At 44.1% G+C, this 111976-nt stretch overlaps 5 protein-coding genes across 16 annotated transcripts in view; 2 read left to right on the top strand and 3 right to left on the bottom strand.

Annotated features, from left to right (window-relative positions):
- Positions 1 to 1754: 1754 nt before the first annotated feature.
- On the bottom strand, positions 1755 to 25322 carry LOC123369854 (C4b-binding protein alpha chain-like). The gene is made up of 15 exons (XM_045015882.1): positions 25178 to 25322; positions 21142 to 21330; positions 19985 to 20188; positions 18840 to 19028; positions 17427 to 17609; positions 15053 to 15232; positions 14439 to 14642; positions 13130 to 13318; positions 11698 to 11880; positions 9324 to 9503; positions 7588 to 7770; positions 6388 to 6573; positions 5022 to 5201; positions 3168 to 3367; positions 1755 to 2621 (listed from the first exon to the last, which is right to left on the bottom strand). The coding sequence occupies exons 1-15, from the start codon at positions 25254 to 25256 to the stop codon at positions 2466 to 2468; spliced, it is 2685 nt and encodes an 894-aa protein (XP_044871817.1). The 5' UTR covers positions 25257 to 25322; the 3' UTR covers positions 1755 to 2465.
- A 1021-nt stretch (positions 25323 to 26343) lies between these two features.
- LOC123369859 (C4b-binding protein alpha chain-like) lies at positions 26344 to 62286 on the bottom strand. Of its 5 annotated transcripts, XM_045015890.1 has the most exons (15): positions 62270 to 62286; positions 59413 to 59542; positions 49629 to 49788; positions 48228 to 48413; positions 47601 to 47700; positions 45070 to 45155; positions 43686 to 43898; positions 41970 to 42152; positions 41068 to 41256; positions 40370 to 40552; positions 35262 to 35450; positions 33285 to 33473; positions 32031 to 32213; positions 28646 to 28845; positions 26344 to 27377 (listed from the first exon to the last, which is right to left on the bottom strand). In XM_045015890.1, the coding sequence occupies exons 3-15, from the start codon at positions 49714 to 49716 to the stop codon at positions 27351 to 27353; spliced, it is 2016 nt and encodes a 671-aa protein (XP_044871825.1). In that variant the 5' UTR covers positions 49717 to 49788; positions 59413 to 59542; positions 62270 to 62286; the 3' UTR covers positions 26344 to 27350. The 5 variants fall into 5 exon arrangements, with proteins under 5 accessions (XP_044871825.1, XP_044871824.1, XP_044871823.1 ...); XM_045015889.1 differs by lacking the exons at positions 59413 to 59542; positions 62270 to 62286 and adding an exon at positions 56147 to 57508; XM_045015888.1 differs by lacking the exons at positions 59413 to 59542; positions 62270 to 62286 and adding an exon at positions 53684 to 53862.
- Positions 62287 to 68261: 5975 nt separating this feature from the next.
- PFKFB2 (6-phosphofructo-2-kinase/fructose-2,6-biphosphatase 2) lies at positions 68262 to 94202 on the bottom strand. Of its 3 annotated transcripts, none has more exons than XM_045015924.1 (17): positions 94047 to 94202; positions 93250 to 93388; positions 89834 to 89959; positions 88282 to 88378; positions 86145 to 86211; positions 85942 to 86016; positions 85294 to 85350; positions 84104 to 84228; positions 83503 to 83710; positions 79283 to 79429; positions 78235 to 78339; positions 77515 to 77644; positions 74788 to 74850; positions 74069 to 74142; positions 71422 to 71601; positions 70139 to 70210; positions 68262 to 69120 (listed from the first exon to the last, which is right to left on the bottom strand). In XM_045015924.1, exons 2-16 carry the CDS (start codon positions 93344 to 93346, stop codon positions 70184 to 70186), a joined length of 1578 nt encoding a protein of 525 aa, XP_044871859.1. In that variant the 5' UTR covers positions 93347 to 93388; positions 94047 to 94202; the 3' UTR covers positions 68262 to 69120; positions 70139 to 70183. The 3 variants fall into 3 exon arrangements, with proteins under 3 accessions (XP_044871859.1, XP_044871857.1, XP_044871860.1); XM_045015922.1 differs by having other exon boundaries at positions 70188 to 70210; positions 94047 to 94201; XM_045015925.1 differs by lacking the exons at positions 93250 to 93388; positions 94047 to 94202 and adding an exon at positions 86556 to 86601 and having other exon boundaries at positions 70188 to 70210; positions 89834 to 89869.
- Positions 94203 to 94855: 653 nt separating this feature from the next.
- On the top strand, positions 94856 to 100722 carry YOD1 (YOD1 deubiquitinase). The gene is made up of 2 exons (XM_045016990.1): positions 94856 to 95087; positions 96373 to 100722. Exons 1-2 carry the CDS (start codon positions 94880 to 94882, stop codon positions 97077 to 97079), a joined length of 915 nt encoding a protein of 304 aa, XP_044872925.1. The 5' UTR covers positions 94856 to 94879; the 3' UTR covers positions 97080 to 100722.
- Positions 100723 to 109784: 9062 nt separating this feature from the next.
- Positions 109785 to 111976, top strand: part of C4H1orf116 (chromosome 4 C1orf116 homolog) — a 9720-nt gene continuing 7528 nt past the window's right edge. For 2 of the 6 annotated variants that reach the window (XM_045015509.1, XM_045015505.1), the window contains exon 1: positions 109992 to 110164. The gene's annotated coding sequence lies outside the window, so the exon portion shown is untranslated. Of the gene's footprint in view, positions 109968 to 109991; positions 110165 to 111976 lie in introns of those variants that run through there. The other 4 variants (XM_045015506.1, XM_045015510.1, XM_045015504.1 and 1 more) reach the window with 4 other exon arrangements.

The raw sequence follows: 111976 nt of genomic DNA, 5'->3' as shown, positions 1-111976 counted from the left end.
CCCGGGCAGCAGCAGCGCCAGAAGCCCCAGGGCCAGCGCGGGGCCGGGGAGCCCCGGGGACATCGCGGGGCCGACAGGGAGCTCCGAGCCGCAGCCTGCGCCGTGCTCAGCACAAGTGAGACAGAAGGGGGCGGGGCGGGGCCTGACCAGCGCTGAGACAGGTTGGAGGCGGGGTCAGGAGAGAAGGGGCGGGGCCTGAACAATGCCAGGACTGGTTGGGGCGGGGTCAGGGGAGAAGGGGCGGGGCCTGAATAGCGCTGAGATTGGCTGGAGGCGGGGTCAGGAGAGAAGGGGCGGGGCCTGAACAATGCCAGGACTGGTTGGGGCGGAGTCAGGAGAGAAGGGGCGGGGCCTGAATAGCGCTGAAATTGGTTGGAGGCGGGGTCAGGAGAGAAGGGGCGGGGCCTGAACAATGCCAGGAATGGTTGGAGGCGGGGTCAGGAGACAAGGGGCGGGGCTGGCTCAGGCTGAAGCCGGTTGGTTACAGCAAACACAGACGGGAGGTTGGCCTTAAAGTCACCGTTAACACAAGCAGCAAAGGAACTGAAATACCAAAACCCACACCCTTGGGCTTTATTTTCAAAAGAGCTCAGCATGGTGAATAGCATTGTGAAGACTTGAACATCTGTCCTCACTGCAGATTTTTTTTCCATTGGGGCATGCAAACATTTGGCAGAGATATGAGAAAAGGAAGCTTTATATAATGTGTCTGTTAGAGGCTGAGAAACTGGATGATCTAATTTAGCAAGGGACAGGGATGGGCAATAAACATTCATGTTTTGATGCTGTGTTTCCTTTGGCAAAATTCCAAATTGCAAAGAGAGATAACAGCCAACTGGCTGTTACTTAGGACAGAACACCACACCCAGAAGGTCTTATCTACTGGTACCAAGACCACTAAAGAGAGAGAACAGCTTGAGAAATGGTGATTAGAGGCCCAGGCTGACTTGGTTCATGCCACCTAAATGGATCGCAAGTGAATGGCCTCTACTGGTCCTTGTCTACAGAGAAAAGCTCAGGTTAGAGGAGTAACAGAGAGATGCAATAGGCTAAGTCAAATTAAATCCCAAGTCCCTTCATGGTGGCAGAGACTGGTTTAGGGCAGAGAGGGCTTCTCCAGAGTATGGGGGGAACAGGCAGCTAGTGTCACCCCAAAAGTAGGCTAGGCAGCCAGAGTTGCACTCATTCAGCACAACCAAGCTGCAGCTTCTAAGGTGAACTTCTAGGGAGCTCCTAATGCAGAGTTCAGCTGCTTTCTGTCCCTTGTCCCCATCTGACACCTTCCCGGAAATACAATTTGCCCTACCCTGTGAGAGTATGATGCCCCCTTAGAGCTCAGTAGCCCACAAAGCTACAATTTTGAGGTGGAGGGAATTTCTGGGCCTATATGTTACTTCTCTGCAGCTTTCTTTCAATTGGCGCCTCCTGGCTTTATACAGCCACCGATTCTCAGTAGAAGGGAGTGTAGCACTTATTTTTCTGGCCAACACAGCGTTAGCAGTTACCAAAGGATCCTTTCTACTCATCCTCTGGGTCAAATTCATCTCTGTTATTTTGGGGATCTGACTATCTTGCTGGCTCCATAAACAGGAGTAAAGATACCAGCCTAACAGTGCTGTAGACCGAAGTTTCCTGATATTCCACAGAACATGTACAGCAAGCTGCTGTCTCCTATGCTACTTCCCCAGTATGCTTCAACCATGAGCTTCTCCACATGTGAGAGGAAAAGCCAGTCTTCACTGCTTGCTCTGTCCTTGCAGTCCCTGCTGAGACTGTTCACTAGATTGAGACGGTTTTTCACTAAGAAAAGGAGCCTTTAAACACACTGGGGATTTTTAGGTCTTGTAGCCAGTGGGATAAAGATATAAAAAACAAAAAAAAACAATCAATCAATCAGCAGTTATAACAATTGCATTTTACTGTAGCCCTGGAATGCAGGAATAATTACTTGATCTCAAAAGGTATAGGTCCATTTAGTGGGCAACGGGAAAATGGCTTAGCAGGCTGTTTCTCTACAGTTACATTTCTACCATCTACTCTTGAGTGTGATTAGATATAAAAATGCTTCTGGTGATAACCCTGGTATCAATCAAAACTAGATCTGGTCAGATTGAGAAGAAAGTCTGCTGAGCTGAGTTTAAATCAAGAAGACAGGGAAGATTGCTTTGCTATCCCTTAGATTTTCAGTGGTGCACGGGGAGTTATGAACATCACTGCCCTTAAGGTTAATGTAAATCAGACAGTAGAAGAGCCATACACCCACTGTGAATGTATGTGTTATAATGCATAAAAGCTAAATGTAAGCAGCAATTATGGCAAAGCTGAAGGTTGTTGCCGTAAATTTCCAGCTGCATAGGGTCTGAAGCTTGTATGAAAATAAACCTTCAATTCATACAGTTCAATCTAGTTCCTCTACTTGCTTTCACTTTCCTAACACAATGAGGATCACAGATTTCAGCTAGTCATTACAATTTTTTAATCTCCCGCTTCAGTTTCTGAATCTCCAGATACAGTTTCTTCAGTTCCAGCAGGGTTCTCAGTTCTGTCAGAGGCACATCACAATGGAGAAACTCTTTACTCTCACGTGCTCCTGCGCATTCTTCAGTATTGCTTTGCTTTTGCTATGAAACAGAGGAAGAGGGAATGGGATTATGCTGCAGAAGAGAAGGATTCACCTTTGAAGTATTCTTGCTCCTTTTTGGGTTTGAACCCTCAGCCAGTGTGTTACATAGATCTATATCATACAGTCTGTCTGACAAAAGCCTGATACTGAAAAGGCCTTCATTGAAGTCTGTAGGGGCTGACAGTTCTATGCAACTTTGAGAAGGTTCTGAACAACTTGCAGAATCAGGCACCTGGAGTGTCAACTCCTTGAGCCAGAACTAGGCCTCCATTTACATTTTCACAGTGCTAAGCACACTGGCAACTACTCATTAAAACAGTCATAACTTTGCCCTAGCCCTACTTCAAAGCACAAGAAAGGATGGGATGGAGGAAGGACATTCTTTTGCTTTCAGATCAATTCATTTTCCCCTTCTATTGTATCAATGGCACATCTCCCTACTTGGTCCCATTGATTCATTAAAACAATGAGGACTAAGACTTTAGAAATGCAAAACACTGTTTTGTTATTACTTCAGCAAATCCCTCTGGAGTGTCATACTTACACATTTGGGTAATGCTGTCCAGTTGCCGTTGGCTGAGCAAGTAATGCTCAAGCTGTCTGTTGTAGGCAGGTACCAATGGTCTGAAAAATGGTACCCAGGAGAGCATTTGAAAGTAATGCTTTCATTTACATTGTACCACATTTTCTCATCTAATGCATTGACCATTCTTCCATTCTGCACGTCTGGCTTTGAACACTGAACTGAAAGGAAAAAGCAGACGAGAAGGCAATTCAGTGAGAGGAGATGCACTGTGAGTGCTGCTTATTGCCTGTAATGGAAAGAGGCAGCTCTACTTAAGGCCCCGTGCCCTTGGTTTACTTCACTGCAGCTGTTTTGGTTTAATCAGAGGAATAAACTACTTTTAACATAACGCCCACCGTGACTCGCTGAAAAAAACCAAACATCATGAGTTCAACAAGAAAAGGGCGTGAGTGAAATCCCACCCAGTACTGTGTATCATGGGCATTTCATGGAGTCATCGGCAGCTGAAACTCCACACTTGGGACAGCAGAGCACAGGTGCTTTGTCGGTTCATTTAAGGAAGTTTTACTGGGACAACTGTGAATCTGTCGTTCACTCCCTTGCACACTTGTGGCCTTCTTCTAAAAGCCTCTTTGGGGTACTGCAGAATTAGCCCCTCACCCCCGTTGTAGTGAGGGACAATTGCAAGTCAGTGGAGTTGCCTTGGATTTACACAGGTGGAGCCAAGGGCAGAACTTGGTCCTTAACAGTGTTTTAGGCTTCTGTAGTGACACTCATCCTGCAGGATGCCAAAGGCTTTGATTAGAGACCCCAGTGACGGGCTCTGTACAGACCCCTTAGATAACTGTAAGGAACCCCTTCCCCAATGAAACAACCACCTCTGGGGGAAGTAAGCGTGAAGGGCTATTTGAGGACTGTCTACAGAATGCAGACCTGAATGGAGAACCTGATTCTCATGCACACTACTGAGGCCTCTGGCAACAGAGAGGGGCTTAGTGTAAATGAGACTCAGTAACTGAGTCCTTAAAGTTTCATCTGGAAGTCAGCTCCCACCACTCCTTCATCTCACCTCCAACCCCCGCAGAGCAGTCTCTACAGAACTGAATGTGTCTACCTCCGAAGGAAGAAAGGCTGAGTCTGCTTTGGTGAGCTTCAGGTCTGTGACTCTGTGGAGCCAGACTTGTCAAACCTGAGGGTTCACACACTCAGCCATTCCGGCCAAGGAAGGGCTAGTCAATATCAAATTGATTAAGGGGCAGTCAGAGGCTGTTGGGTTTTTTTTTTTTTTTGCAGGCTCAGAAGTCATTGCTGTTCATTGGCATTGACTCAGTTGAGCAGTACAAGGCATCACTTTTTCAGCCTGGTACAAGCAGCCTGGGGTCCTTGATAAGCACCTTTTCTAAACTGGAAAAATCCATCATTAAATCTGGTCCACTCCTGAAGAAAGCTTCTCGGACCTAAACACCGAGGTTGCTTGGTCCTTATCCTATTAAATATATATTCCATTGATAAATATTTGCTTCTTTGGGTTCCCTTCCACGGTACAGCCAGAAGAGTTTCAGCAATGTGTGATTAGTCATAATTAGCATCTTTCTTTCAAGTACTTTCCTAACTAGTCCTCATAACACCTCTTCAGGGTAGTTTGGATCCATGATCTTCATTTTTACAGATGGGAAATGGAGGCAGAGAGGAGAAATCCCTTGCTCAAGTCACTCAAGGAGACTGGCCTGGGGCAGGAAGAGCGTAAAAACTCAAGGGCCTTGGTTTCCAGTGCCGCGCTCAGACCACCTCTCCCCTTATGGTGCTGTTACTAGAGCTCAGTGTACACGTGCCAGACCAATCGCCGTACCTCAGTTCATCATTTACACTTACCGGGCTGACAACTTGGTGCAGGAGGATTCCAGGCGTTGTCATCCTGACACTGACTCACTCTACTGCCATGGAGCAGGTAGCCTTCCTTGCAAGAGAACTGAACAGTGACACCGTATGTGAACGCTTGTCTTGTAGTCGTCATTCTTCCATTTTCAACCTGTGGCCTCGGACAGCGAACCACTGAAGGAAATAACTAAACGGTTAGTTCTACATCTGAGACAGGGAACAAATCAAGGCCAATATGCTAAATAGCAGCTGATCTGTTTCCAGGCATACTAAATATGGGGGAGGAGGGGAAACACGTCTACAGAAGAATATCAGATTCTTGACCTTTTAGCGGACGATTCACAATTACATTGAGACTATTGGGAGTGGATAACTTTATATAGCAGATTCGGTATGTGGGTGAATGCTTTCAATGCTGTTCTCTTTTTTCCCAGCCTCCTATTGCCAAATCAAGGCACCAGGGTTATTCCATTTTTTGGAATCAGGCTGTTCCCTCAAACGCTCTCTGATGTTGCATCCAGAGGGACCCATACCTAAAGGGATGATTCCAGGACAACTGGGTTGGGAACCAGATCCAGGAGATGGGTCAGTGGGGTGGGGGGAAAAGTCACTGGGAGTGAGACTCAGGCACCAGCTGGGACAAAGGTCCATTGGCTGGTGGCACTGGCCAGTGACGAAATCAGTAGGGAGTAATTATTATATGTTTGACAACAGCGGTCTGTGGCAGTTCCAGGCCAACAGTTTAGGTGGGGCACCGTAACCCTCCTTAGCGGCTCTCTAGCTCTGCCTGGGGCTAGTATCTCAGAGCCCATTCGCAAATCCCCTGATGCACCTGCCAGGCTGTACATGTTAAGCATCTCCTGCACGCAGGGGAATCCTGCTGCTCCTACTGCACTCACTATTCCATGTGGGTTGCAAGAACAGCTGTCCCTGCTGGGCTCCGTCACGTGGAAATTGGAAGATTTACCTGGTTATTTTAACAGCTGTGGGATCTATTCAGCTCTGGCAGTTTGCAGCTAGCACAGCAGTGGAGCCATCTGCACTCCAGGGTGAGGTTTGCCACCAGACCAGGAGGGATAATGCTCCACCCAAAGCTTTAGTTTCCACCCAGAGAGCCATACGGGTGAGGATACCTTGGGTCAGTGCAGCCTGAGTGCCATAGCCACACCCCCTCCCGGCTTTTTGCCACCCACGTCAGCGGTAATCCTGGACTTCCAAGATGATTGTGGGAGGGATTAGGCGCGGCAGACAGCTCTGCTCATTTTCAGCCCCACTTACAAAAAGGGTTGGGATGTTATACCTGGGTCTCCTGAAAGTACCCTCTACCCTTTGTAATTTAGAGTCATGGAGAATGACTTACCTTTGCACTGCGGGGTAGGCCCGCTCCACATCATATTTACCCCATCAGATGTGCAATAAATGGAGGACTCTCCAATCAGTGATAAACCGTCTCCGCAGCTATAGGTCACTTGTGATTCATAGGGAAAATATTCCTTCATCCCACCATTGTGCAGCCCGTTCGTGAGAGTTGGAGGTCGGCCACAGGCTACACATGGATAGAAACAGTGTATGGCCTGATGCTCCTCTCACTGACTCAGGCAACAACTAGGGCAGCCCACGAAGTTACAGGGGAATCCAGCACTTGGTATTTAGATGACAGGTAAATTCTCTTTAATGGGGGCTGTTGATGCTCAGCTGCTTGAAAGATCAGTATATTGGTCAGACCACCCCCCCATAGTGCTTAATCCTTCCAGAATCTCCTAGGCAACCATCCCAACCCTCCTGCAACCTACCAACCCTCCCCGCGTCCCCCAACAAGTGTCTCAGTCCCACTGCCCACAACATCTCCCTCAGTGTAAGAACTATCCCACTCCTGCTGCCCAGCCACACTGAATGAAGAAGTGGAGTGATTGTTGAGGATGTTACAAGGGGGCTGAGCCAGGACTAATAGGACGAAATTAAGAAAAGGAAAATTTAGGCTGAACATTAGGCAGTGCTTAATTTGTAATGAAAGAGGTGCCGGGGCTCAAACAATTTTTTTTTTAACTTTCATAACTGATGCAGCAAGCCCAGAGGGGCCGGGGCTCTGAACTGCCAGGCCCAGAGGGGCCGGGGCTCTGAACTGCCAAGCCCAGAGGTGCTGGAGCTATGAATGGCCAAGCCCAGAGGGGCCGGGGCTCTGAACTGCCAGGCCCAGAGGGGCTGAGCCCTGGCCCTGGCACAAATTAAGCAATGACATTATGAAAAAACTTACGGAAAGTGAGATCTAAGACTCTTCAATAATCTAAGCAAAGGGGTGGGAGTCCCTTCGGCTGGCACATTTAACCTTCAGCCAGAAGCAGGCCTGGAGTTTAGACTGTAGGGAATACTTAGCTGTTGATCCCCTCCCCCAGAATTGGACAAGGTCATTTATTGGCTATTTATTAATAACCTCTGAGGATCCTTCTAATAATCCCCGTAGAAGTTGAGAGGTAGGGAGGCAGCCTTCCCGCTGTTGTTACTAAGATCAGTGGCAGCATATTTCTTCTGAACGGTAGGTTCTCTTCCCGTTTATACTCACATTTATCACAAAATGGTACTGGAGGGTGCCACATCCCATCGCTCCGGCACACAATCCCCTCACTGCCTCTGAGGAAGTAGTCAGGATCACATTGAAACACCACACGGTTGGAATATGTATATTCAGTCTCGACTGGAGAGATTTGTTTTCCATTTTCAACCACTGGCTTTGGACAACGAGTCTCTGAGCAACACCAACAGTTTTTGTTCAGAATCAGACAGAAGAAAAAGGTCACAGTAGCGACATTTTCTACAATAGAGACTTTATCAGCAGGGTCTGAACCCTTTGCAAGAATCTGAGCACTGACACTAACATCAATTTCCTTAACTTTTTTTTAATTTAAAGACCCTAGTTTCTAAAGGAAGTTTTGTTTCATGGGTGTCACAATAAAAGGAAGGTGGCTTCTAAGAGGGTCTTCTCCAAAAGCTCTGTATAATATACCAGAAGGACACTGCAGGATGGTGCAGTGTGACAAGGTTTTACTGTTCTGAGTTTGGGATGGTTGAGAGAGACTCATGAGTGGCACAGCCACACGTTACTTACACAGGCCATATTCAATGCTAATAGAGCCTTTATACCACAGCACACTGGCTTGAATTCAGGATATGCCATGGGTTACAGCTAATCATTTAACTGGCGCTGTTTTTATTTTATTTATTTTCCACCTGTAAAACCAAGATCTTAGACTATGTCTACACTGTGAGAAAAGACCCTTGGTGTGGCTATGTCTGGCTTGGGTCAGCTGACTCAGGCTAATCCTGGTGCTTGGGCTGTGGGGTATAAAATTGCAGTGCAGGCGTTTGGGTTTGGGCTAAAGCCTGGGCTCTGAGACCCTGCGCGGAGGGAGAGTCTCCGAGCTTGGGCTCCATCCTGAGCCTCAAAGTCTAGCCTGCAATTTTTAGTCCCATAGCCTGGGCCTGAGTCAGCTGATCCAGGCTGAGACTTGGTTATGTTGGTATTTTTCAATGGCAGTGTAGACATACTCTATTGCAGAACATCTGATCCATGATATTAAGGGTAAGTAACCTCAAAATTACCTAAAATAGCTAATGTAACTACATAGATAAGGCTGATATCTCAGGATCTGGTAGGTCCTAATACCAAGTGTTTGTCCCAATAGAAAGGGGGATTCTTGGATTTTTAACCATATCTAACACCCCCCCAATTTCTAGCCCTGACAGCTTACCAGACATTCTACTTCAATCCTTTCAGTGGTGCAGAACTGAATTTTTATTATTGCCTGTCCTGAGCCTCAAGCCAGGGTAATCCTGAGGGGCTGGAGGGGCTTGGAAATACCATATTTTGGGGGGGGGGGAACATTTGCCACAGTATTTTAAGTTATGTATGTAATATGTGTGCGTGTGCGAGAGAGAGAGAGAGATGTTTGGGGCTGCTTATAAAATGGGGGTGTTCAAACTTCTCCTATCTGATTAGGGCTAGTGGGCAGAGGACAGCTGAGCAGGTGAAAAGTTGTACAGTAAATGCAGTTCATCACATCACACTGGTATCACCATGTCTACGGTACAGACACATTCACACAGCCAATTTCTCAGTGTGTCCTGGACCAGATTTTCAGAGGTGCTGAGCACCCACAACTCCAGCTGCAGTCAGATCTGCAGGTGCTCAGCACCTGGGGGCCTACCAGGCCCCAAAGTGCCCGCCCCCATAAGCTATTAAATTGCTCTTACATTTGTATATCAACTAAAGCAAAGAAAATTCAGCTGAAAATTACTTACTCTGACATAGTTCTGAGATTTTAGACCATGTAAAATTTGTAAGACAAGCCACATGAGGAGATACTCCAGGGATGCGTGTGTAACCTGGTCTGCAGGAGTAGGTCACTACGGTACCAACTAGAAACTCTCTGTGATCACTTCTGTCAGCGTACGCAAGCGCTGGCGGGTAGGAACATCTCCCTAACAATCCAAAACAAGACAGGGACCTGTAAAAGTCATTTAACCCTGAAACCTAGGGAGAGTGAAGCGTCCTTCTAAGAATGTGGCATGCGAGACCCAGCTGTGGAAATCATTGGCCTACATTCTGCTCACCACTGCACTGAGCGCAGAACTTGGTTCAGTAACCACAAAAATATAAAACACCTAGGAGTGAATTGTGGGCTGGGGTACGCGACAATGCACAGTTATGAGGGGACACAAACTGCAATGACTACCTGGTTCACAGGGGATAGTAATAGTAAGCAATGAGAAGCATGAATAGCAGTAATGTGTAGAGAAGTGGTGTGATGCTAGCCCCTGCATGGAATTAAAAGGATAACTGTTACATTGTTAAATACATCACCTTGCTTGAAAACAGTAAGTTTTCCCTTATGAAAAGATGGAATAAAGAGTTAGGATCTTATAGCAAATTTCCATTTGTATAGCAGCTTTTCTGAGGACCTTTCTGAGGAGCTTTATAAACATCAGTGAGTGAATTCTCATCATACCCTTCTAGAGGTAGGGTCAGCCATGTTACCCCCATTTTACAGATGGGGGGACTGAGGCAGAGAGAGATTAAAGCCAAAATCTTCAAGTGTGACAGCTCATTAAGTGCAGACAACTTGGGATCCGTAGGGATCATGCTGTAATTACTCTATGTGTTCTCTGTGAAGGCAGGGATTTCATATCACTATATCAGAGTTCATACGAACCAAAGACAGTATCGGTATTTAATTACTGATAAACCATTGCATATGATATAAAAGCATAGGGTCACAGGGGGGACTAGCCCATTTAAGAAGGAAGCCCTGTCCATCTTTGCTTTGTTAACGGCCTTCTAAGGGGACTGGAAAAAAGACACCTGGTCTACCTAAAGGGGCCAGTAGCAATTGGTAAGAGTAGGTAGTAAGGGGAAGTTGAGATTGGGTCAAAGTTCTTGAGAGAACTGCTCAGGTTCTCCAAGGAACAATAGTGGATAGCAGCTTGAGGAAGAGAACTGGGAAAAGCTCAAGGCTAAGAGAGCAGTGGAGGGGAGTTTGTCTATTGACCTCTTCCAGCCAAGAAAGAAGATCCAAGGAAACCATCTTGCGGGTCAGTGTTTCAAAGTAGGAACAGCGATCTGAGGAAAAACCCAGAAGGGGATTAGGAATACGAGCACAAGGTGAATGCCTGGCCGTTGGTTACTTTGCATTTTTGTGCAGGCCAGGGTAGGTGGACACTGCTTACTCTACTTGACTTGGGTTTTGAGTTCAGGTAAGGGATACTGTGGAGAAATGTAGGAACCTGGCACTCTGTCTCAAGAGGGACACTAAAGAAGAGCCTGTTTTTGACATTAGAGATGTGCTCTGCTATGACTTTGGATGGGTGGGGCGGATATTCTGAAGCATTAGTCCTCAGCAGGGGTATTATCAGACTGAAAAAGAATTGCTGCAAGAACATTAACAAGGGGAAACTGAGGTGGGCTGCCTGCGGGGCCACTTCTAGTCAGGAAGGGCACTTCAGGAGGCCTGTCTTGTTACCACATATGACAATAAGGAATCTCCATCTTCTATACTGTCACAGGGATACCTCAGGTGGTGTGTCATTTGTAAATGAAAGTCACAGGCACTTTCTTGCTCTCTTGCGTGAAAGGTGTTTTTTCTTTGTCCTCCCCTGAGCTGGGAAAGGACAGGCACCAAAACATTCCATGAACAAAAACTGAGAAGTCAAAATCCAGCCTTTCCACTCTGCTGTCTTCCCAGTTTAGTGCCTACAGATGAAAATTAACTGCCCCAGCATTCAAATTATCTCCCAAACTCAGAGCTGATTTTATCTGGTGTTGACTGGCCTCAGACTCTGCTCTCCGCAGCAAGCCTCACCTGGTCTTTCAGTATTAAACCTGAGCAATTAGCCCCTGTCTTTTCTCACCAATTGCTTTCCCCTGGCGTTTGAACTCTCTGGCGTTCATTGATTCCCAAAAGAAAGTGAGAAAGGAACTTCAACAGAAAAAGGCTGCAACCTAGATAGACATAAAATGGAAGAAAGGAAACTGGGGGAAAAATACAGACAGACAATCTGATACACACTATTCATATCACATTCACTCAATCATACCACATGCAACAGAATGAGTTTTAGAAAGTTGCCCCAATATAGACACCCCACAAAGCATCACCCTACTCTGTCACACACTTACCTAGGTCACAAACGGGTAGCTGCGGATACCACTTGCCATCATCTTGGCAATGAATCCTATCAGCGCCCCTGAGGATGTAACCAGGATCACACTGAAACGTTACACTGGTTCTGTGTGTATAGTTATGTGGAAGTGGAGATTTCAGGCTTCCATGTTGAATATGTGGGACTGGACACTGAGTCTCTGCAAAACACCAAACAAGGCTTTCCAGATCCTTTTATTACTTAGTGCACGTCTTTTTAAAGTGCCGATTAATCCTCCCCACACCTCTGCAAGGCAAATAAGGAAGGAAACTATTTTACAAACAGAGAAATTGAAGGCAGAGCAGCAAAGAGACTTGCCCAAAGCCTGAGAGTCAGACAATGGCAGAACCAGGATTAGAACTCAGAGGTCTCCATTGCCCAACCATGTGCTGGCACCACATCACCTCTCCATATGTTGTAATTATTCAGAATCTGAGCTGATGTGTCAGAGAAGTGGTCAGACCATAGCTCATCATTATATACATCCCATTCCCAAAATTATACAGGAAAATTTCATCTACTGTCATCTATGCACTGGCTTTCTTTGCTGCCGCTGACTAGGTAGCTTTTGTTACAAGAAAACTCAGGAGTGACACTATATGTAAATACAAATTTTTTTGTTGTCATCCTTCCATTTTCCACCACTGAGGGAAAAGAGCAAAGAGGTTGGTGCTCCGTCTAAGACAGGGAACAATGAAAGCCAAGACACTTGGAGTACTATTGGATCTATCTTCCAAGCAATCTGAACATTGTGAAAACACATGGCCACAAAAGAACATCACATTTTCTTAATCTTGCTCTTGACCTTTGTGTTTAAGGAATGTTCTTATTTCCACAGGCAGTCGCAACAGATCATTTCTTATTGCACTGGATTTGTGATGAAATTTGACTATTGGCTGGTCTCTTGGGGGGATTATGGGAATACTGGAGATGGGACAATGCAGCATTCAATACATGAACACCTTCCATGCTGCCCACTCCTCCCTGCAGCTTCCTGCTGCTAAGTTAAGCCAGCAGAGTCATTTCAACTTTTTGGATTCAGGTTGTTCCTGCAGATGTACTGCTACTGCAGACAGGGAGGATTTTAGGCTTAAGGGGATTCTGCCAGGACAGCTGTACTGGGAACCAGTAGCCAGAACAAGGGACAGATACAGGTGGTCGAGAAATCAGTGTGAAAGGAGGACTAGCATTAGCTTGGATGTGGGTCAAACACCAGATCACATATATGGGTGCTGGGTGAGAGGGGAAACTGGCAGCATGCATCTTAGGGAGTAGGTTGCTGGGAACATTTAAGGCACTGGAAAGGAGTGGTCAGCAATGGGGTGGATGGGTTATGGGGACGCATTGCACCAAATCATTCCTACCCTTTCCCAGTATGAGTCATTTTAGTGTAATGCAGAATGAGTTACCTTCACACTGAGGGGTCGGCTCGCTCCAGGTTGGAGTGACCTCATCACCAGCAATACACTGAATAGAGGCTATTCCAACAAGTGAGAAGCCTCTGTCACATTTGTAAGTTACCAATGAGCCAACAACAAAACCTCTCTTGCCCCAGTCATTGTACTGGCCATGGGAGATGTTTGGGGGTTGGGGACAAACTAGAATTGAAGAGAGAAAAATACATTATTTATACAGTAGATAAAAATCTCTAAAAAGAAAAGGAGGTGACAGATTCCCAGCATTTCCTGATGCCATTACAGCAAAAAACAGTCTTTCCATAATACCTGAAAGAACACCCCAGGTATGGCCATCAATCTGCTATCTCGGTGTTCATCTCTTGCTGTGCATGGCATCAGGACAGCACACACAAAAACGATAAAAAGATGGTTAAGTGTTTATGTGGCCATTCGGCTGCTGTGACAGTCATTCACATGCTCCGTGAACAGCATTGAAACAGGGATGATGATGATCCAGACAGATGCTGAATGCCTGCAGCTTCCACTGACTAGGTCAGGCCTTGACTCAGTAAATTGGCCCTGTTACACTTCGACTTCTCCAAATCCATATCTGAACCTCCTCCAGCTGCTCAAAGTTCTCCCAGCTTCCTAATCTTCCTCCAAGCTACCAAACCTTCTGAGTCCCTCAACAAACACCTCAGCTCCAACCCCACAACTAAACCTTCCCTATAGATACACAGAGCCATCCTTATCCCCAGCTGCCCATCGCTTCCAAACTAGCGAAGGGGGAGGTTAGTTAGGGTGACACAAGGGGGTAGCCCTAGGTCTGAGGATTAATATAGTTGTTCTTAGTGGATGGTTTTAGTCGTTGGAGGTCACCCATGGAATTAATACACATTTTATAGCGTGATGGTAAACTAGTCCCAGGGCTCCTCATGTACATACACCCACGGCTCGGTAAATGCCTTTGAGCGACTAAAATCCTCACAAGGCCTTTGGAAAATAATTGGATGCCTGAAACTCTTTTCAGGTACTGTGCATTGAGATCTGATTCCCTCCGCAGTTTGCATTTGCACCACTGTCCTCCTTTAAGAGGAGCATAGGAGGAATATCATCTTTAATCTGTACCAGGAGCTCCATACAACCCACAGTAACAAAGGCTGCTATGAGATGCACTGAATCTCAGGGTCCCAGCCCGTAAGGGACTGGGGCATACTCAGGCTGGCCTAGCAGTCACAGCTGGGCTGAGGATTGCCCAACAGGGACAAGAGCCACCAGGCCAGAGTTGGAAGAATCACAGTCCTCCACCATTTATACTGACCTCGTTCGCAAACTGGTACAGCAGGATCCCATGTGCCATCATGTTTGCAGTGAATCTGAGCATTCCCGTTGATATTGCCTTTGATACCATACCCCAAATCACATTCAATTGTAACACTGTCCCCAAACACATAGGTCTCCTCTCCAGGTCTAGGCATCGGTGTCGGTGTCCCATTGTTAACATCTGGAGCTGGACAACGAACTTCTGAGAAACACCAACAACAGCAACAGCGTTAAGTCAGAGCTAAGACAATTGTGTGGCGGCAGATTCATTTTACCAGGTGGAGCTGAAAGCTTTTCAAGCGATAGAAAATTGGCATTTCCTTGACATTGAGAAAAGTTGTACAGTAAATGCAGTTCATCACATCACACTAGTATCGCCATGTCTATGGTACAGACACATTCACACAGCCAATTTCTCAGTGTGTTCTGGACCAGATTTTCAGAGGTGCTGAGCACCCACAACTCCAGCTGCAGTCAGATCTGCAGGTGCTCAGCACCTGGGGGTCTACCAGGCCCCAAAGTGTCCCCCACACCCCCATAAGGTATTACATTTCTCTTTAATTGTATATAAACTAAAGCAAAGAAAATTGAGGCAAAAATTGAGTTACTTACTCTGACATAATTCTGAGAGTTTAGACCATGTAAAATTTGTAAGACAAGTCACATGAGGGGATACTCCAGGGATGCGTGTGAAACCTCGTCTACAGGAGTAGGTCACTACAGTACCAACTAGAAACTCTCTGTGATGGCTTCTGTCAGCGTACACAAGCGCTGGCGGGTAGGAACATCTCCCTGACAATCCAAAACAAGACAGGGACCTGTAAAAGTCATTTAACCCTGAAATCTAGGGACAGTGAAGCGTCCTTCTAAGAATGTGGCATGTGAGACCCAGCTGTCGAAATCAGTGGCCTACATTCTGCTCACCACTGCACTGAGCGTAGAACTTGGTTCAGTAACCGCAAAAACAAGTAGGGCTGAATTGTGGGCTGGGGTACGTGACAATGCAAAGTTATGAGGGGAAGGGACACAAACTGCAATGACTACCTGGTTCACAGGGGGTAGTAATAGTAAGCAATGAGATACATGAATAGCAGTAATCTGTAGTGAAGTGGTGTGATGCTAGCCCCTGCATGGAATTAAAAGGAGAATTGTTACATTGTTAAATACATCACCTTGCTTGAAAACAGTAAGTTTTCCCTTATGAAAAGATGGAATAAAGAGTTAGGATCTTATAGCAAATTTCCATTTGTATAGCAGCTTTTCTGAGGACCTTCCTGAGGAGCTTTATAAACATCAGTGAGTGAATTCTCATCATACCCTTCTAGAGGTAGGGTCAGCCATGTTACGCCCATTTTACAGATGGGGGGACTGAGGCAGAGAGCAATTAAAGCCAAAATCTTCAAGTATGACAGCTCATTAAGGGTAGACAACTTGGGATCCGTAGGGATCATGCTGTAATTACTCTATGTGTTCTCTGTGAAGGCAGGGATTTCATATCACTATATCAGAGTTCATATGAACAGAAGACAGTATCGGTATTTAATTACTGATAAACCATTGCATATGATATAAAAGCATAGGGTCACAGGGGGGACTAGCCCATTTAAGAAGGAAGCCCTGTCCATCTTTACTTTGTTAATGGCCTTCTAAGGGGACTGGAAAAAAGACACCTGGTCTACCTAAAGGGGCCGGTAGCAATTGGTAAGCATAGGTAGTAATGGGAAGTTGAGATTGGGTCAAAGTTCTTGAGAGAACTGCTCAAGTTCTCCAAGGAACAATAGTGGATAGAAGCTTGAGGAAGAGAACTGGGAAAAGCTCAAGGCTAAGAGAGCAGTGGAGGGGAGTTTGTCTATTGACCTCTTCCAGCCAAGAAAGAAGATCCAAGGAAACCATCTTGCGGGTCAGTGTTTCAAAGTAGGAACAGCGATCTGAGGAAAAACCCAGAAGGGGATTAGGAATACGAGCACAAGGTGAGTGGCCAGGTTACTTTACATTTTTGTGCAGGCCAGGGTAGGTGGACACTGCTTACTCTACTTGATTTGGGTTTTGAATTCAGGTAAGGGATACTGCGGAGAAATGTAGGAACCTGGCACTCTGTCTCAAGAGGGACACTAAAGAAGAGCCTGTTTTTGACATTAGAGATGTGCTCTGCTATGACTTTGGATGGGTGGGGCGGATATTCTGAAGCATTAGTCCTCAGCAGGGGTATTATCAGACTGAAAAAGAATTGCTGCAAGAATATTAACAAGGGGAAACTGAGGTGGGCTGCCTGCGGGGCCACTTCTAGTCAGGAAGGGCACTTCAGGAGGCCTGTCTTGTTACCACATATGACAATAAGGAATATCCGTCTTCTATACTGTCACAGGGATACCTCAGGTGGTGTGTCATTTGTAAATGAAAGTCACTGGCGCTTTCTTGCTCTCTTGCGTGAAAGGTGTTTTCTTTGTCCTCCCCTGAGCTGGGAAAGGACAGGCACCAAAACATTCCATGAACAAAAACCGAGAAGTCAAAATCCAGCTTTTCCACTCTGCAGTCTTCCCAGTTTAGTGCCTGCAGATGAAGATTAACTGTCCCAGCATTTGAATTACCTCCCAAACTGAGAGCTGATTTTATCTGGTGTTGACTGGCCTCAGACTCTGCTCTCCGCAGCAAACCACACCTGGTCTTTCAGTATTAAACCTGGGCAATTAGCCCCTGTCTTTTCTCACCCTATGTTTTCCCCTGGGGTCTGAACTCTCTAGCGTTCATCTGATTCCCAAAAGAAAATGAGAAAGGAACTTCAACAGAAAAAGGCTGCAGCCTAGATAAACATAAAATGGAAGAAAGGAAGCTGAGGGGAAAAGACAGACTGATAATCTAATACACACTATTCATATCATATTCACTCAATCATACCACATGCAACAGAATGAGTTTTCTAGGCTATAGAAAACTGCCCCAATATAGACACCCCACAAAGCATCACCCTACTCTGTCACACACTTACCTGGGTCACAAACGGGTAGCTGCGGATACCACTTGCCATCAGCTTGGCAATGAATCCTATCAGCGCCCCTGAGGGTGTAACCAGGATCACACTGAAATGTGACATTGGTTCCTTGTGTATAGTTAAGTGGAAGTGGAGATTTCAGGCTTCCATGTTGAATATGTGGGACTGGACACTGAGTCTCTGCAAAACACCAAACAAGGCTTTCCAGATCCTTTTATTACTTAGTGCATGTCTTTTTAAAGTGTCGATTAATCCTCCCCACACCTCTGCAAGGCAAATAAGGAAGGAAACTAACAAACAGAGAAACTGAGGCAGAGCAACAAAGAGACTTGCCCAAAGCCTGAGAGAAAGACAATGGCAGAACCAGGATTAGAACTCAGAGGTCTCCATTGCCCAACCATGTGCTGGCACCACATCACCTCTCCATATGTTGTCATTACTCAGAATCTGAGCTGATGTGTCAGAGAAGTGGTCAGACCATAGCTCATCATTATATACATCCCACTCCCAAAATTATACAGGGAAATTTCATCTACTGTCATCTATGCACTGGCTTTCTTTGCTGCCGCTGACTGGGTAGCTTTTGTTACAAGAATGACACTATATGTAAATACAAATATTTTTGTAGTCATCCTTCCATTTTCAACCACTGAGGGAAAAGAGCAAAGAGGTTGGTGCTCAGTCTAAGACAGGGAACAATGAAAGCCAAGACACTTGGAGTACTGCTGGATCTATCTTCCAAGCAATCTGAACATTGTGAAAACACATGGCCACAAAAGAACATCACATTTTCTTAATCTTGCTCTTGACCTTTGTGTTTAAGGAAAGTTCTTATCTCCACAGGCAGTTGCAACAGATCATTTCTTATTGCACTGGATTTGTGATGAAATTTGACTACTGGCAGGTCTCCTGGGGGGATTATGGGAACACTGGAGATGGGACAATGCAGAATTCAATACATGAACACCTTCCATGCTGCCCGCTCCTCCTTGCAGCTTCCTGCTGCTAAGTCAAGCCACCGGGGTCATTTCAACTTTTTGGATTCAGACTGTTCCTGCAAATGTCTACTGCAGACAGGGAGGATTATAGGCTTAAGAGGATGCTCTCAGGACAGCTGTACTGGGAACCAGTAGCCAGAACAAGGGACAGATACAGGTGGTGGAGAAATCAGTGTGAAAGGAGGACAAGCATTAGCTTGGATGTGGGTCAAACACCAGATCACATATATGGGTGCTGGGTGAGAGGGGAAACTGGCAGCATGCGTCTTAGGGAGTAGGTTGCTGGGAACATTTAAGGCACTGGAAAGGAGTGGTCAGCAATGGAGTGGATGGGTTATGGGGATACATTGCACCAAATCATTCCTACCCTTTCCCAATACGTGTCATTTTTGGGTAATGCAGAATGAGTTACCTTCACACTGAGGGGTCGGCTCGCTCCAGGTTGGAGTGACCTCATCACCAGCGATACACTGAATAGAGGCTATTCCAACAAGTGAGAAGCCTCTGTCACATTTGTAAGTTACTGATGAGCCAACAAAAAAACCTCTCTTGCCCCCGTCATTGTACTGGCCGTGGGAGATGTTTGGGGGTTGGGCACAAACTAGAATTGAAAAGAGAAAAATACATTATTTATATAGTAGATAAAAATCTCTAAAAAGAAAAGGAGGTGACAGATTCCCAGCATTTCCTGATGCCATTACAGCAAAAAGCAGTCTTTCCATAATACCTGAAAGAACACCCCAGGTATGTCCATCAACCTGCTATCTTAGTGTTCATCTTGAGCTGTGAGTGGCATCAGGACAGCACACACAAAAATAATGAAAAGATGGTTAAGTGTTTATGTGGCCATTTGGCTGCTGTGACAGTCATTCACGTGATCCGTGAACAGCACTGAAACATGGATGATGATGATGATCCAGAGAGATGCTGAGCGCCTGCAGCTTCCATTGACTAGGTCAGGCCTTGATTCAGTAAATTGGCCCTGTTAGGTAATAAAGGTAGTAATTGGAGATATACTAATCTCCTAGAACTAGAAGGGACCTTGAAAGGTCATTGAGTCCAGCCCCCTGCCTTCACTAGCACGGCCAATTTTTGCCCTAGATCTCTAAGTGGTCTCCTCAAGGATTGAACTCACAACCCTGGGTTTAGCAGGCCAATGCTTAAACTACTGAGCTATCCCTCCCCTCTGATATGCTGCCACTCCTCCAAATCCAGATTTGAATCTCCTTCAGTTGCTCAAAGTTCTCCCAGCTTCCCAATCTTCCTCCAAGCTACCAAACCCTCTGAGTCCCCCAACAAACACCTCAGCCCACCCCCACAACTGAACCTTCCCTGTAGATACACAGAGCCATCCTTATCCCCAGCTGCCCATCGCTTCCAAACTAGCAAAGGGGGAGGTTAGTTAGGGTGACACAAGGGGATAGCCCTAGGTCTGAGGGTTAATATAGTTGTTCTTAGTGGATGGTTTTAGTTGTTGGAGGTCACCCATGGAATTAGGGGACAAGAACCACCAGGCCAGAGTTGGAAGAATCATAGTTCTCCACCATTTATACTGACCTCGTTCGCAAACTGGTACGGCAGGATCCCACTTGCCATCATGTTTGCAGTGAATCTGAGCATTTCCATTGATACTGTCTTTAATACCATACCCCAAATCACATTCAATTGTAACATTGTCCCCAAACGCATAGGTCTCCTCTCCAGCTCTAGGCATCAGTGTCTGTGTTCCATTGTTAACATCTGGAGCTGGACAACGAACTTCTGAGAAACACCAACAACAGCAACAGCGTTAAATCACAGCAAAGACAATTGTGGGGCTGCAGATTCATTTTACCCGATGAAGCCGAAAACTTTGCAAACTATAGAAAATTGGCATTTCCTTGACATTGCTGAAGAGGCTTGGTTTTAGAGAAAGTTTTCTCTCCTGGGCAGAAATAGCATGTGGGTCAAGGGCCTTCATTTCCATTGTTCTTATGACAGCTGTTCTGATTGCAGCTGGCAGAGAATTTTTGGCCTTCATTACAGATAGACTCAGTGATTAGCACCTGCTGTGTTATGACCATACTGTGTACAAGAAGGCAGGTGATATGCTGTGATCTATCCTGATCGCTATCTACTTTAGGTGCAGATGGAGATGGTGGATGGGGGCAACAGATCTGTCTGTAAGCATAGAAAGGTGGCAGATTTTAAGAGGCACAACATGGAATTCATAGCCCAGGGGTAATATGCAAACTTTAAGCTACTGTTTTACTTTCCCAGTACTGGACTGCTCCACGCAGACAGCCCTGGGGACCTGTGCCCAGCTGCCTATGGGTTTGGCTTCAGCTTTACCCAGAATCTCTGCAGTGCTATGTGCTGTGAAACGCCCCAACACACCCCTCCCACTGGCACATCACTTACTCCAAGCCTTGCAAGAGGATCCTAGGAAGACAGTCCTATTGTTGTCTTCAGGTGAAGTCCTCTTCTTGATACATCCAGGGCATTTAAAAACCTGTTCTGTCACTCTGGACCTTTTACTTGGAAGTGAGGATTGCACCTCGAATTGCTAACCATAATCCCCAGTGTTAGCAGGGAGAGAAGACCCTGACTCTCCTTCCTTCTCTCTCATCCCCTCTCTACGCTTTGAACCATACACAAGCTGACTATAAGCACAATCTCCCCATTGGTGTTAAATTTCCTCAATTAAAACAAAGATGATTTGGCCAAACACTTACTCTGACAAAAGTTCGGAGCTGAAGACCAGGTCGAATTTTGAAGACAAGTTACATTCCCTTGCCTTATTCCAGCGATCAGCTTATAACCTGGGCGGCAGCCATATTTAATCACCATCCCGGCTGGAATCAATGTGCCAACATTAGTCTTCAGAACAGCATTGGGAATGTCAGGTGGATCAACACAATAACCTAAGGGTAAAACATGAAGAATATGAGGACATACTTAGCCAGGAAAACCTATTGAGGTGAAATCTCCTCTACAAGAATGTGATGTGAAAGACATAGCTGGGGAAAATCAGAGGTCCATATTCTACTCTCCCTCACTCAGATCCATGCAATCCCATTGCCCAGAATTTAGCTCAGTCATTGCAAGGAAACCGCATAGAAAATACAAGAATAACAAATGGGAATATGGGTGGCAGTCACTATACGATTCTAGCCTGCGTTTCAAATTAGAAAGGGAAATGCAAAGCTCTAACCTAAACCAGATGGTGTTTCTGTTTGTCTGTAACATTCAGTGTTGTTGTAGTCATCATGGTCCCAGGATATTAGAAAGAGGCAAGGTGGGTGAGGGAATATCTTATTGGTGAGAGACACAAGTTTAGAGCTTACACAGAGCTCTTCTGCACGTTGGTAACATGGTAACTTCTGAACACCACATCCAATCAATGCCAAAATTTTTGGGAGCATTATAGGCATCAGTAGGCAGAAGCCTATTCATTTTGGTGGAATGTGGACAATTGGAAGATGGATGGGGAACAAACAGAGCTTCTTACATCTGGTAATTGTCAATAGATCAAAGAACTGGTTGATCACAGCCATTAACACCTTCTGGCATAATACCTGCCATCTCAACACTGCCTGTTCTCCCAGTACCATTTAAAACAGGGGATGGCAAACTATGGCCCATCAAGGCTTTCAATCAGGCCTGTGGGAAACAGAGCGGGGTGGGAGGGTGGCTCACAGGGATCTCGTGGTGGAGAATGGAGGAATGAAAGAAGCCCAGTGGTGTGAGCAATGATCTCAGCCTACAGATGTAACCAAGTGTCCAAACCTCTAGTTAATTTCAAACTATAGAATGGTTTAAACCGGAATCCCTGTTTTCAATGGTAAAGTCATTTAACAGCAGCATCATGGGGCTGTCTCAACTCAGTGAGCTTCAGGCTGCCGTGACAATTTCCTCTTTTTTAAAAAACAAAACATGAAACTGGTTGCACAACTGCAATAGGTGTCAGTTCAGTGCACATCCCCACAGGCAAGCCAGAAGCACTCCTGCTCCTGAGCCAGCTTGTATACCCAGCCTCAGTCAGGCTGGGCAGACTGCGCACTGCAGATCCCGCATGGAGATTCTCTCACCAAGTCAGTTATGCTCAGTAGCAATTACATTAGCAGTGGTCCTATTCCGGTCACAATCACACTGATCAGGTGCCAGGGAAATGCTGGTCACTATTAGAAGTTAGAACCCCCTATTCATATCCCCCCTTAGTCTCCCCTTTTCCAAGCTGAAAAGTCCTAGCCTCTCTAATCTCTCCTCACATGGGACCTGTTCCAATCCCCCAGTCATTTTAGTTGCCCTTTTCTGAACTTTTTCTAATGCCAGAATATCTTTTTTGAGATGAGGACTGTATGCAGTATTCAAGATGTGGGCCTACCATGTATTTATATAAGGGCAATAAGATATTCTCTGTCTTATTCTCTATCCCTTTTTGAATGATTCCTAACATCCTGTTTGCTTTTTTGACTGCCGCTGCACACTGCGTGGACATCTTCAGCGAGTTATCCACGATGACTCCAAGATCAATGTCCTGATAAGTTGTAGCTAAATTAGCCTCCCTTGTATTGTATGTATAGTTGGGGTTATTTTTTCCAATGTGCATTACTTTACATTTATCCACATTACATTTCATTTGCCATTTAATTGCCCAATCACTTAGTTTTGTGAGAGCTTTTTGAAGTTCTTCACAGTCTGCTTTGGTTTTAACTATCTTGAGCAGTTTAGTATCATCTGCAAACTTTGCCACCTCACTTTTTACCCCTTTCTCCAGATCATTTATGAATAAGTTGAATAGGATTGGTCCTAGCACTGACCTTTGGGGAGCACCACTAGTTACCCCTCTCTATTCTGAAAATTAACCATTTATTCTTACCCTTTGTTCCCTGTCTTTTAACCAGTTCTCAATCCATGAAAGGATCTTCCCTCTTATCCCATAACAACTTAATTTATGTAAGAGCCTTTGGTGAGGGATCTTGTCAAAGGCTTTCTGGACATCTAAGTACACTATGTCCACTGGATCCTCCTTGTCCACATGTTTGTTGACCTCTTCAAAGAACTCTAATAGATCAGTAAGACATGATTGCCCTTTACAGAAGCCTCGTTGACTTTTGCCCCACAATTTATGTTCTTCTATGTGTCTGACAATTTTATTCTTTACTATTGTTTCAACTAATTTGTCCGATACTGACGTTAGACTTACCGGTCTGTAATTGCCGGGATCACCTCTAGAGCCCTTTTTAAATATTGGCGTTACATTAGCTATCTTCCAGTCATTGGGTACAGAAGCTGATTTAAAGGACAGGTTGCAAACCATAATAGTGCCACAATTTCACATTTGAGTTCTTTCAGAACGCCTGGATGAATGCCATCTGGTCCCGGTGACCTGTTACTGTAAAGTTGATCAATTAATTCCAAAACCTCCTCTAGTGACACTTCAATCTGTGACAATTCCTCAGGTTTGTCACCTACAAAGGATGGCTCAGGTTTGGGAATCTCCCTAACATCCTCAGCCATGAAAACTGAAGCAAAGAATTCATTTAGTTTCTTGGCAATGACTTTATTGTCTTTAAGCGCTCCTTTTGTGTCTCGATTATCAAGGGGCCCCGCTCGTTGTTAAGCAGGCTTCCTGCTTCTGATGTACTTAAAAAACATTTTGTTTGGAGTTTTTGGCTAGCTGTTCTTCAAACGCCTTTTTGGCTTTTCTTATTACATTTTTACATTGAATTTGGCAATGTTTATGCTCCTTTCTATTGACCTCACTAGGATTTGACTTCCACTTTTTAAAAGATGCCTTTTTTATCTCTCACTGCTTCTTTTACATGGTTGTTAAGCCACGGTGGCTCTTTTTTAGTTCTTTTACTGTGTTTTTTAATTTGTGGTACACATTTAAGTTGGGCCATTATTGTGTCTTTGAAAAGTGTCGATGCAGCTTGCCACTGCTATGCAGGAGTCACTGCCCAAACACAGGCTGCACGCAAGGCTGGTCAGTTTTGTTCAAAGGCTGTGTGTGCGTGTATGTCCATGAACAGAAGCACCCAGGGAATAGGCAGAGAGAACCTGCCCAGGCAGCCAGAAGCAGACAAAGAAGGAGCAGGAAAGCCAAGGAGATGGCAAGAAATGCACCGGTAATGTGGTCTGAGAGAAAATGGAGAGCAGGAGCTTTTCAGTAGTGTGCTGGCAGGAACGAGGCTTGGAACGGTGAGCAAAAAACCTGTCTCCAGTGTGATTCCTACTGTTTCGGGGAATCAGGACTTTTGTCTCCTTTCTCTGTGAATAAACAGGATTGCATCAAAGAAATACCGAGCTCCATCATCAATTTCTCCTCCTAATAGAAACAGCCTGCCAGACCCTGCGTATTGGCTAACTGCTCAGGCCAAACAGTTCTTTTCAACCTGTCGCGTCCAAGCATTTACAGTGTGAGCTCAACTTGAAACATGGGAGTCGCCCCATGGAAGTCAACACTATCTATGTGCTTAAAGTTATGCACGTGCTCAAGAGCTTGTGGAACGGGGCCTTAAGGAAAGAAAAGCACCGTCTCCATTTGGAACCGCAGGAGAAACGTAGCAAGGCAGAGCTGGAATTTGGCCAGGAAACCAGGATCAGAGCGGTAAGAACGGCATGGGATCTTCAGCGACCACAAGCGCTCAGGAGCTTGCCAGAGGGAAGCAAAGGGAGAATCAAGGGATGTGAGCGTAGGGGAAAGCCAGGAGAGGGGAGAAGGTGGGGATGGGATCGAAGGGAGAGGCTCATTCTCCTACTCACTGAGAGCTCCCCCAGGCGGCAGCATGAGTACCAGGGTCCCCAGGAGCCGCAGGGTCCAGCCAGAGGGAAGTGACATCATGGTGCCAGGTGAGTTCCCAGAGAATGGTGGTGACAGCGCAGTCCAGGAAGGGCTGCAGCCGCTCCTCACCCTGCGCCCTATGCAACACGGACCCCAGGCATGGCCACCCATAGGCACATGATGCAAGGGGAAGTGGGAGTCTGTGCGCTGCCGCTGCAGGGGCCCAGGAAGGGGATGGGCAGAGGGTGCACATGCTGCCCAGCCCCCTCTGTAGTGTTGTTCTCATGGCACAGTGCAAGTGGTAGAGCCGGATGCAGCTGCAGTTAGTACCGTAACAGAGGCAGACTATGGTCACCCCCTCAGCATAGGAAACACCTGGGGGTGACAGCATTTCCTCCCCGTGCCTCCTTCCAAAGGCGGGGCGGCATCAGAAGAACGAGACAGAGGGGTATTAATGTCCAGCATCCCCTGCAGGCTGCACATGATTGTTCTTTCTTTACAGAGGGAGCTGCTGGCTGGTGTAAAGTTTGCAGAGAGAAGCACCTGCCGTTGCAGCACTGTACAGCTAAGGTGTCTCAGTGGAAGGGAAACGCAGCATTGTTATTTTTCTGCCCTGGGGACAATCACAAAGTTATTCTGATTCACCAGCACTACACCACCCTGTGCTGATCAGCACCCCCAAACAGGGATGATTTCTGAAACACAAGAGGCAGTCCAGTTACCAAAGGATCCTTTTTACTCATCCTGTGGTTCAAATTCATCCCTGCTGTTACTCCATCCACATCCGCTAATGTCATTACACCGGGGATGTATCTGACTCAAAGCTCCCCCTGGCTTACAGATGCAAACTGAACCATACTGGAGACTGACCTTCCCCTGTAATTCCACAGAGCAGGTACCACTCTGGCAGTAGCAGGACAAGCTTCCCCCTAAGCTACCTGGCCAAATAAGTTTCAACTCTAATCACCCCTAGGTATGAGAGGAGGGGCTGTCCCAAGCCCCTTCGTGTCCCTGATGTGAGGGCTCACTGGCCTGGGGGAGATATTGGTGCTTCACTCCTCAGCAGGAAAAGGAGCCTTTAAACATGCTGGGCATCTTCCTGTCTTACAGCCAAAGGGAGAAAATTATAAAAACAAAGACAATCAGCAGTTTTTACAGTTGCAGTTTATTGTAGCCCTACAGGGCAGAAATAATTGCTTGATCACAAAGGTGTAGGTTAGAGGACACCCCTATCATTCATTGGGCAATGGGGAAATGTTTAGTGGGTTGCTGTCTACAGTTAAATTTTCACCATTGATTTGTGGGAGTGTGTGAGAGGATATAGAAATGCTACAGATGAGATCAGCACTGATGTCAACCAAAAATAGATTTGTTCAGTTTGGGAGGAAAAAACTGCCGACTTTTTAAATAAGAGGATAGGGCAGAAATTGGCTTTTTTAACCTTTAAATTTTCAGTGAGGCAGAGGGATTTGTGAACAGAGATGTCCTTAAGGTTCATGGAAATCAGGCCGTTAAATAGCCATTCACTACTTTAAATATGTTTGGGTTATAATGCATTAAGGTAAAATATATGCAACAGTTGGATGAATTCTGAAAGCTCAAGGCTGTTGGTGTATTCTGTATAGGGTCTGAAGCTTGCGTCAATTGAAGTTTTACTTCCGTACATTTTAATCTAGTTTCTCTCAACTTGCTTTCCCTTTCCGAACTGAAAGGAATCTGAATTCAATCCTTTTACTATAGCCCCCCACAAACATATAAGAGGATCAGATCCCTAGTTTATCAAGTAGGGACTTACATTTGGGAGATTGAAAGGAAATAGCAAAAAACCCCAAAACTTTAATCACTGGCACACAGCATGAAAAATATCTGATTCCTGAGGTACTGGCTAATATCTTCCTGGATCACTAGACGTACTAGCAAGTTCTCTGAAAATAGTAACAATCATCATATGTACAAAGTAATTATACAAATTACATCGAAAGGAGACAGTTTGTCACAGTAACGGGTCACAGATTTCAGCTATTCCTTGTATTTTTGTAGGTCTCGCTTAAGTTTCTGAATCTCCAGATACAGTTTCTGTGCTTCCAGACGGGTTCTCAGTTCTGCCAGAGATAGACCGCAGTGGAGAATCTGTACAGTTTCGCGAACCATGTTTCACAGAGGAGAATCGATTTGCTTCTCCTAAAAAACAGAAACAGAGGGAATGTGATTACGCTGAAGAAGATAAGGACCTATCCTCACAAGCATGCTTAGTCCTTTTTTAGCTGAATCATTATCCAGTGTGTTACATGTGTCTGTCTCATACAGTCTGTGTCTGACATATTATATGATCCCAAAAGGTGTTGGACATTCTCAATTAGAGCTGGCCAGAAAATGAAAATTTCATGTGAAATATACTGTTATTTTTAAAACAGTTTCATCCTGAACCGGAACAAAAACAAAAAATGACCCCTCCATTTTTTATGGGAAGGGATTTCAAGAAAAATTCTATGTCAAGAGACCCCAAAATAGAATTTTTTTGGCTTCGTGGCTGATCACACCAGCCAGCAGGCAGGGACTCTGTCCACATAGACTCCATTCAAGCTCCAGCAGCTAGAGAGCCTGGCCACTCAGACTCCTCCTGACTCCAGGGGCCAGGGAAACAGAGCAACTGGGCTCTCTCCCTCTTTGGCCCTGGAGACAGCAGGCATGGGTGGCAATGGCTGAGAGACAGAGAGACAGAGCGCTCAGCTTTGGCAGCCATCTTGGGAAGGCTTTGGTCATTTACAATTTCTGCACATACACCTATTACATGTGTCTGTCTCATACTGTCTGTGCCTGACTTAGGGTCTGATCCCAATAAATGCTGAGCACCCTTAATTCTTAACTTCTACAGGCTCTGATACTGCTAAGCAAAGTTGAGGAAGTTCTGAGCAACTTGCAGCATCAGGCACTGGACTGTAAACTCCTGGGACAGGAACCAGGCCTCCATTTACACTTGTACAATGCTGAACAAACTGGCAATTGCTCACTAAAGCAGTCATGGTATTTGCTTTATACTGTGCCCCAGACCAACAGAAAATACATCACGTATCACACCACCACTGACAGCTTTGAAAACCTCTCTCTACACTTCATAATAGGGCATAGCATTTTCATCCTGTTGTGATTTTTAACCACCACATTTTACCGATTTTATATTATTTTGGGCATGGAGCAGCCACTGCAAAGGAAGAAAACCTCCTCCCTTAAAACACAAGAAAGAGATGGGGTGGGGGAGTGATGGGATGCGTTTGCTTTCAGGTCAACTTATTTTTTTCCACTGAAGTTGTATCAATGGCAGATCTATCTTCCTCGCCAAACAGACCTCATTATTTTAAAGAAGCAAAGATACATTCAGACAGTGTTATGTTTTACATGAGAAATTGGACAGGGTGCATCAAGAAACCCAAATGGACTGTGATGCTTACACACTTGGGTAACACCGTCCAGGTGCCATCAGCTGAACATGTAATAGTGAAACTGTCTGTTGTAGACTGATACCAAAGGTCTGAAAATTGGTACCCAGGAGAGCATGTGAAAGTAATGCTTTCATCCATGTTGTACCACAATTTTTCATCTGACACATTGACTATTCCTCCATTTTGCACATCTGGTTTTGGACACCCAACTAAAAGGAAAAGGCGGAAGAGAAGACAGTTCAGTGCGAAGAGGAGATGCACGGTGAATGGGGCTTATTGCCTGTAAATCATGCCCTTAGTTCACTTCTTTGCAGCAGTTTTGGTTTTGCAGAGAAATAAACTGCTTGTAACACCAAACCCACAGTGCATCTCTCTCTCCGGAGAAACAAACATCATGAGTTCAACAAAAAAAAGAGTGCGAGTGAAATCCCACCCAGTACTGTGTATCATGGGCATTTCCTGGAGTCATTGGCAGCTGAAAGTCCACAGGTGGAGCAGCAGAGCACAGGCGCTCTGTTGGTTCATTTAAGGAAGTCTTATTGGCAGACTTGGGACAACTGGGAACGTGCAGTTCACTCCCAGGCACATTTGTGGCCTTTTATAAAATAGCCTCTTTGGTCTATTACAGAATTAGCCTCCTCTGCAGTGAGGGAGAAATACATGGAAGTCAGTGGAGTTACCCCGGATTTATACTAGTGGAACCAAGAGCAGAATTTGGTCCTCAACAGCATCTTACGCTTCTATAGTGACTTTCATCCTGCAGGATGCCAAAGATACCACAGTGACTGGCACAGTACGAACACCACAGACAGATAAATTTAAGGCCTGGTTGCCCTGGTTCTCAGTGGAGTGAGTGAGAGGAGTGGCTTCAGGGAAGCCAGAGAAGTGACAGAAGAATCCAGCACTTCCTGTTTAAAGTGTAGGTAAATTCTCTTTAAGAGGAGCTGCTGATGGATCAAGCCCCACGGCAGTAAATTAGCCAAACCACCCTCCTCTGGTGCTTAGTCCTTCCAGAATCACCGAGGCAAACAGCCCAACCTTCCTGCAACCTACCAACCCTCTCTGAGTCCCCCAACAAGTCCCACTGCTGAACCATCCCACAACGTCTCCCTCGCAGTGTAATCGCTATCCCACCGCCGCTGCCCACCCGTACCTGTGAAGAAGGGGGAGAATTGTTGAGGATGTTACAAGGCTGAGCTGGGACTAATAGGAGGAGATTAAGGGCTTGGCTACACTTGCAGATGTGCAGCGTTGGGAGTTACAGTTGTGTTCATACAGCTGTGTAGGGAAAGCGCTGCAGTGTGGCCACATTTGCAGCATTTGCAGCGCTGTTGGGAGTGGTGCATTATGGGCAGCTATCCCAGCGTTCAAGTGGCAGCAACATGCTTTTCAAAAGAGGGGGGTGGGGTGGAGTGTGACAGGGAGCGGAGGAGAGAGAGAGAGAGAGTGGATTTTTGGAGCCGACACTGTGTGTCAGCTCCCTGCCTTGCAAAATCTGAACATTTCCTTGACCCCTCATTCATAGGCGGCAGGTTTGTAAAATTTTTGGTGTGGCCCAAAATGGTGGTGCCCCCCCCACTCCCGCCCTGTAAGCCGATATAAAATGAAGCTACAACGCGTCAGTGCCACAAGATTACAAGGTTGGAGAAGGGGTAGAGGGTTCCAGGGGCCAGTCAAGGGACAAGGAGCAGGGGGAGTTGGATGGGGCAGAGGTTCGGAGGGTCAGTCAGGGGACAGGCAGCAGTTGGATAGGCATGGGAGTCCAGGGGGTTTATCAGGGGACAGGTAGGGGGTGGGGTCCTGGGGGGAAGTTGGGTGGGGTCTCAGGAGGGGGCAGTTGGGGACAAGGAGAAGGGAGGCTTAGATAGGGGCTGGAGTCCCAAGGGGCAGTTAGGGGCAGTTGTCTCGGGAGTGGGTAACGGGGGACAAGGACCAGTGGTGCTTAGATAGGGGGTGGGGGTCCTGGGGGGCAGTTGGGGCAGGGGTCTGGGGAAGGGGCAATCAGCTGCCAGGGGCTGGGATTCAAAGGGCTCTGAGCTGCTGGCAGCCACGGGGAGCCCTGAGCCCTTTAAATCCCAGCCGCCGTGGCTGAGATTTAAAGGGCTCTGGGCTCCCCACGGTTGCAGGCAGCCCAGAGCCCTCTGATTCCCAGCCGCGGCTGGGATTTAAAGGGCTCTGGGCTCCCTGCGGTTGCAGGCAGCCCAGAGCCCTCTGATTCCCGGCCGTGGCTGGGATTTAAAGGGCTCTGGGCTCCCTGTGGTTGCAGGCAGCCCAGAGCCCTCTGATTCCCGGCCGCGGCTGGGATTTAAAGGGCTCTGGGCTCCCCGCGGTTGCAGGCAGCCCAGAGCCCTCTGATTCCCGGCCGCGGCTGGGATTTAAAGGGGCGAAACCTAGCTCCAAATATTGGTGGAGCAGAGCCCCTGATTTTGAATATTCCTGGGGCTTTAGCTCCACGAGCCCATATAAGTTGGCGCCCATGCCCTCATTCACTCTTAACTGCAAATAGCCTGCAGACCAGATAAGCAGCTGCTCCAACGGACTCCCTTTCTCCCCCTCCCCCCCGCTGTTTCTCTCCTCAAGCAAACACTCATCCCCCTGCCTGCCTCATTCACAGCAAGGTAGTGGGTTATCTCAATTGATTGTTCACAGTCAGTTACAGATTGATCACAGCGAACAGGAGCTGTGTTTATTTTTTAAATAAGCAGCTCCCAGAGCACCGAGTTCACAACAAAACGAAGAGAGGCATCATAACAAAACAAAGAGAGTAGTTTAGTTAAAAGCATTCTGGGATATCTCCTAATACCCTGGAGGCCAATAACAGCACTGGTGTGTGGCCACACTTGACGAGCAGCGCTGCATCACCAGCGCTGCACTCGTTATACCCCAAGCAGACCAGGTGTACAGCCAGCGCTGCAGCCAGGGAGTTGCAGCGCTGGATGTGCCTTGCAAGTGTGGACAGTTACTAAGTTGCAGTGCTGTAAAGCCTCCACCAGCGCTGCAACTCTCCAGTGTAGCCAAGCCCTATGAAAAGGAAAGTTTAGGCTGAACACTAGAAAGAAGCTTCTTGAGAGTGAGATCTAAGAAACCCTTGAATAGTCTCCTAAGAAAAGGGATGTGAAGCTCTATTGATTGGCATATTTAAGCCTTGATTAGAAAAAGCCCTGGAGATTAGTCTATATGGAAACAGATCAATCTCCCCCGAGATGGGCGAGGTCATTTGATAGAAGGCAGGGAGGGAAAAGGCCTTTGTGAATCATTGCCCCGTGGGGCTCTTTCTAACAGACCCCACCTAGAAACAGATCTGATGGGTTTGCATCTTCTCTGATGCGGTTTCTTGGTTTTATAGGAGTCTATTTTTTCCTCAGCAGGATGCTTTAGTTGTGTTTATATTTACCCTTAATACAAGATGGCACTGGAGGATCCCACGTCCCATTTGCCTGGCATTGAGTCGACTTGCTGCCTTTGAGGATGTAGCCAGATTCACACTGAAACTCAACATGGTTTCCAACTGTATATTCAGTATATTCAGAGACCTGTTCTCCATGTTCAATTACTGGATTGGGACAACGAAGACTCTCTGAGAAACACCAATAAACAAAGGGTTTAAAATGTTTTTGTTCAGACAAAGGGTTTGTCTGCATGGGAAATTCATGGGAAAATTAGGGTGAAATAGCAAGGCTGTGAATTAAAAGGGCAATAGCTAACTCCACACTAACTCATCCCATGGACACTCTTACTCCACACTGACAGGGCTTCTTTGTGGGTTAGTAAATTTTCTTCCAAAGTCACAGTAGAGACACTTTCTGTTGGGGAGACTTGTTCATTGGGAGAGTCACTATTCCATTTCAAACCATAGGCCTGTGACAGCAAACTCATAAGGAGAAATGACAAACATCTAAAATTTTAGCGTTAAGTCAATTTATACAGCTGTTGATTCATTTTCTATGCAATCCCAACACTTTGAGAACACATGGCCATGGCTATATAATAAGAGCAGATTTTCTCAACCATGCATTCCAAGAAAGTTCTATTTCCACAGGCCGATGTGGCAAACAATTTCACCCTGCACTCGAGTCACAGCGACATTGGCACTGCTGGCAGGACTCCCCGGGGATTATGGGAATACTGCAGATGGGGCAATGGAGTGACCAGTGCATTAACATGCTGCTAGCTGCCTCCACCACAGCTTCCTGCTGCTAAATCAAGCCACAGGAGTCTTTCCAACTTGGACTCAGATTGTCCCCACAAGCATACTGACACCACACACATGGAGAGGGATTCTACATTAAAAGTGCCAACATCAGGACAGCTGGATTGGGAACCACAAACCAAGAGATGGGTCAGGGGAGGAGTGTGTCTGAGGGAGGAATTCAAGAAGCTTGGAATGGGAAGATGAAGCATAAATTAGGGCATAGGTCAGGGCAGATCATGTGTACAAGTACCAGGGCAGAGAGGATGCTGGCAGTGGGCATCCCAGCTGGGAGTGTTTGGTCTGCTGCAAAGGAGGAATCTGCAGTGAGTTGGTCCATGACTGTACTTATTTTCAGTATTTAAGGGCTAAGATGTTAAATAGTCCCCAGGTCATTGCAATGTGCCCTCCACCCTTTTCTAATCTCAGTCATTCTAGTGTGATGAAGAAATGAATCACCCTTGCACTTAGGGACAGATGCATCCCAGCGTGGAGTTCCCCAATAACCAGCTGTACATCGAATGGAGGATACTCCAACAAGTGACCAACCACGGTCACATTCGTAGGTCACACTTGAGCCAACAAGGAAAACATCTTTCGAGCCGCGGTCGTCCCGTCCATTAGCGATGCGCGCAGGTGGCTCACAAGCTAGAATAAAAGGGGAAAATACAGCACTGATACAGAACAGGACATCTCCTAAAAGAAGGGAGGCAGCATAAATACTGTGGGGTTTCATGAAACTATATTTACAAAAAAAAAGTGCTTGGAGAGGCACCAGTCTCTAATATCTCTGACACTCTGCCAGCACTTTCTGTTAGTGTCTGGATGTGAATTAGCATCATACCCATGGCATTGGGAGAGCAAACATAAAAACAGCAACATGCAAAATACTCTTAAAATGGCTCTGTGACCAGTAGGGACCCCATGGATCATTGTTCACATGCTGACGACACTGAATTACTGAGAATTACAGCCAGATCCTGAGAAGTACTGAAGGCCTGCAGCTCCTACCAACTTCAACAGTAGGATCCTCGTACCTGGCTCCCTGAGTCATTAAACTGGCCCTGCTACATCTGCACCTTCAAATTCCAGATCTGAACCTCTTCTATAGCCACTGAGTCTGCAGTGAGTTGGCCCATGGCTCTACATATTTTCAGTATTTAAAGGCTAAGATGTAATTCGCCCCCATGTCATTGCAATGTGCCCTCCACCCTTTTCTAATCTCAGTCATTCTAGTGTGCATGGGCGCCAACTTATATGGGCTCGTGGAGCTAAAGCCCCAGGAATATTCAAAATCAGGGGCTCTGCTCCACCAATATTTGGAGCTAGGTTTCGCCCCTTTAAATCCCAGCCGCGGCCGGGAATCAGAGGGCTCTGGGCTGCCTGCTGCGGCGGGGAGCCCAGAGCCTTTTAAATCCCAGCCGCGGCCGGGAATCAGAGGGCTCTGGGCTGCCCGCTGCTGCGGGGAGCCCAGAGCCTTTTAAATCCCAGCCGCGGCTGGGAATCAGAGGGCTCTGGGCTGCCGGCAGCAGTGGGGAGCCCAGAGCCCTTTAAATCTCAGCCACGGCTGGGAATCAGAGGGCTCTGGGCTGCCCGCTGCTGCGGGGAGCCCAGAGCCTTTTAAATCCCAGCTGCGGCCGGGAATCAGAGGGCTCTGGGCTGCCTGCAACCGCAGGGAGCCCAGAGCCCTTTAAATCTCAGCCGCGGCTGGGAATCAGAGGGCTCTGGGCTGCCTGCAACCGCGGGGAGCCCAGAGCCCTTTAAATCCCAGCCGCGGCTGGGAATCAGAGGGCTCTGGGCTGCCCGCAGGGGCAGAGAGCCCAGAGCCCTTTGAATCCCAGCCGCGGCGGCTGGGATTTAAAGGGCTCAGGGCTCCCCGCGGCTGCCAGCAGCTCAGAGCCCTTTGAATCCCAGCCCCTGGCTGTTGATTGCCCCCTCCCCAGACCCCTGCCCCAACTGCCCCCCAGGATCCCCACCCCCTATCTAAGCACCACTGGTCCTTGTCCCCCGTTACCCACTCCCGAGACAACTGCCCCTAACTGCCCCTTGGGACCCCAGCCCCTATCTAAGCCTCCCTTCTCCTTGTCCCCAACTGCCCCCTCCTGAGACCCCACCCAACTTCCCCCCAGGACCCCACCCCCTACATGTCCCCTGATAAACCCCCTGGACTCCCATGCCTATCCAATTGCTGCCTGTCCCCTGACTGCCCCTCCAAACCTCTGCCCCATCCAACCCCCCCTGCTCCTTGTCCCTTGACTGGCCCCTGGAACCCCCTACCCCTTCTCCAACCTTGTAATCTTGTGGCACTGACGCGTTGTAGCTTCATTTTATATCGGCTTACATGGCGGGAGTGGGGGGGGGGCACCACCATTTTGGGCCCCACCAAAAATTATACAAACCTGCCGCCTATGCTAGTGTGATGAAGAAATGAATCACCTTTGCACTCAGGGACTGGTGCATTCCAGCGTGGAGTTCCCCAATAACCAGCTGTACATTGAATGGAGGATACTCCAACAAGTGACCAACCACGGTCACATTCATAGGTCACACTTGAGCCAACAAGGAAAACATCTTTCAAGCCGCGGTCGTCCCGTCCATTAGCGATGCGTGCAGGTGACTCACAAGCTAGAATAAAAGGGGAAAATACAGCACTGATACAGAACAGGACATCTCCTAAAAGAAGGGAGGCAGCATAACTACTGTGGGGTTTCATGAAACTACATTTACAAAAAAAAGTGCTTGGAGAGGCACCAGTCTCTAATACCTCTGACAATCTGCCAGCACTTTCTATTAGTGTCTGGATGTGAATTAGCATCATACCCATGGCATTGCGAGAGCAAAGATAAAAACAGCAACATGCAAAACACTCTTAAAATGGCTCTGTGACCTGTAGGGGCCCCAGGGATCGTTGTTCACATGCTGACGACACTGAGTCAACTGCACTGAATTATTGAGAATTAGAGCCAGACCCTGAGAAGTAGTGATGGCCTGCAGCTTCCTTCAACACTAGGGTCCTCCTGCCTGGCTCCCTGAGTCATTGAACTGGTCCTGCTACATCTGAACCACCAAATTCCAGATCTGACCCGCTTCTATAGCCACTGAGTTTTGCCAGAACCCCCTGAACAACATGCCAAGCCTCCTCCAAGTTAGGAAATTCTTCTGGGGTCCCCCAAGTTCTTCACTCATCCCCACTAGCTACTGAACTTTTCCCGCACACCACCCTTCCAGTATAGTGAGCCATCCTTTCCCCATATGTCCATCCCTCTCAAACTAGTGAGGAGAAGTACTGTTTAGGGTGAAAGAAGGGGATAGAGCTGGTTCTAGCAGACTATGTAATTTTTCATTGTGGTTAGCTTTAGTCTTCTGACACTGTTCTGGGATCGTCACACATTTCTGATGGTAGCCAGAGTGATATGAAAAGCAGTCCCAGTGTTGCCTGTTGAAATAAGCCTACAGCTCTGAAAATGCTCAAGTAATGAATAATTCCAACAACAGATATTATCTCGCCCCCCGGTGTCTCTAATCCCTCATCTGGCTTTTTGGAAATTCATGGATGCTTAAAATTCTCTTTTCATGTGCTCAGTGTTTTGAGAACTGCCCCAACACTGACACAGCTGCCAGAAGCATTTGTACCACTGCTCTCACTCAATGGTTGCATTGGGGGATGGCAACTTTAATCTGTGACGGGATCTTTATAATGGTCACAGTGAAGCTGGCTGCTAAGGGAGGCACAGAATCGTTGTATCCTCTGGGCATCCCAGCCACCCTCTGCCTCACCCAGCACCATCTACACTTGGGGCAATGTTGTCTGGTCTCTGGACCACTGGGGGAACAGGGCACTGTGGAGGCCGTCTCCCATTATAGCTCCCTTAATCCAGGGCAATCTTTCTGCAGAAGCCTGTTTAACTCAGGGCTCATCCTTAAAGGAATAGAGCATATTTATCTTCAAGAAATCTGAACTGCAAAAGGCATTTACTTGTACAGACATATAGTCCAGGCACTAACTCCAATATACAGCCTTCTTTAAATGCTGGATAATGAAGAATAGATATAAAGTCTGGGAGACTTTATGGGAGACTGAAAATTCTCCCAATACAGTTTAATAAATCAGTTGCTGGCAAGCAGATATTCTAGATGCAGTAAATACTAACATGCAGGAAAGGACAAAAGGATCTTCCTCAGCTATAGTCGCTAGTTAAAGGATTGGTACATAATTGTGCTAAGAATGATGCAATGGGAGAGACCCCATACTTTCTATGCTTGGCAGGCATCCTTTGCTATCAATGGATTTGTATTTTGAAATCCAATCGCAAAGGCAAGCTGCATTAACCTATCAGCAGCATGTGAAGGACATGAGATGCAGACTTTGCTATGCATATAATTTAGCTACTAAGAAAACAGAGAAAAATCAGTTGGCAAACAAGTGGTCATGGTACGCCAAAGTGATCATGTCTACTGTAGAAGTGGGAGATAGAGACGTATTACCCAATCCTACTGCCATAGTAAATGAGAAAATTGCAGATAGGTGGGAGTCATTAGTCTATACGGTACCACAGCAACTGGAAAGTGAATTACATATCTACAAGAGTTGGGAGAAGGTTCCATACAAGTCTGCACCGGGACATGCTTTGTTCTTGTGGATTCATTTCTGCTTCCAAAGCGATGGAGGTAGAATTGTGGAATACACTCCAGTAATTTGGAAAATTTGATTAAAAAATAGCTAATGCAAGCTTACAAATTGAAGGAGGTGGTGAATCTTTATAGGATTCTATTCTACAATCAAACTAAATCCGGTAGCAGGGGAATACTTCATTCCATGAAGATCAAAGTGAGAGCACAAACACCAGGAAATTCACCAGATAAGCTCTCCACTGGAGCTGGGGTGAATTTGCCTAATTCTATCAACAGCATGAGAGAGAAGTTTTATAGAGGTGCCTAGCAGAAGTAAAACTAGAAGCCAATGTGCCCAATCTCCATGTTCTTAATTTTGCTACTGTCATTAGGGAGTAAAGGCTCACAAGCAATACTCACTTATTACTTGTACCTTTTGGTACTACTTGAGGATGCCAATAGACACAGAGAAGATAAAATTGCCCATCACAGATATCACACTGCCAGGACATCGGTCATTTAGGTCGGAGAGAGAATGTACCCCACATATCATAGAATTGTAGGACTGGAAGGGGCCTTGAGAGGTCATCTAGTCCAGTCCCCTGCCCTCATGGCACGACTAAGTATTACCTAGACAAACCCTCGGAGGTGTTTGTCTAAACTGCTCTTAAAAATCTCCAGTAGAGATTTCACATCCTCTCTAGTCAATTTATTCCGGTGCTTAACCACCCTGACAATTAGGAAGTTTTCCCTAATGTCACATCTAACCTAAACTGCCCTTGCTGCAATTTAAGCCCATTGCTTCTTGTCCTATCCCCGGAGGTTAACGAGAACATTTTTCTCCCTCCTCCTTGTAACAATCTTTTATGTACTTGAAAACTTATGTCCCCCCCATCAGTCTTCTCTTCTCCAGACTAAAACAAACCTAATTATTTCAATCTTCCCACATAAGTCATGCTTTCTAGACCTTTACTCATTTTTGTTGATCTTCTCTGGACTTTTTCCAATTAGTCTTTCCTGAAAAGTGGCACCCAGAACACTCCAGTTTAGACCTAATCAGCATGGAGTAGAGCGGAAGAAATACTTCTCCCAAGGTTTTACACCCAGCACAATGGGACCTTGGATCCTGACTGAGTCCTCTGTGCGCTACCATAATATAAATAGATAAGTATGCAGCAATTACACTATGTGAGTGTTAAATGTTCCTTTCAAAATCAGGGATGGGAGGTCACTGTATCAGAGTTCTTCACTATTTATACAAACTGGTTTGCAAACTGTAACAACAGCCCCTTAAAGTAGAGATGAACCTATAACGTGAGATTCAGTCAATCAGATTAATTTAAAGAACTAAAGTCATTCAAAGAAGAGTAATGGATGGACACCAAGAAAAAGTGTGTGTGTGAAATTGGAGCTGGCTAATAGCAGTGTGGGGTCATGCCTTCTTTGGGTGGAAGGAAAATACACCTCTGCCTCAATATAACGCTGTCCTCGGGAGCCAAAGAATCTTACAGCATTATAGGTGAAACCGCATTATATTGAACTTGCTTTGATCCACCGGAGTGCGCAGCTCCGCCCTCCCAGAGCACTGCTTTACTGCGTTATATCCGAATTTGTGTTATATCGGGTCGCGTTATATCGGGGTAGAGGTGTAGTGGTATCCTCCAACCACTTTTTGAAATGGGATAGAGTAAGAGGATCACGAAGCCAGTCCAGCTACAAGTACAGGGATCTTGTTTTCTGTGTGTTTACAGAGTGCTGTGTGTACTTAACACAACTGGGGTCTGTCATGGTCACTCTTACACCTACTCTCCCTTCAGATTTCTTCAGAGGAAACTCAGCCTGCCCACTGCAGACCCCAACCATCACCAGTTCCTTTTCTCCTCTTTTACCAGAGGGTATCTGCTGACACCCCACTATAAATAAAAGGAGATATACCTATCTCCTAGAACTGGAAGGGACCTCGAAGGGTCATTGAGTCCACCCCCCTGCCTTCACTAGCAGGACCAAGTACTAATTTTGCCCCAGATCCCTAAGAGGCCCCCTCAACTCACAACGCTGGGTTTAGGAGGCCAATGCTCAAACCACTGAGCTATCCCTCCCCCCAGGGGTACACTGGAATGAACTGGGGGGAGCTGGAATGAACCAAAGTCTTACAACACCACCACCACCACCACCCCACTAGTGAGCTCATGCAGTGCCATTCACCAACTTTGTTCCTTCTGTGTAGCTAACAACATACATTGACTCCTTTGGAGTGTCCTTGCCTCATGATGGAAGAACGGTAGAGAAAGGGAGCAGAAAGAATGTTTGTGAAATGTCTCTGTGCCAGTAGCATTTGGCCTGCCTGTCAGTCATTGTAATGACCCTGCATTTCCATCACACTGTTCAACCTGTTACACCCAGAGCTACTTCATCCACCAGAGAAATGCAGCTACTTCTCCGAGGTCCTAATACAGCAAAGCACTTAAATAAGTGCTTAATGTTAAGCATGGAAGTGGCTCCATGAAATCAACACTATGCCCATGCTTAGAGTTAAGCATGTGCTTGCGGACTTTGTGGAATGAGGGCCTAAGTGAAGAAAACATCACATCCTTTTGAAACTGCAGGAGAAACAGAGGGAGGCAGAGTGCAATGGCAGAGCTGGAATTTGGCCAGGAAACCAGAGTCAGTGTTCTAAGAAAGACACAGGATCCTCATGGCGTTTCAGGAGAGGACTGAAGTGGAAGACAGAGGTTCAGGGTGATAGAGGCAGAAGAGGGGAAGCAAGAAGGGAGGAGGTGAGGGCAGAAGCCAAGAGAGAGGCCCTCTTTCCCAGCTGAGGCCTCCGTGTGCTACCATAATATAAATATATAATTATGCAGCAATTACATTGTTTGGGAGTAGGTCAGAGATAGCAGGTCACCATGTCAGAGTTCTTTAACATTTATACATACCCGGTTCGCAAATTGGTAATGGAGGATGCCATGCACGATTATGTTCACACTTAATCAATCCATTCTTGTTTTTGAGGGCATAACCGGAATTACATTCAATGCGAATCTTGTCCTCATACATGTAGGTTTCTTTTCTAGGTATTGCTTTTCCATTGGTAATGTCTGGAGATGAACATCTAATTTCTGTGAAACACCACCACCACCATCGTTAAATCAGAGCAAAAACAATTCTGCAGATTCATTTACAAGGAGCAGGTGAACATTTTGCTAGCTATAGAAAGTCAGCATTTCCTTCACATTTTTGAAGAGGCTGGTTTTCGGTGGAAGTTTTATATCATCGACAGACACAGCAAATCATTTCTTCCTGCCATGAGTGTTAGTGGGCGTGCCTCGTGGATTGAGGAGTACCCTTTCCAGTTTTCTTCTGGGTAACTATCTGAATTGGCAGAATATTTTGGTCTTCAGCAGGGTTCTAAACAACACTGATTGCTGTGTTACAATAAATTTTGTGTAGAATCTACCTTGGTTATAATCTGCCTAAGGTTATATGGAGATTGTGGGTGGGGGCAACAGATCGGACACACACACACATATACTTTGAACCACATATCGACTATTGAGTAGAACTTCCCAAATTTGTGTTAATTTTGTAGCTCAATTAAAACAAAGAAAGCTAAACCAAAGACTAATATGCTTACTCCGACAAAATTCTTGATGTTCAGACCATGTAAAATCTTTTTGACAGGTAACACTCGCAGAGGATATTTCAGGGATTAACTCATAACCTCTCACACAGTTATATTTCACTACTGTCCCAGCCGGAAACAAGTTGCTGTTAGAATGATCTCGTAAAGTATTATGAATATAAGGTGGGTCATCACAGCTACCTAAGAGTCAAAATAAAAGTTTAAGGACATACATAACCAGGAAATCTTGTAGAGAAATAATTCTTCTCTACAAGAATGTGACATGAAAGACATGTATATTAAAAAAAACAACCCCAAAACCTAAAACCCTATCACAAAACAAGAAACTCCACTGCACATGCTTCTCTCCCGAGGAGAGGATGAGAGGAAAAAACAAAACAAAACAAAACAAAACACACATGCCAGGTGCATAGTTACATTATTTAGTGCAATACTGGATGGCACTGAGATATTATGGTGATGAATGCAGTATAAGAACTTATACAATAAATACATAGCTCTTCTTCAGTAGATCTCAAAGCACTTTACAAAGAACCTCAGTATCATTATTCTCATTTTACAGGGGAAACTGGGCCACAGAATGAGGAAGTGACTTGCCCAAGGTCACCCAACAAGGACAGAGCCCAGGCCTCCTGAGTCCCACTTTAGTGCTTTATCCACTCGGCAACACTGCCTGCAATAAAATAAAACTGGAATCCCTGTTTTCAGCATACAAGTCATTTAACCAAAATATCATGGAGCTGTGTCAGCACAGTGGCATGCAAGTTTACACAGCAGTCACTATTTCCTCTCTTAAAACAAAGGGGACATCAAACTGGCTGTCCCCGAATCTTGGGTGACCAAGGGCTGCAGGGTCAGTCTGAAGGAGGTGATAGTCACCATATGACACTTACTTCGCTCACAAACTGGTAACTGAGGATCCCATCTACTATTTTCATTGCAATGAAGTATGTTACTGCCTTTGAGGGTGTAGCGGTGTTCACACTCAAACAGAACGGAGGCTCTGTAGGTGTATACAAGACTATATCCAGTCATCTGTTTTCCATGGTCAACTTTTGGCTGTTCACAGCGAACAACTGTATAAGAAAAACAGTGTCAGCTTGGGAGGTTTACTGTTAAATCAAAAATTGGGAAAGAAAGTGAAGATACTTCAGTGGAATCAGATCTATTTACCAGGAGGATATGAACAGATTTGAAAGCACATACACATGGCCCTGCAGAGATCTCATGACATGTCTGAACACTCCTGCTCCTGCCCCTCCCAAATGCACCCCAGAAACCACCTATTTATTTATTTGAAACATCGTGTTAAGGAAAAGCAGAAAAGTATCAGTGGGTCTGATGCCATGTTCTCAAATTCCTTGGGGCATCGGTTTTGATAGAACATAGTAGGCAAGTTTTAGTCTTTATCTAGCCTTTTCTTAACTCAAGTAAAGCATCAAACTACACCTGCTGAATTAGTGACTACCTGCAATGACAGTTCTGTCACAGGCAATTGTGGGGATCTGGGGTTGGGAGGGAGGGAGGGAGAGAGCATGCACACACATAATTACAGTCTTTGACAAGAGAGGTCTCATTGGGCAGCAGGAGCTGTTGGAACTGCCCCGTCTTTTTTATTGCTTATCATTTGTGGACATTATAACGTCATTTTTCCAATCAGAGTTCCAGCTGTGCTTATAGCTGACAGACACTCAGATCTGGTCTCCTGTGAAGAAGATAGGCAGATATGCTCCTGGCTTACCTGCAGAAACCGCCACAGGAATAGTTTCTAGAGTGAGCAAAAAATTAGATGCGTTTCCCACATATGTCTCATCAAACATATGATCAATTTAAAAAAAAACACCCATAAAATGGGGTTTTCAGTAAGTTCCATGGCCACTTCAATAACATTTTATACGAGTTGGGTGGATATTAAAAACAATAACATGAAAATAAAATTTTTTCAGTAAAGTTGACCGTTTTTCACAAAACAATTTGCTTTTTTTTTTTCAAAAAATTTCGATCAGCTCCAGTATTCTTCTTCTGAGGACTTGAAGTGAAGACAGATGTTGAATAAACTCCATTTCTCTATCCTTCTCCTTCTCCTCTCCTTCCCCATCCAGCTCCAAGCCCTGCTCCATCTCGTCTTGGCCCAGCTTCTCCTCTGAGAAGCAGACCACCTTGTCCGGCTCTCCCCTCCATGTGAGTAGTCAGTCTCATGTTGCCAGCCTGTCTCCCCACATGGAGCTTTTCCAGGATTCCATGTCACTCCCTCCTCCCATACCGACACCAACTGCCTCTTCGAGCTTCCTGGCTCCTTGCCTGAGCGAGGGGTTGGAACACAGGGCATGGGCAGACCAAGGAAGCGGGCAGCAATTCTTGGCAGGGTGTGTGGGAACTGAGGCCAATCTGGACACAATAAGTGCAATTCCCTGCACCCCTTAGTGTCTCTGCAAATCTCAAACTGGGCTCTATTCTCCAATGGGTGTTACTAAGAACGTGTGCTGAGGGGTGGGAATAAGGTTAGGAGTCCTGGGGACAATCTATTAAGCAGTGGCACTGTTACAACTGACGTGGCTAATGTGTACGTGCACATTACCACTTGTTTTACAGTAATTGGATTCCGTCACCTTTGCATTCCGGGGCAGGCCCGTTCCAGTCTCCATTTACGTTATCCTTGGATGTACAGTGAATGGAGGCCTCTCCAATAAGTGAGAAAGGAACCTGTCCCCTTTCTACAGTGTCACACTGGTAAGTGACAGATGTCCCATAGTTGAATTCCTCCATCGTTGTCCCAGTATGTGTCCCGTGCTTTATTATTGGAGGAGGAAGGCAAGGTATCACTGAAGAGAGGGAAAAAGGAAAGAAAGGAAGCAAGAGAGAATTTAATGTATGTCATATCCAAAGTCTTATGAGAAAAGAAGAGGCTGAAACACAATGGACCAAAACCATAGATTGTTTAAAATCAATGTAGCGCCATTGACATCAAGGGAGGAGCACTGATTCACCAGCAGAGGACCGAACCTATTGACTAAAATGGAGTTACACCCATTTACACCAGCTGGGGCTCTGTGGGAGACAAGATTTTTAAGACTAGAAAATGGGGAACGTTTCCTAATGTAGTTATGCCGCCGGGATGTGGTGGGAGTGGATGCACAGACTGAAGCATCATGAAAGCCGGAGAAGGGAGGAGAAATCAAATCGAGGTCTTGCCCATTCACGCGTATTAAGGATTCTCTGGCACTTCCTCCAAAGGGAGGAGTTAGCTATTTTGGTAATTAATCCTGCCTCCTTAAACTCTGCCTGCAGTTTCAGTGGAGTCCAGAATGCTTCACTCCCTGTCCTAAACAGTTACTGCTCTTTACTGTGAAACGCACCGGTCACTTTCCATCCTAGGGATAGCTGCGTATGAGTGACAGGCAAAGTTATCCCTAAATATAAAGATATCTGTAAAGTGCTTAGAGATTGTGCTATAAGCATGTTAATACTATATCTGAAGAGCAAGGATCTGATTCAATTTACACCAGCTGGGGATCTGGTCCAAGCTCTGTCGGCCAAGAATCTGAGTCTTTTGTGCTTCTACCCAGGGCCGGCTCCAGGGGTTTTGCCGCCCCAAGCAGCCAAAACAACAACAACAACAAAACCCGTGATCGCGATCTGCGGCAATTCAGCGGGAGGTCCTTCGCTCTGAGCGGGAGTGAGGGACCCTCCGCCGAATTGCCGCCTAATACCTGAACGTGCCGCCCCTCTCGGGAGCGGCCGTCCCAAGCACCTGCTTACTAAGCTGGTGCCTGGAGCCGGCCCCACTTCTACCCCACAAACAGACAAATTCAGAAGCTAACAAGGTTTTCTACAACATGGTGCAAGAGGAAAACAAAACTGAAGTGTTCAAGAATTTAGTATGCAGTGAAATGATAAAGGAGTTGTATTTCAGAATCCATCCGGCAGGAGAAAGTACGCTTTTCATTGTCTAACCCTGATTACACTTTCCCCATATTAAGAGTCTCTACTCACCTTGACAGTATGGAATATCTCTGTCCCATGTAACCTGTGATCCTTCAAGCACACATTTTCTTTCTGCATTTCCAATTAGTCTGTACCTGAATAAAACAGGGGGGAATGGAATTTATATGATACAAACTGAGATTGGATGTCTTGCCTAGTCCATCATCAATAAGGCTTTGATTCTCTTACATCATCATTAGTAGGGTTGGTCAACAACTTTTCATCAAAACTATTTTTCAACAGTAAATTGGATTTTCAATTAAGTGTTTGGGTTTTTTTAAAGCATCTGCTTTCTGCAGAAATTTTCCATGTTTCATGGAAAAATAGAATGCCCCCAAACTGAAATATTTTAATCCCAAAATGCTGCCATGGTGCCACATTGGAGCTGTAGCTTGGATGCCTCATTCTCCTATATAGGTTGGTCTCCCAGGTGAGGATACATCTCCCATGATTCATCGTGGCCTTCGCAAGAGGAGGTAGGATCATGGGAATCGGTGACTGGGTTGCGTCTGGGCCCAGGACAAACTATTGCCAGGTCCCTAGTCAGGTGTAAGGAAACAGAAGGTATTTTATTTATCTGTCACCCCCTTCTGGCAGGCCACCAGCTGCAGCAGACTTACTCAGCACCAGCAGGTAGGTCACTGGTGACAAATCAAACAGAGTCCTGTGTCACGCCCACATTCCTTCAGGGAAGTCCTGGCAGGCAGCTGTCTATCAAGCCATTCCTGGCCTTATCCAGGCCTCTCTCAGAGTAAGAGCTGGAGGTCTGCTCTCCTTCCCAGTCTGCCCCCAGCTGAGCTGTGCATTCTACTTTTAACTCCTCCCACCAAATCTGACACCTACAGCAGGTGTAGCAGGGTGAGGCTTCTGAGCCTACATCAGCTCATTAGCCTTTTCCTGGGGTTTGTATGCCCCATCCCAGAGTCCCTCGCTGGTTAGCCTGACATTGATCCCAGGCAGTCATGGAATGGCTGATATGGGATGCGATCAGTAAAGAATGAAAGGATGGCAGCTTTCATGGTTTCATGGAAAATAAATTTTATGGAATAAACTTGATATTGTTTTTTTCATTAGATTAGAAGTTTGGTTGATGACGATAACTCATTGATATAATAATATATTTAGTCTTCGGTAAGGCACTAGATTTAATATTGCATGCTGTTCTGGCTAAAAAACTAGCACTATCCAAAAAAAATCAAATAGGTTAAAACTGGTTTAACTGATATATCTCAAAAAAAGAGAGAGTATAGGAGTGGGAGTATCCTTAAACTGGTCATTTCTACTGGGGTCCTCCAGGAATCTGTTCTTGGCCCAGTGCTATTCAATATTTGTATCCATTATCTGGAAGAAAGTATCAAACCATTGCTATTGAAGTCTGCAGATGACAGATTGGTGCAATGGTAAATTATGATAAGGCCAGGTTAGTTTTACAGAGTTATCTGGATTGCTTGGTAAACTGGGCTCATCTGAACACCATGCGTTTTAATATAGCTAAATACAAAGGTATAGGTCTAGGGGGAAAAAATGCCAGTCACACAGAATGGGAAGACTATCCTGGAAAGCAGTCATTCTGAAAAAGGACTTGGGGGTCATGGTGGATAAACAAGTGAACATGAGCTCCTAGTGAGATGCTGTGGCTAAGAGGGCTAATGCAATACATGGATACGCAAGCAGGGGACAGTTCAGTATGGGTCGGGAGGTGGTATTACCTTTATATACAGCAGCCATGCAGCTACCCCAAAAATACTGAATCCAACTCTGGTGTTCGCACTTCAAACAAAGATATTCAATTGGGAAGAGTGCAGAAAAAGGCGACAAGAATGATTTCAGGCTGGGAAAATCTGCCTCATTAGGGTGGAGGAAGCTCAATCTATTTAGCTTTTCAAAGAGAAGGTTAAGAGGTGACTTGATCATGGACAGCCTGTAAGTACCTACACAGCTAGAAGATTTGATAATAGAGGCCTCTTTAATTTAGCAGAAAAAGGTATAAAAAGATCCAACGGCTGGAAGCTGAAACGAGATAACAGTTTGTGCCTTGTATGTAGCCTGAATTTAACAGTGGAGGTAATTAACTATTCGAGCAACATACCTAGGGATGTGGTGAAATCTCCAAATCAAGATTCAGAGGGGTAGCCGTGTTAGTCTGGTTCTGTAGAAGCAGCAAAGAGTCCTGTGGCACCTTATAGACTAACAGACGTTTTGCAGCATGAGCTTTCGTGGGTGAATACCCACTTCTTCAGATGCAAACATCTGAAGAAGTGGGTATTCTTTGCATCTGAAGAAGTGGGTATTCACCCACGAAAGCTCATGCTGCAAAACGTCTGTTAGTCTATAAGGTGCCACAGGACTCTTTGCTGCTTCAAATCAAGATTGGAATTTTCTAAAAATATGTTCTAGCTCAAATACAAATATGGGTTTGATCATCAGTGGATGAAATGTTCTGGGCTGTGTTATACAGGAGGTCAGACTAGATAATCATAATGGTCCCTTTGGAAATTAATAACCTATAAATCTATCGGCACAAGCTGCCCATTACTCACCCCTCTTCACAGATGAAGTTTACTGTTGCACCAAACGTGAGATCTGATAGAATAACAAGTCTGCCATTTTCTGGCTCTCCAGGGTGACGGCATGATCTTGCTAGAAAGAAATAAGACTGGAATTAGTTTTTATTTGCATGTCTTGACTCAGTAAAATGTAACCATAAAAGAACCAAAGATTCTGTCTCTATCAAAACTCTACTCACTTTTTGCCAGCTCAGGATATAGAGCCAGTCTTAACTTGGAATTTGTGTATGTGCTTGTTTAAATCAAACTCTGTTCCATTACCATGTTTTTGTGCATGTGAATATTTCACCTGAGACAGTTAGAACGTCTTCCAGCCTGGAATAGTCTACTATTTAAGGTTCAAAATCCATTTTAGTGTGTGTTTTAAAGCTTCAGAGCAGAAGGAAACCTTTGTAGACATCTTTGGAGTTGCCCAAGATCAAGGAGCAGCAGGTTTCAGATACGAACTGGTCATTTAGTGGTGAAAGCCTTCATATCATATCAGTGAACTTAACCCCTCCCTCCAGGCATGCAGTCCCTCTCATTATGCTCTTTAATCAAAAAGGGCTGATGAAAATAAATTAGTTTAAAAAAAGAAAAGTAAAAAAACAAAATACTCACCCCTGCAAAACTGTAGGGCGTCTGACCATTGAGAACGTGACGTGCAATAAAGAATGGACTTTTGTACCTTGGTATAACCTGAGCGACAGTTGTACTCCACTTTGCTACTAACAGCAAACTTACTCCGATTTCTATACTCCTCCTTTAGCTCAGCAAAATGAAAACGCGGTGGCTCATCACAATCACCTAGTTACAAAACAGAGGTGTCAAAAATATGTAACTAGGAAAATGTGCTATAGTCCAGACCTCATTTACTGAAGTGTCCTTTCTTGGAATACTAGAAGGGTTGTAAACAAAATACCTGAGCTCTCCCTCCTAACTGACCCCTGCTACTCCACCTGGTTCTCTCAAAGATTTGTCTTAAAAAAAAAATGTTGGCATCAAACAAATCTAAGTTCTCCTTAAAGTCAGGAAAACAATCTTCCCATCTGTAAGGGGAGGATAAGGATGCAAGAATTATTTTCTCTGCAGCTTGTCTGGACAGAACATAATATGTCCTTCCCCATCATGACTGTGATGGTTGTTGCATCTCCAGCTGTGACACGAAACACTGCAGGCTAGGTCCTAGAAGGTGGATAAGCAGCTGGACTGGAGCTGCTAAGGTAGAAACAAAGCTAGTATCCTTGTACCCAGTTTATTCTACACTTTGAAACCAGCTGGGAGAGGGTAAGTTATTGGAGGTGACGCAGATCTGGTGCTTGTTATGCTATTGGCACCAGCTGATGGACAAAGAGGAAAGGAATGGCCAAAAGGTGTGGGGGGGGGCTGGGGGGGAGTGCTAGAATCAACTCAAAAAGAAATCGTCGTCGTCCTGCTTATATCCTTAAAAGGCAAGGAAAACTTTGTGGCCTACTCTTGCCATCAGTCATCCCCCCAGTTATAAGCACCCATGGTGAGGGAGGCCTCAAGAGTCCTGCGATCTTGGATGCAACCCTGAGAAATCCTGAACGTCAAGCCACCAGCCTGATGTTAAGCACAGATTGTTCATTACCCCAAAATATGCACATTTATCCAAGCCTCTTACGTCTCAAGAACTTGAGGAGGGTCTCCAGTTAACTGGTGTCTTACACATTGTATTGCACTACAATTCTCATTTGGAAGCACTTTACACCCACTTTGCACTTATGTAAATGAATGCACAAGGTGTCGGGAGTGGAAAAAACATCAAGCCCTAAGGGTATTGGGAAGACAGATTCTCGTCTCTTGCAAGACTGCTGATAATCGTCTAGTGGAATTTTAGACTGTTCAGAAGCGCAGAGGCAGCAAGAAAAATGATCAGAGGGAAACAACAAAGTTATATGAACCTCCAAAAAGAGGTTCCTCACACTGAGATTTCACTGGATGTTCAGGCTGGCTCTTATTTTACCCAGCTGGATTTGCCAGATACTCATGTTTACTCACTGTGTACAGCAACAACGAAGGCAGCAGCAAGTAACAGTGGAATGGTGGCTATGTAAGAACGCTGTTTTCCAGTGGTTAGAGATACCATCTTCCTTTATGTCATGTGCTCTTCTTGCAGACCTAAAAAGGAAGTTAGCACATCTCTTTCCAGGCTAAAGATCTGTAAAAATATGGAGATGGGGGGAGTAAGGTGTTTCATTTACATTTAGGAGGAACATACATTGTAAGCTCCTTGGGGCAGGAACCATCTCTTTGTCCTGTGTTTGTACAACGGCTAGCCCCTAGGGTCCTGGTCCTTGACTGTGGCTCCTAGGAGCTCGGTCATAGAAGTAATGATAAACATAATACAATACCTAGCTCCTGTATAGCGCTGTTCATCAGTAGATCTCAAAGCATTTTACAACAGAGGTCAGTGAGCCACATCCTCAGCAGGTGTAGGTTGGGGTCATTCCATCGAAGCTGGTGGAGCCAGCTTGAGTTACACCTGCTGAGGGTGTAGCCTAGGCTATTAAAAACAGAAGCAAGGTGGGGAAAGTTGAGAGGTAAAGTCAAACATCCCTGCAATAACAAGGGTTTTAAATGATCTGGAGAAAGGGGTAAACAGTGAGGTGGCAAAATTTGCAGATGATACTAAACTGCTCGAGATAGTTAAGACCAAAGCAGACTGTGAAGAACTTCAAAAAGATCTCACAAAACTAAATAATTGAGCAACAAAATGGCAAGTGAAATTTAATGTGGATAAATGTAAAGTAATGCACATTGGAAAAAATAACCCCAACTATACATACAACCAGGGGCGGCTCTAGGAATTGCGCCGCCCCAAGCAGGGTGGCACGCCGCGGGGGGCGCTCTGGCAGTCGCCGGTCCCGCGGCTCTGGTGGACCTCCTGCAGACGCGCCTGCAGAGGGTCCGCTGGTCCCGCGGCTTCGGTGGAGCATCCGCAGGCGTGCCTGCGGGAGGTCCACCGGAGTCGCCTGCCGCCCTCCCGCGGCATGCCGCCCCAAGCACGCGCTTGGTGTGCTGGGGTCTGGAGCCGGCCCTGCATACAACACAATGGGGGCTAATTTAGCTACAACTAATCAGGAAAGAGATCTTGGAGTCATCGTGGATAGTTCTCTGAAGACGTCCACGCAGTGTGCAGTGGCAGTCAAAAAAGCAAACAGGATGTTAGGAATCATTAAAAAAAGGGATAGAGAATAAGAAGGAGAATATATTATTGCCCTTATATAGATCCATGGTATGCCAACATCTTGAATACTGTGTACAGATGTGGTTGCCCCATCTCAAAAAAAATATTCTGGCATTAGAAAAGGTTCAGAGCAGGGCAACTAAAATGATTAGGCGTTTGGAACAGGCCCCATATGAGGAGAGATTAAAGAGACTAGGATGGGTAAGGAATGGTGTCGCTAGCCTCTGTTTTGTCAGAGGGTGGAGATGGATGGCAGGAGAGAGATCACTTGATCATTACCTGTTAGATTCACTCCCTCTGGGGCACCTGGCATTGGCCACTGTCGGTAGACAGGATACTGGGCTAGATGGACCTTTGGTCTGACCCAGTATGGCCATTCTTATGACTGCAAGTTTCACATAACTCCTACAGGCTTTAATCAGACACATTTCTTTGCCTTTTTTTGAAGTGATATTTTTTCTTTAAATGAAAACTAAAATCCCAAATGAACAGGAAGTTATTTAATTTTTCAATCTACTAAAACCTGCCTCACATCTCACTTTCCCAGGGCACGTTTATAGCACGGTAAATAGAAATGCCTGAGTCTTGGCACACTTCAGGGTTCAACACACCTTGTAAGTTATGTGATTAACATGGCTCAAACCGACCTCTAATTCTCAAGTCCTAATACTTCTAACAATGGAGGGTGGCTTAAAGGAGCTAGCAGTAGCCTAGGACTCAAGAGATTTGGGTTCTATTCCTGGCTGTGCTGCTGGCCGGTTGTTACAACCACAGGCAAGTAACAGCACTGCTCTGTGCCTCAGTTTCCCCAACAGTACCCATTGAAACAGTCATGAATAGATAAAGAACAAACTGTCAAAGCTATTTGTATTGTGACAGATATTGCAACTGCATGAATTATCTTTGGGGACCAGATAGTGTTCATTTTATGAATGGGTTATGTATCACTCTGGGCCACGGATTGTTTGCTACTTTGGTGTGGGGGAAGGTTACTACAGCTCCTCCAGGAACCAAAAATGTGTGTGCGGGGAGGGTGATGCAGGTGAATCACTCAGGATGAGAACACCTCCCCGGAGAGCTTCATATATACTAGGTCAAACTGGATTTTCCACAGACAAAGTGATTCTGGTATAAAAAGGCTGAGTTTAAACTGACGCATGTGGCCTCCTTTTGTCACCAAATGGACAGGACCCTCTGTCCAAGGGGGTCCTCAACCCTTATGAAAGGGCTCATAAGACTGACGGACCTCTGGATCCTTTTAGCGTACGTATAGGAACTTTTTTTTTGTATGTTTACTCTGTAGTGCTTTTACCCTAAGAATAAATGCATTTGGCTTTGTGAAGGTTGGTTGGTAGCTGGTATAGATGTAGTAACCCCTGGGAAAAGGTTAATTACAGGCAATCTCAGCAAGGTGCAGAGGGACAGCAAGCCTAAACTCCTCGCCTTGAGGGAAAGAGATGCAGGTCTCCACGGGAGAGAGGTGATGGCAGGGAGCCTGAAACCTTAAGAGGCACTTAACTCTGAAACTGCGACACCACAGTCTCTCACCCCCCCAATGGGGCTAATGAAGCACTCAAACTAGATGAGCGAGAGCATGAACACTAGCTAAATCTCATTGGTCTCTTATTGGTGATTAATGGAAAGGCTTTTGTTAATTTCTACTCCCCTATTAAACAATTAAATTAGCTAGCTACATATAACCATTGCACAACACGTAGCTGATAATTGCAGTAACAAAATAAGGTAAAACATACCTGAAATAAGGATTCAGAGTTAAGAATGACTGCAAATTGTTTTATAAGAATGTGACTTGCTGTGTCTGTTCGGAAGTTTTATTGTATCTCTTCAGACCCTTTTTGTTCTTTGCATAAAGCTATTTGACTCCTCAGATAACAACTGAGCTTTCCGCACAATAAAAGGTAACAAATTCACTGCCCAAAGCACAAACTTGTCCCCAAAATACATGCCAACTGCTTATCAGTTTGTCAGGCTCTCTTTAAAACCTTTGTTATTGCCAGGACATTGGCACTTTCCAGCCAGGTAGCCAAATTAATGCCTACAGGAACATAAGTTGATCTGCACTTTCCAGAGAATTTATATAGTCCTCTACGTCCATTAGAATACTCTGACAGAAAGAAAACAATTGCTCTATTTGTAAATCTCAATGGAACAAACCCTACCATTCATGGGCAGGTAAAGCTCCCACTGGAGTCAGCACAACTGCTGCGCAATATATTATACCCATATGTATGTACAAGTGTGTGAAAAATATGTAGAGTCAATTGGAGTTTTGTACAAGTCCATAGTGATTGGGGTGAAAATTTCAGAAGTGCCCGAGTCCCATTTTCAAAAGTGCCTCAGGCATTTATGGGCTTGAACCTGCTCCCCTGGAAGTCAACGGCAAAACCCCTCTTGATTTTAATGATTCAGGATCAGACCCTAAGTGCCCGAGTCACTTTTGAAAATTAGCTTCAGTCCCTTGGGAGCCTTTGAAAAAAATCTTACCCCATGACTACAAGATGTGCCCCATACAGACAAATGCAAGAGACTCTTGTTGAAGGTATTAGCTTGCAACCTGTACAGTACTTATTTAAAATCACCTAAACTCACTTTCTCTGTCTCCCTCTCCCCTGGTTTCCTTAAACCTAATACTTCTTGCTGTTGTTCTCCTTTGCTAGCTCCCCCTCTTCTGCTAGGGCTGGCTTTGTTTACTAACTCTGTGCACATGGGCATACTTGCTAGAATCGATTATACTGAGGTTTAATAAATGGTTCTAGATTTCCTGCTTCCCCCCAGCCCATTTCCCCTGGGCTTCTCTCAGAGCAATGGTGCCTTAAGTAGCTGGCTGCAATCACAGTCAACTTACCGGTAGGTTTGTCAGCAGGAGGCAGAGTGCGCTCAGGTCTATTTGGTTACTGAAGGATGAAATGGTATCTTTGACTTTTCCAGTCTAGCCTGTCCTGCACCCAGGAATCACCATGCTAAACAAGAAGCTAGCACAATATGCTTACACATACAGAAGTGCTGCGATATGGTGAAATTGAGACAAGGTTTCGATCTGGGGCAACGGGGGGGGGGGGGGGCGAAGGGTGGTGCACCAGCTTATCTATAAATGATTAACTCCTCCTCTAAAATGACAAGGAAGTAAATTATTCAACCTGCAATCAAATGTTAGATAATTCATTTCACCGCAAGCAGATGTCGAAATTGTTTACTTACTGCGCTAATCTGCCAACTCTTTACTGAAAATGACATGAATAAAGAGTTCGCTGGAATTTGGTTGAATAGTTCATTGTTCCAAGAGCAAACAGACTGATGGTCACGCCAGCTGGGATATATCTACTGAACTACAAAGGGTTTTCTATTTTGCTTTTATGAAAGGGATCGTTTCAGTGGAAAACCCACAACAGTTTGTGTATATCATATGAGTAGATGCCTCCTGACCCTGATGGTATTTTATGATGGAGATTTTTCGATAGTTTCTCCAAGTGTCTCTGAACTCATTCAAAAACGATACAGGCTGGAATTTTCAAAGGCATTCAGGGGAAATGGGCCCCCAAATCTCACTAAATTTCAGTGAGTGTTGAGCACCTCCCTCCCTTTGGCCTTTCTGAAAATACCAGCCATGCTGCCTACAATGTCAAATGCTGTACTTTGTCTCCTGAATCAACTGTGTGATGCTGTGGCGTATTAATAGGAGTTTGCTATGTAAGATAGAGGAGGAAATTGTTCCACTCTTCTACTCGGGGCTGGTGAGTAGTGCTGGAGCACTGGATCCTGCTTTGGGCACCATGCTCCAAAAAAGAAGTGAACAAATTGGAAAGAGTCCAGAGGAGATCAACAAAAATGAGAGGTTTAGAAAACATGAATCTATGAGGGAAGTTGAAAAAATAGGACATGCTTAGAGTAGAGAAGAGATGGCTTGGGGGAGGGGGGACGACATGAGACCAGTCTTCAAATATATAAAAGGTTGCTATAAGAGGATGATCAATTGTCCACTGAGGGTAGGACAAGAAGAAATCGACTTAGTTTACAGCAACAGAAAAATTAGGTTAGATATTAGGAAAAGCAATTATTGGAACAGATTACTAACTGAGGTTGGGGAATCCCTGTCATGGGAGGTTTTTAAGAATATATTAGGCACACCCCTGCCAGGGATGATTCGGGTATACTTAATCCTGCCTCAGCACGGCGGGATGGACTAAGTGGCCTCCTAAAGTGTCTTCTAGCCCCCACATTTCTATGATTCTCTGATTCTGGGTCAAATCCCTGAGTCCTGACTTGGTTCTTAGTTGATCTGTACTTGGGGCAAACGCTCACTGACATCCGTGGGTGTTTTGACTGAGTAACATCTTCAGCATTTGGTGCTTCTGTGCCTGTTTCTTCCTCCTCAGACTAGTTTCATTTTGGGCATGGTTGAGTTTTTAAATGGGCAGTTCATTTTCTTACCCCTTCAATCCTGGCATCTTAAGACAACATAAGAATTGTCAAAACTGAATAACCAATAGCCCTGGATCCTGTCTCCAGCAAGGAAGCAGTTTATTCAGCCAATGCTAGGTTAACCAGCAGACATTAACCCATCCACAATGCAATGTTACACCACAGGGGCCAAGGATTCACCTTCATGGTTGTGCTCCTTGCTTCTGCTGGTCCAGAGAACATGTTAAAATATGCATGTGCAATGGTCTAGTTATTACTTAGTCCTGTCTTAAGTGCAGGGGACTGGACTAGATGACCTACTGAGAAGTGTAGGACTGGAAGGGACTTATAATTCTGTGCTGGTATCTGCTTGTTCCTTTCACTGCTACTCAGGAAAAGGGTCAGAACACCCAACTACCATCAGCATTTACACTGCAGGGCTTAAACTGACCGCTAGGTCACCTGGTTCCACACTGGAACTATGTCACTGATGATGAAGAATTATTAGCAGAGGATAGCTGTTGGGGTAGCCTAGCTGAACTGAGTTGTGGGTGTCTTTCTAGTTCCCAGTGGACCGGGATCACCACTATACAAACAAAATTCAAACTGATACTAACTGACTCCCCTTTTCCCCCCGTTCGTCAGTATCAGCCAAGACGTTAAGGACAAAACAGGCCATGGAGACAGAACAACCCTCCTGCCCCTAGAGATGGTCCTTGCAAAGACGGGTTGAAGCACCTTGAGGCCGTGTTGAAGAAGTTTGCTCTGCAGCTGCTCACGCTGGTCCTGTCTTATCTAGCGCCTTTCACTGGCACCAAATTCGCATGAAAACTTAAAAAGGAGACAAACCAAACCAACAAGTGGGGCAAGTCATTTATTTAGGTCTCTTTTGCATACATAAGTTGGTTACCTTGCCTTCCCTCCAGCTGGAATTTTAGCTTTTCCAAGCAGAGTTTTTCCATTTCCATCATTGATTTGGTTTCAATCCAGTTCGTCCCACATGACAGGGACTCTGCCATCTTACGCACATCCTCACAGACAGCAGCACACAGGCTTTGACTTTTCTAAGAGACACGCAACAGAAGGCACATCACTAAGCCAGAGAGAACTCAGACTTGATTCTGTTTTTAAATGTTATGGAAGTGCCAAAAAGCCTCTAGCAGGGTTTTAACCCATGACCTCTGACTCTAAAGAGCATGAGCCTCTGTTGCCAAAGCTGAAGGACCAGATCCATTAATCCAGAGAGTACAGCAGACCCATGAGCCTCTACATGACATCTACCAATGGGGGTGGGGCGTGGACAAAGAACCACGTTGTATTGGTGTAGTACGTACTCTCCTTGGCCAGGGAAGCGCCTCCAGAGCATCAAAGGTTCACAGCAGTTTAAATTCCCATATGGGCCATCACATTACAAGTTGTAGCCTATGTGGGGGATTGAACTACTGCGAACCACTGACCCTTACGGTACACAAACTCAGCAATGGACTGCATCAATGCAATTATGCTGGAGCAAAAGTCCTAATATTCATACAACGCACCAGTGACAAATAGAGCTTGTACAAGTACAATTTACCAGGGATGGTCATACTGATGCAAGTTTCATCTTATACCAGTGCAGCACATCTCCACGGGAAGTTTTCATTGGTGTAGCTACCTTGATATAGATACTTGAATGGAAACAAACCTATTTGCACTGCATCATACGGTTGATTCAGGGCCTTAGGTCATGCCAATAATGTGGAATTTTCAACCCAAAGTTAAAAACTTTTCTTCTGTTGTTTTTTTTCCCCACCTGGGGCGAGGGAGGTGCGGCAGCAGCAGAATTTGCTGCTTATCTCCTCCACTCTCTTATATGCTTACTAAGCAGTTGATAATTCCAGCAGCACAGACATTGTTGCCTCTTACCACAGCTGTAGAAATAGTGTTATTTTCCCTGTTACTAATGCTTCACTTTCTTCGGTTTTTTGTCTGGTTCCGAAGCTCTGGAACTCACAGCTGGAAGGACCATGTACAGTGTTGACAGAAATTAAACAATGTTTTACAAACATGAATTAAGTCTTGCAACATCCCTGTGGCAAATATTAATCTGACCCTTTCACAGAATGGGGGAACTGAAGCGCAGAGAAATGAAGTGACTTGCCCAAGGGCACCCAGTGAGTCTACAGCAGAATTGGGAATAGAAGATTTCAAATCCTGTGACTTAAAATCTACCCTTTATCTTCCACAAAACTATTCTTCCTCCCATCCAACCTACAGACACAGATACAAAGGAGGCCCAAGTGTATACAGTGTTCCAGGTACAACTCAGGTGCTGTGGTGAATTGGGTGTCTGGATTGTGACTCATGTGCAGCTTTGGTCACCTCCTGTCAAGAGACCCTGAAGAAAGAGGACTGTGCCACGGTTATACAACTGAATAATGGCCTACAGCCAAGGTGTCCCAAAGTGACTCTGAATGCCCAGCTTGTGAAACTTTAAAAGAGGTCTGGTTTGGTTTGGCTTTTATTAAGAGGGAAGGTGCGCAATATTTTTGGAAAATTAGACTCCTCCAAGACATCTCCAGTTGGACCTCTAAAAACACTGGTCACTTTTTAAACTCTTGCCTAATGATTCTGCTTGGGTAATAAGTGTCACAGGATCAGGCCTAGCCCTTCAAAAGGCTAAACATACCTGGATGTGACTCTCAAAAAAACAAAGAGGGAGGGAGAGATGGTGAGTTACCTTTACAGATGGGTGCAGATGCATGCCACTTCTGGGAAGACGTACAAAAAAGATTTTTTTTCTCCAAAAAGATGGTAACCATTGGCACAAGTGTATGTGACTTGTTTTCCCTCATCAGCTCCCCAACTAGATGCAGTGCTGTTGTCAACTTTAGGACTATCTCCACAACTTTCAGCTTAAAAAGAAAACCAAAACCCAGCACAACTGGAAAACAATCAATCAGTTTTCCCCTGTACGGAGACAGAAGAGATTGTTGGCAAAAAAAAAAAAAAAAACCTGCAAGAAGGAACATCATTCATCATCATCATTCATGCCCGTACCCCACCCCTTTAATGTGCAATATTAGCATAGGATCTGTGCTGTAGAAAAGTAATTCTGCAGTGCCAATCAGGTTTCTTTTGCAAGTGGGAATAACTCTAGGCTTTGCAGAAGCAGCCATGCCAAAGGACAGGCTGCCAAGGACTTATTGCTGAGGTTAGAATGGCTGCTCACTATGGCATCCATATCTAACACTAGCCCCTGCACCACTATATGTAACCCAGTTACACTGCAGAGTGATTAGAGATATCGCTCGTCTACTTAACTGGATTTCTCAACTCGTATACTGGAGCAGATGGAGCACAGATCTCCGAGCGCGGGGCAACTAGCCATTTGAGGGTTCTTGTGCATATCAAAATGATGAGCTTAGCTCTGGTTATAGTGAGTTGCACTTTTTTTTTTAAGCCCACCACTGTGGGAGCCGTTCCTTTATAGTCAGCTAAGTGATCCTGCAGGGTGGTGGGCTGGGGACTGAACTCCTCTTCATCCAAAGAACAGAAAAGGCACAGGCAGCAGCACTGCAGGCTTACCAGACCCTCACTCCTTAGGTGCTGCATCTTAACCTAAAAAGACCTACTCCTATAGGCAAGATAGGATCTCACTGGCCTCTTTGCTTAGCTACTTCCTGTACCAAAGCCAGCCAGAACTAATTATGGTGGTTACTATAGTATGGTCACCTGTCCACTGAGAAGTAGCCAGAGGCAACCAGATGATTTGACTCTAACCATCTATCACATGGTAACTATTCTGGGATCAGAGCTGGATTTCAACCAGCCACCTATAAAGGAAAAGCTCCCTATCCCATTATAAAATCCCTGAGCCACATTTACACAATCAATTTTTTTTTAGACCTCAAAATAAGATCTAGGTCCTGTTTGATTTGGAGATTGGGACGGTTCAGACTGGGGCTCTTGTTTTTTTCTCACTCCTTTGTTCATCATATGCATTGTGCAGGAACATTTAGGAAACAAGGCAAAAAACAAAATTTGTAACAGGGTTTGAAATGCCAAAAAAAGTTAGTAAGTTTGAGCTCCCTGAAAGCTTCTTTACAAAGCGCCTCACTGTCAGTCTCATCTTCTGTGTTACAGTTTTCTTCCGCATTTCTGGTATTACTCAGCAAGTAGATTTAATGGACTTACCAAACAGAATAGGAAGCCAGGTGGCCAGATTGAACAACATTAGCCATATCTTCATCTTTTAATTCCCTTCTTGTCCCAAAGGCTGGATTCCCAGCGTATCACACAGCAGAGGGAAAAGATCCTGTAAGATCTAGAAACAGGAGACAAAACCAGGAGCAAGAACCCGTGAAAGAAGCAGAGTTTAATAAAAGCTTCCTGGAAATGGAGTATAAAACACAGGTTAAGGTATCCTTCTCCCATATCCCCCGCTATCCACTGCGAAAACATTCTTACAAATTGTGGCTCATGATCAAGGAGATATTTACGCACAGAAACAAAGCAAACTAGGAGCAAAAGAGCCCAGCAGCAAAGGTTTAAAGAAATCAGGAGGGAAATAATTTTAAGTGGAATTGATTTATTTTTTACCTGAGCCCAGGTTAAAAAAATAAAATAAAATAAGCAGAGAGTCTGTGTTAGTTTTCACTTTGTAGATACCCTTTTGCATAATGGCTTATTTTGCTGAGCAAGTTTGGGCAAGCTGAGACTCTGCTTTGCACAATAGAGGCATTGACCTCAGTCAATATTTAATCACTAGTCCACTGCGGGAACCAGGTTCATGTCAAGCACAAACCACAGGCCTTTCCCTCAATTTTCAGACAGCACAGAACATAAACCGCTGAAGAATTATGTTGTGCGGCATGTCACCTCTTGGGAGTCTGTCCGACAGACAATAGCCTCCATGCACCTACTGCAGGGCCCAGTACAGAGAATAAGGTAGGTTCCAAAAACACCTAGACAAAAACATGTCCCTACTTTGGCAGGCACAGAGCATCATGCTGTTTCCTTAACCCAGGGTTCTGCATCAGGCATTTATACAGTTGCTGGTGCTCCAGGAATTTCACAAGTAAGTTGCTGCAGCTGGGCGGCTACCAGACATCTTTAGGGGACTTAACAGAGTTCTCTAAAGATCCCCTACCACTGAAGAGTTATTGTGTAACTGACACCATGAGGCAGGAGGTAAAGAACACCTAGGATCTGTGCTGCCACTATGTAGGGAGGTAGCGATACTTCTTGGGGTTATAATGCCAAGTCACTCCTTCTACCAAATAAGTTTGCCTGTGCAATGCTGCTTAACTTTCATAACCCTTCCAAATCAAACACAGCATGACATCCACAAACATGCCCACGCAGGTCTTCCCAGTCTATCCCACTGCTAGAACAGCTCACATGAAAGTTTATTTATTTTTAGTTAATTTTTAAAACGTAAAATACATCTTGATATAAATACTCAAGGTCAGATTTTAGATTTGAAAGAAACAAATATTTTTCAAAACCATTATTAGAAAACCCCCTCTGACCTTCCCTCCAAACCAACTATCTACCAGCCCACCAGCACCCTCACTCAAATACTGGGAAGAAATCTGAGCCTTGGCTTGTGTGTGAATATTAAATAGACTTGGGCTGTCAAACTAATGGGGAAAGTCAATTTCTGATTCAAAGAACCCTCCACTGAGAGCTCCTGGCTGCCAGCTGCAGATGTTCAAATCTTGGGACTCTCGGTGTTGTTAACTCTCATGATTTTATCACAAGTCTTGTGATACCGGTGGTTTTTCTTAAAGTCCCCTCTCCTGGAATCATGTGATTATATGAGACTCTAGGCTTTCCTAAAAAAAAGTTTATAATCCTTATAGTAGTAGAGAAAAGCTAGAAAATGTGAACCCTAAATGCTCGAACACCAGAATGCAAGTAAAAAGATCCCACTGTTAAAATCATAATTTAAAAAAAATTAAGACAATTATCATTTGGGGGGAATTATTGCAGCAAGGGTAGAAGGTGTAGATGCAATAACTACTTAATGTCATTCTCAAACCTAACCAATAATTGATCCACTTTGCATAGCCCAGCCTTGTCTCCTTTATACATTTTAACTGCTACTCTCTGAATGGTTTCCACAGACTTTATATATTCCCAGACATTATTATAGTGTTATGAAGCCTGCATACAATATGAACCCCAAACTGTCAATGGAGGCTTTGCTCATTACAGCAAATACTGGAGGGAAAAATCACAGGGGAAACAAGATTTGTTGTAGAGACCCTTTATTATAAACAAACATTTGTGAATGTCTGTGTGTAATTGCAACCAGCACACAGAAAATATATCCAGGTAGGTTTGCAAATGCTGTACTCTTCAACCTGAACATAAAATTAAAAAGCAATAAAGTGCCAAAATTCCAAGTATTCTTGGAACAAACATCTCATACGATATGGAAAAAGGACATAAGTGCAACATACATGCTGTTTTCCTGATCCTGCACTTCTGATACAGACAAAATTGGGAGGGATAGCTCAGTGTTTTGAGCATTGGCCTGCTAAACCCAGGGTTGTGAGTTCAATCCTTGAGGGGGCCATTTAGGGAACTGGGGAAAAAATCTGTCTGGACATTGGTCCTGCTTTGGGCAGGGGGTTGGACTAGATGGCCTCCTGAGGTCCCTTCCAACCCTGATATCCTATGATTCTATGAAAATTCTGATTGCACAAGGACAGCAGAATTGGGCCTCACAGCACCTTTTCAAAGCCAAATAACTATGCCTGTGACTTCATTCAGGACAGGAACCTCTGATGCACAGCTTGGTGCTACCCCTCCCTCCCATTTATGTATTTGTTGCAAGTATCCAAGATCACATCAAACATACACAAATGTAAGTTGCCCAGCCTGATTTAATTTGTTTTTATCTCCATAAGCCTTTTTCAACATTCTAATTACCCCTGACACCTCATAGCTAAGATTGAAAAGATTTCACACAAGTGAAAACAAACATTTTTCTTTTTTGAAAACTATGATTAAAAGAAAGACATGAAAAAAAATTGCAACTCACCAAATGTAAAAGAAGACAGCAATTGCATCTTAATGCAAGGTCCTGAGGGATAGACAGTGCTTATTTCATAGTGCAGGATGCAGTGCCTTGTTGTGTATTAACAGCTACTGGACATAAAAGCTAGTGAAAAGTAGATGGAAAAAATCTAGCCTCTGGGACAATTCCAGGGAAGTCAATGAACCACTTAGTCCCTGGCTAAGCTGACTCCTGACAGAATATCAAACTGGTGCAAATGTAGCTTACACCTATTTAGCAGGCACTGGCATGAAAATGGTGTAACTGCTTTGCTGCTTGTTTTCTGACAGGCTTACACCGCAAAATGTAACTTTCACCACTAATAAATTTGTTCCTTAGGAATGCACCAAGGCTAGATTCAGCTTCGTTACATCGGTGTGGAGTAACTCAACTGGCTCAGCTGACAATGGAGTTACCTCAGATTGAAAATGGTGTAACCAGTGTGCAATGGTCCCCACTCGGGGTTTGGGAAGTGTGGCCTAGTGGTCACGGCCACAGCCCTGGACTGCCAAGGGGGCTGTGGGGAGGGGAGCCCGGGCCCTCTCACTCCACCAGACTCCAACCCAGAGTCCTTTAGGCTACCAGTAACCTGGCAACCAAGGCTACTTGCGGCTGTCCTCCCTGGGCCTCTTCCTCTCGTCTCCCCCTCTGGGGTCAGCTCAGTCCATGGTCTTTTCCTGGTGGGGAAATCCAAATCAACAGAAACAAGACGGAGTTGCCACTGCCCAGGACCACCGGACACTTCCCTCTTTCTTTGTCTCTGCGGAGGGTCCTCCCTTCCCTCAAGGACGGCCTCTTTAGTCAGCTGGGTCAGAGCCTTTAGGTTTCCCTCTGTTCTGCTCTGCTGGAGCTAAGGGATGCAGGTCTGCTCACCTTCAGTGCTGCTCACCAAATGAGCTAATTCATTGCCTATTAATTCCTCCAGCAGATGGAGCATTCGCTGCAGGTGTGGCAGGGCAGGGCTGGCTGAGCCCAAAACAAGCACTTGTTGCTCAGTGTAGGGTCTGTGCACCCCATCTCACAAGGCCAGAATAGTTGTGCTTAATCTTTAAGTAGAACTAAGATTGTGCAACCCGTCCTAATGTTGGAGCACCCACTCACATGAGTAGCACTTAAGTAGGAGGTGAAAGAGACAACATGAAAAATTATATTGTTGGGTTCACCTCTCAGTTAATAATGACAAAACTCTGAACTTGGCCTGCATAACTCTGGCACCAGCCAAATACATACATCAGTAATGGCTTGAGGCAAGAATGCAATTGTAAGTTTAGCTGTGCCAAGAAGTGTTCCTACATCTAAAAGCACATTTTATCACCCATTCTGTTATTCACCTATATCTACGTGCCAAGTATAAGAATTTCATTGCAGAAGAAAGCTCAATACAACGTTGCCAGTACTGATATATTTATCAAATTATACATATCCCTTTTGCAAGCTGAATTTAAGGTCAAACATTGATTGACAAAGATATCGGACTTAACTAAAACACAGGGGGCCGCATTCTGACACATTCTTGTTAGCACCTTACCCTGCAAGCAGGGGGACTACTGGCACAGTAAGGGTACCAGACCCAACTTCCCAAAACACATTTCTATTGTGGAACTGATCATTGGTATTGATTAAAAAGTTACAATGTCAATATGTTAGCAGCAACATTCATACATTCTGGCAGGGAAAAAAATACCAGTTATCTAATGATGTAACCACAAGCTCACCCATAATAGAAAAATAATTAACTTCACAATGTTGTGCAAAGTGCTTACAGCATATTGTGCGTAGTCAAATTACAATATATTGCTTTTTACCTTCACTTTGCAGTGTTATTTTAATTCTATGAAAGCAGGTAAGCAAATGGTAGATTTGGATGAAAGCTCATGCATTTAGACAGGAAGTGACCACGGGTGCAAATGTGCGACAGCCCACAAGTCTCTTCCTCCAAGATGCTTTCTCTTCCTCATTTTTGTGACTTGTCTAATTCACTAGATATCTTTCATAAATAAAAACAGGGGAGCCTGCTCCCACAGAAGTCAAGGGCAAAACTGCACTTCAGTGAGAGCAGCCTGGAGGGTCAGGCCCATGTCAAATAGTAAATGGGAGTGTTTGTTTTAATTCAGAAAGTGTAAGATTACGTTAGGCATCACATGCGCGCACACAGTTACTTTAAAAGGGGCTTGATAAGTTCCCAAGGTGAGGCTTCTTCTGCCCCAACTGTGAATCGTTCTAGCATTCGCAGCAAGGAACCACTTTTATCATTTTTAAAGAGAGCTGAAAACAAGTTACTGGCCCAAAGTGTGTAGTTAACTGGCTCATTCTACTTCCATGTCCACAGAGACAGCTCCAGCCAACATGGATTGTCGATGCATTCTAATTCCACAATGAGATTTGTCCTTTCAAGTGTCCATTAAGTTTTCAGCCAAGTTCATGATGAAACCAAGACCTCTACCTCTAGAAATGAGAAATCAAAAAGGCACAAATTATAACTGTGCAAAGCTGAAAGGAGATAAGCCATTGAAATCACTCTGGACAATGGAGCTGAGACTACCTATTGCTAAGTATAAAGTATGATACTTTAATAGTATGAAATATAGAGCCATAACGTCCCAGTAGTTTTTAAGACCATTCCTATTGATTTCAGAGGGGAGTTTTGCTGGCAGCATATGACCCATGACAACAACAGAAGTAACTCATTTTCTCTTCTAGGAACAAATATCTTCCACACCACAATCTTGTGCTCATTAATTCTCTCCTTCAGATACATCTCGGTTTCAAATCATAACATCTCTGCTCATGTCCCATAGTGTTCTTCCTCTAAACTTACAACATGTAATTTTCTTCTGGGCTATGACATCACAAATATAGAGTTGGTGCCTTCAAGTGTTACAGTTAAAGGACACAGTTTTACTTGGGAAATGATGGAAGCGAACTTTGGGCATATACAGCTCAAGTCTCCACTAACTCGCACTTAGCATCATTCTTTATCACTGTGCAAAGTGGGTATAAATCAGAACGTTGGCATTTCACACATGGAGTGTAGAAAAGTTTATTGGAGCATGCGATGAGAAGAAAAACAACACTGAAGCAGTCTAGTGATTCAAAGTTACTTGATTTTATTTATCTGATTCACAAGAAAGTTTACAACACAAATATTCAGAAACAACATTACAATATCTATTTTGCAGGCCCATATTTGCAAGAACAACACACACACAAAAATCAACCACATGAAACACTTTGCTGGTTTTATAACTATGCTCCTTCCATACAGGAAATGTACTAATGATGTTCTGATGCATTTTATAAAGAGAATGCATTCATGTGAGCAAGACTATCAGGTAACTTTACAGACACGCAGTTATATAAACTAAAATACAAAGGCCAAGATTTTCAAAAGTGACTAATGTATTTAGGTGCCCAATATGAGTCACCTAAAAGGGGCCTGAATTGCAGAAATTGCTGAGCACTTGCCCTTCAACGTAAGGGGCACTTCTGAAGATTGTGGCCCAATCTTGTAAATCAGTCTGTGCCGTTTTATTTATGGTATAATCATCAGTGTTTAGCAGTAAAGAGACGCGAACTAAGTCATTGATTCAATGACAAAAATCACCAAAACATATTTACTCTTTTAAAAACAAAACATTCAGAAAATCAGACACGAAATTTTTCCATGTGTGATTTACAAACAAATCACATAAAACTTCCCCCACCCCAAGAAACCACAAACAGAAAAAACAAGCAACTTTTTATAACAAACCAATGCCAGCATAAGATGCTAGTATTCTATAAAGAACGTGTCTATAGCAACACATTCACACCGAGTTTTAATGCAAAACAAAACCACTGGGGGGGGAGGATGTTGTAGACTAAATTCTACCAGTTTGTTTGCACACACACACACCCTCCACCAGCTTCTTCATATAGAGACTCAAGCTTAAAGTGCGATTATGGCTAGAAAATAACATTGCTATAATGGCATTTGGGGGCGGGGGAGGGCTACAGGTTTATTTCTTCAGGATACAATTAATTTCTGTGCAAAGTACCAGCACAGAGGCCAGGCATAAGCAGCATGTAGGTCTTGTTCCTCAGTCCAGGGGTGAATTTTACCCTTGTTGATCAGAAATCTTATTTGCTCAATTTACAAGTGAAAATGACAATTTACCTAGTTGCCAGTGACAAGCTCCCACCTGGAGACCTAGCTGGGACCCTGCTGTCTCACCTCATCCCCAGCAAAACAGACTCTGCAACTGGACCTTAGCCTGACCATTCTACTGGGGCTTGCTCCTGTGGATGTGTCACGGCAAAACTCTTACCGACTTTACTGGGAACAGGATCAGCCCCACAGCGAGGGTTCGGGGGGAGGAGAATAAAATCCATCTTGCTCTCCCATGCGTACATGTTTGTGTCAGTAAAGTCCACAGATGAGACAGAGAGACACACAGGGAGCGAACTAAGGTGCCATTTCTGCATAACAACTTTGCTGACAACACCCAAAACATTCACTCAGTATCTAGCAACATCCATTGACATTTCGTGCGTTATTGCAGCTTGGGTAAAACAGTCACAATATCACTTTATCATTTAAAAAAAACTTTTCTGTATCTGTTATTTAAAATCTATGTTAAGATAGAGAGAATAAACGACAAAACAAGGCACATTACCCTGAAACCCATAACATAGTCATTTATCCTAAGGAATGTATGCCTATAAAATGCTGGTTACGAACAGGGAGGCTATGTAATCACAGTAAAAGTGCTAAAGAGATTCACTCTCATTACAAAGTGCAATTAAATTCAAAATGCTTTTGTTAGCAGATGAGTTACAAGCAGCTCCTTTATAGATCACTGTGTGGTAACTACAAGTTCTGATTGTGCCTGTAGATGCATGTTCACAATGTCTGTAGACATTCAATGGAAGTTGTTCAATTCTGAACGAAAGTTGTGCTTGTCTTGATTCAGCCCTCCCCGCTTGAAAGAGGTGTTTAAGTGACATCTGAAAACAGCAAGACCCACATCTGGCTGTAGCGTTCCTTTTTTTGGTACTGTCTTTGAGAATGAAATATGAATGGAGTCTCTTTTATGAAACCCTAATTCTCCATTCTTACTATGTGTGTTAGATGTCTGGAAAATAATTGAACCAGCAACCATTTTCCTTTCCATCTGCAGAACACAGTTCTACATAAAGAGAGAATTGGCATATAATTTGTAAGTGCAAACTGTAAGTTAAGGCAGCTCAGCAAATGACAATTAAAAAAAGCAGTTTCAATATAGCTCTAAAATGAAGCTGTCAAGTAGGACAAGGCATCTAACTTCAGTGTCACGGGGAAAAAAATGCATTTCTCCCTCCCATTTTTTTTTTCTACCAACGAAACTGAAAGACAAGTGCATTGCCTATAAAATGGAGAAGGCCACAGAATATCTGTTCCTCAGAGCATAATGTTGTTAGTATCAAGAAGTATTTGCAACTCTGATGAATTGCAAACAAATTTCTATAGGGTTAAATTCTGTCTTGGGTGTGTGGGAGGGAGTGCATTAGGTCCATGTAATGACTGGAACACCCAAGAGGAATAGTCTGGAAGAGTGTAGTCTGTGCTTCCCTCTGCATGGGGTACTTCCTGGCCACTGGATCCATGAAATGAAAAAAAAGCTGACATGTTTTAAACAAAGTTAAAAAAAGAATAACTGACCATCACGGTCATCTTGACAGTTTGACATGCAACACCAGATTGAGACGATCCCCATTAGAAAGCCTTGGAAACCAGAGTTTTTACAAAGCTGTTTCAAGATCAGTTTTCTAATTTAAAATCAATAGTTAAAATGAGCTCCCCTCAAGTCCACGACAATGATATTTGGCACTTATATCGCACCTTTCATTGGATGATCTCAAAGTGCTTTATAAACATGGGTACTATCCCCAGATGGGAAACCAAGGTACAGAGAGATTAAGTGACTTGATCAATGCCATAAAATTAGTCAATATGGAACCCATAACTTTTGACTCCCAGACCCCAATTCTAAAACATTCCTCTGGCTGCCAAGGTGGTCACCAAGGAGAGAGACAGTTTTTTGAAGGCCTTGTTCTAATGCAAACATTTTTCAGCTTCTTTTGAGAATATTCCTTTGAAGCAAAGTCACTTATTCAATGTAGCAACAGTAACATTGTTGAGTATAGAAGGGCGTTCCAGGCACAGTCAAAAATCACTGGAGAGAGAAAGAGATTTCATGCCAAATGGCTGCAACTGGGCATAAAACAACTTCCACTCCATATCCACGTGGCGGCAAGCAACCACAATGGGTAAAGCTCTCTAGGCAAAGAGTATTCAACAACTGGCAAATAAGCAATACCACAGGCATTTAAATGGAATTGCGACAAATGCATAGGAGAAAATGATACCACTCCCCAGAGGAGAAAGCAAAAACGCTGTGATAACATTAAACACACACATACAAAACCCAAAGAGACACCTACTAAGAACCACAACGAAGTTAAATAAAACCAAATCTCACATTGCACAATCCGTTTCACAAATAAGGTAAATAAAATGCAACATCAAAGTTACAGAAGTCAATTTCACAGGTAAGGCATAAACTGAAACATCAAGTACATCAAGAGATATTTGTATTAACATTTGCAGTGACATTCACTCAAGCATTTAAAGCAGGGACAAGAAAGGGCCTCATGGTCAGCAAGGTTGGATCTGAGCAACACAGGCACAAAGGGAAGCACGGGTAATTTCCTGGCCATTCTGTACAGTGTGACACTAAATTCCTCTCGCTCGACAGCCTCACTTGGTGGCTGAGACAGAAACCAAGGACTCACAGGTGATGTTGTTTGCTGACTCCCTGGAGAGAAGGGATAATAGACTATTTATGTCCTCTCTCACTGGATGTGAGAAAGAGAGATGCTACAGTATCCTTCAGCCCCATCCAATTCACCCCTCCAGGAGGATTATGGGATCTGATAGTGAAGATTAATAATTATACTTAACACTAACATAGCACTCTTCACTGTCTAAGCACTTTACAAAGTTCACAATCCTGTGAGGGACCAAGTTTCTCCTGTAAGATGGGAAATTAATTCAACCCCCACTTGAAGTCAATGGATGTTGAAGGTTTTCAGCACCATTTGAGACTAGGCTATAATTAAATAACCATCACAAAAACCCTGCGAGATAATACTTGCCTATCACATAGGGGGAAACTAAGGCAGATAAGGTAAGAGATGTGCCCAAGGCCTCGGAGAGTTGGTGTCCCAGCAGGAATTAAAACTCAAGAAGTTCCTGGCTCAGGCCACTAGACTCGGGCAGAACTTTCCCTCCTCCAATTTATTAAACTCTTCATGTAAATGGTTCTGAAGTCCTGCAGATGAGGGCTGCATCATGCCATCCACCCCTGTACATAACTCACCCTTTATTCATCTCAGTAGGGAATTCCTAGCATGGATCAACAACAAAACTACAGCTACTAGCATCCTGTGCTGTAAACAGACACCTAGGGCCAAAATCTCGCCTGGTGTAATTCCACGGAATGATTTCTACAGGATTACACCCAGAACATATTTGGGGCCTGATACACCATTCATCTATCCCAGTAATCTTGCTGATCTGGGGTGAAATTCACCCCTCTGCAAATGGCCAGCATGAAGCCTATGCACCATTATATTCCATTTCAACCCTCGCACCTGCCTCTGCAGATGATGAATTTCACCTATGATAAATAGATTCTCCACCAACGATGGCCCTTCTTTGATTTGCTGGATTATTATGTGACAAATGATTTCCTTCTGCCCCAAGCATTCATTGTCCCCCCCCATCCCCACAATGATTGCCATGCAATTATAATTAAAAGAATTGCTACTTACTAAACAAACCCAGAGAGAATGCATACAAGCTATGCTCAGTGATACTCACAAGCAAGCACTTCCCATTTGAAGCTGCAAAGAAAAAAGAAACAGCACAGGATAGCTCATACTGCATTTTAAAATAGACTAAAAATAATAATATAGAAGCAGAGCAGAAAACAAGGAAAAACTGAAACAACCCCCAGAATCTCATGTGAAGGCGGGACCATTGCAGGCTTGTATAAGAAACAACTACCTCATACAAGCCAGGGAAACTGCATCCTAAAGCACCAATGAAGTCCAGCCAGTCAACCAGTTTTTTTGGCTGAACACTCATTTAAATGGCTCTGCCCAGTTCAGTGTATTCCATATTGATAAGCTGCAACGTTAATGTCAGTACAGGGAGAAATGGTTTTTAAATACTAAGTTTAAAGGGATGTTTTCAGGTTTTAAAACATACTCTCTGTAGCTCAGATTTTCAGAAGTGACTAGATATTTTGGGTGTCTCCATTTTCATCACGTGCCCTCTGAAATACAGGCTCCTTTACAGTGCCTTAAAATTGGGTATCCCAAATCTGCCACTTTTGAAAATTTAGACCTGTGTTTTACTATTACCACAGTAGAATTATTAGAACTGAACGGGGGCCCAAACTGTCACGTTACCTATTCTTTTTTATTTGTGGAAATCAGCGAAGCAACACCAGTGTGAAAGCAGAGATACACTGGTGAATCAGGACCTCAGCTTTAAAAGTGTTACTTACAATTCAGTATTTATGCAGTGTGAAGTGCAAAAAACTAAGCATCCAGCTTGGAACAACAAAAACAGACTAATCCATTTCAATTTACAAAGAGGCAGAATTACTTCTCCCCGCAACAAGATCATGCATGCAAAGCTGCTGATCAGTTGCACTGGGAACAGAGGATCACTTTGTTGCATATACCTTATGACATTCGGGCAAGCAGAGAGTCCCTTAAAAATCAACTTGTCTGTCTGGAAAGGGGAATCGTATTTTAAAACGCACAAACCAGGAACTCATTGTTATTCAATGACATTCATTCTGCAGGGAGCAGGGCATTTTATGCTTACACGATTGCAGTTGCACCGCAATTTGCTGACTCTTAAGGAATTTGTAATCTGAAGCTATTTTAAAGCAGGGATGATGATAAGGCATCTAAACTTCAAGACATTTCATTTGTGCATTGCACAGAACCATTGGAAAACAGGAGTAATTGTTTGGCCATTAGTTCTGTGTTTGACCAGGGAGAGAGGGATAAGATAGAAAAGTTACCACTTGAACACTGACTTGTAGCTTCTGCTGATCAGCCCCATCTCGAGTCTCTGGGAATAGCGGAGACCCCACTGGGTTGAGAGGCCTGCTCCCAACACTATAATTGCGTGTGCGCTTTATTGTGTCCGAACTGGCCAGAGGCGTAAAGCTGTTTCTTCTCATCCTTACAGGGGTTTGGCTCTTTGGAAGGTTGTTCTGATTGAAAATGGAGGATATTACAAGGAATGAAAAGCAGAACCACAATCTGAAATCAAAGTTCATGCCAAGATATTCCTGATGCCAGAGACACTTTCCACTTGCCATAACCAGAAGCCTAATCCTGCTACTGCTCTGCAGGCAGACCTGCTATTCAAACCAATTGAAGCCTAATGCAAAGCCCATGGAAGTCAATGGAAAAATTCCTCTGTGCAGAGGACCAGCACAAACTGTATGCACCACTGAAGTCCTATTTTGAGAATTCACAAGGTGCATAGGTCTTGTGCTAGCCCTCTGCATAGGAGTAAATTTAAACTTCTGGGTGGCTACAGAATCAGGCCCCTCAACTATCAAATTTCACCTGTCACCTTCTTTAAAGTTATCCATTTCTAACCAGTCCCTTTACCTTAGACCCTCTGCACACAGAACAGCTGAGATACTGCTTTCAACCAGTAGCTGCTGTTAAAATGCACTCTTGTCACTGCACTGTAACAGCTTTATTTCCCTTATCTCTGTGGGTTCAAGATTTTTTTAAACAGGATGCAGATAAAAAAAATTATTGATAGTAAAATTTCCCCAAGCACTTGGATTTATTTTCAGACCTGCTGCATCTTCCCAGGAAAGCAAAGAATCAAATAGTAACAGCTCCTACTGTTTTCATGACGCAGTGCTGAGTATCACACAGGAACAAGGTAGCAGTGCTAGCGCAATTTGAGTACAAATTATAAAACACCAAAATTGAACTAGCCGCTGAAATTTTGCTGAATCTCCTCAGAGTGGCCATTTCAATGCAGGTGTTGCCTTTGCAAGACACCTTCAAAACTTTTTGCCCGTCTACAACTTCCAAATTTGTCAATCTATGATTCTCTTGTCATCCTGTAGTTCAATAATAAGACAATTTAGATGCCACAAAAAATTCAACAAGATTAGAAATAGGTATTAATGACAATCATCTTCACAGCACTTTACATACGCTTTGCAAAGCACAGAGAGATAAAGGTCCAAGTTCTCAAAAGCGTGTCTAAATGTAATGGAATCACTTCCAATATACACCAGTCTAACCCAGCAGGATTTGGCAGATGGCCTTTAACTCTAAGGGCTGCAGTTTTTGAGTGCTCAACGTGAACACGCAGAGCCTGATTGTCCAGGTGTTCGCCATCTTTTGACCCTAGCAGTTGCAAATGATCAGCACCTCTGAACTATCAGGCCCTGCGTCAGCGTGTAAAGGTGGACACTCAATAACTGATGCAACCTTTGAAAACTTGGCCGTAAGGCCTCAATTCAGCAGATAATTTAAGCGTGTGTTTAAGTGCTTTGCTGAACAAGGGTAGGATGCTGAATGTGGGCCTTGTGGTGTGCTTACATAACCCGTGGAAAGGAGCTTCCCAGCCCAGGTCGACAGACGTGGGATAGCGGGGCTCGTGCTAGCACTCTAAAAATAGCTGTACAGACAGCACTTTGGAGCTATGGCTGAGGCTAGAGCTTGGGCTCCGAAGCCTAGGGAAGAGTTGGGGACAGCAGCAGAGTCTGTTACACATTAACTGCTGTTCCAACATCTGCACTTCAGTAGAGGTGCAACCGCCCACACCAGGGCTGAATTTGGCTCTCACGTTGCCACAATCTTCTGTTCCCTAACATACTGATGGCTAAGGTCGGTGTTCATATTCACCTTGTAGTCCTAAGGAGTCATTCCCCACTATGTGTGCCTAAATTGCCGTGTCAGAATGTCCTTATTTGCACAGAATACGTAGATGTGTCTTTACTAAATTTAAGAGTATCAGTACGAAGAGATCAGGGTACAAAAGACCTTTCTAGTTGCCTCAGATAACTACATATATCTGGATCAACAGCAGTAGAACAAATGCACTGATGGTGCCTTGAAGGTTTAGCTTTCCAGGCAGACCAGTTACAGCACTGACCTTGACCTTTCCACCGCTTTTTAGATCTTGTGAACCAGAGTTAAAGCCAACCAAGAAGTTTATTTATGACTTTTGTCCAATGCTATTTATAACTTTAGAAATATGAGCAAGAGCTCACGTTAAAGAATTATAGAACGAGCACCTTAAAAAGACAGATCATAGCAATAACAATGGGGAAATGCATCATTACACATTGGGATGATCACCCTAAAGCTTAAAAAGGCTGTATTGATAAACTTTGCATTCAGTTGTCATAATATGGTTATTGAAATAGTTTTTAAAATAAACTCTCTCCCATTCATGTTTGGAAACAACAAATGAAATATCTGGAAAATTTAAACCTGCAATAGTTCTGCTCAAAGAAGTTAATTATCCTTATAGGGGCAATACTTCAAAAGCAGTTTTTGTGACAGCTGAAATGAATGGAAAATTTCTAGCAGGCACTCCATAGTGACTGTTCAGATTTGCAATATTATCTTTGATGCAGGCTCTAGTTGTGTAATTTGCCAATCCCGAATCAAGAGCAGGGATTTTCAGTAAAGACTTACAGTACTCCCAGAAGGCTTGTCTCGATGGGTATTCACTGCTTCAACATTCAAGGTGATCGTTTCCACTTTACACCCTTCACCAAATGAAAAGAGAAACTTCAAAAGAGGAACTAGATTTTCTTTTAAAATCAATTATTCTCAGTTAAATGACTGGCAACTGGACTCAGATGTTTGCAGAGACAATAAATAATTCAGTTTCTTCTTTTGTAAAGAACTTGTATATATACAGTACTTTAAATTTAATATTAATCACTGATTCTACGTGTGTGTGTGTGATATACAACATTGTAATTACTTTCTCTGTAGATTTTGCTGCAGAAGTGGAGCTAGTAAACAAGGGCAGCCTTCACACAAAGATACATGCTGTACGGATTACACTTATTGACGTGAAAACTAGTTCAAGTTCAGTTCATTCCCAGGTACGAGTTCAAGTCTGGAGGGAAAAACCAGTTTCCGGGTCAATAAATATAATCCAGAGATAATGGGTCTCCTTTAGAAGAAACTGGTTGTTACTCATTTTTTATATATATATAAATTATGTATATTATAAAAATATAACGTTCTCACTCATTTTGCCTCCCCCTTATTTTCTTTAACTTTTATAATAAATGTAGCACTTAAATGTTTAACAGGACATAATTTTGCATTTATATTTTGATATCAAATTGCCGAGCAAATTCACAAACATTCAGCTAAGTGAGAAAAAGGGAACTATTTACCGTAAGCAACTGGTGTGAGCTTGAATATGGTGTGAAGGGGGCACTTCAGATATGGCAACTCGTCTGAAACCAGACAAGGAGAAGTTAAACACGGCATGTACTGGGCACAGTTTGAACTATGCAGGAATTTTGTGGTTCCTCAGTTTGGCCCGGATCTTGCAAGGACTTACACACACGCTTAGCTTTAAGCACATGAGAAGTACCATGGGGTTCAAGAGGATGGCTCACGTGTTTAAAGTTAAAATGTGTGGGTAAGTCTTCGAAGGATCAGGGCCTTTGTTTTCTGAAAAGCTGATGCAGAAGGTAACCGCCTCATAATTTATTTGACATCCCCTTATCTCTCCTGGAGTCTACTGCTGCAGTCCTGAGGGACACCCCAGAATCAACGTTGTGCACTTCCCTCCTGCTTCAACTGAGCCACCAAGTCACAGGTCCAGTCATTCCATCTAAGGGCACATTACTGCTGCTACTCAGTCTGCCAGGAGAGTTCCTCCCACCCCAAGTTCGGATCACGCTGCCTTCGCAAGCATCACTCCCTGCCTGCCAGCTTTGGGACCAAGAGACCACGAGCTGAACCTAAGGGCTTAAATCCCAGCTCCACTGAAATCAATGGGAGTTTTACCACTGATTTCAGTGGGGCCAGGATTCCTCCCAAGGTCCCTCCCGCATAGCCAGCAACAGTCCCAACAGGCAGGCTTTGTACTTAGATAGGGATTTTGTTTTGTTTTGTTCCTAACCTGCCACCCAGTGGAAGTAGCTTTCAATAGCAGATTCAATAGCAAAATTCCTCAGAGACCCACCCACTTAGGGTATGTCTATACTCCAATGTCTACACTGTGCCAGCTGACGTGGGCTCACAGGGCTCGGGCTAAGGGGCTGTTTCACTGCGGTGTGGATGTTTGGGCTGCAACGTCTACACCGCAATTAAAGAGTCTCAGCCGTAGCCCCGCGAGCCCGAGTCAGCTGGCATGAGCCAGTCGTGGGTGTCTAATTGCAGTGTATAGAATCATAGAATCTCAGGGTTGGAAGGGACCTCAGGAGGTCATCTAGTCCAACCCCCTGCTCAAAGCAGGACCAAACCCAACTAAATCATCCCAGCCAGGGCTTTGTCAAGCCTGACCTTAAAAACCTCTAAGGAAGGAGATTCCACTACCTCCCTAGGTAACCCATTCCAGTTCTTCACCACCCTACTAGTGAAAACGTTTTTCCTAATATCCAACCTAAACCTCCCCCTCTGCAACTTGAGACCATTACTCCTTGTTCTGTCATCTTCTACCACTGAGAACAGTCTAGATCCATTCTCTTTGGAACCCCCTTTCAGGTAGTTGAAAGCAGCTATCAAATGCCCCCTCATTCTTCTCTTCTGCAGACTAAACAATCCCAGTTCCCTCAGCCTCTCCTCATAAGTCATGTGCTCCAGCCCCCTAATCATTTTTGTTGCCCTCCGCTGGACTCTCTCCAATTTTGTCCAGTGTGGGGCCCAAAACTGGACACAGTACTCCAAATGAGGCCTCACCAGTGCTGAGTAGAGGGGAATGATCACATCCCTCGATCTGCTGGAAATGCCCCTACTTATACAACCCAAAATGCCATTAGCCTTCTTGGCAACAAGGGCACACTGTTGACTCATATTCAGCTTTTCGTCCACCGTAACCCCTAGGTCCTTTTCTGCAGAACTGCTGCCCAGCCATTCAGTCCCTAGTCTGTAGCAGTGCATGGGATTCTTCCGTCCTAAGTGCAGGACTCTGCACTTGTCCTTGTTGAACCTCATCATATTTCTTTTCGTCCAATCCTCTAATTTGTCTAGGTCCCTCTGTATCCTATCCCTACCCTCCAGCGTATCAACCACTCCTCCCAGTTTAGTGTCATCTGCAAACTTGCTAAGGGTGCAGTCCACACCATCCTCCAGATCGTTAATGAAGATATTGAATAAAACCGGCCCCAGCACCGACCCTTGGGGCACTCCACTTGATACCGGCTGCCAACTAGACATGGAACCATTGATCACTACCCGTTGAGCCTGACCATCTAGCCAGTTTTCTATCCACCTTACCGTCCATTCATCCACATAGCTTCTTGCAGCCACAGGTCTCTAAGGGTATCTGCCTGGTGGATCTTAAAGATCGTGGCAAACACTTCAGGAGTTTAAGAGTTCACTTCCGTGTCCTTGGACACAATTTCCCTTCCCTGTGCCATTTAGCCCCACTGCTGTCCAGAAATTGGCTGGGTGATGCTTTCTCTTTAATTACTTACATGACCCTCATCACTGCTGTATCTGAGCACTTCACAATCATTAATGGATTTTATCCTCCTCGCACCCATCAGGTAAAGTGGTATCATCCTCCCATTTCCAGATGAGAAACTGAAGCACGGAATTGATTAAGTGACTTGCCCAATGTCATAGAAGTGTCTGTGGTAGAGACAGGAACTGAAACCCACATCTCTCAAGTCCCAATAACGGGGCCAATCCAGACTAACCTTCCTAAACTCACACACCCAAAGTGGCTGCATTTCAGTGGCACTGCAAGGAGAACTGTTTGTGAAGCACTTACAGATACTCCGGGCTAAAAGAGGCTTGAGAATTGTAAAGTACTATATTACTGAATTTTTTCCCCCAAAAAAGTTCTGGTTTTTTTTAAATTAAATGAATAATGCAAGTCTCCCTTCCAGAAGCTCTGTTATGTAAATGGAAAACCCCAACCTAACACAGTGAATTTACTTTCATACCTGCGCTCTTGTCAAGGAAGTAGGCCAACAGGCACCGCATAACAGCCTGGTGAGCAATAACCAGAACACTGCCCTGACGCTCCAGCTCCATAATCACAGCCTCCAAACGCTGGACCAAGTCTTGGTATGACTAGAAATCAAGGGAAACATTCAACAGCATAAGGATGTTTAGGGGTTTCACAAGCATGCGGAGATGCCAGAACCGAGAGCAGGGCTTAAAATTGCTTCACATTAATCAAAACACAGGTTAAAAATCTTAAAATATGGAAGATATAGAAGAACTGATAGCACTGGGGGGGGTGGATCTAGATATATTTTTGGATTGGTAACTGGCCCCTAAATTTGTGGAGATAGTCAGATTTCGAGCAACATTTTCAACAGATGTAAATAAAAATAAGTAATAAACTACATTAAATAATCATGTCTATGGCTCTCTCCCCGCAACGAGCTCCACGCAGAAGGACCCCTATGTCTGCCCACAGTCCCAAGGATATAATACAATAACCCTCATACCACTTGATCATATTTGTAAAATGTATCACTTGCATGGCACCATAAAGGAAATAGTCACTGATCAGTAACCCACTGTATTACAGCTAAATTTGGGATACTACCATTAGGTCTATTGCCATTTCCCACATAAATCTAACTTCGTTTTAATTATTCCCTTCTTTCCTAGCTACACATACTCAGCTACGTTATTATTTTAAACCTACTCACCTCTCCTCCAGGATAACGATAAAGATATTTCTCTTGATCCCTCAGCGCAAACTCATCTGGGTACTGAGTTTCAATCTCTTCATATGTCATCTCTTCACACACTCCCTGGTGGAAGAGGAGTTTGTTACGAGGGAATTTATTTCAATAGATTTAAGCACTGGGGGGGAAAAAGGACTGAACACAGAAGATTCTATGCCTATGTGGTGTTTTACATTTCGTAACAGACAGGAGTAATTCTAACACAGCACTTTACACCTGAGAACCATAGAGCGGGCTTGCAAACATTAATTCCTTAAGCCTCCCACCCCTCCCGAGAGGTAGGCAAGCATTAACATCCTCGTTATACAGATGCAGGCAGGCAAGATCAGTTGGATGAACAGGAGACTCAACCTCTGCACTGTGGAAACTAGTTTCTTGAGAGAGGTTTTTTTGACCTGCGTTATGTGGATATCAGACCAGGTGATCACAATGGTCCCTTCTGGCTTTGGAATCTATGAATACAACAGAAATGACCTCCGCAAAGGAGCAAAAGTCCCACCCCCCCAAAATAACTGCAATGTGTTTTCTAGTTTGAATTTTAAACCAAAACCTTTATGTTCTATGGCTGTGGTTTTGGTTTGTTGGTTTTTAAACCTGAAAAGAATGAAAACAAGTATTTATTTCCATGTTATTATCTTTACAGCTCATTTGCATGAAAGAATTACAGTGAGAACCACTGAAAGCCCAACATATGCCCGTTGTGCTGTAGCTGGCTGTTGCAGGTACCTGGGACCTTGAATATTGAGTTTTTAATCGTATCTGCTGTAAAGAGCATTGGGATACTTAAACAGGTAAAAATCCATCGGCATTTTCAATTTTACACCAAGCAGTTCCATAGCTCACAGAGGTGAGGGGTTGCAATATAAACACATAGTGTTGTGAAGCGTAATTAATGCTCAGAAAATGTTTAGATGGGAGGGGAAAGACTTTATTTCATGTTCACTATTCTTATTTACAAGCCCCCATACGTTCAGTGTATAGCTTTAGATGTTTTCCCCACTGTACTCACAGCATCAAGCTCATTCAGAATCTTCCACTGCTCATAGGGGACCCCTAAGAACTCAGCTGTCTGGATGGTTCTCTTCAGCTGGCTCGTCCAAACCTTCAAATCCACAATCTCCTGCTCAGCAATGAATTTTTTAAGGGCTTGAGCGAACTGGAGAAATTGAAGCAAGTTGGAAGATGAGAAAAGTAACCATTGTGAATTCACTCTTCATTGTGAAAGAACATGCTAAACTTCTCACCAGACTGGCATTAACTGATGCCATCCAGAGCCAATTTCTGCCACTCTGGGTCTAGAGTTAATATGTTCACAGTTGTGAGCTGTATAGATGTCAAACATGCCTTGAATACATGTTGGCAATAAGTTACCATAGCTCCCTCTCAGGCACCTTTTAATCCGGAAGCTAAACACAGCAACTAGGATTACAACTAATCACTGCATACGGGCTCCCAACTTTAGCTTCCTCTGAGGACTAAAGACAACGGGAATCAATCCGCACATCCAAATGTGTGGGACATCTTGTCTGGGAAGCATCAGTTAAACTAGAGCTGAAATACACTTTCCTCAGGAAAGGAAAGCTCCAATGCTTGTTAAGGAGTCCTCCAGCTATTCATAGAATCATAGAATCTCAGGGTTGGAAGGGACCTCAGGAGGTCATCTAGTCCAACCCCCTGCTCAATTCTCAAACCAAAGACTCCCATAATTTGCTTGTGGACGAGACTTCCATCTCTCTTGGTCTAGCTAAAGAGAGCCCCTATCAGATGACAGACAAGTATTTCTTGTTTTCCAGTGCAGAGTACTCTACTGTTTCATATCAAGAACCAGAGCTGTGTGTAGAAACAGAGTTATACCAGTTAAGAATGCTTGCTAGGTGACCTATAGAAATATAAACATATATAGGTCAAGATTCCTGATACCCCAAGAAATCCAAACCAACAATCTTTATCCCAAATTAGAAACTGCACATTTATCTGCTTTATGAATTAAAGGTACCATCTCTCTAGATCTGATTACCCTGTCTGTCTTTTCAAAATAATGTTTCTTGTTCCACTACAAGCCCTGAAAGATGTGAAATAAAAGGTATTCGATATAATCAAAGAATGTATGGACTAAGTCCACTAAATTTACAGGAGCTGTAAAGAGATTTTGTTCGCTTTCTTTCTAAATAATTGTTGCATTAAGTGGTATGAACTGTATGGCACTAAAAGGAGAAACAACATTGAAAGATATATGCAGTGTTGCTGGTCCCAGGATATTAGAGAGACAAGGTGGGTGAGGGAATATTTTTTATTGGAACAACTTCTGTTGGTGAGAGAGACAAGCTTGTGAGCTACAGGCCAGGACCTGAAGAGAGCTCTGTGTAAGCTCAAAAGCTCGTCTCTTTCATTAACTGAAGTTGGTCCAATAAGAGATATTACCTCACCCACCTTGTCTCACTGAAAGATATAAGCAGCTAACCAAGGCATAACTTTGAAACTGAGCAGAGATTCCAATTCGCAGTATAGATAATACAGAAAAAACAACATAAAAGAAATCTTTGAAATGAATGAAACATTGAAGTCTTCTAGGAACTGAAGACATTTGCTATACGCCAGCGCCATCTGCTGGATATCAATGGAAACAATGGAGCCGAATGGCTTTCAGCTCTCGTTCAAGTGGCCAATAGAAACTGCAGCGTTTCTCAAATGTGGCCACCAAAGGCTTTTCTTACAGCCAAAACCTCCTGGGCAGTGACTCGGGGGAAGCCGGGGGAGGGAACCAGCAGGGTGTGGGCCCTGCCCCCCTGAGGATCCACAAACGCCAGAGGAGCAGGCAGCCAGTGAGTTCCCCACCTTCCTGGGAGCAGTGAGTCTCAGATTTCAGGCCTCAGCCCTGGAGTGGTGGGTAGCAGACTCCAGTCGTGGGGCTTTGGGCTCTGGCCCTGGACCCCGCCGCAGGTGCAAGCCAGGGCCACCCAGAGGATTCAGGGAGCCTGGGGTCTTCGGCAGCGGGGGGCCTCCGCTTCAGCGGTAATTCGGCAGCGGGGGGTCCTTCCACTCCGGGACCCGCCGCCGAAGTGCCTCGAAGACTCGCGGCGGGGCCCCCCGCCGCCGAATTACCGCTGAAGCAGGACCTGCCGCCGAAGTGCCGGGTCTTTGGCGGTAATTCGGCGGCGAGGGGGTCTTTCTGCCCTGGAACCGAAGAAGCTCCGGGGGCCCAGGCCCCGTGAGAGTTTTCCAGGGCCCCCAGAGCGTGTGAAGGACCCCGCTCCAGGGGCCCCGAAAAACTCTCGTGGGGGCCCCTGTGGGACCTGGGGCAAATTGCCCCACTTGCCCCCCCCCTCCCAGGCGGCCCTGGTGCAAGCCCTCAGTTCACCCTCATCCACCCTGCATCTTGGGTTGCCAACTTTCTAGTCGCACAAAACCGAACCCTCTAGCCCTGCCCTTCCCTGAGGCCCCGCCTCCACTCACTATATTCCCCCTCCCTCAGTGGCTCGCTCTCACCCACCTTTACTCTTTTTCACTGAGCTGGGGCAGGGGGTTAGGGGTGCGGGAGGGGGTGAGGGCTCTAACTGGGGGGTGCAGGCTCCGGGGTAGGGCCAGAAATGAGCAATTCAGAGCGCGGGAGGGGGCTGCAAGTTGAAGCAGGGGGTTGGAGTGTGGGAGGGGGTGAGGGCTCTGGGCTGGGGGACTCTCTTTCTTCACAACTCCTCTGGGGTTGACCCTTTTCCCAGGGCTAGCATCCAAGGGCTTATTGTCCCATTCCCTCTCTCCCCCGACCCCGTTTCCTCCTCCCTACTTCTCTGCTTCCAACAAGTGACTGCAGGCTCTCCCCTACAAATAAAAATCTCCTTTCTTTAGATTCCCTACCCAGCTTCTCCCCCAGTGAGGCTTCATCAGCCATTAGGCCTCATCAGTCCCTGGCTCTCCTCCAGGTGTAGCCTATAAGGTTAATTGGCCTATTTTACCTGTTCAGACATTGTGAAGGGTGGACAGCCCGTCACACTGCCAAGTAACCAAACTGTGGATTTTAACTAAGTAATGCTCTATATGTGTTTCTCCTTTGTAAATCCAAGCACACTGCCCTCAGACCTTCAAAAAAAGAAATGTAAGCAATTGCTTTTGACGTTTCAAACTAGTCCCTATCAAACCAAACACAAGAAATAGCAAGGACCAAATTCATAAGAGAGAGTATCCTAAGGCAAGGGCAGCCTTATTCTTTGAGAGAATTACCTGAAGGGTGATAAATGCATTAGAGATACTGGTGACAATCAGTAAATGTAATAAGATTTAGGGTGATTTGTTTTGTTCCTCAGAATAGTTGCTGGATCCCAACAACTAGTTGCTGGGTCTGTGTTACTCACACAGAAGACTGCATGTGTATTTTGCATTCAGCATACGCCTAGATGATCTGTCGTATCTACACTTGATGCCTGCGAGGGCGGCAGTCAGGCAGCCTTTGGTGGCGTGCCTCCGAGAGGTCCGCCGGTCCCATGGATTCGGTGGCAATTTCGGAGGCAGTTACACCGCAGCCGCGGGATCGGCGGACCTCCCGCAGGCAAGCCACCGAAGGCTGCCTGACTGCCGTGCTTGGGGCGGCAAAAAAGCTAGAGCCGCCCCTGACTTGATCAATCAACTGTTGTTTATATACCAGCGAGGTTCTAGGTGAATTAATAAACTGCTGATTGGTTAAGAATAACAAAATGTCCTGATCTCAGAAATACTGTCTAAGATAAAAGTAGACCGGCAAAGAACCTAGTATTAAAATTTGTAAACTAGCACTCCCTTGATTCATTAAAGAGGAGTTATCCTGATTAAACTGCATCCCAATGTTGGCAGTAACATTTCGCATATTGGCAAATTTAGTCTATTACATGTCAGCTTTACAGTCTAACTGGCACCTTGGGAAATCCATAAAAATGTACGCCCATTCTTGTTTGCACAGTAAAGAATGAATCCTTTGCAGAATGAACACCCCTCATTGGCAGGGAGCACTGCTACAGGGGGGCACGGAGAGTGACTGCTGAAGGTGAATGTGAGGACTTCAACCCCAGGCAAAAGAGAAATCACACACCCCTGACAGTCAGATGCAGGCCAATTTCTCTGCTGGCATAAATGAGCAAAACTCTGTTGAAGTCCATGGAACTGAGCCCATTTACACCAGCAGACAATCTGACCTAAATCCAGGTCCCCATTATACTGACACACTTTAAAAGGATGCCAATCCTGACACTGCCAAGAACATACCTGCTTCCCGTGTGGCGACAGGCCAGAATCCCCACCGATCTTGCCAACAAGGTTAAAGTCACTCTCGCCATGCCGGCAAAGGTAGATGGTGCGCGGTTGGACATGAATGTTCATTAGGTAATAGACGATTTTACTCTGGATGTAATCCCGGACACGGTTTACCAGGAACCGCTGTCCCACATTGATCACTTTAATGAAGGAAAGATCTCTACGGTCAACACAAAACAAGGACACTCATCAGCATCTTTAAAGCAAAATATGTGTGTATTCTTGTAATACTGATACTGCTGCTACCACTTGGCATTGAGGTGCCTTAGAAAACTCTTAGAGAGAAAGGACAGACTATTACAATGTAGTGTAGTTTTCTATTTAAACATTCCCATTTATACACTAGAGAGAAATCCTTGCAAATCATGTTGGACATAATCCTGCACGCTTCACACAAGCAAATCTCCCATATTGCAAAGTCAATGAGAGTTTTGCCAGCATAGGGACTGCAGCATGTTAGGTTAGGGAACAAAACTGGCAAAAGAAAGCAGCCCATGAGTCTGTTTCCACAGCATATCCAGTATGCAACATGCTGCTAAATCTCGCCTCTTACTGGTCATAATTATCTGGATCAAGGGGCTGATATGTGACTTTATAGCACTCTATCCTCTTCAGGAAATCATCCATCACACACTCTCGATTTCTCTCTGGGTAGTCAGGGCTGGAGACCTTCACTTCCTGAACAAGAGAGAGAGAGATTTTAGAAAAGTTAAGCAAACTTTGTATAAATCAGAATAAGTGACATTATTCTTCAATTTTCAAACAAGCAAGCAAACACTGTTTACTTTTCCCCTTCCCATCTGCCCTGTGAAGAACCTGCTCCTGGAAAGGAAACAAAGAACACTTCCAAATGTCACAGGGTGGCATTTGGTCAGGGGACAGAGACAGATGGCTTGACTTTTGCCTCTCCACACAAACCACTTACTGCAGATCTTCCTATGAAAATAAAATCAAGCTCCAAGATAAAATGCTTCATGGCTTTAGTTTGGTTTCCAAGTTCCCACATAAATAACCCATCTGTCTTGGTTGCCATGCATCTGCAAATATTAACCACTTATTTCAGAATTGAAACATCAGAACAAGGCTATCAGAACTGCATACAGTATTGCAAAGGGCACCCCACCCCAGGCAGTTTATACAGGGATAGCACTGCACCAGAATAAGAACTGCAGAGTTACACTTATTAGAAGCAGTTCAGTTTCAATCTCTTTCTGCCTACTGAGATAACAAAGACCAGTTTTTCTGATCCTGGCATAAGCTGCACTAAAGCAGGGTAAGAGAATATTGGGTGAGTTTAACCGAGGATGCCCTTCGTGACTGCAGAAAGGAAAATCAGAATGAAAGTTAGAACTCAGTCTTTGAGCCAGACTCTGATCTCTCTTAGGACAGCATAAATCCAGAGTGACTCATCTTACTCCGACTGGGTTATTCTGAATTTACGTGGGTGTAACAGAGATTAACAACAGGCCCAAACAGACACCTCAGTGTAGAACACTCAGTACGACTTCACAGAATCACCTGACCACAGGCAGGTACAACAGAATGAGGGAGAGTAAAAGCCTTTAAACCCAGAATCCCCTGAGTTCTGTGGATTAGGTTTAACTTTACTGTAGGGCTCTCTAATAATAATGAATCTCAGCTGTTACTGTGAGCCACTATAATAGTCCGTGACCTTCCCTGACAAACATCAAGTCTCCTAGAGAAGGCTGCTACAGACTGCACCTATGAACATTCAGCACCCACCAGGATATTGGCAGCAATGACTTCTGGATCGTCACAGACAGACTCCACAAAAAACACCTAGAGAGGAGACAATGAAGCATGTTTAGTAGAATTAAGAGCCTCTAGAGTAATGTAAATAGGCCATATTAATTCCCAGTATAGCCACAAATGAAGTCAGCAGAGTTACCCCAGGGATAGATTTAGCCAGATATGCTTTGTGAGAAACTAACCTTGCCCCTCACAGTGGGTTCCTATTATCTGTCTATTTAGGAATGTGTGCCACACTCATCCTCATGATCTCTGGGCTCCAGAGAGATAAGGGCTGATGAGGGCAGAATATTTTGTTTGGGATATCCCAACAGCCAATTCACTAAAACAGGGTACTTCCCAAATCAGACATATGCATAGAAGGGTGCTTATTCTCCCCTACCGTGCACCTTAAATATTCATTGACACCGGAGCAGAATGGATGAAAAACAACACCAGAACGGCATTTCAAACCAGCTTTGCAGAGGTGGACATGATGACACAAACCCTGAAGCTACAACGGCACTGTACAAAGATAAGGGCCCAAATCTGCCATCCAATGCACTGACGCTAATGGCAATGGGATACACCCAAAGGAGGCATTCACTCCTACTGTCCTTATTCCAGATCAATGAAAGTCACCTTATAAGCATTCTCCTTAGCAAAATTTAAGATCAAGTCCCTCCTCTCTCGAGTCGTGTTGGTTGCATCGAACACCTAACAGAAAAAAAAAAAAAAACATTAGCTACAGTTTTTAAAGCTGTCAGAAGAGTTTGGATGAATATCTCAGGCTTTGATTTAATACTCTTTTGATTTAAACTCAGTATAATCAAGTGTTATCTTACAGCTATCTGTCCGCCATCCTCTGTGACATAAGCTTTCACATCTTCCAGAGCCACCAAGGCACACTGTCTGTAAGGAGAGAAATTGGCAGCATTGCAGACAGTGCAAAGTGGTCAGATTCCAGGCCTCATGAATCACGACTCCAGAGCTTACAGTGGGACAAATTACAGAGCCAACCCTGTTTAAATGCCTCTGTTCTGAGCACTCTATCTTTCCAGCTCAGGAGTCTGTTGCCATCTCTCCTTAAAGGAACAAATGGGTCTCTGTGGAGTCATAGTCTTTGGGGACAGATGCGCTGCCCACCAGGGAAGATAGATTCTGGGAGCCGAAGCTGAATCTAGGTCTCCCAACTGGTCACTAAATTGGACAATAAGGACTTTTTAATCCATCTGCTTTTTATTTGTATTACATACCTCTCTTATCATCTGAGTTTTGTCCCTTGGGCCCCATTCTGCATTCCTGGAAGTAAATGACAAGATTCCCTCTGACTTCAATAGAAGCAGGTTTAGCCCCTTTATTAGATTTATTGTTTTAGTATCATTTGACATCTCTCCCCAGGATGTCTCGTCGTTAAACAGCCACTACTGTATGCCTGGGGGGAAATCCTGCCCTCCACCCCATGAAAGTCAATGGGAGTTTTGCCATGGACTTCAGCGGAGCAAGGATTTCATCCTTGGCAATCATCTGTAAGGATAAACTTTCCTTAAAAGAACATATCTATGCTCCAGTCAAGGGGCGAGAGAGCACGGCAGCTTGTAAACATGCTCGAACAAGGACCAAAGGGCACTTTCTTGGAGGAATAGTTATATCTCTGCCAACTTGCTAAAGAGGATCTGAAGTTTGTTACCTATTCATGAACAGGAGGCCTCATGCCCACCCTGAAGACCCAGCTTCTAGGGCATGAGGCCTCCTGTTTTAATGGCGTGCACAGGATACCCAACAAAGCACACAGAGTGTGTGCCCCCCAGCCTCGATAGGTGAATTTTATGGAACAAGCCTGCTTTGTCACCTTGAATTCATACTACAGTGTTGATGTCCTGCTGTGTGCAAATGTCTGTAAGAAAAGTGATCTGGAGTCTGAAGCTGGGAATTGTTTATTCTGGTGGTGAAGTGCAAAATCAAACCAGAACCCTGGAACGGCATGACTTTTAGACTGACCTAGAGGTAAGCTGAGTTCAGAAGCAAATTCCAGAGCAATGCTGAATTCAGAAAAATTATCAGTCACTAAGCTTTGATCTCAATAGCTACGGAAAAAACATAATCCTGCTGCCATTATAATCAATGGGGGTTTTGCCACAAATACTCGTGGGAGGATGAAGCCCTAAATATTTTATCCTATTGGAAGGTACAGAGAAATACACAGAGATTATAGGGGCTATAAAATGGTATAGTCGAGCATGCCGGAGACCACACAAAAGCTCAAATTACTAGAGAGTTTAACAACAATCTCTCTCTCTTTTGTAAGAGCCACAAGCAAGTTCACATGCTTGGAAATTTCCCCCTGCACTGTCTGCAAAATTAAATTACCGGGTAGGGTTAATTTACTTTCTCCCTATATAATTCCAGGTATTCATTTAAAGATGTTCTTGGAGTTTCTAGTACCCCTAAACCTGTATAGTGACAGCTGTATCATCAACTGGGCAAGGGTCAACTACCTTTTTTTCCTCCTTTTCAAAGTGCCAGCAACCAGGAGAATGGAGGTGGGAATATGAGGATTTAATGAAAAAAAAAATTTTTTTTTGAAGAGCACTAGTCTACACAAAATTCAATTCTGTCACATGCTCCCAATGCAGTTTTTAAAACTTGTAAAATAATCTGGAATTTCCTCAGGTGGAACAAATTATTAATCCACTCCACAAAACATTCACTGCAGGCCCAAATCTGCCATCTTTACTCACACAGTGTAACACCTTACTCTGTGAGTAGTCTCTATTGAAATCAATGGGAGGTCTGATGCAATAAAGTCCTCCTCAACCTAAGCAATGGTGGCAGAATTTAACCCCATATTTGTCTATTGACATTAAATGTCACTTCCTACAATCAGAGGTATAGTCTAAAACCAGCTGCACAGACTTTAGAATGACATGAACTTTTTCCTCTACCATTCAAGTTGGGTTGCACCCTCTGACACAGACTTACTTCCGAATCTTCATGGCTTCTTTGTTATCATGCCTGAAAAAATCATAGGACTTGTACGACTGCACTGCTTCACGACGATATACTCCTAGATTAAACACTTCACAAAAAACAAAGACGTGTGATTTGCAGCATTTCACAAACATGTGTTACCTGGCTGTGAGCCAAGAGGTGAATCACATCCTTATCTTGATTACAGCAATTTATGAGCTATCCGTCCAACTAAAATCTTCCAGCAATTTTACTTCAAATTAACTTTCGCAAACACCACGAGAATTCCTTATGACTGAAATCTGAAACACTTAAACTGCACCATAGAATTTCAGAATCGTGTGTACCTTTTCCCAGATCTCCTCAAGTGAATCCACATTTTTTATAACTATCCTCCTAGTTATCAGTATGTTCATGTGCAATCCCTATTCCCATTAAGCAGGATTATATGCACTCACTGAAAGGAGAAGAGACCCAAATCAAGCAGAAGGGGCTTTATAATATCTCATGCACTTTGCTAAAGAAGAAGAATTTAGTTCTCGGAAAACATAAGAACATAAGAATGGCTGTACTGGGTCAGACCAAAGGTCCATCTAGCCCAGTATCCTGTCTACCGACAGTGGCCAATGTCAGGTGCTCTGGAGGGAGTGAACCTAATAGGTAATGATCAAGTGCCATCCATCTCCTGTCATCCATCTCCACCCTCTGACAAACAGAGGCTAGGGAAACCATTCCTTACCCATCCTGGCTAACACACATTAATGGATTTAACCTCCATGAATTTATCTAGTTCTCTTTTTAAATCTGTTATAGTCCTAGCCTTCACAATCTCCTCGGGCAAGGAGTTCCACAGGTTGACTGTGCGCTGCGTGAAGAAGAACTTCCTTTTATTTATTTTAAACCTGCTGCCCTTTAATTTCATTTGGTGGCCCCTAATTCTTATATTATGGGAACAAGTAAATAACTTTTCTTTATTTACTTTCTCCACATCACTCATGATTTTATATACCTCTATCATATCCCCCCTTAGTCTCCTTTTTTCCAAGCTGAAAAGATACCAAATTTGGCAGCCCTGGAAACCAAAGGCCTCTGTCTGACTGAAATTCACCTGTGCAGAGGGCCAGCACAAGGGTCTATGAAGCACTTAAGACCTACTTTGAGGACATAAGTACCGCACAGATTTTGTGCTGCCCCTCTGCACAGGGATGATGTTCCCTCTCTAAGCACAGAATAGATACAGCTTGAGTAACGCTAGTTAAGCTTCCCTGACATACTGACCCTTGCCAATCTGCTTGTAGAAACCACCTCTAAGGGTTCAAGTGGAATTCAGTTGCTATGGATAACTGAATCTTAGGGCTCTTTGCTGGCACTGCCAATAAGGTTTTATGTCGTAGACGCTTGTTCACCGGGGACAACAATGAAGCTAGCACCTCATAAAGTAGCTACCAAGTTATGACAACTTTCAGTGACTATAAACCTGGGCTAGATTAAAACAAATGTCTCATTGCCAGTTCCCTGACCCATCCATCGCTTTAAGCTACCATGTACAAAAATCCGTACAGACCTTTCGTAGGCACACCAATCCAGTTGAGGTAGCGTGTTAATTTCTTGGACATATAAGTCTTGCCCCGGGCAGGAAGGCCAATCATTACAATCAAAGTAGGGGAGTTGGTCATATAAGAAGCCCATGCTGCAAAGAGGAGGAGGCGAAATCATTAAACTAATTAAAACAGCTTAGAATAAAAACCAAATCAGAAGCCAAATTCATCTCTGGCATAACTCACTGCCTCTGCCCATCTACCAGCCACACAAAAGGTTACTTACTGTATGAAACACACAGTTGATTCATTATCATGCCCTTCCAGCCAATTAAACGTTAATAGCAATCACTGGACCACAGCATGGCTCTCTCGGGAGTTAGCTAATGAAGTAGGTTAACGACTGATCAGCCACCGGGAACAGGGAAAATAACGTGTGACTAATGTGTCAGCCAAAATACGTCAGCCAGAGTTAAATATATTTAACTATTAAGCAGTAACTGTCAAGGACATAGGAAAAAATTCTTTAATGAAAGAGATCATATTTCTCTCCTGACAGCAGACAGGAATCTAATTTCCTTCCTTAACATACTCAATAAATGATCTGAGAAACTAAATTAGTAATGTTTAGCCTATTGCTGAGAAGCAGGATTTTTTTTACCATTATTGTTTTTGCATAAAATTTCTTGTTTCTTTTAAAAAAAAAAAGTTACGTAATTTCCCAAAAGCAACAGATTAACTAATCCACTAATTAAGTAAAACTGAGTTTTATAAAACAACCGTATATGAAAGACACTGATTATAGACAGGGATATGGGAGCATGTGTTGCCATAATTAAACTGATCAAAGCAAGTGAATATAAACTGAATGGAACATGGAATGGACAAAATGTCTAAATGGCCAGTTGAGATGGTTTCGCCACACAAGATAAAATGCAAATCTAACTGCAATACTGACGGGGCTTTGTCAGCTGTAAATCTAATCAGTTTCAAAGACTTTGTTAAAGATATATCTGTGCACTACACCTGCCCCCAAACAACCATGCCCATTTTTTTTTATAGTTTTATAGCCAGACTTGTCTATTATTAGAACTGTTCTTCTCTCACTTGTTGTGGTGCACAAAAACCTACACAAACAACAGGGAAACCGACTTTGGGGAAGCCATCTGTACCAAGTGCTGTCAAATGCACAAAGTAAGCAAATGGGAAAAAAATAAATATTTTTCCCCACAGTCTCTTCCAGTCATAGTAATTTTAAGGATTATTTGCAACAATTGTAGGTAAAACATTGTTAAACACAAGCATAACCTTTAAATTGATGATGTCCCTTTAAATAGCTTTATAAAGAATCTGGAGGAAGAGGCAAACAAGATGTTAAATTTTAATTCCCAGAGTGACCTAGATTGGGAGGTTTTGAAAAATCAGTAAAGACACTGTGTTATGAGATCCAGAATGGTTAGATATATAAGCAGGAAATAACAAAATGAGTGTAATCTGCATAAGAGCAACTAGTACATGTGGAGAAAAAGTAATCCCTAATAAAGCTATTCAATGGGGGAGAGATACTTGGAAAACAGTAAAAATCAAAACAGACCTCCGGTGATTATGCAGCCCTAATCATAGTATTGTGTGTGCGCATCCTTCCTACTGAGCAAATACCTTTGGGATTCTTTGCTGAAATCAGTTCCTGGCCTATGTCAACAGAAGATTGGAAAAGCTAGGTTAAAAGACTTCAATGGAGATTGGTAGACACTAGGTTTGGCATCAACTCAACATATCGGGGATATGGGTAGGGATAGGGTGCAGAGTGACCTAGACAAATTGGAGGACTGGGCCAAAAGAAATCTGATGAGGTTCAACAAGGACAATTGCAGAGTCCTGCATGTAGGAAGGAAGAATCCCATGCACCGTTACAGGCTGGGGACGGACTGGATAAGCAGCAGTTCTGCAGAAAAGGACCTGGGGATTACAGTGGACAAGAAGCTGGATATGATTCAGCAGTGTGCCCTTGTTCCCAACAAGACCAACGGTATATTGGGCTGTATTAGTAGGAGCATTGCCAGAAGATCAAGGGAAGTGATTATTCCCCTCTATTTGGCACTAGTGAGGCCACACCTGGAGTATTGCATCCAGTTTTGGTCCCCCACTACAGAAGGGATGTGGACAAACTGGAGAGAATCCAGCGGAGGGCAACAAAAATGATTAGCTGAAACATGGATTACCTGAAGTGGGGTTCCAAAGAGGATGGAGCTCGGCTGTTCTCAGTGGTGGCAGATGACAGAACAAGAAGCAATGGTCTCAAGTTGCAGTGAGGGAGTTCTAGGTTGGATATTAGGAAACACTATTTCACTAAGAGGGTGGTGAAGCACTGGAATGGGTTACCTAAGGAGGTGGTGGAATCTGCATCCTTAAGGGTTTTTAAGGCCCGGCTTGACAAAGCCCTGGCTGGGATGATTTAGTTGGTGTTGGTCCTGCTTTGAGCAGGGGATTGAATTAGATGACCTCATGAGGTCTCTTCCAACCCTAATCTTCTATGATTCTTTCAGAGATGTAACATGTCCAGATCACTGCCTGATGAAGCACATTAGACAGAAATATGAAACAACGTTTCATGATGGGCTATTTTAAACCACTGTTCAAGTACAGTTGTGCTACTTGTTGCCTAGTACATGTGGGTGGTTTTCAGGAACAGAGATTACATTAAAACTCTAATCTACATTAAAACAGAGTTCTTTTTTAAACAGCTGAATTCCAAAACATTATTAACTCGAAAGGTAAACATTTGTCCAGAAGAGCAAAACATGTAACAAATATAATTAGAAGTGATACAAACAAGAACTGTAAACAGTTATAAACCCGTGAAGTACTACTTTAGGAGCCTACATGAAATTATTTCTGGGGATCTCAGTTCCAAGTGGACATCATAAAAACACATCACAATTGTTCCCCTTGTTAGCAGCCTCAGCAGAGAGGTCAAGAACTGATTGGGACATACAAAAGGAACAACCCTCCAGATCAGAGCTGAAGTACTTTGGGGAGGTGACATGGGGGAAGCCAGCACTACCACTGTTGTACTGAGGATTGCGTGGGGGACATAATTCAGCTATCGAGTCAGAAAAAGTAAAATAATTCAAGATGTTTATGTTAAAGACTTAAAAACAAAAGTTGTGCATGGTAGGACGATTTTTTTTTAAAGATCCTGATCCTGCACTCATGCGCAGCTCATTTCAGGATTTTAAATAGCTCTAAATTCATTCCTGGTGTAATGCCACTGAAGTCTATAGAGTTGCACTAAGGATTAAATTGTATTTGTGTTTACTACTGCACTGAGCTAGAAGGAATAAAGCACGACTGACTTACCCGTTTATAAAAAGAAGTAGTCAAAGAGAAATTCATTGCAAGACACAAGATCTATTTTCCCAAGACTGTCACAAATACTCACAGCACTTTTTTTCTGAGACTCTCATATTTGAAGTTTTGTTTTCCTGGTTGCTGTTGTTGTTGTTCTGCTCTGGGACTAATGCTGTATGTCCTGACATTGCTGCTAATCGCACACTTGGTCAGTGTTGGACCTTTAGGCTCTTGGAAAAGAAAAGAAGAACCAAGAAACAAATCCTTGTGAAATCCAGTAGGCAGAATAAAATAAGATGCATAGCAACTTATCTGTGCTGTTCCGGGTGGGAGGGAAAGGAAACCATAGAACAGTCTCAGAGCCACAGTACAAGGTCAACAGCAGGTCGCAACATACGTAGGTGGTAACAAATGTAGTTGGCACAAGATAAGGCAAAGCACAGAAAAATGAAGCAGAGGAGGAAAAAAATACCTCCCTCACCTGGGACATTAATGAACCATCTCAGCCAAGGAACAGAAGGGGGAGAGTACCTACTTTTGCCCCTTCCCTGTAAGTCACTAAAAATATAAAGGAACAGCCTTCCCCAGCCTCCCAAAGTCATTATGCAGCACTAGGCACTGTTTCGGAGGGGGAGGGGGGGCAGTCCCCGAGATGCCAAGGCTGGGAAAGAATCCCAGCTGGTTTGACAGCATCCTCTGAGCAGGGGACAGGGCAGGTCTCTCAGCCAGGCACTCCCAAGCCCCGCTCCAGGATTGCTGCCATTCATCGGGTGCCGACCTGCAGAGCCCCCCCGCCGACACACCCGCTCGCCGCGCGGGGGAACGGAGGCGCAGAACCCCCCCAGCCTTCCGCACGAGCCCGGGACCGGGTTCCGCGCTGAGACGTACCGGGAAGGGGTGGGCAGCCAGGCGGCTGCTGCACCTGCCAAGCGCTGCGAGCCTCAGACACCGCCCAGGAGCCTCCCGCAGCAGCCAGGACGTGACTGGACCGGCCGGCTCGCGCGACCCCGCACTGCAGCAGCAGCAAACCAGCCGGCGCGGAGCCCGCACACCCCCTGCGCGCTGCCCGGCTGGCACCAGCTGAGGCTGGCGGGCCGGGAACGAGATGCAAATGATATGCTAATGTGGCGCCCACGTGACGAAGCCGCAGCGCGGCAGCCGTGTTAGGGGGAGACCCGTGGAACCAGAGGAGCGGGACCAAACTAGGCAAATGAACGGGAACCATTAGAATAGGCTTAGACATGCAAACGGGGCGTAAACGCGTCCATTGGCAAAGGGTGCAACTGAGATGCAAATACGTCCATAGATAAATGGCATGTAAATGAGCTCAGAACGCTCAATTATTTTCCACTGAACTGCGAAGGCGTAAAAGAACAGGCAGTTCGGATATGCAAATAAGTTGCAATTATGCAAATAAGTAGCAATTATGCAAATGAGCTCCTAGTCCACCTGGACCGCGGGGAGGCAGAACGCGGTGACGTATCCCCCCTCGACTGTGAGATTCTCCGTGTGCGTGTGACGGCACCAAGGGCACCTCGAGCGTTCCGCCCCAAGCCGCGGATTGGCTGCGCCGCGGGCACGCGGGAAGAGATGCGGGTTGCGGCGTGGGTCCCGCGAGCCAATAGTAAGGCACGGCGGAAGCATCGCGAGACTTGGCGGGCAGCCGCCCCGGCCATTTTGCTGGGGGAGCAGATTTGGGAGCCCTGGCCCGGAGGAGGAGGATGCTGCGGCTGCGCTGCAAGGCCCGGAGCGGCTCCCACCCGCTGCCCGGCCTCACGGCGCATTCCCGCCTCCGGGAGCTGCAGGCCGCCCTGGCCGCCCTCACCGGGGTGCCGGCCCCGGCCCAGCGCCTCCTGCTCGGCTTCCCCCCGCGGAGCCTGGACCTGAGCGACGGGGAGCGGCGGCTGGGGGAGCTCGGCATCCACTCAGGTGAGGAGCGTGGGGTCACCGCCCCCCTTCCCTCCCTGGCGGGCGGGCGGGCCCGGGGGCTGCTCCTGCCCGGGTGACAGGCCTGAGCCTGGGGGGCTCCTGGCTGCCTCCATCATGGGCAGGGCACAGCGCCTGCTGGGGGCCCAGGCTGCGGGGCAGCGTCTCTTCCCCTCACCCTAGGGCGGTGGGGGAGGGGGGGAGTAGTCCCTAAAGGCTGAACCCAGCCGGGGGGCGGGGGATCCCCCTGACCCCAGTGAGAGCCAAAGTGCAGGGAGGTTGCTGGGTGCCCCACCGGGCAAGGCTGGTCTAAGAAGTTGGTACTTGCCCTCGAGTGCTCAAGATGCAGAGAGAACAGACACAGGACAAAATGGGTGGAGGCGAGAGGATCGTGTATGGAAATATGTATCTTCTGACACTTTAATTCTAGAACGGATGTTGTAGAGACTGCTGGGTTAAGCGTATGTTCAGGTTGCCCCTTTAAACTTCTCTGATCATGCGCATGGCTCACTGAAATGGTTATGGGTTAATATGAATTTCCTTTCTGGAGCTTATTTCATTCTCTCTGCAAATATTAAAGCCTTATGGGCCTGCTTCAACACAGTGTAAAGAACATGTAGCAAAAGCTTTAGTTCTCTCTGGCGTAAAAGGCACAACATTAATATTCTGCTGCCTACAGTGTTCCGCAGCTCAAGACGGGAAGAGCAAAAGAATGCCATACCTAATCGAAACTGCATTTCAGCAGATTATAATTACCTGACCTGAAACTTGGTTGGGACATTGGGGCTACCACCCTTTAATAAAAAATTGATTGCAAAATAGTGTTGTCAGTGACTGTCCAACCTGTTTATCAGCTTCTGTAAATGTAAACATCTTCTATTTCACTGACTCTAAAGTGGGTTTTCAAGAGACTATAATGAAAAGAACTGGGTATCACTGATGTTCCAGAATTGGACAGTAAACTTGAAAACATTAACTACTGTGCTAATTTGGAGACTTCAGTACAAACCCTGTGTCTTTATCTGAACTAGCAATATACAGTGAGAGGCCAAAGCTACAATCATTTGCTGCATCATGCTGTGGCTTCTTATGTAATTTATTTAATTGGTAATGCTTCTGTTGTGCTGATCTGAATGTCAGAGAACTGAGGCATGATATACTGGAGGCTTTAAATGATTTGCTTCTGTTTTTGTAGTTTTTCCTTTTCTGTTTGTAATGCACTTTGGTGAAGCAACACTGCATTTCATCTACCTAATCCTCACCATTCTTGATTCTTTATTTTTGACAGGTGATACTCTAATTGTTGAAGAGGACACAACCAAACCCAAGACTGAGTCACCTGTGGTTGCAAAAAGGAGTGTCCCTACTTTGGTCAGGGAAGCATTGCCTGTACTTGCAAGGAGGGTTGTTCCAGCAGATAACTCCTGTCTCTTCACAAGCATATTCTATGTGGTAGAGGGAGGCATTTATGATCCAGCATGCGCTCCAGAGATGCGCAGTCTTATAGCCCAGATAGTGGCAAGTGATCCAGAGTCCTATTGTGAGGCAGTACTAGGGAAAACCAATGAAGAGTATTGTGAGTGGATCAGAAGAGAAGATACATGGGGAGGAGCCATTGAAGTATCCATTCTGTCTAAGTTTTATCAGTGTGAAATCTGTGTAGTGGATACACAGACAGTCAGAATTGACCGTTTTGGGGAAGATGCTGGCTATGCTAGGCGGGTCCTTCTGATTTATGATGGGATTCATTATGATCCACTTGAACGTAAAATCCCTGACTCAGACATCCCTCCCCTGACTATTTTCTCAACAAATGATGACGTTGTTCTTGCACAAGCATTGGAATTGGCAGATGAAGCCAGACGAAAGAGGCAGTTTACTGATGTAAATCGCTTTACACTAAGATGCATGGTGTGCCAGAAGGGGTTAACTGGACAAGTGGAAGCCAGAGAACATGCCAAGGAGACTGGGCATGCGAACTTTGGAGAAGTGTGACATCTACATGAGGATGTTTACATCTACTACCTCACTGCTCCAGAATAAGATTCTGGATTTTCAGATAAGCTATGTGTAAGCATAAAAAACTCCCTTCAAAGCTTGAAAAGCCCTTTTAACTTAATGATTGAGACGCACAGGTTTGTTATGGTTAGTGTGCAGGTTTACAGATAGGTATGCAGTAGTGACACACTCTTCCCAACTAGTTTGAAATAGGTAACTTCTTGCATGCTGATTTTAAAGTAACTGGCAGCTGTTTGTTGTATGTTAGCAGCTAAAAGTCCTGACTCCTGAAGAACCTTATTTTCTGATGGAGAAGCTGCTGTGTGACATGGCTGGACATACATACAATACTGTATCTAGAGTTACATAGACTTAGAATAACAGTTGAAATCTAAACTCTGAATTATCGGGTTTAGTTATAATCTTTCAGTACTTGTAAACTGGTCTTAGTTTGGCACATTCATGTGCCTATCAGCATTTTGTACGAAGAGTTACACAGTAACTCTTATACATTCAAGCAGTTTTTGCAGCAGAGATGACTATAGTGCATACTTCATATAGAAATGGTAACACCAAAGTTGCCCTGTATTAGGTCACAATGAACAACAGCAGAATGTACAGTCTGATAGTGGCTGTACTGAGAGCCTTTTTAAATTGAGTAGAGTTAAGTACCCAATAAATTTAATAATTTTTCCTTAGATACTACTTGAAATGTAGTTTAGTTGCTTGAAAATTAACTGCCAACCCCTCTGTTTACACTGCATCAGGATGTTGGCATGTTTCTTGAAATACTTGGATTCTTGGTAACAATATGATCTCAATTCCAGCAAGAAGGAATTGTAGTTGAGATTGAAATTACAGATTGTATTGGTTAAACATTAAAATATAGTTTTGATTAAGTGTGGCTGATCTTGTGGCCACTGAAAGTGTTGTTAAGCTGTACCAGGCTCCAGATAGTGTTAGCACTTTTTAATCTTTGGTTCTTGCTCTTTTACAGGTCAAAGGCTTGTTCTTTTTTCAGAAGGTCAGAGCATTTATCCAAAAGGGAAAAACTTGAAGTTTCTTTGTTTGCATGCTGCCAGATGCTCTTTAACTTGCTTGGTTTCTCCCCAGTGATTAAATAGCAAGACCTCTATTCTAATAAGGAATGGAGCAGTTTTTCACAACAAAATAAGCTAGGTAAAATGCTCTACTTCTGAAATGACAAAAGCAGGGATGTCAAAACTGGTACAATAAAGAAATCTCATCTTTATGTGGGAGCGTGAGGCTTAATGTAGAGTGCTTTGAGATCATCTAAATTAAAGATGCTGTAGATGTGCATATTACTGAAATTATTTCTTAGAATGCCTCAACACGTGTTAAGGCATTTAAACTCTTTTAGCCATGTTTTGGGTCTGAAATGCCTTCTGAATGCTTGTGCAAATGGGGAACAAAGATGTACATCTTCATAATAAAGTAGCAATGTGTCGGCTTCTGGAATGGAAACTTCTAGTTATTCAAAGACAGACAATTTAGTAAGGCTAGCCTAACTAAAGCCCTGATTCAGGAAAGCCCCTTTAAGCACCTGCTTAAGCAATTTCCTGAATTGGAGCCCTCATGCATATATAAGTATAGGGATAGTTCTATGGACCTTCCATGGAACTAGGAATGTGCTTGTAGTTACATGTGCATAGTGTGTCTTGCTGGATTAAGGCCTAAACAAAGTAGTATAAAAATAGTATAATCACCAACAGTATAATGGACCAGAATTCTTTTACTCAGTATTAAGTTACATTGCACTCATGAGTTTGTTACAGAAATCAAGTTAGCTGCTAGTGTTAAGCCCACTTAGCTTTTAGACTTGTTTTAAACTGTTTTTAATGCTCGACTAGAAGCAGATGCTTAAAGCTAGGAACATGAAAGTTACTGTATTATAAACACTTGAGATGGAACTTGGGTTACTGACTAGACCAAGGGACTGTCAGACTCCTACATTATATTCCCAACTTTGTCAGTGAATGGGTGAGACACCCTGGACAAATTGCTATACTTCAGTTTGTATATTCAGCTATAAAATGGGTATAATATGTACCTCACAGAGGTATTGTGAGGCTAATGGATTGATGTTTGTAAAGTGCTTGGATGAAAGGTGCTACATAAGTGCAAAGTACTATTGATTATTGTGTGCCATGTTAGCAAACTTATTCTTGGCTTTTGGGAACATAACTTCTGTACTGCAAAATCCTTTAGTTTTGTGCTCTGGAATCTGCAATATAAGACTTGATAAATCTTTACATACGTTGTAACCGAGTCCAAACTTTATCTGCAATGGATCTCTAAAGTGGATAGCATGGTCACAAGTGTTTGCCCTGTTCTAATACTTAAAAAAAAAAAAGTCTGCGTTATTTAATTGAATCTGCTAGATTGTGTTTAATGCAAGTGTCATTCTCATTGCTTGAATGTGTTTTTAGTTACCTCGAAAATCAGATGGATTTGGATCTGAAATCACAACTGAACTGCTGTAATACTTGTTCAGAGTCTTTTAGTGTAACAGTTAACTTTGAAAAATTAAGACGTTGAATTTTAACAGAGCAGAGTAATTTACAGAATCTAAATTAAAAGATGGAAAGTGATCAGTTACCTTCCTCCCAGGCAGAAAATCTAAATTGTAGAAATATAATTGTAAAATATATTTGAAACAGCAATTTCACATGTTTTCTCCTTATGGCAAGACCTTATAAATTTGTGCTAGCTTTGTTATGTCTGATTACTACTAGCATGTGTGTACCCTTTCTTTACAGTACAGACATGGAAATATCATGAATGATTTCCTTATCTCAGGGGAATCAACCTGTGACTTTTTTTCAACACCTCTGTTAATTGACTTGCACTGAAGCATTACTACTTGTAGCTCCAAGATACTAATTGTGGACACTTTCTAAAATTAGTTGTTCAAGACAGCATGGATCTTAAGCTCAGGTAACTGGCATTTGATGATGATGATGCTTGTCATCTGTAAATAATGACCCAAAAAATATCATATGGATTGATGTCCTTAAAACTCCCTCTGAATGTTAGCACTAATTTCCATGCTGAAAGTTTCAGCTGAGACTAGAGATTGAATGGGCCATGGAGACTGAACTTCCTACCCCTAGAGGTAGATTCCTTGGTAAAGGTTGAAGCACACTACTATCCTTTTGAAGCTGGCCTGTGCAGGACTAGTTCTGATTAATTATAGGACTTCAACTTCAAGGTTGCCAATCTGGCCCTTTTCACCAGCACTCAATTCCTTTTCCTGAAGAAGGCAGGAAAGAAGCTTAACAAACTCTAATCATGTGGCCTTTCACAAACATTTTATATTGCATGAAGAAATGCACATCTCATGATTTTCACAGCACTTTAAAAGCTTGTAAAAGTTTACATGTTCAGCAGTGTTTTGCAGGGACCTGGCCTGATGTAAGTGTGGTGCTGCAGTAAAATAACTGGCAGTGAACAATTTCTAAAAATCTTGATACTAAAAACATACCCATGTATTCCAGTGACATAACATCCTGTTGTTGTTTTTATGAGCACAGGTTATTTTTAAGTATATTTCTTTAAACATGTGCCCTATATTGCAAAACTCATTATTGCACCAATAAAAATGTGATTTATGCATGCATATTTTTGGTGTAGTGTTCATTTGTGGCTTAGGTCTTGGGGTTTAGGTGGAAATACCTGAATAAGTGACTGGAGCATCAGTTAGTCTTCACAAGCCACTAACAAAAACCTGGCCCCTTGCAGTTAGTTCCAAAGGCAAATAAGCACTTGTAATATAGCTTTTCTGTGGAATTCATGGACAAGTAGAGTTTTCTGAAACCAAGGCAGTCAAAACACTACAGCAATCTTGTAAGGTCCATTAAAGTGTATAAGGCATTCCACAATGTAAAATAGTCTTTTCAGTGTACAAAAAAGAAAATCACTTCTAAAGGGCAGTGCATTTAATATGGTCTCAAGCAGGGGTTTGGAAGTGTAATTAGATTAACTTTTGAAACTTGAAATACTGCATTATGTTTTTTGTAATGTAAATTTAAAATGCGTCTAATTCACTAAGGAGCAATGTAGGTTAGTTGTTAGCACACAGTTAACAGAGGTGGGTGGGTTTTTTTTAGCACTTCGGTTCAAAAAGCACTTTGTGCAAAGTCACTGCATTCAGTCACAATCTTTAGTGTTCCAGTTAAACTACTAGCTTTGATACTGCAAAAGGAGGTTGTTTTGGACAATAAGAAAAGACATGCACAATAGAAGACTCCTCCAGAAGGCTGAAAAACTGATGCTACAGTGCAAAAACCATTGGGGTAAGGTCATACCTTCAGCGAAGGCAATGCAAGCTTTGTCTTTGACTTTAATGGAGGTGTGATTTCACCTACGGTTGCTATATTGTGCTGGACAAAGTAGTGTGAAGCATACTGTACACATGAGCATGAAGCACAACACTGGAGCTTCAGTAATACACAAAGGACAAAGTTGTATAATTGTTTCCCACTCTTGATTGCAAGAGTAATATACAGTAGTTTAAATTAAAAAAAAAAAATACATCTTACCAGCCCGATTAGACAATGTAACCTTTAGCAAATAAATTCACAATACTGTAGTAGGAGGATATTGAACTGAAAGGACCATAAGATGTAGTTAAGGTAGAAGGCCATGGCTGTCAGAAGTTGGAGAGGAAACCTGTGCATGATGGCAAGAGACAGAAAAGGAGGCTTTTGGGGTCTCAAAATATAGTGTTAGTAACTTGAGTTTATCTTCTATGCACACAAGTTCACATCAGAATCCTGTCATTACTTGTGGCATATTTTGTCCAATCGTATTTTCCAGCGTTCTCATTCAGTAGGTCATTGCTGCAAGGACTATACAGAAGGCAACTTGTATGTCTTCTGAAGCCTTTTGAATTTGCCATTTTGAACAGTGCGTCATTTTACTTGTAAATCTGTATGATTAAGTGATGCTGTATATTCACTTTGCTGGGGGGGGGGGGGAGGGAGTGAACAATGTGTCGGGTAAACCATTTGTCTTCTGCATAAGATTTTCACTGGTTGCTTGGTGTACAAAAACCCATGTAATGGTTATACCAGGGGTAGGCAACCTATGGCACGTGTGCCAAAGGTGGCACGCGAGCTGATTTTCAGTGGCACTCACGCTTCCCGGGTCCTGGCCACTGGTCAGGGGGGCTCTGCATTTTAATTTAATTTTAAATGAAGCTTCCTAAACATTTTAAAAACCTTATTTACTTTACATACAACTATAGTTTAGTTATATATTATAGACTTTTAGAAAGTGACCTAAAAACGTTAATGTATTACTGGCACGTGGAACCTTAAATGAGAGTGAATAAATGAAGACTCGGCACATCACTTCTGAAAGGTTGCCAACCTCTGGGCTATACAGTAGTCTATTCAATTTGAGGTCTATTTTCTAAAGGATCAGCATACTTGGTCAATCTCATGCACTTGATGTATTTCTCAGTTCTTAACACCAGAGGGGGGTGTTAACACATCTTTCCATTCAATTTGAGAATTTTATACATAAGACTGAGCACAGAGACTGTTTATCATTCAATCTGAAGTAATACATTTGCAAGATGGTTTACCCCAACTGAGTACAGTAGTTTGACAAGTAAAAATCCAACCCCCCCCCCCCCCCCCCAAATCAGGATCTGAATGACTAGATACTGGGCTTAATAGGATTCGTTTTCATGGCCATTTTGCAAGGCTAAACAAGTACTAGAAAATATTAAATTTTGAACTGCAACTACACATCTACCGTGATATAATGCTGTCCTCGGGATCCAAAAAAAATCTTACTTTATAGGTGAAACCGCGGTATATCGAACTTGCTTTGATCTGCCAGAGTGTGCAGCCCCCCCGAGCACTACTTTACTGCGTTATATCCAAATTTGTGTTATAGCGGGTCGTGTTATCAGGGTAGAGGTGTATATTAAACCACCTGTGCACCAAGGGGAGAATAGGTGCCCTAACACTAATGCGCTTCCAAAACTACGTACGTTCTTATATGGCCTTACCTTTTCTCCTACTAAAGACATGTTTAACCCGTGTTAACTAGCCACATATTACAAAGCTTGTGAAGACAAGCCAATTGCAGTTTTAACTCATTTCAGCAGGCTTTGGTAAACCCTATGGGGGAATCTGTCCATTGCCAGGGGTGGTTTGTAAGCAGCACTATTTTCCTTGGAGCAGAAATCAGTTAAGTGCAGTCTTTCATTTGTTGAAAGTGTTATTTGCACTAAAACCCATAATCTAGTCAAGAGTCTGTTACTATATTTCTCTAGTTGACTGCCTACATTGTCCTGAAAACAAAGTACATAGACAAAATGGGATGTCTGTGGGGGAGTGGTATATAGTGATAGTGAAAACATTTCCTCATGCATTACTATATTTTTGCAGCAAGGATTGTATTGCCCACCAAAATTAAGTCTCCCTTTTGAACAAACATCCTAGGCAGTTAGCTGCCCCACAAAACATTGGGAACTAGCTGCTATTTCCAGTATAATTGTCATTCCGTGACTTAAATGTTTGTTTTCAGAAACATCCTTTTAATTTTGTACAATATTAATAAAAGATGCATTGCCCTTTAACAGGACATAACTTGCTTTGAAAATTGTAGCTACACCTAAAACGTAAGCAATCTTTCATACTTTCGGTTTTAAATGAGATTGGGCCTCCAATTTTCACCATTACCTTCCTGTTCTGGCTTGGACTGAGTGAAGTAAAACTACAATGGAGAGGTGGGGCAAATCACTGCTTTTCTACTCTGACTCCAAGCACTATGAAGCTATTTGTAATGAATGACTGGCAACCAAGCAATTAATAAACATATCTTCCCAGCCTGGCAATGGCTGCAGTGTCCTTTGTACTATGGGAAAATAAGAGGGGGAGAGATTGTACTGTAACTGTGCTGGAAGTTAACCCTTGAGTTGTAACTGTCTCTCTAATACTCACTACTTCTGACCTTGGGCAAATCACTTAAGATCTCTGCCTTCTTTTATTCCTTCTGTAAAATGGGGAACTTAACTATCTCACAGCTGTGTTAAGGTTCAATATTGTAAGGTATTTTGAAAATGTGACGTGCTATATAAATGCTATATGTTAATTAGCATTTTGCCTAATTAATTGGTTTGTTGGTACTGAACTGTACACAGCTGACAGGAGAAAAGTGCCTGACAGTCCTACAGAGCCAAGTGGAAATAGCACTACATATAGGTGACTAGCCCAGCCTGGTAAGATATCTTATCGACAAGTGCATTTTAGTTCTCCCCCCACCCCCGCAACACACCCTCAGTGTCTATACTGAATTATTTGTATTTATCAATAGGGTGAAGTACATTGAACTTGTTAACACGTCCAAAGTCCTTTTGTGTTGGGAGTGGGGTGTTTGCCTATATCATTGTGTGTGCTCGCTACTGTATATATAAAATCACGCACAGTTTAGATTACCCCTGCCTATGTTGTTGGAAGGACATGAAAAACACCTCAGGTTCTCACTAATGCATTATCTCATGGATAGGGTCTTTAGTTTCTGTGCAGTCAAACGGGGTCTTTTTATAGGCCGACTCCTTAGAGGTGCCGCACCTTTGATACTTTAATGGGAGGTAAGAGTGCTATGCCCCTTGCAGATCAGGACTTAAATTAATAGATGCTATGACATGTTTAATTCACACAGAGGGTATCAGGCTGCAAGGGGTTCTATTTTCAAGTAGTTAGAACTATTCTGAGTCCTGCTAAATCAGTAGAGGTGCTGATAGCAGAACACATGGCTCGGAATATCTACAAAACAAAATTCTATTTGCACTTGCAATGGGTAAATACACTTTTCTGATTACTTAACTTGCCTGCATAGAGAGGAAAAATAGGCAAGAACCAGCCAGAAGCTTGTCATAGAGCAAATCACCTAAACGGAATGTCCTTTAACTTGTTTAGCCACATATTTTTGACTATATTATGGGAGTGCATATCAAGTGTTAAAATAGGTCATGTTTTTATTCAAAGGTAATTCATATCAAACATAGATTTAGTACGGTCAATGTTTGTGCCTCTCCTCCAAAAGGAACCTTTTTGTTAATTATTAAGCAAAGAGAATGTGCAGCTTGTGGAAAGCTGTTGTGCAGTCTATTTTATTACCAAACCCACAGTAATGGGAAGAAAAATATCAAGTAAAAGACAGAGGAATTGTAAGTAGTTTCTTTTTCCAAATGCTATTTTGCTCACAAGGAAACTGCCAAACTACTGAAAGGTAAAATTATTTGAAAAGTTTACAAAATGTAAGAGAATTTCCATAAACCACCTTCTAATTAAGAGGATTAGGAAGAAACTGTACCCAGGGACAGCTTATTCCATGACCATCACTACAGAGTTTTTTGCATCTTCCTCTAAAGCATCTGGTTCTGGCCACTCTTTGAAACAGCAAACTGCCCTAAATGAGCACTTATCCAGCCTGGCAATCCCTATTTTCCTAACTAGAAAGTGACTATAAACAAGAGGGACATAAATCTCATTCATTCATTAGTGAAATGCAAATAAATTTGTAAATATAATTTGCTATCTGATATTAGACCTAGAGTAAAGGGATTTTTTTTAAATAAATGACTTTAAAGCAAGTATGATATTGCAGATGGAACACTTGTATATGTCAGTAGAAGTTTCATGACCCAAGGACTACAGGATTGGACCACAATTAGTGTCTTTTAGCTGTAATGGTGTATATGGAATAGTGTGGCCTTCAAGTGCCTGTGTATAGAACAACACTGCTGCAGACAATATGAATCCTGAGTGTGCATAATGTATATTTACAGCTATGCTGCATACCACCAAGCACGTGTCCACCTGAATTTGTTTATGCACTAACATTAAATGTTACATGGTAATAATTGTAAGAAAAATATCAACTCTGCTACAATCTTCTACTCAAGATGAGGCAAGATACTGTTTACAGCAAAATAAAATATGCAGCTCAGGACATTTTGAACAGAGACATATTGCCCTTAGTTTTAGGGCAACAGAGAAATGGTAAAATGTATAAACATTTTCAAAAGCACTCAGTGTTGGCTTAATTCTGCTCCCAGTGAAGGCAACGGGAGTCTTATTTATTTCAATAGAAGCAATGTTAGGTCAATGCTGAGTATTTTTCAAAATCCCACCCCATACTTTTAAAATTATATTAATTTTCAAGACCATGTTTATGGACTGAGCAATTGGTAGGTAGATGGGTGAAATCTTAGGTTTCTTAAATACAACCAACAATACAACTCTTTCCTCCATGGATCATCTTTATAGAACATGGATGCATAAAATGCCAATTATATACCAGGGAAGGAACATAAATGTCAAATCCACTCAATTATACAGGCTAGGGGTAAAACTGAGGACCAGCAACTCTGACATCCAGCCTGATTCTCTTCCCAGGGATAACCGCATGGCTCTCTCACCTGGTTTTAATGCTGAAATGGTATTAATTCCTGCTGGTAACTCTCTGCAACTGTCCCTGGGGTCTCGGGTGTGTGTGTGTGTGTGTGTCCCTTCTCTTTGGATCCATGGCTTTAGGAGACTGCTCCCCTTCCTTGCTCTCTCACCCCCATACCCTCTCCCATTTGATTGGAGGATGACCTGGAAATGCTGAGAGGTGAATCTCTGTGCCTCTTTGGTTCAGCTGCCTCTTTGCCTTAGTTTTTTCTACATGGCTCCATATGGCTAAACAACATTTCCACCTAACTATTCAGGGTAGTGCTAAGGGAATACATGTTGGAATAGGAGCAGCTCCTTTATTTGATAACTGAAGCTTGTACCCCTGAGCGAGCCTGTCAGCTAGTGGATTTGAGAGATGGGAGTTTGCTGCTGGCGTTATTCTTGGATTTTTTTGGTGGCTGGCTGTGGCAAACCTCATGGAGCAGATGTGAGCAGCAGAAATAAGCCCCACACTGCTCACCCACCAGAAGGGGTGTAACTTTAATAGTAGCCTCAGATCCTAATGTCAGGGAAGCACAAAAGGACAAGTCATTTCTTATTCTTTTAACAGCTCCTACTGCACAGCACAGAATCAGCTGAGTGATTCAAGGGATGCTTCAATCTGAAAATAATATCTGGACTCTATCTGCCTAATGGAGACAGACTGCAGAGGTGACATGCTTGTTCGGGGAGGTGAAGATGCTACCAAAGGAGATGCCTTTTCACTTCAGATGACAAGTGGCTTTGAATGATAAGTGGAAGGTGTTCGGGCAGGAGAGGGAGTGAAACCCTGGGAAGTAGAGAAAGTATCATGGGTGGATGGAGCCAGGAGGATTGAGCTTTGCACAGGACCTACGGCTCAACATTCAAACCTTCCTTGTTAGGAAAAATATTTCCGTGCTCATCACCATCTGTGGGTGCTGCGAGAGTGCTTTAATGGCATTTGTAAATAGTTTTTCCCCCCCCCCCTTTTGCAGTCTGTGGCAAGTGCTAATGAAAACAGCAGAATCATGATGGAAGGTGTGTGTACTCACACTTACTCTTGTTTCCTCCCCTACAAAAATAAAACACTCTCGGTATGCACTATGCCAGGGCTAACACTGGGCCTCAATCCTGCATGCGCTTTGCCTGTGAATTCCCACTGGGCCAAGGTCCCCCTTGACGTAACAGTTGCAAGTTACACTCGGGAGTTTTGTTAATGAATGGCTTGCACTTAGACTTGAGTCTGCAAGCCCTTATGCATGTGAGTAGCTGTTACTCACAGCAGTGACACCACTGAGGTTAGGGCTACTCATATGAGCAAGAGTTGGCAGAATCAGACCCTCAGACTCTAATCCTGTTCCTGCTGCAGTCACTGGGAGTTGAAGGCACATGGCAGGGTCAATACTCAAGGTCAAATTAAAGTCACTGATTTCAGTGGCATTACCAGCCTGAGTTGTTGACTACAGCAGCAGCTGAAAGCAGCTGTTACAATAGCTTGAGAGAAAGGTGCTATTGTCTAAGAGCAATCAGTTGCTTATATGGTTGAGGGAAAAGTTTCCCCTGCTTGATTGGTGTCGAGGTTCACAAAACAGTCAGGAAACAGGAACGCATATTGCATGAACTCATTGCAGTGGGTGCTAGGTTTGCTACAAAGACTCTTAATGGAGATGCAGATGATTGAGATATCTGTAGGGGTGGTCCAGTCTGGGAAGCCTTTCATAGAATATCTGGGTTGGAAGGGACCTCAGGAGGTCATCTAGTCCAATCCCCTACTCAAAGCAGGACCAATCCCCAACTAAATCATCCAGCCCGGGCTTTGTCAAGACTGACCTTAAAAACCTCTAAGGAAGGAGATTCCACCACCTCCCTAGGTAACCCATTCCAGTGCTTAACCACACTCAGAGAAAAAGTTTTCCCTAATATCCAACCTAAACCTCCCCCACTGCAACCTGAGACCATTACTCCTTGTTCTGTCATCTGTTACCACTGAGAACAGCGGAGCTCCATCCTCTTTGGATCCCCCCCCCCCGCCCTTCAGGTAGTTGAAAGCAGCTATCAAATCCCCCCTCATTCTTCTCTTTAGTGATACACAGACACAAGCTTGTTTCACTAGCAATGCACATTTTTATAGCTGAGGGGAAAAAAATCATCCTATTAAAGCTCTTCTGCACTGAGCTGTAAAATCTAAGCTACTTAACCACGTAAGAGAATAAACTTGCTGAGAACTAATATATTCACTGCCACACACTACTAGACACCTCATAAGAGCACTAATTATTATGTACACACACATTTTGGTCAAGGCTACGAGTTTGACTCCTCCAAACGTCACTAAATATGCAGAAGAACAGGATACCAGATTAAGGTGTCTCCATTGAGCCCTATTTAAAATGTTTAAGACAGAGGCAGGAAGTTAGAGGGATGGGGGCACGCAGAAATGAAAGGGTTGCTCAGTGACATGTAAGAAGTGAGTTGGTTGTCTCAGTCTAGCTGAGAGAGGACAGGTGATCTTACAATAAGAAACACCCCAGCAACTGGCATGCCTCTTCAGTCTCAGCAAAGGTTGGAAAGCAATGGGTCTATTCACAAAAGACAAGGGGCAAAAAGCCAAGGAGTCAGGACTTCAGAGTTCTTTTCTTAGCTCTACCAGGGAGTCACTTTGCCTCAGTTTCTCCAGCTATAAAAGAGTGATGCTAGTACCTTTCTCCCAGGAATAATTAGGGAATGTTCATAAAGCACTTTCCCTCGGATGAAAGTTGCTCTAGACATGCAAAGTATCAGCATTCTGAAAGGATTACATCACCCTGCAACTGACCTCCTTAGGTCCAAGGAAGAGGCATTTTGTTAGCATCAAGAGATGGGGAGCTTGCCCCCCCCGTACCTGTTCTGTGGACAGAGGACTAAAGCATCCTGAGTTAGCCAGTCTGCACACCTCAGTTGCACTAAGCCATTGACAAAGGAAAAGGGAGAGAAAATGGCCCCACTTAGGAGCAGCGAAGAAGCTTTTCGTGACAGTTGAGAAATCAGTTTAACTTACATTTGTTCACCTGTCTGTTTAGACTTCCCTCAACTGACTATCAGAGCCCTTTTTGCTGCACTCAGCCCCTCTCCAGCTGCCACAAAGTGTACCCCACCCTCTGATCTCATTGGCTGTCATGCTGTGAGGCCAAGAGCTTTCATTGGTGAAGAAGACTTCCACCCCACCCCACATCAAGCCCCTCCCTCCCTCCCTACTTTTGAGAACAGCTGGAGTGAGAAGTTGGGAGGAGGATTTGTGATTGGGTGGCAGTTATCAGCAGGGTGGGTGAGGCATACCTGTCCAGGTAAGTCAGTGATAGGTCATAAGCAGAACAGAATAGGAGGGGTTTCCTTTCTTTGCTTAGAGAAACAGAGACTTTTGATCCTTCGCTCCCTTCTAGTTAAGGTGAGTTAATCTCTAACTGAGCTATATTTGTTTAACATAAAGTGGAGGGATTCTGGGACAGTTGGGGAGGAGTGCAGTGGAATAGAAGTTTGGGAAAGAGCTTTTGAGTCTTACTCAGATTTCCTCCCTGCCATTTCAATATCTGCTGCTGCTGCTGCAATCTGCCTGCTTTGCAGGGGCTGAAGACCACATTTCAGGTAAAGCTTTCTAGATTTCTCACTGCTTCCTTATTAGTGCTGGGGAAAGGTTCCTCTGCAACCAGCTTTGGTGACAGAAATTAAAAGCTTCTAATGAGTGACAAGTAATAGTTTATTTTGGCTGGTTTCTAGGGAGAAGGCTGGTGAGAGTGGGAGATAAAACTCACAAGGGTGGAATGTAAATCCCATGGACTCTAAATCAGGATTTTACTCTGGGTCTTTAGCTTCTAGACCCTAAAAATTAAAATGGTTTTATGATCAGTAGTTTAGGGGGTGTCTTTAATTTCTTCTGATTTAGAAGCATGTGGTGTTCTTAATACAGTTTCCCATGCTAGTTAGAAGTTAACAAGAAAAACTTATCAATTAAATCTGTTTATGTAACCAAGAGGAACTGGTGTGACAGTAGCGCCCATCTCCTTTCAGCTTGAGCCTTGATACCTCTGATCCTGTTGTAGAACTAAAAGGAGTTGCAACTTTAGCTGCCAAGAATTTTAGTTAAACTTTTTTGTGCCTGTGGAAGTGGTCTGTTGAACAGGATTTTGCCTTTTTGCACCTGTGTGCAAAGTGCATGTTTTGTGTACTTGTTCTGCCCTAGCCCAAAAAAAGCTTCACGAACGTGTTGCTCAAATAGCTGTGTCACTAATCCTTGTGTTAGTAGCTGCATTAAAAGCTGCCTTGATATACAGAATTAAGTGTTGCCTAGCCCAATGCTGATTGCTGGTCTAAGCTTTGAAGAGCAGTCATAGCAATGCAGCTAACTGCATTTATTTGTTTGGGGTTTTTTGGTTAAACTTGATTCTTGTTGGAAAAATGGCTTTTTTTCCCTCAAACAAAAAAGAGAAGCTGAGTATTGTTGAAATTTAGTTTCTCATAGTTTTTAAAAATCAAAATGGTTACTGAAATATAGTTTGCTGGCTTTTTTTTTTTGTAAATGGGAAAGTTTTTTTTTTTTTATAACTGTTTTGAACCTTGCAAAAGGGGAAAAACTTCACTCAATTTTTCTTGTCACTTTTTGACCAGCTATAGTGGGTTGAAGTTCATGATGTAAGATCAGGAGTAGAGGGGGAGAGAACCTAGAAGGTAAACTCAAATTATTGTTCTTTCCATTTTTGGCACCTTTGATCTACCCTGTAAGAGTGTGTGTGTCTTGGTAGTTCAGAATGCTTTTCTTCCCCAGCTTTGCCCTAAAGAACAAATGAGACAGTGTGTAGTAATCATGCAACTCTGCATGGTGGTTGGTTGTATATTTTTGTAAATGCCACATTTGAGGCTGTGATACAGATCCAGGTGAACTTTTTGTTCCTAATAATTAGATGAATTTAGGTCTCTTCACAAAGAGTGACTTCTACCTCTTTATATAGAACCTAAACTCTTGTGCTCAAATTTGGAGAGCCTGTATTTTGTTGTTGTGTAACTGGTCACAGGGCATTGTTTCTGTTGTGTGGATGACAAATAGTTGTAAACAGGGAGCTGGCTTGAACTAGCCACTTCAGGTTTCAGCTGTCACACAAGTAGGTGTAAGACTTTGACTTCCCACAAACACCAATTCGCTCCTAAATGTTTATGGGTGGGGAACTAATGAAGAGGTTAAGAGTACCACTGAAGCAAACTTGTGGGTCTCATTCAAACTAATGTTAGCATCTGGCTTCTTGCATTGTTAGCATTACTAAGTCCTAGATCTCATAATGTCCTAGGGTCCCTTACACTCAACCTGGTCCTCCTACTGCCAAACTGTTGGACAGCTGGCTGTAAACACTACCTGCTATGCTAGACCAAAGGGTGGTATTTTATTTCAAATACTTTATCAAACAT

This window comes from Mauremys mutica, chromosome 4, assembly GCF_020497125.1.
Source record: "Mauremys mutica isolate MM-2020 ecotype Southern chromosome 4, ASM2049712v1, whole genome shotgun sequence".
Lineage (NCBI taxonomy): Eukaryota > Metazoa > Chordata > Testudines > Geoemydidae > Mauremys > Mauremys mutica.
Note: the sequence above shows the minus strand (reverse complement) of the source record. Positions and strands in the feature narration are given on the sequence as shown.

Excerpts from the sequence above, each read along its gene's own strand:
- LOC123369859 (XM_045015890.1), bottom strand. The coding sequence starts at position 49,716 with ATGGTATCTCTAACCACTGGAAAACAGCGTTCTTACATAGCCACCATT. Across the intron at positions 48,414-49,628 it reads CTTCGTTGTTGCTGTACACA|GTGATTGTGATGAGCCACCG; the intron begins GTGAGTAAACAT and ends TTTTGTAACTAG. Across the intron at positions 33,474-35,261 it reads ACCAGTCCCTGAGTGCAAAG|CTTGTGAGCCACCTGCGCGC; the intron begins GTGATTCATTTC and ends CTTTTATTCTAG.
- PFKFB2 (XM_045015922.1), bottom strand. The coding sequence starts at position 93,346 with ATGTCAGGACATACAGCATTAGTCCCAGAGCAGAACAACAACAACAGC. Across the intron at positions 86,017-86,144 it reads AGGATGGCGGACAGATAGCT|GTGTTCGATGCAACCAACAC; the intron begins GTAAGATAACAC and ends TTTTTCTGTTAG. Across the intron at positions 71,602-74,068 it reads ACAAGCCTTCTGGGAGTACT|AACAACCTTCCAAAGAGCCA; the intron begins GTAAGTCTTTAC and ends ATTTTCAATCAG.
- YOD1 (XM_045016990.1), top strand. The coding sequence starts at position 94,880 with ATGCTGCGGCTGCGCTGCAAGGCCCGGAGCGGCTCCCACCCGCTGCCC. Across the intron at positions 95,088-96,372 it reads GGAGCTCGGCATCCACTCAG|GTGATACTCTAATTGTTGAA; the intron begins GTGAGGAGCGTG and ends TATTTTTGACAG.
- LOC123369854 (XM_045015882.1), bottom strand. The coding sequence starts at position 25,256 with ATGATGTCACTTCCCTCTGGCTGGACCCTGCGGCTCCTGGGGACCCTG. Across the intron at positions 17,610-18,839 it reads GCCGACCCCTCAGTGTGAAG|AGACTCAGTGTCCAGTCCCA; the intron begins GTAACTCATTCT and ends GGTGTTTTGCAG. Across the intron at positions 13,319-14,438 it reads TGTACCAGTTTGCGAACGAG|TTTGTCCCCAACCCCCAAAC; the intron begins GTCAGTATAAAT and ends CTTCAATTCTAG.